The 144,179-nt window shown below is 44.0% G+C and overlaps 1 protein-coding gene across 1 annotated transcript; it reads left to right on the top strand.

Annotated features, from left to right (window-relative positions):
* The first annotated feature begins 4,217 nt into the window (after window positions 1–4,217).
* Window positions 4,218–114,002, top strand: HS3ST2 (heparan sulfate-glucosamine 3-sulfotransferase 2). The gene is made up of 2 exons (XM_065920322.1): window positions 4,218–4,804; window positions 113,177–114,002. The coding sequence occupies exons 1-2, from the start codon at window positions 4,323–4,325 to the stop codon at window positions 113,793–113,795; spliced, it is 1,101 nt and encodes a 366-aa protein (XP_065776394.1). The 5' UTR covers window positions 4,218–4,322; the 3' UTR covers window positions 113,796–114,002.
* Window positions 114,003–144,179: the final 30,177 nt, after the last annotated feature.

Here is a 144,179-nt window from a genome sequence, read left to right on the forward strand (position 1 = left end):
TTCCTTGTAACTGAGGTGGCAACTGATTTTTGTATTAACCAGGACTCTTTCAATTCCAAGTAACAGAAAGGTAATGAATCACTTAGAGCAAAAAGTCTAGGGACCATGCTTCAGGCACGGCTAGATTACATCCTATCAGGAATCCAATTCTCCATCAGTCCTGCTCTCCTTTCTGTTTGCCTCATTCTCCAGGGTTTCTCTTCTTGATGGCAGAGATTGCCATTGGAAGCTTTCAGAGTATTTTCTACTAGTTTATCATTGTGGCTTAGTGGTAAAGAATCCGTCTGTCAAGCAAGAGATCTGGGTTCAACTCCTGGGTCGGGAAGATCCCCTGGAGAAGGAAATGGCAACCCACTTCAGTATTCTTGCCTGGAGAATCCCATGGACAGAGAATCCTAGCAGGCTACAGTTCATGGGGTCACAAAGAGTCGAATACAACTGACTGACTACACAACAACAACAAAATCATCTCAGAAGAAAAAGTTTCTGTTTCCAATAGTTTCAACAAAAGTTCTGTGGTTGATGCTCATTGGAAAGTACTGAGTTGCTTTCAACCAATGAACTATGATTAGAAAATCATGATTGGCTGGGCTTGGTCATAAGGCCCGCCCTTGAACTAGGCTCAGCTCACACAAATCACATTGGAACATAAAGAGGGAAAACTTTAGAAGATCAGGAGAGATTATGAGTTGCCTTCCATAAGTTTTCTTCAGGTTCTTCCTGGGTCATGAAACACTCATGTATTAGCCAGGAATATAACCATCCAGAATCAAGATTACATTTCAAAGGATCTCTTGAAGCTAAAAAGCTGGACAACAATGGTCAAGTCCACTCAATACAAGTAGAAGTGATGAGATCACTTCCAGGAAATATCCTCAAAGGGACATGTCAGGATTATCTGTCCTTTCTTCTTTTCCTATGTCCAGAATGTGGACAGAATGGCTGGAGACGAATAAGTCATCTTTGAATACATAGTGATTTGGGGATGGAGGAAACTCATGGTGGAGCCTAGGTCCCCAACACTGTGGAGACGAGTCAAACCTGAATCATCTTCTTTCTGTGATAGAAAAGTAAACATATCTTGTTTAGCTGAGTGCTACTTGACAAACCACACAACCCAACATAATCCTACCAGAATTCCCCAGAGGAAAATCTTGGCACTTCTGGAGAAAGATAGGGGGTAGGGATGAAGCACAGGTATGTCCACTGTCTCACTCCCTGAAAAATGCTGTCTCGGTCATGGTCATTACTCTGGTTGGAAGTCTAAAGAGGGCAATCTGTCTGGCTCTGATGAATCTGAATATCTGGAAATTTCTGAGTTTATTAATTTAAAGACAAAATTAATCTGAAAGTTGAGTCAAGCACAGAATTATCAGAAATGGCTATTTCCATGTTTTTTTCCACCCAGGGGGGGAGAAAATACTTGCCAGAGTGGATTAAGCCACATTTAACCTTGTAACTTTAACAATGAAGTGTTGAAATAGCAGGTTTGCAATGTGGAAAATTGCTGAAAGTACATATTAGAACTTCTTTCAGCATATTTGTTTTGACATTTTTATTAAGAATTTGAGTGAGGAATTAATTAAATTGTAATCAAACACAGAGATGACATGATGTCAATAAAACAGTTCATGCCTTGAATAATGGAATCAGAATCATACAACATCAGAACCCCAAGAAGTTTTCCCCATTTTACAGCTGAGAAAACTGAGGCTCAGAGCTGTCAACTCACTTGCCCAAGGTATACCTGGAATCAAGCTGTTGGCTTACATTCTTTCTACTTTTTCTTTTTGAATAAATAAAAGCTATGTCATGATTCAAGATTCAAGTAGACATTTTTTTAAAAAATGGAGGAGTGAGATGATGAGATCAGGGTACTATTTAATCAGGTCAAATGTGTAAGGACCTAAGTCCAAAAAGTCCATTGTACCAACACAGTATGGGGCAGATGTGCCTTAATCAGCAGCACTTGTAAGAAACACTTAGAGATGTTACTCGACTGCAAGCTTGAGCCGTCAGCAGTGTGATGCAGCTACAAGAAAAAGATAATGGAGCCATGGGTGGCATTCCTAGAAACAGAGTTTACAAAAGGCAGGGGGTGTCCTGTTGAACTTTTCAGCCTGTTGAGCTTTTCAATCTACACCTGGAATTCAGTCCTGGGTGTCAGACTTCAGAAGTGATACAGACAAATTAGTCCAGATCTAGGATGGAATTTGTGGGGAATGGGTCAAAGGAAGTTAGGAAACTGCAAAGCACTGTAACTAAGTGCTCGAATCTTGGAATCTGATTGCCTGGGTTTCATCCCAGCTCTGTCAATTACTGAATATGTGTTCATTAAGCCTTAATCTCACTGTCTGTAAATTAGGAATTATAACAGTACCTATCTCTGAAGATAGATGACGTAGTGCATGCCAAGTGATTTGTATGTTACTGGCACACAAAAAAAGCACTCAATAAATGTTAGGATTAAGGAAGTGACATGTTGTGAGGATAATGGTAACAATCCCGTACCTTGTGGTGAATATTAAATGAGCTAACACATGCTCAGTGCCTGAAGAAAACTTGGTAACAGTGGAGGGATTGGCCTAAGGTTTTTAGGGATGGGACTGGCTTGGGGTCAAAATATTCCCTGGCTTGGGCTAAGGTCCACAGAGCTTGACCAGATTATTTTCTGAAGAATGAACCTTGAAAAACGTCCAGAGGGGTGCAGTGGGAGTGATGGCCATCACTCATACATTTCATGGGGTACTCACTTGGTGAACACCTGGACAGGATGACATGGTATTGTGGAGTGACAGCCTATCTTCATTCTTGGGTATGGTCATTGAGGACTGTCTATGAACAGTTCTGTTCCAACTAGTGTGGTCAGTCAGGGCAGTAATGGGGTTGGTCACTCAGGCTTGTTCTGGGCACAATCCATGAGGACTGTCCTGTGGGCAGTCACTTAGGACTCACTGGAAGAGGAACCGCTCCTGGATAAAGCCCTCCTTGGTCCACTGGGGGATGTCCTGGATCTCAGGGATGCTCTGGGACCTTGGTCAATTTCCCGGGGAGCGGCCCGCCGCTAGGGGGCGGCTGCTGCGATGCCCGCCGCCAGCGCGAAGTCTGCTTCTTTGGGACTCGCTCTCCAGCCAGGCCCAGAGGGAGGTGGAGTGACAGTGGGTGGGGGTGCACGCTTCATGGGTGTGAGACAGAGCGAGCCGCCTGGTGTGAGTCAGCGCGCGGGGGGCTAAGGAGCTCCCCGAATAGTCACGGAATCTCACTCACGCTCGGCTCCTCCACCATCCCGTCTAGAGCGTGTGCCCAGTCCCGCGCCTGCGTGCGCACCCGATACGATGTCCGATTCGGGGTTCTGGGTGTCCGTTGGGGGAAAAGGGGGTGAGTGGAAGAGGGAATGTCCCGGTGGGTGTTTCTATGCCCAGGTTCGATTTCTCCCGCCCTGCCCCATGAGGGGTGTAGGGGGGTGTGTCCCGCTCAGGTACGTAGGTACCTGTGTTCGTGCGTGCATGCGTGTGTCAATGTGGTGGGACCTTTTATCAGCGCGGGGTGCCTGCGTGTGCGCCAGGGTCTCTGTTTGGGCATGGATGTTGGCGCAATCTCGACCTGGGCTCCCACCCCCGGGTGTCGGGAAGCCCGCGTGGCCGGGGTTTCCAGCCTCCGGGAGGAGCAAGAAAGCCCCAACACCCTCACCACCCCAGCTGGCCCGGGCTCCTTAGGGAGCAGCCTGCGTGGGGAAGCCCCGGGGTAGTGTGTCCCTGGAAGGGGTAAAGAGTAGGGGCGCAGGGGGCGGGCCGGGTCCCCGGGCGGGGCGCGGGCTCGGGGGACCCGAGCGGCTGACGTCAGGCGACTCCTTAAATAGAGCCGGCAGCGCGCTCTGCTCGGCATTTCTCGAGGAGTCAGAAGGCGGCCGGCGCCAGCGCCACCGTCCGGCCCGCGCGCCGGCCCGCACCGCCGCCGAGCGTTCGGGGCGCCGAGCCGGGAGGATCCGGGATGGGGCTTCCGGCGCTGGGCGCGCTCCGAGGCCGGTGCACGTGAGAGCCAAGAAGCGCCGGGAGCCGCCCAGCTGCCCGGAGTCCCGTCGCCCAGGACGCGGGGATGTCGGAGGCGCCGCCGCCGGTCCCCCGAGGAGCCGCCGCCCCCGGGATCCCGGGGCACGGTGCGCGCCCGGGCCGGCAGCGCCTGGAGAAGACGGCGCCCCCTACGCCCGACCCGCGTGGCCCGGGCCGCGCAGCGCGAGCCCTCTAGGCGGCCGCAGGGCCCCAGCCGCTCCGCCGCCGGCGCCCCCTCGGAAACCATGACCCCCGGTACGGGCCCATGGAGCCATGGCCTATAGGGTCCTGGGCCGCGCGGGGCCACCTCAGCCGCGGAGGGCGCGCAGGCTGCTCTTCGCTTTCACGCTCTCGCTCTCCTGCACTTACCTGTGTTACAGCCTCCTGTGCTGCTGCGACGACCTCGGCCAGAGCCGCCTCCTCGGCGCGCCTCGCTGCCTCCGCGGCCCCGGCGCGGGCGGCCAGAAACTTCAGGAGTCCCGCCCCTGCGATCCCTCGGGCCCGACGCCCGGCGAGCCCGGCGCTCCCAGCGCGCCCGCCGCCGGCGCGCCCTCCCCTCGCCTCTCTGGGTCCAACCACTCCGGCTCTCCGAAGCTGGGTACCAAGCGGCTGCCCCAAGCCCTGATCGTGGGCGTGAAGAAGGGGGGCACCCGCGCCGTGCTGGAGTTTATCCGCGTGCACCCGGACGTGCGGGCCTTGGGCACCGAGCCCCACTTCTTCGACAGGAACTACGGCCGCGGGCTGGACTGGTACAGGTAAGGAGCGGAGCCCCACCGCGCGCGCCCGGGCTCCATCCGGCCCCGTCCTCTGGGCCACCTCCTGCGCCCTCGCATCCGCTTAACTCGGCTGGCTATGTGGGTTCCGACTGACACGTGGGGGAACTCTAACAGAAGGATTTACCCGGAACTCCCCAGTGATGGTGTAGACCGGCTCCGGGTTCCTGAACCGCAAAGGGCAATTGACTCTGGAATCGCCAGAAGGGAAGGAAGATCGCTGGCCTGACCTCCGGGCCAGTTTGGAGGGCTGGCTCGGTGTCTAGACGCTGGGGTAAAGCTGGGTGCCAGGGGAAGGGGCAGCCAAGACAGGAGCTGAGCCTCTCCTGAGCCTGGCCGCATCTTTCCAGGCATCTGACGGACCCAGGGAAGGGACAGTGCGAACAGCGCCCCCTCGCGGCAGGGCCCTGCGCCGGGGCGAGGTCCCCAAGTTCAGGCCGAATGACAGGGAGGCCCCTGAGGTGTCGGTGGCAGAAAGGTCCCTTCTGGAGCCTCGTTCTCAGCTCCAGGTGTTTGCTGCTGGATCTGGTCTGAGACTCCCAGGCGCTCTGACCCTGAATTCATGTTTTCAAATAGTGCACACGACCCTGGATGTGAGTCTTGGCTCTGCCACTTAGCTTGAGCAAATTCCTAAAAACTCACTGAGCCTTGATTTTCTGGTCCATCGCAACTAGCAGGAAAGGTCCCTGACCTTTCGGCCTCGCAAGGGCTTTCTAAGTACTGGAAAGGTGTAACAGGGACACTTTGCACTGGGCGGTGTTTCTAAGCCAGCAGCCTGAATATAGAATTTGGAATACCGGTGTGCTCCTCAGATGGAAGCTATCTAGGTTCACAGCGGGCAGCCAGTCATAGCAGACTGTCCACTCCCCCACTGTACTGTCAGGGATGACAGTCACCCAGGCTGGTGATATCTGGGGATAGCCTGAAGCTTCTGGAAGGTAGCAGCCTCGACTATTAAATGCCTGTCTACTTCCCAAGCCCTGTATGGTGTTGAGGTGTAGGGCTGGCCCATGTGTGAGCTGAGCAGGGCATCCCTGGGGGTGGTGTAATGTATGGGCTCCCCATAACACCTGGGTTACAGAATTCTCACCATTCACCTGATCCCTTGAAGACTTGCTAGAAATGTCTGCCTAGTGATGGAACTGGGTGGGGGGCGGGGTTGGGTAACATGGTAGCTGACACAGTAGCTGAGGCTGTTCTTTAAGATAATTTTGTTAAAGTTAAACCCTTTAGGGGGTAGAAAGACATAACCATATTGGATAAAGGACAGCTTCATTAGAAGGAGGACTCCACTGGCCTCACTTATGGAACCCTGGATTTGTAAGAATCAGGGCAACAGGGCCAGCTTGTCCCCTTTGCCCGGGAGCCCTGATCATGGTTAAGTGGCCGGGGATGGGACATGCCCAGTCCTCAGGAGGCAGACACACAGCCCATCTCCAGTGGCACGCAGCAGGAGATGGCTGGCCTGTGGGTGGCCCCAGCCCTGTTACGTTGGCTCATTGGAATAGAGAGAGTGGCACAGAATGGCATGTCGGGCTTTCCAAGCTGTGACCCCGGCCCCCCCCCCTCACCCAGGCATCCCACCTAGAGGTATGAAGTCCATGAGGACAGCGTCAGAGCCAGACCCCAGAGTCGGAGAGGCAAATGCATCAAACAGCAGAGCGTGACGTGGGTCAGCCATGGCCTCACGCTCTTGCTCGGCAGGGTTTCCTCGATGGAAAATCTAAGGATCATTATGAAACCCTTTGCCAAAGTGAAGTGCCTCTTAAGTGCAAAATAGCACAGTTCTGAGCCCTGGCTTTTGTTGAGCCCTCCAGTAAACACCTATTCCCTGCACCCAGCCTCTGCACTCCCTCCCTTGTGCTCCACCACCAAACACCATACCTTCCTTCTCCAAGCCCGTGTCATTCAGGGATGGCTGCTTTTTATTTTTAACCTTGGCATGTGTGATTCTAAGCCAGCTTAGCTGTGAACCTTAGAGATGGGAGCCGTGCCTTTTTTTTTTTTTTTTATATAGCACATTTGGATTCTGCTAAAATTCTCAGCTGAGTCTTGGTAGGTTTTATTTAACATCAAGCATGCTGACAGCCCCACTTCTCTCGGCTCCCCCCACTTCCCAGGGTCTGTCTTACCATCCCTTTCCCCCTTTATATTTCTAAAAGAGCATTTAGCCCGCCTGTCTGGTACTAACTGCCTCATCCCCATCACCTCCCCAGGAAGGCTGGGAGCCTACAGCTTCAGGAGGGGCCGTGTGATTTGTGCAAATCCGCACCTCCAGAGTCCAGGGTTTCGGGTACGGATTGTCATTTCTGTATCTAAAGTCATACTGCCCCATTTGGATGCTATTTCTGTAATTTCCAGAACATTTTTCTGTATGTGTCTTATTCTTTATTATCACTCAAGTAATATGCATTAATTGCGGAAATGATGGAAATACTTGGTTTCTTTTAAAACTCATGTTCTCACTTTATTCCTGAAGTCCATGAGTTAGGATGGTAAGTGATAACTGCCCATTGCCTTTATCACTTCACGGATGGGAAAACTGCAACCCGAAAAGAGAACATCATAGAATGGGATCCAAAGCAAGCGGATGAAATTTGGGACCAAAAGTCATTGGCATGTACTGTCTCACAAAGATTTATACATGTACACTGTGTGTGTATGTGCACTTCCAGCAAAGTACTCTAACCACTGTTCTGCACAGCTTGCCGCCGTAAAGCCAGGGTTGCCTGGGTAGACATGGCCAAAGAACCCTTGTGCCTGTTTGTGGGGGACCATGTTTTCCAAAGGTGGAGTTGCAGAGTGGCAGGCAGTGGATCTCCTCGAAGCCCCTGGGGATAATTTCCGGGGTCTGGAAGCCCCAGTCAGACAGACAATGGAAAAATCAAAGAAAAGACTTCTTTCTGTGGCTAAGTGGAGATAAGCCAGGAGCTGACAAACAGTGAAGACAGAATGATACAGCCAGAGAGACACCATCGGCCAGAGACCAGGAGACATAATCTGCATCTTCCTGACCCCCAGCCTGAACCCCCTCTTGGAACTAGCTGGGTTCCAGCCACCCTAGGAGAGGCCAGACTTCTGTGGTGGGATCCCTCCCCTGAGATATTTTCTGAGATCCCATCCCTTGAGCATCCCTCCTCTCTGCACCTGGCTGGCTTCCCCCTCCCAGTTTGCTCCTCCAGGTAGTGGCTGGGTGTGCTGGGTGGGCTCGACCAGCTTCTTGGACAGGGAGGCAGTGTGAGGCCACGCTGACAAGGGACCCAGGATAGGACCTGCTGTCAGAAGGTGGGAGATGGTCCCCTAAGCTGGGTCATTGGAAGCAGAGTCATCTTCCTGAATCTTGGCTTCCTCATCGTAGGATGATGCCTGTTGTAACCATTATCATAGAAGATGGTTTTAAAGAATGAATGAAACGTGTATGAAAGTGTCCTGGGAAATTCTCTGGTATATAAAGATAAGGCAGTAATGTTATCGCTATCACCACTATTACTATGACTGTTTCATTACCAACACTCCTTTTACCACCATCAGTACTGAGTATTAAAACTATCAGCTTCTTTCCCTACCGTTATTACTACCTGGAACTGAAGAATTAATTGCTGGAGAAGTAGTTCCGTGAAAGACTAGGAAGGGTCCTGGCCCTAAGTTTGACTTTCAGCTCTGCTTTGCCCTTTTTCTCCTCCCTCTCTTCTTTCTCTCCTTCCTTCTGCATTGGTAAAAAGTCACTCCTTATTTCTGGGTGTCAGTTTGCTCACCTTTAAAAAGAGAGTGATGTCTGACAATGTATGTGAAAATGCATCTCTCAATCTAAGATTCTATTTGGGAATGCATCAAAGGTTGAGTGTGAGACACAATATTCAAAGCCTTCATCTTTCATAAAGAGACATAAGCTGTGCATTGTCCAGTAGTTTTCTACTGTCTTAGGGGAAGCTGAGTTTTGTGTAGAGTGTTCATTTTGCTGGTTTTCAGTGATAGGGGTGGGGGAAGGCAGTCTAAAGAGGAAGTGAATCTTCTCTAAATGCATTGAAATGCCAACAAGAGCAAGTTAATATGTGATAATTGACTCTGTGCTCTGGTGTCAAAATTGTGATAGATGAGCCTGTTCTGTAAATTTTAGACTCCACAAGTCTGGTTATTTATTTGTTCAGCAGCAGTGGTGTTCTGGGGACGGTATGAGGAAAAGAAGACAAGGCATTTGCCCTGGAGGCAACAGTTTAAGTGAGACAGAGTATTAAAAGCCCAGAGTAAGGTCTATCACCTTATCTAGCTGATTTTAATCAAGGAATCAAATTTCAGTAGCAAAACCAAACTCTAGAAAGGCAAACTTTAAGAAGAAATAAAACCAAAGGCAGAAGGCAGGGGAAGTAGTGAACGTGGGAGGCTTTACCTCCTTAAAGAGCCTGATGGACACTGGGCAGAGATGACCTGTATTTGTCCAGTGTGCGAAGATGTGTGTGTATGCACAGTTCTCACGTGGGCACCCATACCGCACACCTCCAGTGTCTGTGCAGACACGTCTTCATAAGGAGTTTTCCTGGCTCGGTCCAGGAGAATGTCACACACGCTGATTAAATGAACCCGCTGAGTTCATAAATCCTTCGTCCGCCTTGTAGCTTTCTGTCAGCCTCGCTGCAGCCGGAGATATAGTAGTTAGTTCCAGCACATGTACAGTTCTTGTCAGGCACCGAGGAACATCCAGGTTGAGCAAACAGAACTGTCATCGCTCAAGGAGGCTTTTTGAAGAGCTGGCTTTGCATCCCCCTGGAGCTTGGAGGGACAGTGGAAGACCTTGGAATGAAGACTGGGCTTTCCCCATGGCCTTTGGTATGTGGCTAAAGGGGGAAAGACCCCGATAGGTTCTAGTGCTATTCAACTGCCACACTTTGTTAAGTCTGTTTTGGATATTAAAATATTACGTAGAGCCTAAGAAACACATTTTCTTTTTCACCTTTTCACACCTCTGAAATTAGGATGTGTCTAATGATTGGTGGGGTCTAGGTTCCAGGAGATATGGTGCTTCCATATTGGATAGAAACTCACTCTCCCAGAGGTGCCCTCTACTCTGGTTTCCATTGGACTTTACAAAGGACCAGCAACTAGGTGACAAATGCCTGACCCAGCAGGGAGCGCCTGAGACCCTGCTTGTCTCTGCAGCCAGCAGGGTGCCTTCTGATTGGGGAAGGAGCTGTACCCACTTGATTTTTTTGTTTTTAAAATATTTCTTTATTTGGCTGTGTTGGGTCTTAGTTGGGGCATGCTCGATCTTTGATCTTCATTGCAGCATGTGATCTCTTAATTGTGGCATGTGGGATCTAGTTACCCAACCAGGAATTGAACCCATGCCCTTGGCAGTGAAAACATGGAGTCCTAACCACTGGACCACGAGGGAATGCCTGAACTGTGCTCATTTTAGAGTTTTGATTGCTACCTACGCTCTCTTCTGCCTATCCTGAAACGAGGGAAAGTGCAAGTTGACGGCCACCAGGAGACAACAAGATGCTTTGGCAGGCATGTTCTTCACTGCCTGCTGTTCTGCCCAGATATTTGGAGTCACATCCCAAGAGTCCCTAAAGAGTCAGGGCAGGGTTGATGCTCAACAGGTATGCTTGCCTATGTTCCATTGCATCTGGTGTGTAGGACAGTAGAATAATTTTCTTCTCATCGGTTAGACCTCCACTGCCTTGCTCCTGAATGATTGGGTGACCGAGTGGGTGGGGCGGGGCCGGAAGCAGACAGCTCCCCATTGATCAGAATCCTCTGCGGGCTTGGAGTGGGGGCTGTCTCTATGAGCGAGGGCTCAGCAGTGGGGCTGGGAAGTTGGGGAGGTAGATAGTCTTGCTGGCGGTAAGTCAGGGTGGAGGGATCTGCAAGGCCATGCAGTCTACCTAAACCTGTGAGACTCTCTGCCCTGTGAGCTAACCCCAGGGTGGGTTAATCCATTTATTTGTCAGATGCCTACCATTCGCCGGAATCAGTGCCATGCTGCTGTAGGCTGGCTCTGCTGCCGCTTTATTCTCTTAATGGGCCGCACTGATGGGCTGGAGTGCTTTGTAGTCCATGGGCAGCTTGATGAGGTGGGTAAAAGCACCAGTGATGGCAATAACTTAGCATTTCAGAGGTACTTGCTGCCTGTCAAGCTACACAGCTGGGCTGTTGGTCCAATGCTATACTCAGCCATCTTCCTCAGAGGATAATGGTGCAGAGAGGGGGGCAAGGGATTACTGTTGAGTGTGTACTTCCAAGGATTGTGGGCTAGATAGCCTGGTTGGGTTACCTGAGGCTTGAGGATCACAGGATCTCCTGGACACAAGTCCACTGGGACTTGGGCTTCCCAAGCTTTGAAATCCACGGCACTAATCATGGTTCCTTTTCAGGGTCTGTGGTCACTAGCTCCCACAAGTAAAAAAAACCAAAGTGTCCACTCTGGGCAAAGGCCCGAGGACCTCTCGATGACATCCTTGAAGGGGCAGCATCAAGTCCATGCCTTCTTAGGGTAGCATTTTCCAGGCTTCAGACATTTTTGTACTGCCTCATAGTTGCCCAAACCTGGTGTGACCTCTATTATTTTACTAATACTTTAAAGTTAGCACTTTAAAAAATTTTGATTTTTCATAAAGAACTGGGTTTATTTTCCACCAGTGTGTACATTGTAGAATAGATAATATCTTCCCATAATACAGACTTCAAAAGTGACAGAGGATTTTCCCTGAAAACCATTCTCCTTCTTCGTACCCCATCTCCCCTTCCACGCAGTTCCTCCTCCCAGAAACAATCACGAGATCGATTTTTGTGTATCCTTCAAGAGAGGTGCTTGCATTTGTAAACCTAACATCCATTATGCAAATGTAATTGAAATACATCTTTTTAAAACACAACTTTATTTGAAAACCACCTTAGATGGACAGCCAGCATCACTTGCCATAGTTAGGGAGTAATTGTAAAAATAGGTAGATTGAAAACATAAAATTAACAATGCTATTGAATTTTTTTTCATTTTTAAAAAAATTATTTATTTTTTAAAAATTTATTTATTTTTAATTGGAATTTTGCTAGTGAAAGTGGCTAAAATGTTCCAAGCCTGCAGCATGCTTTATCTTTGTTCAAAAGAGAATGGGGATACTAAAAAGAGCAGTTAAAGAAATGCTAATATCAATGTTAAATGTTTCTTCTTGATCTAATCAGAATGAATGAAAGTGAAGTGGACAAGATCATAAGTTTTCTCACTATGCGATTAAGTGACATTTAGTCAGTCTATGTAGTATCTAAAATTACTGAGATGGGGTATACCCCGACATCATAGGAAACACTGCCAGAGTTTGCAGAAAATCCAGTGTAAGTAAATCCAGAGATGTTTCTAGCTTTCAGATTCCTTTGATGTGTTAATGATTGAAAGAGACAAGCCAAAGGAAAACTCAGAACAAATATGAGCGTTCAGAAAAGTATTGTGGCTTGCAGTATTTACAAAGTAGTCTAGCCTTCAGAAGAACAGGACTCCCTGAATAAAGGGTGTAGCATGTATTAAATGGAAAAAACAGTATCCCACCAGTTTACTATTGGTTTCATCACTGCCCTCACTGGTGGAAAATCAGTGGTCTCCCCCGTGAATACCATATCTCCATGGTGATTACACACCTGCAGGCATCAGTGTTGCAAAAGTCAAAGATAAAGTTGTTTCCACTAGGGACTTGGCAATGTGTGTGAAAGGGGTTCAGAGCTTTTTTTGTTTCTTCAGTTTAGAGGCTCATGTGGAACAGGATGTCTGTTTGAAATCTCAGGGTGCAAAGTTCCTTTTCTCTCCCCCTGTGACGCTTGATGTGAGACTTAAAAATAATGGTCGGGGAGGGTGTCACTCTTCCTTTCTCAGATAGTTTGATCTCACTGAATAAAGAGGGGAAGACGATGGCGTGTCTTTCTGCATACTTTTTTAGCTGCATAAAAGGAGCTCCACTGGGGACAATTGTCCCTAGGACTTCCCATATGTTGTCAACAGAAGCCATTTAAAGGGTGTCTGTGATAGCAGGGCTCCCCAAGCTTGCCTTCAGATGGGCAGGTAGTCATTGACTCTGACGAGGAGAGGGCTTCCTGCTCACTCAGGGCTTCCAGGTCCTGGCGCTCACTGCCCGGTGAAGGAATTCCAGATCCATCCTAAGGCTGGTGGACAAATGAGCTGGCATTGAAGCGGTGCCTCGTAGCACTCAGAAAAGAGGGAGGGAGGGCAGCTCTGAGTACATGGATGAGAAGAACTTAAAATGGAAATCAGAAGACATTTTCAGCACAGTGATTAAAAACTCGGGCTCTTGAATCAGAATGACTGAATTGGAATCTCGGTTCTACCATTGAGTGTGGGTCCGCTGGGCCCCGGTTCTATCTCCATGTAGGAACCAATCCTCTCGTCTACACATAGGGTTACAGTGAGGTCTGAATGAGTGATATCATGTAAAAACGTGCTCAGAAATTTTCTGGCCTGTGGAAGGGGTCCAAGTGTTGGCTCTCATTATTGGTTATTGGTTTTCTCATCATTCCTTCATTGAGCTGAGTGCTAAGGACCCAGAGGTGGACAAGACTGGGCTCCTCCCAGTTTGATGGATTATGAAACGTTCATGGAAAATTTTTACACAAGTCAGCTGATGATAGGAGCCATAAGAGAGATGCAAGCAGAGCTATAATAGCACAGGAAGGAGATAAGATCCAACTGGGGGAATTTTGGAAGGATTTCTGAAGGACGTAGTATGTTATTTGGGTCTCAGTGGGCAGATGGGATTTTTGCAGCAGGCAGGTAAAGGGGCTGGCCCTATAGAGATGCTGTTTCTAAATACATTCATCCCACGATTTCACCTCTGATTACAATCAAATAAAAAAATAAAGTTTTTTTAAAAATTATTTTGGTTTTATGTGCATTTATTGACTACCTACTATATACCAGGCTTCCCAGGTGGCGCTTGTGTTAAAGAATCCACCAGCCAATGCAGGAGATGAAAGAAATGCAGGTTCAATATCTGGGTCCAGAAGATGTCCTGGAGAAGGAAATGGCAACCCACTCCAGTATTCATGCCCAGATGGAGGGGCCTGGCTGGCTGCAGTCCATGGGGTCACAAAGAGTCAGACCTGACTGAGCCACACACACACACACCAGGCACTGTGATGAATCCTAGAAAAAAGGAAGAAAGAACTGTCCTTTAAAGAGTTCAAGGGGCAGACAAATCCAATAGCAAGATGTGCTGGGAGAGAAAAGGTTCTTGGCATGTGGTATCACTCAGGGTGGGTCAGAGACTTTCTGGGGAGCTGAGGCCTAAGCTTTAGGACATTTGCATTGGCTTTCCTCCACCTGAATCACTCTCCCTCCACAGCATCCTAGATCTGGCTGCTTCTCATTGTGTAGGTTCCAGCTCAAATGTCACTTACAAGACAGTAATGCCTTCCTTTGTTACCCAGCCTTAGCTGACTTACCTTCCCCATCACCCTTTATCTCTTTTCCCCACTTTGTTTTATTTACCTCTTACTTTGTATTGTAATCTGAAATGATCTTGTTCTTTTTCCTTTTTACTAGCTGTCTCCCCCACCAGACCCAGAATTCCAAGACAGCAAGAATCTTGTCTGTCTTGTGCACGGCTGTGTCTCCAGAGTGCCTGGCACACAGTAGGTGCTCAATAAATAGTTGTTGAGTAACTATGCTTAGGAATGGGTGAGCCTGTTCCAAGACCACAGACTGGTCCCAGCCCTTCATTAGGCTTTTCACATGTGGGTCTTGGGAGGCTGGGTGAGAGAGTGCAGGATATGGTGCCGAAAACTCAGCCACCTCTTTAACAGATATTTAGTGAGCATCTGCTCCGTGCCTGACACTGTTACAGTCCCCAGGGAGAGAGGGGTAAAAAGAAAAAACCAGACAAAAATCCCTGCCCCACGGTGCTTACTTTCTGTGGGGTGAGAGGGAAATAGTAAAGGAATAAGTGCACTGTCCATTCATATCTCTCCAAATGACCCAATTTTGTTCCTTTTTATGGCTGAGCACTATTCCGTCATATATATGTACCACATGAGAGTGTCATACAGAATGAAGTAAGACAGAAAGACACGTATGATATATTAGCGTGTGTATGCGGAATCTAGAAAAATGGTATCGATGATCTTATCTACAAAAGAGAAATTGAGAACCTGCGGTAGGGAACAAATGTATGGACACCGGGGGGGAAGGGGAGGGAAGAACTGGGAGACTGGGGCTGACACGTATACACTATTGATACGATGCATAGGATAGTAACAAGTTAGAACATCCTGTATAGCACAGGGAAGTGTGCAAGTTGCTCAGTCCTGTCTGACTCTTTGCGACCCCATGGGCTGTAGCCTGCCAAGATCTTCTGTCCGTGGAATTCTCCAGGCCAGAATACTGGAGTGGGCAGCCATTCCATTCTCCAGGGGATCTTCCCAACCCAGAGATCGAACCTAAGTCTCCCGCATCACAGGCAGATTCTTTACTGGAACTCTATACTTAATGCACCGTGGTAACCTGAAAGGGAAGGAAGTCCACGACGGAGGGGTATATGTATATATACAGCTGATTCATTTTGCTGTGTGGTAGAAACATTGTAAAGCATCTATATTCCAATAAAAATTAATTTAAAAAATAAACACAAGCATGCTTATCATTCATTAAACAAATACGCAAAAAAAATATATCATTCATTAAACAAATACACAAAAAATATCATTTATTAAACAAAAGAAATAAGCAAATTGCCTCTCCGCCTGATGGTGATAAGGGTTGTGGGACAGTTCGAGGGGTAGAGGATCGTGAGTTCTCAGTGGCCAGGAGGGAACGCTGCAGTTCTGGACGGGGAGGCTAGGAAAGGCCTCACTGAGAAGGTGATGTTGGAGCAAAGACCTGGAGGAGGTTAAGGGACAAAGCATGTGTGATCTGAGTGAAGAGCACTCTCGGCAGAGGGGCAGGAAACGCAGAGGCTCTGAGGATAGCAGGGAGCTGGTGTGATTGAGGGAAAGCTAGGGGCCAAGTGGCTGGACTGGCCACACCAGGAGTGGGTGATTGGACGTAAACTCAGAAAGGTGGCCAGGCCCCCATTCAGGGCCTTGCAGGGCATTGCACAAAATTTTTATTAATATGATTTATTTATTACTTTTTTTTTTTAATATGCTGTGCCATGCAACAGTGAAAACTGTGGGATCCAAATGTTCCCCCTGTCTCTTTGAAAGCTGAATAAACTGGTATTCTCAGAGACGCAAAGATTTGACCCCAGCTGCCCGGCCAAGGAGCAGCAGAACTGGGACTTTTGCTTGTTTCAAACAAAACTGAGACCATTGTACAGGTACATAAAGGACTTCCCAGGTGGTGTAGTGATAAAGAACCCACCTGCCAATGCAAGAAGTGTAAGAGACGTGCATTCGATCCCTGGGTCGGAAAGGTCCGCTGGAGGAGAAGATGGCAACCCGCTCCAGTATTCTTGCCTGGAGAATCCCATGGACAGAGGAGCCTGACAGGCTACAGTCTGGAAGGTCACAAAGAGTCAGACGTGACTGAAGTGACTTAGCACACAAACACACATAGATATATAAAACACAATTTTTCAATCCTGCATTCTTTGTCTAACATTCATTAAGATCACTGATTAAGATCTAACATCATTAAGATGTTCCCACACCATTCAGTTCAGTTCAGTTCAGCCACTCAGTTGTGTAGGACTCTTTGTGACCCCTTGAATCGCAGCACGCCAGGCCTCCCTGTCCATCACCAACTCCCGGAGTTTACTCAGACTCATGCCTATCGAGTTGGTGATGCCATCCAGGCATCTCCTCCTCTGTCATTAAATGTTTCCAAACCTTGATTTCAGCATCTGGGTCTCATTCTGTCATGTGGTCCCATGGAGGGTTCACACATTCCCCTCTTGTTGGACTTTTAGTTGCTGATCCCAATTTTTTTCCCTATTTTTTAATAAGTAATTCTCCATGGCCTAGGTCTCAAATTCTTTCTTTAGCAGAGTCCTAGAAGCGAAATTACTAGGTCCAAGTGAAGAACTTTTTTAAAGGCTGGAGATATGTACTGCCAAAATGCTCTCCAAAACATTGCAAGAATTTTGGCTTCTGCTCCGAGCAAATGGGGAGATATATTGGAGGGTTTGGAGCGAAGGAGTCTTATGATCTGACTTATGTTTTGAAAAGATCTCTTGGGCTGTTTAGCAGAGGCTTTTGCTGTGGTAACGGTGGAGCTGTGCGATGTGGACAGGTGCTGGATACCTTCTGAAGGTGCAGCTGCAGGTTTTGCTGATGAATTCATGGAGGCTAGGCATGAGAGAGGAGTCAGGGAAGATGGTAGTGTCATGATGGTGGTGATGACGACACCTCTCAAGGGTTTGCTGTCTTTCAGACCCTTACAATTGACAGCAGGCTGAGGTCTGAACCTAACGTACTTCCCAAAACAGCTCCTGGCTTGACAAGTCAAATATCTACCTGTAGGTGACCTTGAACTAAGCAAAGAAAGTAATGCCATGTTCTACTGTAGCTTGGAGGCTGCAGGGTCACCTTCAAATTGGTGAGAGATGGCAGTCCCTCTTTCTAGAGGTCTTGGAAGCCCTATTTATAAATGCAGTGTTCTGAGGTAACCTCTTGAGATTTTTGAAGATTGAACTAGCTTTGCTCCAACCCAGAAAAGGCACGTGCCGCTTAGTGTGGGTATCACCCAGCTTCTCATTCTTGTTCCAGCCTCATCAACATGCCTGGCAAGGGGGCTGCCTTGATGGCGTCGCTCGATTTAGGGGGCTTCTGTGTGGTTTCTTTCAAACAGAACTGAATACCGTGATGCCTTCCCGCAAGATAATTGGGATCTGTATCTCCCCAACTTCCCCAAAGCTGCTGGAGCATGGGGAAATGTTCTCTGCCTTGGCAACCTCTATGCAGTGTGTTTCTGCTTTGATGGTTTTAATGAAGATATGAAATCATCTAACAGCTTTCATTTGCCTCAAGTGAGATGGCTTAAAGTGGAGGTAGCATTTCCCAGGATCAATCCCCATTTTTAGAAGTGGTTGGTTAAACTCTCTGCAGTTTATGGCCTCTTCTGGCTGAAACAGTGTGGGATCTGAATTATTAATTCTGTGAAAAATGAGTTAAGTCATTGCAAAGCTCTGTGGTGGCAAAATTCCCACTTTAAGGCCTCTTTAAGGCTATTTTCTTTAGCAAGAAGATCTCTGTTAACCAGAAATCTTTGGTCATCTTGGCCAAATCTCTGTCTGGTAGTCATTTTTCCAGGAGGTAAAGGACTTGACTTAATTCAGTTGTTCTTTGCTACCAAGGGTAATGGGCTTCCCAGGTGGCTCAGTGGTAAAGAATCTGCCTCCCAGTACAAGAGATCCAGGTTCTATCCACAGGCCGGGAAGATCTCCTGGAGTAGGAAATGGCAACCTACTCCAGTATTCTTGCTTGGGAAATCCCGTGGACAGGGGACCCTGACATGCTACAGTCCATGGGATCGCAGAGTCAGACACAGCTGAGCGTGTGTGTGGAACCGTGGGGGTGGACATTTGTCCAATTAATTCATCCCACAAAACTTTTTGCCATCCCAGTATTGCCAGATCTTCAAGGTTTATTCCTTTTTGGGGAAAAAAAACACAAAACTTGAAATATAGCATTTTTTTTTTAATGTGAGGGACTTCTCGGGTGGTCCAGTGGTTAAGAATCCACCTTGGGATGTGGGGGACATGGGTTCAATCCCCTGGTTGAAGAACTGGGATCCCACATGTTGAGGAGCAACTCAGCCATGTGCTGCAATTACTGGAGCCTTCACGCCACCGCTAGAGAGTCTGTGCCCCAAACAAAAGATCCCACATGATGCAATGAAGATCTGATACAGGCAAATCAATAAATATTTAAAAAAAACTCTAACCTATTATGAAAAGTGATATTTGTTTTTTGAAAATGTGAACTCTCAATTTATAATTGTGTCTTACTGATTCAGAACTTTTATTGAACCCTTGAGGAACAAACAGAACACATTTGTGGGCTGGATGCTACCCATAAGCTGTCCTCTCACCATCCTGGAAATGTGGGCCTTAGAGGCAGGCTCTACCACTTTGCAATCCTTCTTCTGCCACGGATGAGCTGTGGGGTTAGCTGCTACCTTCTTGAGCTTTGGTTTCTTCTCTATAAAATGAGGATGCCAAGCATTCCTACCTGCTGTGTTGTTGCCATGATTCACTGTCACATGTCATACTGTTGAGGGTCCCCCTTCCTGGATTGTGCTTGGAGGAGGTAAGATCATCATTAAGCCAATGGGCATGACTGGAAGACAAAATGCATCATGTGGACCTTTGTCAAGGTGAGGAAAGCTGGGGTCTTACCTGTTGGGCCAATGGGGAGGAGAAGAGTCTGGAGCCAGGATTACCCAAGGTTGGAGAAACCCATTTGGTTGTAGAACTAACCCCCAGGGAGGGAGCCAGCAACCCCCACTGCTTTTCTTTTCTTTAAATATTTTTTAAAGTTGCAAGTTAAGCATTTTTAAAATTTATTTATCTTGGTTGCTTGTCATTAGTGCACACAGTCTTTCTCTAGTTGTGGCAAGCGGGGGCTATGCTCTCTAGATGTGGTGTGAGGGTTTCTCATTGTGGTAGCTTCTCTTGCTGCAGAGCATGGGCTCTAGATGCATGGGCTTAGTTGCTCCAAGGCATGTGGGATCTTCCCAGACCAGGAATCGAACCATGACCCCTGCCTTTACAGTTGGTTTCCCATCCGCTGAACCGCCAGGGAAGTCCCCCCACTGCTTCTTATTGTCATTCTTGTACATGCCTGGAGAGCCCCTGAGGATTTTGAGTCTTTGATGTTGTCCCTGCTCCAGACTGTTTCTTCAGGGGATAGACATTTTCTGCAGCTGGGTCACTGTCCCCAGCTCACAGTGCCATACTCAGAACAGCTCAGACCTCTCTATTCCTCTACACACTTCTTTTGGCTTTTAGTTACCTGGATAGGATGGAGATGCTGAGATTCATGTTTTAGAGATGACCTAGCTTGCACAGGAGGTGAGTGCCTCTAAGATTGGGTGGTTTGGTGCAGGTAGAAACCCAACCTGGAGAGTGAGGTCTTGGTTATGGAGAGAGGCTAATGGATACACAGCGGTGGACCATAAAGATCAGCCTAGGACTGCTCTCCAGCCTTGATCAGTTGCTGGCACATGTAGAATAACGGGAGAACATTGGGACGCTGGTGCAGAGGAGGATGGAGGGAGATGAGTATGATGGAAAAGAGAGTGTAGCCACTCTTCAGAAGGATGAATTGCATCATCTCTGACACAATTCCCTTTAAAGCCAAGCAGAGTTTTGATGTGGTGGGAACTCCGTTGAAATTGGTTGCGTGATCAGTATTGACAGCCTGTGCGTATGAACCATTGATGGAAGAGCTGTGTAATCAATCATCCAGGTTTGTCCTGCCTCTGGAGTGATCTGTCAACGAGCCTCTCCAATTATAGAGTCAGAAGAGTTCTGTCTAAAACCTGATAGTCGTTTCCCAATCTTCAGTCATGTAGGTGCCATATACAAATACTTTTATATCCTTTACATGGTGTTAAAGTCCACTCATAATTTTTGCTTTAACCATTTACTTAAATATGAAACTTTATATCTCTATCTTAAATGAGAATCATCATTTGGCAGAACTAGAAAGTGGTCATAAAAACCAGTGCAATAAAAGCCAAACAATGCGAATAGATTCCAGCCGGATTCTGTTGCCTGTGCCACATTCTGCCTGTGGCAGCCTCTTTTTTTTTCTGTTAAAGAGAGAGATCAAAACCTATTTGGGAGGTGTTAACAACATCCTAGCACCTAAGACTTTTTCCATGTTGTAATCAGAAGATTTGAATAGAATGAAAAAGGAAAGGTGATTATTTAGTAATGAGGTGTTTAGGTGGCATTTAAAGTCATGTCTGTGCCACCAAAATATTTTTGTAACCACCGGTGCTACACATCTCACACTTTGGGAAATGCCGCCCTGCCCACCTGGACCCCTCTTGCTTTGATGTCACTGTATGACTTTATTATACTTGGTTGTCCTGGTCCATCAACAGCTTGGGAGGGGCTGGCTGACATTACAAAGTCTGGGTGGTTGAAAAAGCTGTGATTTCAATTTAAATTGCAAATTGATGGGGCATCATGGGAAAAGCAAATGCAGACGTGAAGAACTGAAGGAAAAGATCCAGCTATACAGTATTTTTAGATCTTTTTCTCTGGACCAATTTTGTATCATTTTCTTTCTTTTTTTTTTCTGGACTCTGGATTTAATAAGACCAATTACCTGAGGGGCTACCCAAAGTTTCTTTACAATTCCAATCTAAATCACCTATGTAAATCCTTTATTTATTGTTCTTTTTTTCTTTTTTAAAAAGCTGTGACTTGAATAAAGCCCAAAGGCATTATGCCAATTGAAAGAAAGGTTACATACTGTATGATTCCATTTATATGACTCTTTTAAACAGATGAAACTAAAATGCTGGAGAACAAATCAGCATTTGCAAGGGTTTAGGGCAGGGAGAGAGTGTCACTATAAAGAGGAAGAAAACGGAATTGCACAGGGCCGGGGAATGGAACCCTTCTGTGTCCTGACTGTGGTGGTTGTCACATGAATCCACACATTTTTTGAAATCCATAGAGCTTAACATTCATAGAAGGTATACTTTACTGTAGTATGTTTAAAGATAAATTTTATTTTTGTGTGATGTTATTTTCTATTAATTAATTTTTTAAGTTTGAGGATAATGCTTTACAATGTCGTTTCTGTTGAAACAATTATGAATCAGTCATAATTATATGTATATCCGCTCCCTCTTGAGCTTCCCTCCCACGCCCACCCCTGTATCCCACCCCCTGGGTCATCACAGAGTGCCAAGCTGGGCTCCTTGTGTTATACAGAATTTACCACTAGCTATCTATTAAACACATGATAATGTATATATGTCAGTGCTACTTTCTGAGTTTGTCCCACCGTCTCCTTTCCTCACTGTGTCCACGAGTCCATTCTCTATATGTCTTCCTCTCTATTCCTGCCTTGCAAATAGGTTCATCAGTACCCTTTTTCTAGATTCTTTACATATATGTTAATATATGATATTTCTTTTCTCTTTCTGACTTACTTTGTTCTAGGTTTATCCACCTCAGTTCAACTGTTTCACATTTGTTCCTTTTTCATAGCTGAGTAATATTCCATTGTCTATGTGTCCCAGAGCTTCTTTATCCATTCATCTGTCTATGGACGGAACCCATGCCCACTGCATTGGGAGCATGAAAGACAAAAGTTAAAAATAAAACTTTATTTTTAAAATATCCATGACTGTAGAACTTAGCTACTGGAGGACATCCTTTAGCCCTGCTTCCTTATTATCAAAGAGAACCTGCTCACATGTGTTTGGGAGCCTAATTTCCCTAACTTCCATCTTTGTTATGAGTTAGAATCAAGAAAGTGGGTAGCCTTTAAATCTTCCTCATCCCACACTTCTGAATGATGCTGGAGGCTGACACAGAGGTTCGGAAGTTTCCACTGTGGTCTGGAGGCTTGGTGGCCAACACAGAGGTGCAACCAGGCTTCTACCTGAAGGTCTGAGGTCAGGACATGGAGGAGGTAGCAGTGGCAAATGCATCTCATAATTAGAGTGCCTGTTGGTGGATCAGAAGGTCTGGCTGGGAAGAGTGGGAGGGACATATCGGATGGAGAAAAATGGATCACAAGCCACAAAGGAAGAGGCATCCAAAACAAAACAGTTCACAATCTGCCAACAGCAGGTCTGACCTGAGCACCAGACAGCCTGAGGATGGAGCCAGAAGCAACCCTGCTCCTCACTCCCTCCACCCTGAGCCAAGACGGCAGGGACAAAAAGCTCCCAAAGCACCTTCTCCCACGAGAGCACCCCCAGAACTGGAAAAGCACCTGCCCTGGCCTGAAGGTGTCCACGGCTCCCTCTTCTCAGTATCTGGGGAAGAACCCATGCTTCCCAGAGCCCCACAAGACTTCACTTCCAGCCACAGATGGGCCTCCAGCCGAGTTCTCTCTTAATATGGCATCTGAAAGTGTACACCAAGATCATGTATAGAAAAGAGAGAAGCCCTTAAATCCTGGCTGAGCCCACCCAGCATCCTCTCACAAACCCCAGTCTTCCCTCGTTAGTTTGAACAGGGATCTTTTCATTAGGTGAGGTTGCCAGCCTGTGAATTCTAGAAAGTATGAATTGAATTCATGGAAGTAGCTGCAATAACTCAGGAACCTGTGCAGCTGGAGAGGGGGGTCGAAAGGTGGGGCGTGGCCAGGAAGTGAACTGATGCAGTGATGGGGGTGGCGATAGAGATGGGTGGTCTGTACATGAATCACGGTGGAGCAGGGGGCGTGTGCACCAGACGTGTCTGAGGCATCCACCCCTCCGACATCTCCTACTCTCTGCTGGCCCTTTAGGAAAAGATGATTTGTGTTTCCTAACCTTACCATTATCCCATGGTTATTAGCCTGTTTGGATGTTTCCATGGTCAGCTGTGGATATTCATATTAACCAGTTTCAAATATGATGATGATCGTAGCACACATAAAGATATCTGACATCTGCTGCTGTTTGCATTGTCCACACACATAAATGCTTTTATTTTTCCTGATTTTAATTCATCTGTAAGTAAATAAGTAAGCAAACAAAGATACAGCCCTGTCATAGAATTCAGCATAGTAGATAAAGAAAGAAAAATGAAACTAATAAGCAAAGTTCTCAAGCTATATTATTATTCAGTTAAAAAATAGCAAGGTGAAAACCATATATTATCTTTTGTGTAAAAGGAAGAGAGGAATAATATATATTTGAATATAATTCAAATTTTATTATTTATACATAAATAAATTCTGAAAGAATACACTGAAACTAATAACAGGAGTTTCCTGGGGGTGAAATTAGGTAGATGGAGACAGAGGTAGGAGAGAGACTTTTCACTACACATCTTTTGTTTTTTATTTTCTGAGCTATGTTAATACATTCTTTGAAAAATTAAGATAAAAGTTGTGCATTGTGGAAAAGCAAGAAAACTGGTAAAATAATTAAGAAGTCACCCAAAATTGTACTGCTGGTTATAGCTACTATTAGAATTTTGCCTTTTACCACATTTACCAATTGCTTTAACAATTCGACATGAGTATATTTCCATGCCAATAAGTGTGGATTCATAGAATCATTTAAAATGCTTATATGAATAAAAGTAAATTAAATGCTAACATAGCATTTATCTGTATAGATATGCCATTGTTTATTAACCAAATCTATTGATGGGCATTTAGATTGTCCCCACATTTTAGTATTTAATAATAAAAAAAGGTAGGAGCAAAAATTTGTTAATCTTTCCCCCCTCAGGATAAACCTTTTGCAGAGGAATTTGGGGTTTGAAAATAACCTTGCTTAATAAAGGGAAACTTTTTCATACAAGTTGGCAACTTTGCTCTACCCTTATTACAGTATAGGTGAGGCATTTATACTCTATTAGCAGAGACTAAAAGGGCTTTTCTCCACAAACTTGTCAACCCTGTTAACAATCTATTTGATCTTTGTCAGATGAAAACAATCTCCTTTTAATTTGAAAACTTTGATATTTTAAAATGCTTACTATAGATTTGTATTTACTTGCTCAATTATTTTGTTAATTGTTTTTTCTGTTGGATTTTTTTTTTTTTTCTTTTTAAAAGAAGATGCAAGTGACTGATGTTGCTTACTCTGGGTTGATCATTCTTGTTGTGTCATATTTCAGACATGTTTCTGGCGGGGGAATAGAATCTGGCCAGCTTCTATATTGTCATCTAGTCTGATAATTGTCTTTTTAAAAAATTTTTATTTCATTGAGGTGTAGTTGATTTACAATGTTCTGTTAATTTCTGCCGTATAGCAAAGAGGTTTATTTATCCAAAGGGCTGCTGTTCTGTGCTTAGTCGGTCAGTTATAGGCTATAGCCCGCCAGGCTCCTCTGTCCATGGGATTCTAGGATTCTCCAGACAAAGATATTGGGGTGGGTTGCCATACCCTCCTCCAAGGGAGCTTCCCGACCCAGGGATCAAACCCACGTCTCCTGCAGCTCCTGCATTGCAGGCAGATTCTTTTACCACTGAGCTACCAGGGAAGCCCCTCAGTTACACATGTGTACATTCTTTTTCATATTCTTTTCCATTATGGTTTATCACAGGATCCATATCACAGGTTCCCTGTGCTCCACAGGAGGACTTTGTTGTTTATCCCTTCTATGTATAATAGTTTGCATCTGCTCATCCCAAATACGTGATCCATTCCTGCCTCCTCCTGCTCCCTGCTTGGCATCTGCAAGTCTGCTGTCTATGCCTGTGTGTCTCTTTCTGTTTTGAAAGTAAGTTCATTTGTGTCGTGTTTTAGATTCCACATATAAGTGGTATCATGTGGTGTTTGTCTTTCTCTGACTGACTGACTTCACTTCGTATGATCATCTCTAGGCCCATCCATGTTGCTGCAGATGGCATTCTTTCTTTCTTTTTTTATGGCTTCGTAGTATTCCATCATATGTATGTACCACGTCTTTATCCGTTCCTCTGTTAATGAACATTTAGGCTGTTTCCTTGCCTTGGATGTTGTGAATAGTGCCACTATGAACACAGGGGTGCATGTAGGTTTTTGAATTATTGTTTTCTTGAGATACATACCCAGAAGTGGAATTGCTAGATTATGTGGCAACTCTGTTTTTCATTTTTTGAGGAAACTCTGTACTATTTTCCATAGTGGCTGCACTAATTTGCATTCCCACCAACAATGAAGGAGGACTCCCTTTTTAAAATCATCTCTCAGTAAGAAAGTTTACATTTTTACATGTGTTCTGATTATTGATCTATCTGGATTTTACTGTCATTTATTTTGTTCATTTTCCGTTTCTTTTTTCCTTCCTCTCCCGACTCTCTGCTATTTGAATTACTGGAGCTTTCTTTATTCCTCCTTTTCTTCCCTCCACTGGACTGAAAGTTATATAAGCTAATTCTGTGTTTAATAGTTAGCTTTATATCTGATCAAACAAAGCCTTAACAAAGAATACTTTAGAACGCCATGACTCCCACCTTCCCTGTCTCAACTGGTCATGTTATGATTCCCTTGTATTTTACTGCACTTATTTTGTGGTTTTAATGTTTGTCAAAGTCATAGGTCGGCCTCATCTGAACAGTTAAATGATCTCACAAGGCTCCTCACAAAACAGCAGCCCACGGCCTGACTCCCCACATTCTGATCTCCACTTCCTGGAGGTGCCTGATGTTGATTCCTTTGAGCCCCTCTCTTTCTCCTTGTTTGTTAATAAATGCTACGTTTCTATCACTGTGTCTTGTACATCACAAAAGGATAACCTTGGGAGTTACAACTGCACCTCTAAATTACTCAGGTAAATGAAGAATTTCAAGACTATAATTGTGCAATGTGTAGAAAATAATGATAATGTGGACACTCAGAAACCAGTCAGATATAGCCAAAGCCCTACTCCACAGCAACCAAGCTTCTTTTTGAAAAATTTATTTTTTAATTGCAGGAAAATTGCTTTACAATGTTGTATTGGTTTCTGGCACACAACATCGCGAATCATATATACATGTCTTGAGCCTCCCTCTGCCGACCCCCACCCATCCCACCACTGGGTCATCACAGAGCATCAGGCTGGGTTCTCTGTGCTGTATATAGTCGTTTCCAGCAAACTATCTATTTTACACGTGATAGTGCATATGTGTCAATGCTACTTTCTCAGTTTGTCCCACCCTCTTCTTCCCCCGCTATATCCACAAGTCTGTTCTCTATATTTGCATCTCTCTTTCTTCCCTGTATATAAATGCTTTATTAAATGAAGAAGATGAACTGACTAAGGATTTCACTTCTAAGGTTAGAAAAATGACAAAACAAATGTAAAGAAAGAAGGAAGAAATCTTTTGGAATGATAAAAACAGAAAATCTAGGAAAACACTAACATTGGTTTAAACAAATAAAAAAAAAAACCCAAGAACTTTGTCTCTAAAAAAAAATCAATAAAATAGACAAACATCTATGGTGTTTAATCAAGAACAAAAAAGAGCACAAATAGGCAAAACTAGAAATGAAAAAAAGAGTAGACCTAGAAGGTTTAAGAAAATCTGTACAGGGCTCAAGCACCTGTATAATGCTGAAAAAGAACTAGATAAAAGTGAATTTGTATTTAATCCTCGCAAAACACTTGCATACCTGTGTACTCGGTCACGTCTGGCTCTTTGCAACCCCATCAGCTTGTAGCCTGCCAGGCTTCTCTGTCCATGGGTTTATCCCAACAGGAATGTTGGAGTGGGTTGTCATTTCCTCCTGCAGGGGATTTTCCCAGCCCAGGGATCAAACCCATGTCTCCTGCATTGGCAGGCAGATTCTTTACCGCTGAGCCACCTGGGAAGCCCCATAAAGCACTTAGTACATCTTAAAGATACTTTTTAGCATTACTTTAAAAATAATTTTCACCATGATGTCTTGAACTCACGTGAGTATCATTTCCCCCAAACTCTGCTGATGAATCACAGAAGTGCGAGGTTCAGCACAGATAATTGATAAAAGAGTTAAAGTGTAACGGCTAAAAATAAAAAGCTTACCTGTGAACTAGAAAGGAACATCCCCAGGGGCCGTGGAGGGTGAGAGCAGAATGATAAGTGGCAACTACTGTTGCCAAGGACTTTACTTCTAATTATTACTAAATCATCTCATATAATGTACCTCATATTTCAAATATTACATTTGATAGTGTCCATAAGCTTCATTACCATTCATAGCGTAAGTCTCTGTTTACTGGTTCCATGTCTTCACCTTCCTTTCTCCATGAATTTATACCTTTAGTTGTTTGTTTTTATTTATCTCTCAACCAGTTGGAAAACTTTTATCAATAATTTTTTTTCAGTTAGTGTATTAATTTGAGCCGTTTGGTAGGTTGGTGTTTTTCCCTATCTCAATGCTTTGTGATTTTTCTCTGTTGTTTGAAACATTGAATCAGGATATGTTTAGATGTGATTTATCTGAGTTTAACTCACTACTTACTAGCACTTCTTTTCTGATCAATACCTTTCATCTGGATTTCCCATTAAATTCTTAATAAACTTTACAGATTTGTCCTCTATAGCGCTTTTCTCTATCACTTTCCCTTTGTCTCTGAATTCTATGATGTCTCTTGAGTTGTTTTAGTCATCGATATGTAGCTTGAAATGTGGAATCTGGAGTCCCATCTCCTTTTTTGGCTTTTATTTTACCAATTGCTTCATTTTTTTCATTCTTTTCCTTTTTGATTTTAGATTATTCCCTCTCCACAGTTGGACAGATGTAGTGTGTTTTGAGTCTTTTTGAGAATGCAACCAGTGGTTTTCTAATATTGCTTTTGTTTCTTGTAGCAACGGTCTTGCTTTCTTAATGTCTACTCTTATTTCTCACACTGATTTGTGAGCTACTTTATCCTTCCATGCATCTGGTGACCTTTCTCTTTTCACTACAGGAGTAGACAGGTGACCTATTTTGGAGATGACTCCTGAAAGCAGGAACGACAGTGGACAGAGACACAGATGCAAGCGGGAAGAGTCGATTGCAAATAGCTGGTTGGCATGGTGGTGACCTGAACTCAGGCCTACTGGGGAATCGGAGGAATTCTAAGGCATTATCTAGAAAGTGCCTCAGAATTGTCTCTCCAGATAAGAGCCATTGGCTAAGAGTTTCTCCAAGAGGTGTTACCCTCTCTGCTTTTTTTCTGGACTGCCCTGGGTGAGAGGCAAGTGAGCAGGGGTAATGTCAGGACTCAGAGGAACTGTCCATCGCAGATGCTGCTGAAATTCAAGGTGGGCGAAGGGAAGTGAAACGGGGCTCAGAATGTATCTGTTACATACCCGTGCACTCTTGTCAAAGAGCTCAAAAAGGAGTCAAGCTCTCCAGCCACTTTCTGTTCCAAACTCCTTTCTCTGGCAGCAGACACGGAGGACCCCCAAGGACCAGGGATCTACTTTGCTGCATTGTATTGACAGCTCAGTCATGAGCTTCAAATCCCCCCAGTTTTTCAGGTTGAGCTTGGTCTGGATGGAAGTTTCAGCTGTCAGTCCTATCTTGGTCTCTTTGTTTGCTTGGAATCCTTCAGACCAGTCTTTCTCCTCCAGAAGGATCCCTGAGGCTCAGTGCCAGGCCAGCTAGCTGTTCCTAGGACTCTGTGCTCCACTGTGTCCAGGCAGTGCTGACCTCAGGTGGCCAGGGGATAGCTGAGCCTTCCTAGACTGATGACACCTGTCTGGTTCTCCAAGGGGAAGTGTGTGACGCCCAGAGGTCCTGAGCCTTGAAGGAAGGAAAGCTTAGTCCAGTATTGTTATCTGAAGAGTTGAGATCTGGGGTTAGGAAACCCATGTTCTAGTTCCCCTGAGTTCATCAACTTGCCTTTGATCTTGGGTGGATGACCTGTGTGCCCTTAGGGTCCATATTTTCATTTGTTGAATCGGAGAGTTAGACTAGGTTTGTATAACCTGAATGGAGGACAAGTCATAACCAGGTAGTTTGGAGTGATCATTGAGGTGATTTGAGATGATATGTACTCTTGTTACACACATCTAAGCACATGGTAAAAACATTCCATTTTCAACACCCATTCCTCATTCCAGTTGAGTCAAGGAAAAGATCTGCTTGGTGTTGATAGGTCTTTAACACCTTTCTAACATTGTAACACTACATAGTTAGTTTATTCTTTTTTTCTTGTCTGTACTTATTTTTACAGTTACCTACCATTTGTGGTAAGAGATACTATTTTTCCATTTATGGTCCTAACAAAGTTTTTTTAACCTAAAAAAATATTTTTATGTAAGCAAAAACATTGAGTGGATTATAAGGAGAAATAGAAAATAAACAATAATGCAAGAATATGGCCAGGATTGTGGGAGTTGTTTGTGAATGACTGAATTTGGAGAAAATGGACTTAAAACTCCTTTGTCTTGCTCTGGAATCTCTTTGGGCAAAAATTCATCATGCAGTTGGGACTCAGAATGCAACATCCCATGACCTGGGATTTTTGAATGGGCCATGTTGGATTCTGTTGGAATGTGTTCCCAGCAGACCTACCAAGCACCAACCTTCATATTCAATATCCTCTGTAACGTGGGATCAAAGAGGCTTTTTTGACAGTTGGCGGAGGCTCCTATCTCTTATGGCAGCTGTGGGATGAATCCTTAAAAATCATAAACGATAAATTGCCTCTTTGGTTGCTTTGACATCCTTGTTTAGTTCAGTCCAGGTGTGTTTTAGTGGAAGAGTTTTGGGCTTGCTGGGGAGAAAAATCGTTATGAAAAGCTATCGACTAGGTGTCTACGGCTGCTGAAACCCAGCAGCGGAGGCTCCTGGAGCTGCATTTATGAAAGGGCAAGGGTCATCGAGAAGAGTAAGAACAGGTTTGAGAGAGGAGACAGTTTGTTGAAAGGACCATGGTGTGTGCGGGCAGGCAGCCACTGCAGATCTAGCTCTTCCTTGTGCCAGGTGGAGGGGTGGGTGGTACAGGGTCTGCTGGGGTGTGTGCCCGACTGCCCTTTGCAGCCTCGGAAAGAGCCCAAGAAGTGCTTTTTCTTCCTATAAGAGCCTGCCTTGGCCTCATTACCCTGGGACTCAGGCACAATGATGCTGATCTACCGTTTCCACCACACACGGTCCCAGCACTGCCCAGCCCCACGTGACGCTGCTCTTCACTGTCCAACCAGGATCTCCCAACCCCACACATCCCCCCACAACACCAGGCAGCCCTGCCACCCCATCTGAGAGCCGCACTGAACTGTGATATCACCATGCATCCCTTAGCAACCCTGCGTGACACACTCCCTCACTGCGTTGAATGTCCTTCAACACCTGTGTGTTACTGCAAACCTTGTCCTCGGCCATCTCCTCTGTGCCTGGAATGGGGCCTGGCACCGTTCACATGGATACCTGTTTGTTGAATGAATCAATGAGTCTTTGTACCTCCTGAGCAGGGCAGGACTCAGCCTCGCTCACAGGGCGCCCACTGAAACCCCACTGCACTGTTGACACATGAGGGAATGAAAAGCTTCTCAGGAAACCTGGAAGGAGCTCTTGAAAAGAACAAAAGTGTAAGGAGGAGAGGAACAATATTTCTTTCTGCCTATAGCTTTCAGAGAGTTGTAATTGTGAATGGCCTGTCAATCACTTTTGAGAAGTTAAAATCACACCTTAGAGCAGTATTTCTCAACGTTGTTTTCTTCTCTGCACAAAAGCTGTTGCATAGGTAACTTTTATGAGTTATGGGAAATTTTCTTTCCAGGGTGGAAGCCATTCCACTCTTTTCTCCAACTCAAGGTAGCATATTAATATGCTTTTTAAAGGTGATTTGCAGTTTTGCCCCCTTTCACCCAAAGATCGCAATATGCCCCCCACCTGTCCCTCCTGTTAGTTAGAATTCATATCTTAGGTGCTTCTAACTTCATTTTGCTTATAAATGTCTCTAAGAGCATGATGAAAACTATATTTCCATTTCCCTCAAATTTATAAATATGTACGTGCAACATTTTGCAGAATTCATCTTATTGCAGTGGAAAGTGACTGCCTTCATCTCAACGCACTTATGAATGTGATCCTTGCAGAAGGTTATGTCTTTTTGCCTCAGCTTTTTAATGTAAAATAAATGATCATTTTCTAGAAGCAAAATGCTCAGAGTTGTACAAAATAAGATGGAAAAGTAGCCTTTCACTTACTCAAAAGGAAATTTCAGTGCTGTTGCTGCCAGCTGGTATAAGCAGCTGAGATTGTGGACCAGTGTGCGTGCCATCTTTGACACCAAATCAATTCCGGGTTTTGGTTTTGATGGAGATAGACACCAGACTTACAAAGGTAAGTGGAAGCGTGTGGAATCAGAGATTCTGCGGGTCACTTTGCCCAGTGAGAGTGGCCTGATGTCTAGGAGCACGAGATTTCCCCAAGGCTCCTTAAGTTGCATTCAATCCGCACCATTTCCTTTGTACTCATGTCAGGCAGGTCACCTCTAGCCTGGTCTACATATTCTTTGCTTGGCAAAGAAACTTTATTATTTCAGAGATGTGGCCTGCTTTTGCAATTACCCAAAGGAGCTCACAAAATAGGAATTCTTTGATGGTGTCAGAGTGCATATTAGAGGTGAAAACGGGCTTCTGGCTCCCCAGGGAAAAGAGCAGTGAGTTTGTCCAGCTGCCAGGCCAGAAAGAATGGGGCAGTTATCAGTCCTCTCATAACCTGCCTCGGTGCTGTTAGGAGAGACGTCTGTGGTTCTGGAGTGGATGCGGATGCCCTACGGGGGCATGTCTTACATTTCTTCCTTGGCTCCAGGCCGTCAGCCAGCTCAAGCCACACTGACTCTTCTTCAACTACTTTGGACGTTATCTGTAACACATATTCTTTTAGAGGTTATCCTTCCACTGGTGGCTGAGACAGTAAAGAATCTGCCTGCAGTGCAGGAGATCTGGGTACAATCCCTGTGTCAGGAAGGTCCCCTGGAGAAGGGCATGGCAACCCACTCCAGTATTCTTGCCTGGAGAATTCCGCGGACAGAGGAGTCTGGTGGGCTACAGTCCACGGGGTCACAGAGGCAGACACGACTTAGTGACTAACACTTACAATTTTAATTTCAGTCTAGAACCTATCAGTATTTTACCAGCCTACATCCTGTTACCATTATTACCTCCTTTTTAAAGAAAAAAACAGGAAACTTCTCTGTAGATCTATCCATAGGATCCTCTTCCTCCTGTGTTTTCTTGCTATTTACTCAAGTATGCCTGCCCTTCGGTAGTTTTCACTAGTAAATTTTGTCAATAACTATTTTTCTAAAAATATTTCCTTGAAAATTATACTGTGGTAGTAACCTACTACTTATTGGTTTCCTCTGCTTGGAAATTTACTATTTGAATTCTTTACAGTGGTGATTGATTGAATCTCATAATATCCCCTATTACTCTTCTTTCTGTAACAGACATGCATTATGCTAGTGTAATTAGTGTGTATTTAATTAAAATGTTCTTGCTTATGTTACCAATAGTAGGACTTATTAAAGAATTGAGATAGAGGGGAAAAATATCTTTTTTCTAAAAATGACTTTATTTGCCTTCACCCATGATTAATAGTTAATTCGCTACAGAATTCTAGATTGGCAGTTATTCTCCCTCAGATCTTGTAAGATATAATTACAGCATCTTCTGAACTTTCATGACATTGTTGAGAAATCTTCTCTGAATCTAGTCGTGATTCCTTTACAGGCAAATATGTCTTTCATCTCTGGTTGCTTTTCACTATCTCTTTGATATTCTGTAATTTCACTACAATGTATCTGAAGTATGGATTTGCTTTCTTTTGATCAGAACATACTTTGTTTCCTAAATCTGAAGATTAATGCTTTCCATCAATTCTGAGAGATTCTCAAGCCAACATCTCTGAGTATTTTCTTTTCATTCCTCTGTTCGCTCTTCTTCCCGCTAGGTCTTCCTGTTAGACACATGTTACACCTTGTAATGCATTTCTCTCATCTCTCAAAGAGATGCATTTCAATCATCTCGATGCATTTTAATGATCTCTTTTTGTCATATCATCTTACTCTCCATTATTTATGATGGATTATTTCTTGATGTGTTTTTTTTTTTTTTTCATTTTAAAGTTTTGAGCTCATCTTAGTGGGGATTGTTTCTGCTGTATGAGGACCATGTATCCCAGGTTGGAACTGTTTCTACTGAGTGGTTTTACATTTACTTCTGCACTGGGACAGAATTTTGTGTTAATTTCTTGCCTTGGGACTCCTGCACCATGCTTGACACAAGTTCAGGGTTTCAGTTTTTCTTCCCAGACCCTGAAGAAAGACAGAGTTCCTTACAGTTCCCCTGAGCCATTGGAAAGAATTTCTTGTCTTCCTTCCCAACGATGACAACCCTTGCAAGTTTCACAGCTCTATACTTGGGTCTTGATTCCAGGTAACCACCTCCCATGAGCTTAGGGTCACAGCTTCAGTCTTCTGGGGCATAACAACTCGATCGACTAAGGCCTATATGTGGTTTGTTATCTCTATGGGCCACTGTGGCACCATGCCATCCATGTTCTCTTCATGTCTGACATTCAGAGATTTCCCTTTCTTTTTTGTGAATTCAACTATGTATTATTACTGTAATATTTTATGTACAATTTCTATTGATAGGAGAGGCCGTGTTAACTCAGGCTACTTTGCTGTGGGGCCTTATGATGTCTCTTTAATTATGGCTGTATTTCTTTAGCGACACAATTAGCAACTTAGTAGGATGCTGAAGATAAGGCTTTTTGATAAAGCAAATTCACCTTTTGGTAAAGTTCCAGTCTTTTCAAATAGAGTTTTCCTCTCTTTAACAAAAGATTCTAATTGTCTGATTTCACTTCAGGATGGTCAGACATAAATTGGTCCTTCAGATGTGTTGCTGCATTGGGCCAAGAGGTTCAATCAGCGCTTGCCAATATATTATGTGTTGGACAGTGATGTTCTCAATCTCATTGCAAGCTGTTCTGTCTTCTCACCTTTAATGCCTCTCTTGTTATAAGCTCAGTCTTACTTTGTACCCTCGTGAAATCTTAGTGAGATCCCAGATCACGTCACCTGCTGGTTCCAGATCACCCACAGCACACAGTAGGTGGTTAAAGAAAGACTGTATGCTTTACATAAACTCAGTTGTAATTAGAGATATTAAAATTAAAGCAATTTGAGATGTCATTTCACACCTATTAAACTAGGAAAAATTAGATACATGCCATGTGTCAGAGTGGATAAGAGGTTATAAGAACTCTCAGGGAAGGCTGATGGGAAAGGCAGACTGGTGTAATTCTGAACAGCAATCTGACATGACTGTCAAATTAAACATATCAAACTCCAGAGTTCCACTCCTGGGCAGATAGCCCAAAGACAGCCTCACAGAGCTCCGTAAAAAGACATGTACGAGGAAAGATACTGCAGTGGGGTCCTAGAGGTGGGGAGCTGGGCACAGTCTCAGTGTCCATCGCTGCGGAAGCGGGTGGGCAGTCGTGGGGACGCACAGCCGGAGTCTGCCGCAGCTCTCGGCATCAGCAGATTAGACAGACAAGAAGCTCCGCAGATACACCCTAACAGTCGAGCCCGGAGTGAGGAAAAGGAATGAGGTATTCTGCATAACATCATTTATGTAAATCTTTTAAACCCGCATGCCAAACAATATACATTTTGCAAGAACATACTCAAGCAAAAAGATGCCCAAGAAATATATGAGGATGGATGGCTTCTGGGAGAAGGGAACGAGGAGAAAAGCGAGTACATTAATTAATAAATACATAAGAAAGGGGCTGTCACAGACCAATGATGGTGACAAGCCACAGAGCAGGGGTGTGATTAACTCTCAACACATGATGTTCGGAAGAATAAATAAGGAAACATTTATTCAGTTGGGAATCTCATTTTCTCCTTGAATTCTTGCCCGCTCAGGCCAGCCTTGTGTGTTTTCTGGAATCTTGTAATTATTATTTTAATATGTGTCCTTTCCTTCCAAATCACTGAAAAGGTCTTTCACTACAGAAGGTGTGTCTCATTTGTGGTTACATGGCTGCTGCAAGATGTAGTTGAAAGAGGATGGACTAGGGATCAGATGAGCCTCTGCCACTGACTGTGTGACCTTGGGCAAGGTCATGTCTTCTTTCTGAGCCCCAGTCTCCTCATTTGGAAAACAGGGGCAAAAAGACCTTTGAGGATTATTACCAGGACTAAATGAGGAAATTTGAACCATTGTCCCAGTACAAACCTGTGGTATTCAGTAAATCCTAGCCTCCTCTCCTTGATTACATTTGCTATAGTCTCCAACACATCCTAGGGGTTCAAGCAAGATTTTTGGAATAGAAATGGACTGATGTTCACATAGACTGGAGCAAAAGATAGTGGCCTTCGGTGTAGCTTAGAGTTTCTGCACAGCATTGTTTTAAAGCATCCGGATTGCTTCTGAGTGTGGTTGTGCAATATTCTCCTTTGAGCACCTTTAGAAAGGAAGTCTCCACTTTCACACACGCCTCCGCCATCCCACTTCCCGGCTCCGTTTCAGGCTTGAGGACTGTGTGACTTCTCACTCACCTTCCTCCCCGCTGGTCTTGGGGAGAAGTCTTCTGTGTGTTCAAGTTGATTTCTCTCTCCCTTTTGTTCTCTGCTGTCTGTTAGAGAGACCATAACTTAACGTGAGGCCGGATGATTATCCCCACGCCTGCCACAGCGTCGAAAAACCCTGACACTCTACTGTGGACTGTGGTGATTTTCCGAGACCTTTAGATTGATTGCATTCATCTTAGCAGCAGGTTTCACACACTAGAAAATTATCCAGCTGCTTTCTGAAATCTTGCATTCAACCTGAAAGTCTTTAAAAGCTTTCACATTTTGAACATTTTTAAATCCAGCAGATTTTTGGACAATGCAACTGACTCACTGTGATTTGGGTGGGTTTCTTTTTTTAACTGTTCTGTGCCTTGCTTTTCTCATCTAGAAAACGGGAATGATCTTCAGCATGGCACACAGAGTGAACCATGCAACATGCCCTTAATAGTAGGCTGAGCAGAGATACTCACTTTCTGGCAGTTATCATTCCCCGATTTGTGTTATTTCATCACTACCAGTCAGCAGGAGCTCACAGACATATATACTTACTTCTTTGAAATAATTGAGTCCTCTGTCTCTTTAAAATAAGCCAGCCCACTCAGATACTAAGACCATAAATTAAGAGGGAGGGGAAAAACAAAAGAAAACCTTTTACTAAAATGTTTACCATATGGAAACGTTACAGCTCAACTTCAGTATGTGGGAAGACCAACCATTTTTTTGTCTAGTTCTCATTCTAACCTGACTTAGACAGACTAAATAGGCTAGGTGCTATGCTGCATAACAAACAACCCCAACATAATCATTAAACTTTGCACAACAAAGGTTTGTTTCTTGCTCATGCTACATATCCTTCAAGTGTCAGCAGAGGACAGCATCGCCTAGTGTCACTGAGGGACCCAGCTCATGGAGACTTCATCTTAACATGGGCTAAAGGGTCACCACAGAAGTGGAAAGGGAATGTGGGGAAAAATGTGCACTGGCTCTTAACATTTCTACCTGGCAGTAGCTTCAGGAAAAGCTTGATTCAGGGCACAAACCAGGCCATTATGCTCTGTCTTTTGGACCTGCTTCCTCTGGGTTATATCTGTCCTCAGACTGTGGCAGTTCAGGGCTTCATGTCAACACAGATCCCATTTCAACAAAAGAAACAGGGTCCCCTCAGATAGTTCCCACAAACCCTCAAAAAAGTTCCTTTCTGATTGTCCCAGACTGAATAATACAGTCATCCTAACGTGATAACCATGGCCAGGGCAATAAATGTTATTAGTTTAGTGTAGTCATCCCCCCTTTTAGGACCAGGTTTGGGAGTAGTGTTTTGCTCACGTGAAATAAAATATAGGACACCCAGTTACATATAGATTTCAGGTAAACACAGAATTTTGTTTTTGGTATAAGTAAATCCCAACAATTTCAAGAGACATACTTAAACTAAAAAAAAAAAAAGATTCACTGTTTATCTGAAATTCAAATTTAACTGGATATCCTGTATTTTATTTTCTAAAACTGGCACCCCCATATGGGAACCCTCTTCCCAAACCAGTGGTTCCTTCAAAGCAAAGAGTGGATGTTGTATTATCAGACTAAGAAGCTTCTGAGTGTCATAAGCTCTTGTTCACCATAATAACTATGCTTGAGCTGAATGGGTGTGGTGTTTCCCCTAGGTGTGTAGTGTGATATAGCTCTGAAATAATACAATGGCATGGCACTGGGTAACAAACAACCCCCTAATCACTTCAACCAATAATGTATTACTGTCCCTCATGTTTCCATGCAATGACTTGGCTCAGCCAAGCAGCTTTACACAGCATTTCTCATGCAGTTTTGGTCAGATGTCAGCTGGGCCATTACCATCTGAGGCTTCTCCTGGGATGCATGTCCAAGGGGGTCACTCACAATGCTGGCGGGTGATGCTGGCTGTTGGCCATGAGCTCAGCTGGGGTCGTCAACCAGGGGGATGATGTGTGACCCCTCCACCAGGTTAGGGCTTCTAGCAGCATGACAGCTGGGTTCTGAGAAGAAGCATCACAAGAGCAAGTGTTCTGAGAGGTCCAGGCAGAAGCTGCAGGACTTCCTGTAACTTAGCTTCAGCCATTTTAGAATTTCAATTTTGCTGGCTTCTGGTAGTTGAGCAAGTCACTGAAGCTGGTCTCTATGCGAGGGCAAAAAGGAATTAGACCTCATCTCACTCTAGAGGAGCAGCATGTGCATAGGAGGAAGGAATTGATGGAGTCATCTTGGAGGCCATCAACCACGTGCATTTTATGTACATTATGTAACTTAACCCTTATATTGACCCTATTGGGTAAAAACTGATATAGCCTCATTTTATAGTTGAGCAAACTAAAGTCTCACTGAGTCAAAACACTTGCCCCAAATCAAACAGCTGCTGCTAAGTCGCTTCAGTCGTGTCCGACTCTGTGCGACCCCATCCCTGGGATTCTCCAGGCAAGAACACTGGAGTGGGTTGCCATTTCCTTCTCCAATGCATGAAAGTGAAAAGTGAAAGGGAAGTCGCTCAGTCGTGTCCGACTCTTAGCGACCCCATGGACTACAGCCTACCAGGCTCCTCCATCCATGAGATTTTCCAGGCAAGAGTACTGGAGTGGGGTGCCATTGCCTTATTCGAATCAAACAGCTAGTAAGTGCAAAACAAGGAATAGAACTCAGGTCTTCCAATTCCAAGTCAAAGTGAGTTTCTTTGCCATTGCAGCCCAGCTCTGTCTTCTTTGGAGTGAGATAACCTTTGTACATAGATTGAAGAATAAAAATGAAAACCCATCCTGAAGGAGGATGTAATCATATTCCCCTGATTCATGAGAATTTTCCACTCCCTGCTTATTGTATCACATTCCCTGGGTGTCCCCTAGGATAATTTAAGATAAAAGGTAAAGAACTTATTTGTTGTTATTGTTGAGTCACTAAGTCATATTCAACTCTTTGCAACCCCATGGACTGTAGCCTGCCAGGCTCCTCTGTCCATGAGATTTCCCAGGTAAGAACACTGGAGTGGGTATCCATTTTCTTCTCCAGGGAATCTTTCCGACCCAGGGACTGAACCCGAGTCTCCTTGGCAGACAGATTCTTTACCATGGAACCACTAGGAAAGTCCAGAGAACTTAACAGACTAACAATTATCAGCCAATGGTGGTGTTGATGGCTGGATTAGTTTGGATTATTATTCCCTAAATCCTCACTCCTGTGTCCCCTCCATCAGTGTTGGGTGGCCTCTGACTTGCTTTGCTCAAAAGGATGTTAGTGGAGGTACCGAATTGGCCAAAAAGTTTGTTCAGGTTTTGCCATAAGGTGTTAGAGAAAAATCCAAATGAACTTTATGGCCAACCCAATAACATGATCAGAGGTTTGAATGTGCTCGTGTCATTGGGCTTGCTCCCTTGTGCTTCTATAACCAACAGTCCTTGAAGGAGGGGACACACCTGGACTTACACTCCTGCCCAGGTGAGTCCAGCCCAAGCTCAACCTGGACCAGTGGTTTTCAACTGAAAGTGATTTTGCCCCCCAGGTAACATTTGGCAATGACTGGAGACACAGCTAAGAGGAAGGTGCTATGGGTATTTAGTGGCTAGGGGCCAGGGATGCTGCTAAATGTCCCACAAAAGCCTAGGACAGCCTCCCATGACAAAGAATTACGTGGCCCAAAATGTCAGCGGTGCTGAGATCGAGAAAGCTTGACTCCTAACCTATCTGTAGACATGTGAGCAAAAATAAGTGATTGCTATTTGAAACCTCTGAGTTTAGGAGGAGGTTTTTTAATACAGCATTACAGGGCTTCCTGGGTGGTGTGGTGATAAAAAATCTTCCTGCCAATGAAGGAGCCACAGGAGATGCAGGTTCGATCCCTGGGTCAGGAAGATCCCCTGGAATAGGAAATGGCAACCCACTCAGGTATTCTTGCCTGGAAAATTCCATGGACAGTGGAGTCTGGTGGGTTATAGTCCAGAGGGTGGTTAAGAGTTGGACATGACTGAGCCACACTATTACGCTATTATAGGTAATAAATGACAGATACGATGGCAAATGAGAAATGCGTGTTTTACGGGGCAAGCTCATGAATGGTTCCTCCCAGCTAGGCTTTGTAATCTCCTTGCTGGGTCTGATCCCCAGGTATTTGTCCTGACAAAGGGCAGTGTAGCAGATCAGCCTGGAATTTTACCTCCTGGGGAGCAAGGCACCACCTCGGGCCCCTAAGATGCCTCCCTCAAGCTGCATGTCATCCTCTTTCTTGCCTCCTGAAGCCCTTAATGACTCTCTGCCTCACAAGGCCTGCCCCTTCCCCTCTCTGTCACATTCAATTTGTCTGAAGAATTTTCTCCAGCCGGTTATTAATGCTTGTTTTCTCTTGCAGAAAAACTTTGCCTTTTCTCTCATCAGTCCAGGCTAGACTCTTCCAGTCCTGATGAATATGTGCATTCGATGGTGACTCGTATCCCCAAGGAACTTAATACATTCTGTACTTTTTCAGAAAACACAAAAAGTGTTCCTTTTGGTCCCTATGTCCTTCAGGATCTTTTTATGTAATCTTGGTTTTCAGACTGAGAAAAGAATCAGCTTCTGATTAATGTGCACAAAATAAATTATAGAGATGGACTTCCCTGGTGGTTAAGCGGATAAGAATCTCCCTGCCAATGCAAGGGACACGGGTTCGATCCCTGGCGCAGGGAGATTCCACGTGCCTCAGAGCAACTAAGCCTCTGCTCCACAACTACTGAGCCCGCGGGCCTAGAGCCTGTGCTCTGCAACGAGAGGAGCCACCATTGGCTGCAACTAGAGAAAGCCCATGCCCAGGAGGCCCATGCACAGAAGACCTAGTACAATAATAAATAAAATTAAAAAAAGAAATTATAGAGACATTTTAACCCATTGAACATTCAGTTCTGTTTGATACCAGTTCACCTTCCTCATCTACTTAGAAGGGTTTTTTAAAATTAATGTATAATTTGCATGCAGTAAGATGCACAGATCTGAAGGGTACAGCTTGATCAGTTTTTATATCTATATACCCCAGTGTAACCACTACCCTGATCAAGATCTAGAACATTCTGTCACCTCAGAATGTCTCCTATGGTTTTCCCTGGAAGTCCAGTGGTTAGTACTCTATGCTTCCACTGCAGGAGATGAGGGTTCAATTCCTTGTTAGGGAACTAAGATCCTGCATGCCATGCTGTGCAGCAAAAAGAGAGAGAGAGAAAGAGAAAACAAAAAAATTAGTACCCTTGTGCCCCATTCCAGTCAGTCACTACCCCACAGAGGTCATGGCTATTCTGCCTTCTGTCATCAAAGATTAATTTTACCTGTTCTCGAACTTCATAGAGGTGGAATCATACAGTGTGACTTGCAGCATTTATTCACTGGTGTCTGGCCTCTTTCTGTTCATAATATTCTTATACTCATACATGTGGTTGAGTGTATTACTTAGAGGATTTTAAATAGCTTCATCTACAGAGAAGAGGAAAGATTTGGTAGCATTTCTACCACTATTATTTCAGGAGTCCTTGAATGTGTAAAAGAGACGATTAAGGGCTTCTGAAGAAGATGGACATCTAAGTCCTCCTCTTTCCCTCCATGCCTGTCAGGATGATCAACACAATAGGAGGAAAATCTGCATTGGTTTTATCTCTTTATAATTTTTATTTTTTATTGAAGTATAGTTGATTTATAATGTTTCAGGTGTGCAAGAAAGTATCCAGGTGTGTGTGTGTATATATACATATATACACACACATATTTATATTTATTCTTTTCTAAATTTTTTTTCCATTATATGTTGTAGAATATTAAATACGGTTCCCTGTGCTATATAGTAGGTCCTTTTAATCTATTTTATATATAGTAGTGTGTGTCTGTTAATGCCAAGGCATTGGTTTTAGATATTAAGAATTTTGTTGTTCAGTCACCCAGTCATGTCCAGCTCTTTGTGACCCTGTGGACTGGAACACTCCAGGCCTCCTTGTCCCTCACTATTCCCTGAAGCCCAAGTACATGTCCGTTGCATTGGTGATGCCATCCAGCCATCTCATCCTCTGATGCCCTCTTCTCTTTCTGCCCTCACTCTTTCCAAGCATCAGGGACTTTTTCAGTGAGTTGGCTATTTGCATCGGATGACCAAAGTACTTGCGCTTCAGCATCAGCATCAGTCCTTCCAATGAGTATTCAGGGTGGATTTCCCTTAAGATTGACTGGTTTGGTCTCCTTGCTGTCCAAGGGACTTTCAGGAGTCTTCTCCAGCACCACATTTTGGAGGCATCAATTCTTTGGCATTCTACCTTCTTTATGGTCCAGTTCTCACAACCATACATGACCACTGGGAAGATCATAGCCTTGACTATAGGGACCTTTGCTGGCAGAGTAATGTCTCTGCTTTTCAACACACTGTCTAGGTTTATCATAGCTTTCCTGCCAAGAAGCAGTTATCTTCTGATTTCATGGCTGCAGTCACCATCCACAGTGATTTTAGAGCCCAAGTAGAGGTAATCTGTCACTACTTCTGCCTTTTCCCCTTATGTTTGCCATGAATAATGGGACTGGATGCTATGATCTTAGTTTAATTTTAATACTGAGTTTTAAGCTGGCTTTTTCACCCTCTTCCTTCACCCTCGTCAAGAGGCTCTTTAATTCCTCTTTGCTTTCTGCTATTAGAGTGGTATCATCCACATATCTGAGGCTGTTGATGTTTCTCCCGCCTATCTTGATTCCACCTTGTAATTCATCTAGCCTGATTTCTCATGATGTGCTGAGCATGTAGGTTAAACAAACAGGGAGACAGCAGACAGCCCTGTTGGACTCTTTTTTCAATCTTGAACCAATCTATTGTTCTATATGGGGTTCTAACTGGTGCTTCTTGACTCATATACAGGTTTCTTAGGAGACAGGTAAGGTGGTCGGGTATTCCCATCTCTCTAAGAGTTTTTTATGATCTTAGTTTTTTTATGATCCACACTGTCAACAGCTTTAGCTTAGTCAATGAAACAGAGGTAGATGTTTTTCTGGAATTCTCTTGCTTTCTCTATAATCCAGCAAATGTTGGCAATCTGATCTCTGATTCCTCTTCCTTTTTTAAACTCAGCTTGAACATCTAGAAGTTCTTGGTTCACATAATGCTGAAGCCTAGCATGCAAGATTTTAAGCATGGGAGATGAGTACAATTGTTCAATGGTTAGAATATTCTTTAGTACTACCCTTTGGGAATTGGAATGAGGATTGACCTTTTCCAGTCCTGTGGCTACTGCTGGGTCTTTCAGATTAGCTGACATATTGAGTGCAACACTTTGATAGCATCGTCCTTTAGAGTTTTGAATAGCTCTTCTGTAAATCCATTGCAGCCACAGCTTCATTAACAGCAGTGCTTCCTGAGGCCCACTTGACTTCATACTCCAATTCTGGAGTGGTTTATTGGCTCTGGTTTACTGAGCACACCATCATCATAATCCTGTTTGTTAAGATCTTTTTTGTACAGTTCTTCCATGTGTCCTTTCCATGTCTTCTTGATCTCTTCAGCATCTAGTAGGTCTCTACTGTCCTGTCCTTTATTGTGCCCATCTTTGGGTGAAATATTCCCTTGGATATTTCTGATTTTCCTGAAGAGATCGCTAGTCTTTCCCTTTCTGTTGTTTTCTTCTAGTTTATGCACTGTTAATTGAAGAAGACCTTCTTGTCTCTCCTTGCTATTCTTTGGAATCTTAGCAATAGCTTCACCTATTTGTAGAAACTTCATGGGTTTCCTGCCAGATCGGTCACTGAATAAAGTTGGTCTGAAGGTGCCTTGGAAGGCAGCCTCACTTTCCCCATCCTGAGAGGAGGGAAGATGCCATGGGCAGGCAGAGATCCCTAAAGCCAAAGCCCATGTGGTGGTTGACTTTTCTCCAAGACTGGAAGGCTGCCATGCACAGCAAAGTTCTATAGAGGGCATCTCCCTGCTGCTGGCAGCCAACGCGGATAAAAATCCACGGAGACAGGGCAACCTCCAAGGCCTCTGTCTGGTCGAGCAAGGAGCCTGTCACCCTAATTGGTCTAAGCAGGTTGACTGTTCTTGAGTCAATTTTGGTAATTTATCTTTTCCTAGAAAAACTTCCATTGCATCCAGCCTTTCAGTTTATAAGCGCAGATGCGCATGGTCTCACAATTGTATTTTAAGTTAGCCAGTGGTTGGCCGGAGTATTATTTCAATAGAATGTGGCCATTGAACCCTCAGAGCCTTAAATAGCTGAAAATAGCTTCCTTTTTGCCACACCTGGGGACAGCAGCTTGGCTGTGTTTATAGAAACCTGGGGTTGCAGGCTTTCCGAACCCCCAAAACTCGACACTGTCTTCTGTCTGATGCTGCAGAGATGAAATCTGAGACCAGGCTGACTCGTCCTTTGTAAATAAGCTTTTTCCCTGATTATTTGTGGAGTCATTTTCCTTAAAGTTAGAACTTTACTGGAATACACATCAGAGTTTTGCTGTGTTTTATAATTTTTTTTCCTGATATGACTTTTGCATTCTTTTGAAATACAGATTTGTTTTGTTTTGTTTTTTTTTTAACTCAAGAAATGTTGTTTTCTCATGTTGAACATTGCTTCTGTTACATTTGTTTTGGCATCTTGTTTGATCCCTGGGTTGGGAAGATTCCCCTGGAGAAGGGAAAGGCGACCCACTCCAGTATTCTGGCCTGAAGGATTCCATGGACTGTATAGTCCTTGGGGTCGCAAAGAGTCGGACATAACTGAGCGACTTTCACTTCACTCACAGATACGAGTTTTCTCGGTGCTGTATCACGGTGCCTGTCTTTAATATCTGCCACCTTTCACAATTTTCATCTCGATCCTCTTCCTCTGAATCCTTGGGAACTTGCTCACACTTACCCTATGGTTGCTAAGTTGCTTTCCTGCATTGTTCGTTTAGCTGTTACTGTATCAAATGCACTTGAACTTTTTTATGTTGGAAAATAGTTGATTCACGATGTTGTGTTAGTTTCAGCTGTGCTTACGTGCTCAGTTACTCAGTCATGTCTGATTCCGTGACCCCATGGACTGTAGCCCGCCAGGCTCCTCCATCCATGGAATTTTCCAGGCTAGAATACTGGAGTGGGTTGGCATTTCCTTCTCTGGGGGATCTTCCTGACCCAGGGATTGAACCTATATCTCCTGCATTGGCAGGCAGATTCTTTACCATTGCGCCATCTGGGAAGCCAGTTTCAGGTATATGGCAAAGTGATTTAAAGTATCTATGTATACATATATCTATTCTTTTTCAGGTTCTTTTCCCATATAGATTATTACAGAATATTAAGGATAGTTCTCTGTGTTATACGTAGGTCCTTGTTGATTATCTGTTTTATATATAGCAGTGTGGCTATACCAATCGCAACTCCCAATACATTCCTCCTCCCCACCTCTCCCTCTTGACAACCACAAGCCCACCTCTAACTCTCTGAGTCTTTTTCTCTCCTGTAAACAAGTTCGCCTGCATCATTTTATTGGATTCCACATTTAAGTAGTATCGTATGTAATTTGTCTTTGTCTGACTTCACTTACTATGATAATCTCTAGGTCCATCTATGTTGCTGCAAATGGTATTATTTCATCCTTTTTAATGGCTGAGCAATATTCCATCATGTGTCTGTATCACGTCTTCTTTATCCATTCATTTGTTAATGGACATTTATCAAATGCATTTTTAAATGGTTTGATTTCTTTCTGCCTCTACACCAGCATCATTTTCATATCTTTCTATTTTCATCTTGTCTATGTTTTTGTTTCATGATGTCTGCCTTTTTCTTCCATTTTGTTGAAAGTACAAAGCAAATGCTATTGGAATTGACTTCTATTTCCTTTGGTAAATCACTTTCAAAAGCATAATTGTGCTCTATCCATTATGATGCAGTTTTCATAGGCTTCATACTTTTATCTTTTTATCATTTTTAATTCATGAGAGTCCCAGTCCAGGTCTGGCATTTCCTCCCAAGGAGAAAGCAGTGATTTCTCCTTATGATTTTCCTCCACGTGGATCCTGAGCTGGAAGATTTTGCAGGTTCCTGGATTGAGTACCCTGAGGGGCAGAGAAGGAAGGTGAGGCCACGGATGGTCCTAGCACTGCGTTGTGTCTTCTCCACAATTAACCAGGCCACCAGCATAGGCTTCAAACACTCTAGATGTCCAGACCTCTCAAAACCAGTGAGGGTTATAAGACTCAAGACTTTTTTGTGTGCGAGTGACATTAAAACAAACTCAGGCTGGCTTGAGCAAAAGAGAACTTTTTATCTCACATCACTGAAAACTTCAGGGGTCATTTGGGCTTCAGATCTGGCTGATACAGGGATTAACAGCGCATCAAGCCTCTGTCTTTCCTCTGCCCCGTGCGCTGACTTCATTCTCAGGCTCCCTGCAGGGGCATGATGCCTGCCGCAGCGTCAGCCCTCGTATCCTTGTGATTCTGAATACACCAAAGAGAATATTTTCTTCTCTCCCAGCATTCCCAGGAAATGTCTGGTTGTAGATTCATTGGCTTCAGTTGGATCACATGCTCACCTTTGAACCACTCATCACATCTAAGAGGTGGAATATTCCCATTTCTCAAGCAGGGTTTGGAATCTGCCCCATGCAAATCCTACAAAAGAAACGTTGGGTTAGGTTAGTATAAAAAACAGTGAATGAATGGTAGTGACACAGACAATAGATGCCCACTGTAGAAGGCTTTTCCACTTAATTCTGTGAAACCACTCTCCTTCCTCAGAGTGGTAAGTAGTGAACTGGCCCAGCAAGAAGGTGATGTACAATTGGGTAGATCGTGTACTGTACAACCATGTCACCTTTAAAGGATCCCAAGTCATATCGTAGACATTATAGATCTGTGTAACTTTTATGGCTTCCCAACAGACAGAAGTATTATTGCATAAAGATACCATATTGGTTAGGTGTGCATGCTCAGTTGTGTCTCTTTGCAATGGATTGTAGCCCACCAGGCTCCTCTGCCCATGAGATTCTTGGGGCAAGAATACTAAAGTGGGTTGCTGTTTCCCACTCCAAGGGAGCTTCCTGACCCAGGGATCAAACCCACGTCTCCTGCATCTTTTGCAATGGCAGGCAGATTCTTTACCACTGTGCCACCTGGGAAGCCCAAAGGTACCTTACAGGCTGACATCAAATGGTAGGCGTCGAGAGGTATAGTTTACTCAGAGGTTCTTTCTACAAGCTGTAATTGCTTTCCTTAAGCTACTAGTCCTGGTGCAGTTTCTTTAGCTTATTTTTGCATGTTTCAGTATGTAAATCCTCAATCCTGTGTCACTTCCAGAAATAGAAATCCCATTGCTGATAAAGGATTATTCTTGTCGCCTGGCCCTGAAACATATACCTTCCCTAAGAAACCAAAGTTTTTCCCATCCCTTAAAAAAAAATTTAGTTGCTCCGTCATGCCCTACTCTTTGCAACGCCCATGGACTATAGCCTGCCAGGCTCCTCTGTCCGTGGGATTCTTGAGGCAAGAATACTAGAGTGGGTTGCCATTCCCTTCTCCAGGGGATCTTCCTGATTCAGGGATTGAACCCAGCTCTCCTGCACTGCCGGCAGATTCTTTACTGTCTGAGCCCCCAGTGAAGCTTCTCTTACTGCTTAGTTGTTGACCACTTCTGGTGGTAAAGAGTGGTGGGAAGTCCATTCTGGGGTAGGTGGATTAGGCTCTGGAAGAAAAGGAGAGGTTCATATCCACTTCCATCTGTTAGCTGACGTGTCATCAAGTCAGCAGTGACCTTAAAGTGCCCCAGAAAGCGGTAGTCTTGATTGTTCTCTGCCTTGGGCATGTCGTGTGTCTCCTCTGGGCCTTTACATGAAGAAGCAGGGCTGGGTCATTTCTGAAGGTTTTTTGCAGCTTTCAGCTGATGCCTTGGGATGTCATTCCAAGGAAGAGTAGAAACATTTCAACAGATGCTACATAGTCTCAATAACAACCCTTTATTCATTGATACTGTATATGAGGCACTGCCCTAGGTCTTTTATACCCTAATATTAACTACATCAGTTAATCCTTACATCTCTGCAGGCATATATTACTATCACTTCCACTTTATACTTATTTATGTGGCTGCCTCGGGTCTTAGTTGCCTCATGCAGGATCTTTCACTGCAGCACATGGACCCCTAGTTGTGGTGCATGGGCTCGGCTGCTCCACAGCATGTGGGACCCTAGTTCCCTGACCAGGGATCGAACCCATGTCCCTGTATTGCAAGGCAGATTCTTAACCACCAAACCACGAGGGAAATCCCTCACCCCCATTTCATAAGTGAGGAAAGGTAGAGAGATTGAATGACACCTGTTTGTATAATAAAAATTCAGTTTGCCCTCATACCCGTGACTTTATGTGAGATTTCCTGAGTATAGTGATAAAAAATAATATCGATTTTAATGACTGACATCTGTACACCAAAAGTGGATGAGCATGAGACATGGATCAGACAGGGCTGCGTTCAGATTGGCCTTTGTTCCTTAATTCCTCTAACCGCCAGCTCTTACGTTCTCTTCTGTAAAGTGGAGATGGTAACACTTGCCTCATGGTCAGGAGGATAAAATGAGTTGATATGACCACTTGGCAATGATATAAGCTCTCAAGAAATGCTTCTCCTTGATTATTTACATGTTATTTACTTTTAACTTGGGTTTCCGCAGTTGTAATTTTTCACATAAATGAATATGAACTCTACTTGTTCCACATTTCTGGCATCTTTCTGCATGTGTGTTATCCAGCCACCATTTTCTTTCTCCCAGCCTTTGCATGATTTCCCTTTAAGAAAACCTTCTTGTTATTTCCACTGGAGTCTCTAGATGAGTATTTGAGATGATTTTAAAGCATAAACAGTGGAAAATGCGTTAATATCATTTCCTTTCCAGCCCCATTTCAAATGAAAGGAAAATGCGTTTGGGGAAAAATTCACTTACAACTTTGGCCAGATGCCCAAACTCTCAGAAGGGCCTGACAAACAGCAAAGTTTAACTCTCTCTAAATAAAATCCCCATGTCTCTGATTCTGCACTGGGGAAAGCTCTTACAGCGACCCATTTGCTAATGATAGCCCGGACATCGATAATGGAATGTGAAAGACAATCTTCTAATCAATTTTTTTTTTCTGCTGGTTTAGATTAAAGCACAGAAAATGCCCAACTGCTCCATCTGCTTTCTCTAAGATTTCTGGTGGGTTGAAGCCCAATTATGGCTGCCTTATCCATTTTTAATAATCTACTTATGATCATGCAAACACAGGGTGTGATTATACCCACGTCGGTTTCTGTTTCAGAGCTTCCATTTCCATCCATAATTAATAAGCCACTCGGTGCATTGGAGGGGAGCTGAAGGAGAGGATGTGAGGGATTCGTAAGTAGGTAGGATAGCTTTTTCCATTGTCGTTCATTCATTCATTTTACAAACCTTTCCTGACATCTCCAGCATGCTGGGCGTGGGGCTAGACACCAAAGTTAGAAGAATAACATGCGCTGGGCCCCCTCAAGCACGCGTGGGCTGTCAAGGAGGGTGTGTAAGCACCTACATTCGTGGTGTGAACTGTGATTGTTTTTCCACCAGAAAATTCAGCCGCTGAGACAACAAAATTCTTTGTTCTCAAATTATGAAGTATAGGATAATTAGATTACTATATTATTATAAATATAATTCTAAGAAGGCCTATTTTAGAATCACTTTCTTTTGTTTCAGGGTGAGTGAGCTGTTCTGGGGAGGCAGTCAATTTAGTGAGGAGGCTAGAGTTGCTTTAAAGAGCTTTAAAGTCACCCTCAGACAGCCGGGGTTCAAGTCCCTGCTTTGTACTGTGTGACCTTAGACAAGCTCCTTTCCCTCTCTGAGCCTGTTTCTGCATTGCACAATGAGGGAAATGCCCTCCTTGCTGGGCTTCTCTGCGATGATGTACTGAATTCATTGGCTGGATTGTAAAGGGCTCCTTCAGTGTAATAAAGAAAACCCCAAATCTTGCTGATCAGAAATATGATAAAACCACTCTGTTCTTGGTTTCCGATTTTGTCTCTCCACCTAATGATCCCAGTCAAATATTACCCAAGAAGACCCTTCCTGACCCTTCACACTCCCTAGCACAGAGTGTTTGGTAACATTCACGGTACATGTTCTTGTTTGCAAACAATGCAGACTGCCTCTAATAATTCTTAGCACTAAGGGGATCTGTGGGGAAAGACATTGAGAACTCGTAAATTTGCAGAAGGCTAGATAACTGAATTTAGTACATGTTCTGTGATTCTTTACTGAAAATGTAATTGAATCAGTAGTTTACTGCTCATTCTCATGGTCGGGTATTCCAGCTGCCAGATCTCCTGACAGCCTTTCCGGGCTGCCTGCCCTCTTGCTTCAAAGACTTCCTTGTTGGGGCCAAAGTGGTCTTCTCCTGTCAAAGCTAACTTCCTTTTTTTTTAAAATTGGAGGATAATTATTTCACAATGTTGTGTTGGTCTCTGCCATACAACAGCGTGAATCAGCCATAAGTACACATATGGCCCCTCCCTCCTGAAGCTCCCCCCATCCCCCCCAACCCCTCTAGGTCATCACAGAGCACCGGGCTGAGCTCCCTGTTGAGCTCCCCGTGTCATATAGCAGCTTCCCATCAGCGGTGTGTTTTACGTATGGTAATGTGTATGTTTCAATGCTACTCCCTCAATTCATCCCACTCTCTCCTGCCTCTGTTGTGTCTGCAAATCTATTGCCTACATCTGCATCTCTGTTCCTGCCTTGCAAATACCTTGCAGCACCATCTTTCTAGACTCTGTAAATATGCATTCATATATTTGTTTTCTCTTTCCGACTTACTTCATTCTGTGTAACAGGCTCTAGGATCATCCACCTCACTACAACTGCAGAATTGGCTTAGTCCAACTTAGAGGAAGTCTCTCCTTCCCTTCAGAATTCCCACTGCCAGTCTAGATGGAAAACTCTGGCAATCTGTAGCCTGTGATTTATGGCTGCATTAAACCTACAAACATTCATCTCTGGCAGAAACTGAGCAGTCCCAAGTGAAATGGCAGGAACCAAATGCTTTATTTCCAAGGAAGGAGACTTATTTTCCACTGGTCGGAAGGTTTCTTGGGGGAGGGGTGGTTGACCTAAGACCCCATGGTAGGTGGGGTGGGCAGGTGGAGAGTGAGCCTCCAGGTGGTTACAGACCCGAAGAGTTTTGATGATGTGCCCCAGATCCTTCCAGCCTGCTCCCTACCCTGAGCCCGCCACGGGGCTCGTCCTTAAACATCCAGCACACACCTGCCTCAAGACCTTCCCACTGGCTGTTTGTACTGGAATGCTCTGCCCGATTAGCCACGTGACTTGCTTCCCTCTTTCGCTCAAATCCCTGTTTCACTGTGAGTGAGACTCCCCCGAACATTATTTAAAATTACAGCCTCCCCCACCCTATGCACATCAGAACTCCCCATCCTGCTTCCGTACTTTATTTTCTTCGTTGTAATTATGACTTTACACTATATAATTTACTCTAGGGGAGTCTCTCTCCCTTTAGGCAGGAATTACCATTAGCTTTGCTCACTGCTGTCCTCAGCACCTAGAACCACCCCTGCTATATGTTAGGCTCCCAGGAAGTATTTGTGGACGGAATGGATGAGACAGCCCTAGTGTTGTCCTGGGCTTTGGATGTGCATGTTGCTTTTCTGGCCCCCAGAACCCCAGCCCACTCTGGGGCCCCATCAGTGACACTAGGCTTGCAGGCACCCTCCTCCTCACCCTTGTCTCAGCTTGTGGCTGAATCCAGTTGGCGGCTGCTGCTGAACGTGTTGACCCCTGGGCAGGTGGTTTATGTTTCAGAGGGGCCTGGGTATAGGGTTATGCCCTGGGATGTCTGGGAGGTGAGGTGACAGGAACACTGGGATCCTCAGAGCAGCTTCGGTCCTCTGTCTTCTTAGTAGATAGGCATCTGCACCATCATCTGAATACGAGTTTGTTTTTAGTCCAGAGCTGGGGAGGGAGCCTCCTTCCAGGAGTTGTGGGTCAATGGAACATAATAAAATACGAAACTCCTACCATGGCCTCCAAGATCTCGGTTATTGTTGACTTCTGTGGCCTCTGGCTCACAACCCCCTCACCAGAGCCACAGGGGTCCCCTCTGCTTCCTGAACCCCTGAGCTCCTTTCCTGCCTCAGGGCCTTTGCACTTGATTCCTAGAGTAAGCTCTCTGCTCCCCAGTCCTGATTCCCTCCCATCATTCAGACTGGAGCCCAGTGTATCTACTGGAGAGACCTTTCTAAAGTAGCCTCTCCTGCCTGTGTGTTTTCTTCATGACATATTTCACTTACTTGTGTAATTTCCATGACTTGTCTCTCCATCGCTACCTTGGGAATGTGAGCTCTATGGAGTGGGCTGGGGGCTGGGGGGAGTTCATTTATGATTGTAGCTTCAATACCTGCCACCGCACCCTGCACTTAATTGGTCCTCAGTAAACAACCAGTCCATCCTAAAGGAGATCAGTCCTGGGTGTTCATTGGAAGGACTGATGTTGAAGCTGAAACTCCAATACTTTGGCCACCTGATGCAAAGAGCTGACTCATTTGAAAAGACCCTGATGCTGGGAAAGACTAAGGGCAGGAGGAGAAGGGGATGACAGAGGATGAGATGGTTGGATGGCATCACTGACTCAATGGACATGGGTTTGGGTGGACTCCGAGCATTGGAGATGGACAGGGAGGCCTGGCATGCTGTGGTTCATGGGGTCACAGAGCTGGACACGACTGAGCGACTGAACTGAACTGAAACATTCATCAGATGAATAAATGAATGAATGCACCAGCAGGCCTACTAGGCATTCTTGTCTTAGGATCTAAAGGTAACTGGTGTGGCTATGTTTCTCATTCATGAGGCAGGATTCTCCTTAGTTTCTTTGAAGAGAGTCGGCAGCAACAGTTGCAGACTGGTAGGATGTGGAGCTAGATGCAGCCTGTGGATTTGTTGAAGGGGGTTGATTGGCTTCCTGCAGTGTTTAAAAGGCAGACTACCGGGGCACCTGTTATTCTTGTAATCCCAGCTGTTTAGCATCAGTTGTCTTACACTCTTCCCATCTCACATATCTCTGTTACCTGCCTGGCTCCTGCAGCATTCGAGCTTACCTACCCTAGACTGTTGGATCATTTTGGACTCAGAACGCAAGACACCTTTCCTGGCTTTTACAGCTGTCCTCATGGATCCAAGTCTATTCTCAGGAAGCTGACTGGGGAACCAGTCTTCTCACATGCCTCTGATGTTCCCGGGCTTGGCGTTCGGGGGATAGCAAGGTGTAGCTGCCGGCTTTCATCTTTGAAGGAGTTAAGCAAGGCTGACAGCTGAGAAGAAAAGAGAGTAAAGGTTTGGAACATCTCCTATGGGGATGCAAGAGGCAGCTCATGAGAGCAGGAAATGGGTCTGTTTTGTTCCATACTAATATCCTCTGCACTTAACGCAGCTTGGAAAACAGTGGATGCTGAGGAAATACTCAAGTACAATTTTTTAAATGACCCTGGCTAAAATGACAGTGCTTCCTTTTGAATTTACAGTATCTCTATTTAGCTAGGTTTTATTACTTTCCCCATCAGCTTGGTAAGAAAAGCAGAGAAAGCAGATGATGCTGACTTCTGTGTCCTGGGATGCCTTTAAAGATGCAGTGGGACAAAAGTAACAGTGTATGTGGGTGGCCCAATAAAAAATTCAACATACCTGCCAATACCAATGTATCCTAAGAATTTCCTGGTGCAAGCTTCCTATTCTCATCAATGTGAAGTTGACAGCTGACAACTCACTTGGGGCAGAAGGCCTTTGGGCCCTCAAGATGAAAGTGTGTTGTCAAGCCTTCTGCAATGTGTTCACCACTCATCCCCACCACAGGAATCCCACGATCTCTGTGCTACCATCCAGCTTTGTCATCCACAAGTATGCTGTTTGCATCTCTGTCCCCACATCCACTTCCAGGACTCACACATCCTTGCACGTCCAGCCTCCTTCCCCGTGGTAATTAGTTCAGGGTACCAGCTGAACCATTAGTGTCTGTGGCAGGACTTTCCTGCCAGAGTCATCAGGACAACTTCATTTTTCTACTGAACTTGCTGGGCTGATAAGATGCTTGGCCCTGGCACGTGGATAAGGCTGTGAGGGAGTAGTGACTGGGAGGAGCAGAGAGGGGGCAAACCTGGGACTTCATCCAAACCCTCAGATCCAGCAGGGTCTGTGTGTTTCTATTTTGTGGCAAAAAATTCTCTCTTCATTTAAACCCTTTTGGTTTTGGTTTCTGTTGAGCTCGGCAGGGTTCCTTACTCATCAGAAAGACCCCCTCATCAGAGCTCTTGTGACCAGGTTTTAAGACTTTGTTACAAATGCACATTTGTTACCTGGAGCACAGGGTGCTGGACAGTGAGCAAGGTCAACTAAAGGCCACAAGAGAAAGGGAAACAGAAGTTAATTACTCACCAGTCCTGGAGGAAGTACGAGACACACCTCCAAGGGCCACGCGGGGAAGTCAAGGTAGGGTTCAGGCAGAGAGAGAGATAGGACCTGGGAAATACACCTTTTTTAGGGGCCATGTGTGGGGGTAATTTAGGGTTCCTAGGCTAAGACTGGATGGTCAATGTGAAGTAGAGGGAGTGAGATTTTGAAAAGTTCCACATGTGTCCTATCTAAGGGGCATACAAGTGAAAGGCCTTGGCAAGGGTGAGGGGCTGTTGGTGAAGTCATACGAGGAGCTTACATTTGCTTATGACTCTATGAGCTTTTATCTAGGACACGTGCTTGCATGTGGAGTCTAGTGTCAGAGTAAGGCCCCCACTGGCCACTTGACCAAACAAAATGGATGTCAACCAAGGCAGCAATACCATGGAGTAGCTTAACTAAACTCTCAATACCAGAGTAACTGTAAATATATAGCACAAATCTTTTAGTAAATCACGGTGGAAGTTGAAGTCTCAAGATAACCCATAAACTTAAAAAGTAAGAAAAGGGGCTTCCTGGTTGTTCAGTGGCTAAGAATCAATGGTTCCAATGCAGGGCCCAGGTTTGATCCCTGTTCAAGGAACTAGATCCCACATGCTACAACTAAGAATTTGCCTGCCACAACTAAAGATACCGCACACCTCAAGAAAGATCAAAGATCCTGCATGCTGAAACTGACTTTGTGGAGCCAGATAAATAAATAAATAAATATTACCCCCAAAAGTAAAAATATAGAGGGACTGACCATCTTCTGATTCACACTGTCCCTTCATTCAAGGCCACACCAACATGCCCAACATACAATTTCTCTACTTCTAGAGGTGGTGATGTGATGGATGTTGGACTCAGTGATCGTCTGAATCAAGTATCATCCGGCTGAAAAGAGCAGAAACATTTAAAATAGGTAAAGCAGAAAAGGGTGATTTATTATAAAGTTATAGGGATATTTCATAGAACCAAATATAGGCAAGATGACAGGACCTCAAGAAGAACTGTAGCCAGAAACTAAGGCAATAGTGACCTATTTGAGCAACTGGCAAACATGAACTAGTATGTGTGATTCTCAGTTTGAAGTTCCCAGGATTGCTTACCTGCTGTAGTTTGAGCCAAATGTCTCTGTACTTGGTCCGGTCCAGATTAGGAGGTCAGGCTATTCAGTACAGACATGGCTGCAGGGGCCACTCCTGTAAGTGAAGGGGCGGCTTGCAGAAAGGGAGATGTAGATGAGCAGACAGCCCTGGGTATATCCATTCTAGTGACTGAGTACATACAGATGACACATTTACTACTTCTTCTAGGAGCATGGCCCTCAAGACACTATGTGTAATAAGTAAACCCAAGTGCTGCTTTTTAAAGAAATGCAAAATAGATCTCTGGATAGGTAAGTTGGGGGTAGGGGGAGAAAACTTGAATGCACAATATCAGAAAGACAAAACAGCAGATTTTAAAATATTGTATTTAAAATATACGTATTTTGCTTATTAAAAGGTAAAACCTAGTTTGAGCAAATGGTTTTCTAGGGAAGAAAATTGACTCAGGAAGATGGAGAAAAACTGAAAACATACTAACAACCATGGAATGTATTTGAAAATAATGTCTCCCCAATAGCTGCTAGACCAAAGAGATTCCATGTATGAATTAAATAAAATCTTCAAGGAACTTGAAAATTTATGCTATTCTAGATGTATAAAAATATAATGTTTATTTTACTAACAAGCAACTGGATTTCCCTGATACCAAATTCTGAGCACAAATGCAGAAAATCTGAATGATAAAGGAACAAATAATATCCAGCTAAATTAACACAAAGAAATATATACCTAGAGAATTTGTCAGGGAGCACTTATTGTAGCCAAATAGAATTTCTTCCAAGAATTCCAGGAATGGCTTATTACGATGCTTCATAATACAATTAAAGCACTCTAGTGGGTAAAAAGAAAGAAAACTTCACAATCAGCTGGATGACTTTTATATTAAGCTTTGATGGAAATCAGTGTCATTTCTGAAAACAAAATACTAAATTAGTACTAGTGGATAGTGTTTTTTATTTATCTGACTAGATTTCTACATTATGTTTAAGCGGCATTTAAAGCCCACTGCAGTTATTTAGTATTGTTCTGGCAGGCACAGCCAATGCAATAAGACAAGAGAAAAGTGAAACTAGGCACAGATTCTGAAGTTACCTTTTTTTCATGATTAGCAGATGATGGTATTGTCTGCCCACAAAACCAGAGAATCAATCAACAGTCTAGGAACTAATGAGAAGGTTTCAAAGAGTTTGGCTAAGGGGAAGATACCTACACACACACACACACACACACACACACACACACACACACACACACACACACACAATAACCAGTTAAGAATATTGTGTATTGTTACAAATATTACACATAGAGGAAGATTGTTTATGACAGAAATAAAATGCTAAGCACTTAAGTAAGCACCCAGAAAGAATGTGTATGAAGTGTCAAACTTTACTAGATTATGTAAACAAAGACCTGAATGATGGAGGGCATGGCATATACCTGGTTGTCAACTCTCCTCAAATTAATCTGTTCCTTTCATTCAATTAAATGGAGACACCAATAAAAAGAAAAATCTTGACTTTTAAGGTTCATCTGGAGATTGATGAGAATACTGGAGAAAATTTTGAATTGGAGAATAAGTTTGTTTCAAAATATAATGTAAGTTATAATAATTAAAATATAGTACTGCTATAAGAAAGATCAGTGGAGTAGAATAAAAAATCCATAAAATTTTGCTGCTGCTGCCAAGTCGCTTCAATCATGTCCGACTCTGTGCAACGCCATAGATGGTAGCCCATTAGCTTCCCCATCCCTAGGATTCTCCAGGCAAGAACACTGGAGTGGGTTGCCATTTCCTTCAATGTAGGAAAGTGAAAAGTGAAAGTGAAGTCACTCAGTCGTGTCAGACTCTTAGCGACCCCATGGACTGCAGCCCACCAGGCTCCTCCATCCATGGGATTCTCCAGGTGAGAGTACCGGAGTGGGGTGCCATTGCCTTCTCTGATAAAATATTTGAGCTTGTTATATAATATTGTGACACTTGAATCCGTGTCACATTTCTTATTTAAGAAACGGTATTGGGATAACTGGGTAGCCATTTGGAAGATAGTTCTTCCCTCACATATATCAAAATGTCTCAACATGGTTACAGAGTTAAATGCTAAAAATAAAACCACTTTATGGCTATGGAATGGTCAGAATTTTCTTGGCATGACACCGAGACAGAAAACATAAAGGAAAGTATTAAGAAACTGGACTATATAAAAATGTAAGAGCATTTGTACACTAAAAAAATTATAATAGTGAAGCAGAAGTTAAAGTAGATTATGATATGTGCAACACAAATAGTCAAGCATTAACTATCCTTAATTTTTAAAGATCTATAAGATGTAACTATATGGCTGATTCATGCCAATGTATGACAAAACCCACTGAAATGTTGTAAAGTGATTGGACTCCAACTAATAAAATAATATTTAAAAAAAAAAAAAAAAAAAAAAAAGATGTAAATAATGAAGAGACAGACACTCTGATAACAAATTGGGCAGTGAGCATGAAAAAACAATGTGCAAAGCAGAAATTCAAATGGACAATCTACAAATGAAAGAAAAGTGTTCAACTCAGTAGCACTTTGTGAAAAAAAAATGAAGTAAAATAGTAAAAATAAAAAAGTAAAATAGTAGAAAAAAAATGAAGTAAAAAAAATGATAGTACTTTTTCACTGATGAAATTAAGAAATGTGAAAATATCCTCCTGAGGTAGTATTATGTCTGTTCATTGGTCTAATTGTTCTGGAAGAAAACTCGGCTATTTGCTGAAAAGTCCTAGATTCAGTCACATTCAGACATTGCTTTTTAGAAAACAGATTCAAGGAAATAAAAGGGTAGATGCATATTTAACTTCAAAGATATTTAATATAGTTTTGTTTGAATATTTTAAAATGCAAACAAACAAATATCCAATATTGGAGATGGGTATGGAATACTATACAACTGTTTAAAGAAATGAAGTGTATAAATGTAAGCTATTATCATGGAATATAATCCATTGTATTGTTGTTGTTCAGTTGCTAAATTGTGTCTGACTCTTTGTGACCCCATGGATGGCAGCACGCCAGGCTTCCCTGTCCTTCATATATTAACAAGTTCTAGAAAGTTATAGAACATCACATTGATTTAGTGTAATTCTTTTTACTTTTTGAAAATATACACACAATATCATACAAATAGAAAGGAAGAAAGTCTGAAGAATATAATGTTTATTTCTGCATGGTGGGATTTTACAGGATCTTTGTTTGTTCCTTCTTATCTGATGTGTTATTTCCGTGTAAATCAGCCAGACAATGCAAAGTCAAGATATATTTTACAGTCAGCAGCAGTTAACTTTCAGATCCATTTCTGAGCCCTGGCCATACCCAGGACTGTTGTTAATCTAAAGATGTATTCATCCACAACTGTGCTCTGTTTTACAATCCCGGGCATTGATTTGTTTCTTTTTGGAGTTAATTTTGCTGCTGCAGCATTCTGAGGTCTCATGAGCTGGGGGTGCCTATTTAACTAGCAGTCCTTTGTGTCCCTTGCTAGATTTATTCAGCAGTTTATCTGGTGCTTTTCCTAATTGAATAAAACCCATAATTTCATTTTTAAAATACATGAGCCCATTAGTGTCAGTAATTAGACATTAACAAGTATGAAGATGGCCCATTAATGAAACAGCAGTTTTAGGAGGCTCCATTGGTACAGTCTACAGGGGGAATCACTTATAAATGCTGTCCCCTGAGGATTTTTGATGGACCTGTTTGTGATCATCTGAACAGCAGTGGGATTCACAGTAGAAATTAGCATTTTCCTGACAGGTATTACACAGCAAGACCTGTAGCTGGGATTTATGTTGTAAGAGCAGAGAGAAGCCCAGTGAAGCTGGAGGAGGGGGTCTTTGTAGAACTAGCCCTCTAAGGCAGGGCTGATTCTGACTTTGTCTTCTGTTAGAGACCTCCCTCATTAGCCTTGCTGGACAAATCTTTGAGGAGAAAGTCTTCATCACATTCAGGAAGCAGCATGGTATTATAAAGAAAGGTTAGCATTAGAGAGCTGTGGATTCAAACCCAGCTCTGCCACTTTCTAGCTCTGTAATCTTGGGAGGTTATTGCAAATTACTTTAGCCTACCCAAGACTCAGTTTCCTGATACAAGATTATAGGGCATGCCTAAGCTAAAACCCCAAGATCTTTAACCTTTTTAAAATTGAAGCCAGAGGAACAAAAGGAGGCGCTTTATACCAGATGTGGTCTGGATCAGGTTGAAGGCAAAGCCTTAGTCTCAACCTTATTTGGGTTACTGACATTCGAAAAAAAATTGGATAAAATTAGCTAATGTATATTGAATACTTACTATGAAGTGTTTTACAAATATAGCCTTCAATTCTTAAAGCCAAGGTAGGCATGGTTGTTAATATCCCTGAGTTTACAGGTGAGGAAAGTGAAAGGAAAGTGAAAGTCGCTCAGTTATGTCTGACTCTTTGCGACCCCACGGACTATACAGTCCATGGAATTCCCCAGGCCAGAATACTGGAGTGGGTAACCTTTCCCTCCCCCAGGGGGTCTTCCCAACCCAGGGATCAAACCCAGGTCTCCCACATTGCAGGCAGATTCTTTACCAGCTGAGCCACAGTGGAAGCCCACAGGTGAGGATACTAAGGGTTAAAAGCTTGTGTGGAGTTGCAGAGAGAGTAAGGAGCTCACGTAGAATTTGAGTTCAGGCCATCTGACTGCAGTTTGCAATCCCTGGAAGGTACTGTCCTGTGCTGACCCTCCCAGATATATACAATACCCAGAACAGCGTTCTCCAGCAAAGCCCACCAGGATTGCCCAATAAATTTGCAATGGCAGTAATAATCAAGAATTCGGGGATTTGGATGTATCCAGTCTGACCACTTCTCATCCTCTCTTGCCAAGCCATCATCATCTGTTTTGTGAATGACTGTCAGTAGCCTCAACTGATTCATGCTTTTGCCCTTTGCTCTCTTCTGTTTCTAGCACTGTAGCCTGTGAGATCTGCTCAAACATAAGTCAGGTTAGGTTCCTGCTCTGCTTCTCAAAGTCCTGCTATGACCTCCCATGTCCTACATCCAGCCTTTTCTGCTTTGTCGCTCTGGCCTCCTCCCCTGCCCTTCTGTTCCAGCAGCCTGGCTTCCTCACTGTTCCTAGCACCCACCAGATGCAGTGCCACCTCAGGGATCACGCACCTGTGTTTGCCCCACCTGGAGTGCTTTCTCCTCCAAGAGCCTCATGTCCCCTCCCTCACTTGCTACAAAACTCTCCTCTTCTGAGTAAAGCCATCCCCAGACACTCTTTGTAAAATTTTAACCCCTCTGACCCTTCATCATCCATGTCTCTGCTTTACTTTTGCTCCTTAGCACTTACCTTCTCTAACATGCTATTTTGCTTATTCATCTTGTTTATTGTCCACCTCCCCACCATGATGCAATCTCTGTGAAGGCAGGGATTTGTGACTCTTTTGTTCAGTCTACCTTCGGACTCTGGAGCGGTGCCCTGTACGTAGTAGATGAACCCAGCCCAATATCCTTCCACCCATAGGGAGCAGGGTTTTGGAGGCAAAGTCCCCCAAGGAAGCCAGCAAGACTCTTACATTGAGAGCAGCCACCATCAGCAATACTCGTGGGCTAGAAACCTGTGTGGCTCAGATCTGATGCTGGCAGGGGCAAGGATTCACTTCCAGATTCAGACTAGGCTCACCTGGGAGGTGCAGACAGACCTGGAATAGCCCTGCAGGGCACTGAGCAGGCTTATAGACATTTGGCTGGGCACCAGTGGAATGATCGCAGATAGCGCCTGTACCTCTCCAGACAGTGTGCTTACTGTTGATGGAAACGCAATCTGTAGACTATTGTAGATACCCAAAGAGCACACCAGACTCTCTGAGATGAAAATTTCAGAATTTGGCTTGTAAATCTGCTCTCTGCACACAAATGGGACAGTCTTGTGATTTGTCAGCTGAGTATTAGGATGTCAAGTGGCAGCCCTGGAGATAAACCCAAGTGAAAGACTATTTAATAATCCACCCTTCACTTCACTTATCGATCTGAAAAATGATTATTCCAGACTTATTTTCCAGGAGATAAGTTCCCCCTTAAACTCATTCTGGTTTTTATTGTCATTTACCCTGAGTTTTATCTCCTCTACCAAATATAGCAAATGCTACTCTTGGGCAATATTTGGCGCAAAGAAATTTTGTTTGGCTCACATGTTTTGGGAGGAAAAAAAAATGTTTATTGGGTTCCAGCTTAAAAAATGAAAACACATGAAAAAAAAAATTAAATCTCTGGCTTGTCTTGAAAAATGGGAAAGTTAAGGAACAGTGGACCCATATTCCTGCTTGCTAACATCAGCTGGGAAAAATGATTTCCTTTTTACATGAGATGTGCAGCCAAGGGTTTCCCACCAGCCTACCCAGCCCAGTGACTCACCAGTTACTGGCCTGATCCATGGAAGTGCCTGAACTGGCAACTCTAGCACCCCACACCAGGCAGGGGGCTGAGGATGGAGGAGGTGGCAGCTCTGGACCCCAGAGTATAAGATTCTCTCAGGCTTCATCCCAGAGAATCTACAAGATGGACTTGCAAGGCAATCTGCTTCCCTGTCTGGTGTTGGTTCATTTCTAAGCAGCAAAATTAGAAGACATTATTTATATAATGACTTCCAGACTTGCAGTCACTAACACTGAACAACCTGGCTAAAATGAGCCCTTGAGGCCGAAGACCTGGTGCCAAGTCGACCACTCAGCAGATTTGTAACCGTTTGCATGTTTCTTAAGCTCTCCATGACTCAGTTTTGTCACCTATACTGTGATGATGACAGTAGTTCCTACCCCTTTGGGTTAGAGTTGAGGATTAAATTTTTTATGTAAAGCACCCAGAAAAGGACCTGGCACCTAAGTCGTGGTCAACAAAGGTTCGCTGGAATGGGGATTCTGTGGTATCAGAAAAACCTTCAAAGTTTGAAGTGGCGGAGCAGATTTCAAACCCTGGCTCCTCCCCTCCCAGGGAATATATGTCTCTTCTCTGAGCCTGGGCTTCATAACTTGAAGAAGCAGAATCTGTCTCATAGGCTATTAAGTGGGCAGGGAAGGAGGGTAGCAAACGAAACTGAGAATGTTTAGTTCAAAGCCTGGCACATGGTAGGCATGTCAGTGTCCATTAAATCCTATGTTCCTTTAATGGCAAGTTTCTTGGACCATTTTTACTTATTGCAACTTACATTCAACTAAAACTTTTGGGAGACAGATAAACTAGACTGGAAGTGATGGAGTGATGGAAGATGGTTTTTACTATCTGGTACAGGTCATTTTTAATTCATAATCGCTTCTTTGTTCTTTGAATGTTTTAAACAGTCATTCTGGATTGTTCCGAACAGAAATGCCAGAGTCTAGCTGGATGAAGCCACAGTGATCTAGCTATCTCTGACAACACAAAATCCATATGTCTCTATTTGTTTTTTTTTTTTTTTTTCTATTTGTTGTGTAACAAACCACTCCAAAATATCATGACTTATACAACAGCCATTTATTATGCTCAATGACTCTGCAGGTTGGCGATTTGGCCTGAGCTCACCTGAACAGTCCTTCTGGTCTGGAACAGGCTCACCTGAACTTGGCTGGACTCAGTCATGCATCTGTGGTCAACCAGTGGGTTGACCAGGCTGCCTGGTGTCTTGGTCCGGGACCACTGAGATGATGGGTGTCCCATCTCCACATGGTCTTCCATCCTCCAGCAGACGAGCCTGGGAACACTGAATGGTGGCCACAGGAAGCAGCAAGAGGGAAAGCCTCCGTGTACCAGTGATTTTCAAGTATCTGCGTTTCACATTTGCTGCTCTCCCATTGGCCAGAGGAAGTCACGTGGCTAAGTTTAGAGTCACTGTGGGTGGGCTCTACCATAGGGGTTCATACAGGACGGGGAATTACTGTAGCCATTTTTGCGAACAGTCAGGCTCACAGTGACTGTAAACCAACCTGGAAAGCTACTCCCTTGTCTTCTAGTAGGTGGAAAAATCTGGAAGGGGAGTGTTCTTCTCTCACTCCCAGTCTCTATGTTCTTGGACTGGGGGGAATTTATTCCTTGATGACTGCACCAGCCAGCCTTCCAGTGGGGCCTGTGCTCTGCTCCCCTCCAGCCTGCTTCACTCATTCAAGTCCCCCAACCCATGCTGCCCTGGGTGACCTAACTTGGCCAGAGTAGCTTGGGCAGTGAGCCCAAACAGTGAGCTGTGAGTCGGTGCCTCTTGAATCCCAGACTCTGCCAAGGCCATATGCTGTCTGGGAAAGGGTATTATTCACTGTGAACATCACTGCTGAGAACTGGCAGAGGCAGCTGCTGGGGCTGGAAGCTGTCACAGTCAGGACAAGTACTGGAACCTGTTGTACCCACAGGTCCCGGAAAGCTGAACCAGTGGGACTGATGACAGCTCTCCTGGCTCACCTCAGATCTCGAGGTCCTATATCCCCAGGCCACTGGTGCCAAAGCGGCCATGTCCTGAGTCCCTCAGGTCTTCCAAAGATACTCACCAGGGTTTACACCCAGAACTTTCCCAGTATCTGGACAATCTGGGACCTGCCTGATCCTTGTACCCTGTGGAGTGGCTCCCCCAGGGCTGGTGGAGGCAGTGGGCAGGACTCTATGGCTGCAGTAGGAGGGTCAATACCAAACATGAACAAGAAACAATGAGGGAGGCCCAAGGCCACAGAAACATGCCTTAGTGGGACCATCATAAAATGGCAGAGCATTTGCTGTGTGCCAGGCACCTTGCTGAGCATGTACTCTGCAGGTCAGTATCATTGTTATCACTGTTTTAAAGAAGGGGATACTGAGACCCCAGGAGATGGTGTCACACTGCTGGTCCAGCCAGTGGTAAGTGGAAGGGGTGCTGATGAAACCCTAGCCTGTCTGTCTGACCCTGGGACCCATGCCCTTAATTGCTATCCCTGGATGCCAAAGACAGGAAGGATGAGGTGGCCATGAGTGGCTGGAACTGGGGCTCAGAAGGATGAAAGCAGAAAAGGGGGACAAGTGAACCCAGAAGGGTGGGTTCTTGCCATGGCAGGATTCTCATGTGAATCAGATCTCTTCCAAGGGGCTGGGACTCTGGGGCTTTGGCATGAGTGTTTAGGTAAACACTTTAGTCTTCCAACAGTGCCCCCAGTTGGGTCCTGGCTCCAGATTCCCTGACAACTGAAGCCCAGGTCCTCTGCCTAAGCCAGTGACTTCTAGCTTCTGTAGACTTACTTATTACCCCACTGACCATTGGTACTTGATGGACATGAGTTTGCACAAGCTCTGGGCGTTGGTGATGGACAGGAAAGCCTGACGTGCTGCAGTCCATGGGGTCGCAAAGAGTCAGACACGACTGAGCAACTGAACTGAACTGATAGGGAGGAGAACAATATTGCATTCTTCTCTTCCCTTCCCAAGTTCAGAACCCGCTGAGTCGAGAGGCAGACAGATGGTGATCAGAAGGTCAGCTGTGTCACTGATGAAGGTGGCTGAGAGTGTGGTCACGAGAGTGTGCGCTGGTCCTGGTGACTTAGACTCATGCCTGATCACTGCTGAGCTGGGACTGTAGCTCTGGGCATTGCCTAGAGACTATCCCTTGGTGTTGATGGCCCAGAGGAGTGGCAGTGCACTTTAGGGGGGATAACTGGTTCTGGCAGGACTCGGGGAGGGTTGCTGACCACAGCATGGCTGGTTATTTCTTCCAAATTTGCCAGTTAATTAAATCAACGTGAGGAATGACTACAGGGTGGCGAGAGAGATCAGGAGTGAAGACTTTGCATGTGGTTATCAGTGGGCAGGAAAATGGAGGTCCCTCTGACATAGTCATCTGGCCAGGTGACTCAGCATACCAAGGAGGAAGTGCTGGGTTGGGAGAGTCTCACCTGGACAGAGGAGTGGAATCTGGGGTAGTCCTAAGGAGGGTGCAAGCCAGAATCAGCTTGGATTGCCTTCCAGACTTATCCCTAACCCCAAGTGCCAGGCAATCAGGTTATCCTGTGGAATATCCATGAGATGGTATTTCACTCAACATTTATTTGGCACCCAATGTGTACTGGCCACTATACATAGTAGATATGAAGAGGGCGGTCTGCTGTCTCAAGGAACTGTTGTCTAAACAAGTGCCATGTAATTCATGCAACAGTACAGGTATACAAGTTAGGCAGGCAACAGAGTGGAGCGAAGGATAACTTCTGTCTTGCAAAGAGGGATAGCAAGGGGCTTCTCAGAGGTGGTGATGCTGGTGCTGACTTCTGAATGGTTAGAGTTCACCCAGGAGACAGTGCTGGGAGGCCCATTCAGCATCCAGATGTGTGAAACTGCACAGAATGTCAGGGGCTTCGTGAACACTCCTGAATTTCCAGAGTCAAGTCCATGAGGAGAGTATCTAAGAGACTGAAAATGAACCAAGTGCCAGATCATGGACGACTGAGCCTACTGTGGAAGGATATTTCGAGTCTATTGTATGCATTACAGTTTCTTAAACCTCTGTCATGTGGCGCCTTCATGATTTTCTTTGTATTAGGTACTTGGGTTTTCTACTTAAATTTATTTGGAAAGTAAACTTTTTATCACTGGTGCATGGAAAACTGATATCATTTGTCAAATAAATAAATAAAAACAAAGTGATGTTCTTTAATTCTGATTAGACACTGTCGCCTGCTGAAAGCTCAGAGCCTGAGACTTGCACTCTCTTTGCTAAAGATGGAGAACACGTTGGAGACATGCTGACATTGACTGAGACTCTGTCCTTGACTAAGCAAGGGAGAGTGGCAGGAGTTAAACTTTTTGGTCTACAATTCGATGTTAATTAATGCTGAGCCCAAGGTCCACCTGCATCACCCCACCCTGTGGGGGACCCATGAGCCATGGAGAACTGCTGGAGGATATCAAGTAGGGGCATAGCATGATCCAAACAACAGAAGTAAGTAGATTATAGAGTATGTTAGAAAGTGGCGAGGCAGAGAAAACTAAATACATGCAGGTAAGGAGTGCTGGGGGAAGGTAATGCAACTGTTCTTAGGGTGGTCTTCCCTGAGAAGGTGCATGGAGCACACACTTGAAGAAGGTGAGGGAGGCATAGAGCTCTGAGGAAAGAGCTTTCCGTGCAGAGAACGGCACATGCAAAGGCCCTGAGGTGGGAGTGTGCCTGGCATGTTCCTCTGCAAAATGGCCAGTGAACCTGGAGCAGAGTGAGGAGAGGAGAAATGGTGAGAGATAAAGTCAGAGAAGGGAGGGGGAAGGATGCAGAAGGTCTCCTGGCACTTGCCCAAAGCCCAATCTATATATTCCTGCCACAGTCTTTGGGGAGAACAGGTGAAAAGTCCAGGTGGCCACCTGGTGCTCTGTTTTTGCAAGCTGAGCACCAGCCTTCCTCAGCCAGAGCCAAGGCTATCTGTGTAGACAGTCCTGGCACCATTGACGCAGATTACCTGGGCTCTGCCTACACTCTTGGGCTCTGCTTTCTGAGCAAATGACCAATTTGACTGATTATTTCTTTGGATTCCAACAGAATCTAGCAAGAGTTTTAGCGTCTGGTAGACTTAGGAGCCATTATGTGCCTAAACCCCTGCAGGGCAGGACTGTGATGTTGACTTTTGTCCTCAGAACTGTTACTGAGGTAATTGAGTTCCTTGTGTGGACTGTGTTCTTGCCAGGCATCCTGTGTGACCTGCGCCATACCCTGGGAAGAATGAAGGCAGATGGTGGATGGAGACAGGGCAGTGAGCACCCTCTGCTGTGTTGGTAGCCGAGCTGGGCATCCACCCCAGGGATCTGCTGTTGAGTGCACATGGCCCCTAGGAGCCGGCCCCATTTTACATGAGATTAACTGTGTCTAAGGTGTGATGAGGAAGGAGAAGAACTCGGAGCTAATGAGCTGAGTTTGTGGCAGCATTAATGCGGCTGCACACCCAGCAGGCATCGCCATCCATCAGTCTGTCAGCCTCTCTGGGGGCCGGTAGAGTGTAAATTAATCTGGAGGTAGCAGCTCCAGTGCTGAATCCTTCCTCCAAATATGTCTGAGTCTGAAATCTTTCCCTGGGCTCCCAGAGCGGGTAAGGTAACCACTTTCATCTTCCGCCATCAAGGTCGGGGAATCTTCCAGGGCCAAGCATCCCAGACAGGGTCTTTTCAAATGAGTCGATTCTTCTCATCAGGTGGCCAAAGTATTGGAGTTTCATCTTCAGGATCAGTCCTTCCCATGAATATTCAGGACTGATTTCCTTTAGGATGGACTAGTTGAATCTCTTTGCAGTCCAAGGGACTCTCAAGAGTCTTCTCCAACACCACAGTTCAAAAGCATCAATTCCTCAGTACTCAGCTTTCTTTATAGTCCAACTCTCACATCCATACACAACTACTGGAAAAACCATAGCTTTGACTAGACGGACCTTTGTCAGTAATGTCTCTGCTTTTTAATATGCTGTCTAGGTTGGTCATAATTTTTCTCCCAAGGAGCAAGCGTCTCTTAATTTCATGGCTGCAGTCACCATCTGCAGTGATTTTGGAGTCCAAGAAAATAAAGTGTCACTGTTTCCACTGTTTCCCCATCTATTTGCCATTAAGTGATAAGAAGTATAGACAACCTCTGTTGGTTTTGCTCACCCAGCATCCACTCCCCTCTTTGGCTGGTAGGAGACCTTGACTTCACCTTGTGCCATGTGATACTGATGAGGAGTAGATCAGACCCTGTCAGCTGATTGGGCACATGACTTCGGCTGGCCAATCAGGCAGCTCTATCCCTTGGCCACTGTGGTTTGTTCAGGGATGGCGTGTGACTCAAACTGAGCCAATCAGAACATCCCTAAGATATGATATATGGACTCCAGTAGAAATCAGTCTCTCTTCCTCTGGGATCTCAGGCTGTGCCAGTGGACATCTGTGCCAGTCACATGGAGGGAGTGGTCTGCAACATGAGGCCAGCATACCAAGGACAACAGAGACAAGTGATGGAGACAGAATCCCAACAATACATTTGAATCCCTAGATCTGGATGTGCCTGAAACCTGATGAGTCACTGGACTTCCAAAGTGTGTGTGGCCCTAAGTTCCCTTATTGTTTGAGCTGAGCTTCTATAACTTGCAACCAAGGGACAGACCTCAGTTCAATCCTAGCTCTGCCATCTGCTAATTCTATGATCTTGGGAAAGAATTTGGGCTTCCCCAGTAGCTTAGTTGGTAAAGAATCTGACTACAATTCAGGAGACCCTGGTTCAGTCCCTGGGTTAGGAAGATCTGCTAAAGAAAGGAACGGCTACCTTCTTCAGTATTCTGACCTAGAGAGTTCCATGGACTATACAGTCCCTGGGGTTGCAAAGAGTCCGTTACCTCATCTACGCTCCATGCGCTCATCTGCAAAGTGCGAATAACAAAGCGTGTGCTCTGTAGGGCTGTTGGGAGGAGCAGACACGAGGGCTCCTGGGGATTGTGTGACCTTACCGGGTGCTCAGCGCCATTCTGGGTCCCTCCCCTCGCTGCTGCTCTACCCTTGGAGGCAGTGCAGACATCGGTGCTGTCAGGAGGGCAGATGTCAGGATCCACATGAACACTGCAACCTCTAAGGCCTGCTCTCAGGCTCTGCCCTTGCACTATCTCTACCCCCTTCCTCTGTGTCCCTCAGTTCCTAGCCCTATCTGTGCTCCAAAGAGGCTACCAGAATGCATGTCCACCCATGCCAGAGTGGAAAGTATCAAATCAAACCAAGTTGAGAGAAAGCAGGGCTCACAGGAAGCCCACAGGAGTAGGAACAAACATTTACATTGGGGGCAGCTGACTTCCGTGGCAAAACCGTAACCACTCTGCAAAATGAGGACAGAAAGTTCCCAGTGACCTTGTGAAGCTGAAGACTCTTCATAGCATCTCAGAAAGTGATGCCTTAGGTTCTTGCCTTAATTTACTTATTGGCAGGATCTGCAGTAGCAAGAACTGTGGGTCTTATGCACACTTCTTTTCTTGAAACGTCTTCTCAAGTTTTTGGTATGTAATTGGTCTTTCATAAACATCTGGTAAAATCAAGAACATGCCAGAGGCCTAAGGTACACAGGTTGAAACTGGCTGTCAGCAGGCTGCAGTGTCAGGGAACACATTTGATTTGGTTCTTCTTGTGTTTTCAGTAACTGTTGATGTTGTTTAAAAACACGTGCCAAAATTTTATAATTGAGAACGTTTACACAAAAATCTTTATTTCTGACTTCACTTAAAAAATAGCATATGTGGGATTTCCAGAGAGAGTCTTAGGGATCAGTGAGGGAGGTGAACTCAGCTGCATTAAAATTCCCAGACCATAGCAACAATCCTGCTAACCATATGCTCCATTTCGGGCAAATTCAGATCACTTTATTGCATTTGCAGAATATCATAAACTGCAAAAAGATGCCAATTCCCAAACACATTGACCATTCATGCTTCCTTCTCTGAGAGTCACAGGCTGAGAGAAAGTGACAGAAGACACTCAGTGGATGCTCCCCAGCCTTCCTGCATCAGGCAACTGCTGCCCAGAACATCAGCCCAGCAAGGCAGAGGGTTTCATGCCCTCTAAGGGAGAGTCAGATACGTTGGAGGGGCCAGAGGAAACTTTAAAAAAAAGCTGGGTTAGTGGACAAGGGTTGAGGAAAAAGAACAGTTTTACCTGCACCCGAGAGTTCTAAGACAGAAGTGTTTGGATCATTTTTACTGTCATTACTCTGAGTTCTTTTTCAGGTAGCTTGCCTATTTCCTTTTCGTTTATTTGGTCTTGTGGGTTTTTAAGCTTGTTTCTTCATCTGCATGGCACTTCTCTGTCTTTTCATTATACCTAACTTGCTGTGCTTGAGGTCTCCTTTTCCCAGGCTGTGGGGGCATAGTTCTTCTTGCTTCTGCTCTCTGCCCTCGGTGGGTGAAGCTGGTGCACTGGCTTGTGTAGGCTTCACATTGGAAAGGACTGACTTGCACCTGCGTTCTGATGGGTGGAGGTGAATTTCTTTCCCTCTGATGGGCAGGGCTATGTGAGTTGGTGCATTTTGGAGTGTCTGTGGGTAGCCTGTCTGCTGATGGGTTTGTGTTCCTGTCTTCTTGTTGTTTGGGTGCAGCATCCAGCACTGGGTGTGTGGGGCCGGGTGTTGGATTCAGACAGGGGCCTTCGTGGGAGTTCTCACTGATTAATAGTCCCTGGGTTCAGGAGTTCTCTGGAGGTCTAGGAAGTAATTGAAAAGCTATTCCAGAAGAGCTGTTCCTGGAAGGCCTGCCTGTGTCATAGATGATAGATGGGGAGTTCAAGCCATCACAATTAACACCGTCAAAAATAATAATAATAGTAATGAAGTGAGCTATCTCAGGAAGTCACTGGAATGGCTGGAATAGCCACTTAACTGGGTTTTTCCTTTCCTCTTTTTTTTTTTTTTTTGGCTTAAGGATTAAACATTAGATAGTAGTTGATTGTATGTTTCCCTTTTGTCCAGATTAGAGGTTAGCATTTCATCACACCCCTCTTTACTTCCTGATTCTAAACTGAATTTTAAAAATAGATGTAGGTAGAAATGAAAATACAATTTCTACCTGTATTCCTGATGAAGCTAGTTTGAAAAATGCATCTTGAACATAAGACCAAAAGCAGGCATTCCAAAAGTTCCCACCAGTCCTTGAACCTGCAGGAAAAGTTAGGGCACCCCACAGAGAGGTTCTGGATCTGCCTCGCCCTCTATTGAGAAAAGCCAGGGAGTGGTTTCCAGACCTGTTTCCTGAAGCAACAGGTGGGACCTGCACCAGATGGGATAAGGGCTCCAATTCTGGGCAAATCACAGAGACAGAGGGAGAGGAAGAAGCACGGGGTCAGGAAGGAAGCTGAGCCTTGTTTGGCCCGAATGTCACCATGTAATTAACTAATCTTGACATCTAACACAAAGTGCTTATTACATGTCAGGGACTATCTTAAGGGCTTCATGTGATCTATCTCATAATATTATCTCATTTAATCCTTCCGACAACCACCCTCTGAGCTATTACTACTATCATCTCCATTTTAGAGATAAGAAACCTGAGGAACAGAGAAGTTCAGTAACTTGCCTAAGAACATACTAGTAAAATGTTGAGCTGAGTTTCAAATCCAAGTTCATCTGACTCTAAATTGGAGCTCCTGCCAAGAAGGAAGGAAATGTAGAGGCTTTATTCACGATGCTTCTCCAAGAGGACACAAGAAGTCTCCCTGGTCCGTCGGCCAGGACTCTGTAGTAGAAGGGGCTTCGCATCTCATGTCTCCTCCCTGGATCCCAGGTCCTGCAGCTTCACCCTCCAAGGCAGGCACTGGGTCAGACAGAGCTGAGGTCAAACCTCTGCCACTTTTAAGCTGGATGACCTCAGGTAACTTCCCTTACCTCAGTTTTTCCATCTGTAAAATGAAGGGGAAAGTATCTACTATCAGTTTTATCCCTTGCGAGAAATTGGGCAGGATTTGATCCATCTCGACATCTGCCTTGATTGTCATTCTTTATTGCTAGATTCACCTTCAGACATAGGCAATTGTGATTTTTTCACTCTTATAGCACACAGTACCAATCACTTCTCCATTTTTTGCCTCTTTAATTTAAGAGTCTGTGAGAAATAGCTTGAAGAAAGCCTGCCTACCTTTATTCCTCTAAGCCTCAAATAAAAGAAAATTTTACAGAGGCTAACTCAGTCCACAGTCTGAGGAGGGAACTGAGAGAAGCTAAGAAAACCCTACGGAGAACAGAACATTTGAACCTGGGGCTCTTACCTTCAAATTTCACTTTTTACCAGAGTGGCCTCATTGTGCGTCCCGATAGATTCCATTTTGTTCTAGATTTTTACCAGAGATGCTCCTCTACTGCGGATAAAATGGGGACTCTTCCCTAAAACATGGCACCCACCTAGCCATGAGGAGATAAACCAGTCAGTCCTAAAGGAAATCAGCCCTCAGTGTTCATTAGAGGGACTGATGCCGAACCTGAAGCTTCAATAGTTTGACCACCTGATGCAAAGAACTGACTCACTGGAAAAGACCCTGATGCTGGGAAAGATTGAGGGCAGGAGGAGAGGGGGGCGATAGAGGATAAGATAGTTGGATGGCATCACTGATTTGAGCAAACTCTGGGAGATAGTGAAGGACAGGGAAGCATGGCAAGCTGCAGTCCATGGAGTTGCAAAGAATCAGACACGACTGAGCGACTGAACAACCACCTAGTCATGATGTCAGGAAGAAATGAGGTCTTGGGTACAGGACCAAGCAGAAGGTCTGGGCCACAGTTGATCCCTGGTCCAGGAAGATCGCACATGCTGCAGAACAACTATGCCTGTGAACCACAACTACTAAGCCTGGGCCCTAGAGCCTGAGAGCTGCAACTCCTGAAGCCTGAGCTCCTAGAGCCCATGCTCCACAGCAAGAGAGTAGTCCCCGCTCACCACAACTAGGGAAAGCCTGCGCATCAACGAAGACCGGCACAGCCAAAAGGAAATGAAATTTTTTAAAAAGGTCTGGCCCACAGTCACTGGATCAACCCTGTCTGGTTGCCAAAAACTGGGGGCTCAGAGATTTCAATAGACCACCTCTGGCCCAGTCTAGCTGACTCCCAGGGTCAGGTCGTCAGAAATTCGCTGTTGTCTCGTGGCTCCTGTGGGGACCCAGGCTCCCTCACACCCAAGACCGAGAGCTACATCTGCGTCCCTTACAGGGGTGGAGTTAACACATGATTATTTTCTCATCAGTAGCCCTGGAGGTTCATTTGCTTCTCCCTTGAAAATCTTCCCAGGCTATCCCAGATCCCATTTTATAGCTCAAGTTAGCTACACAATTAAACCCAAAACAGCCCGGTTTATGAATATGAGATGCCAAGTTTCCCTGCACAACATAGCAAAGTAACAGATGCTTTAGAGCAATAAACAAACTGAAATAGAGCTTCTCTCTCTCCCCACCCTCTCTGATACTAATAGGCAAAACCTTTCTGGGAAAATACAGGGAAAGGGAGCTATCAGGTAAGGGGGTTCATATCACTCCCTTGGACATTGGGCCTGGATAGCCTGCCTTTGAGGAGCCACGTTTGGTCCAAACCATGGTCAAGGGGACCCCCTGTATGAAGCCCAGGGTCACCACCCACCTTCTGCAAAACAGGCATCACTCCCGGTAAACCAGCTGCACAGGAGACAGTATACCTGATGGCCGCTGGATTCTACCCTGTTTCTCCCTTGACCGGAACCCCTGGGGAAAGAGACAGTTTGCACAACTTTGGGTTGTGGGCCTGATGCAGGCACTTTTATGCCCAGAGTGTGATCTCTGCTTTATAAAATTTAAGGAAAAAAAAAAAAACCTCAGGAACTCAAGGGCTTCCCCGGTGGCCCAGTGGTAAAGAATCCTCCTGCCAATGCAGGAGCCACAGAGGACGTGGGTTTGATCCCTGGATCAGGAAGATCCCCTGGAGGAGGAAATGGCAACTCACTCCAGTATTCTTGCCTGAAGAATCCCATGGACAGAGGAACCTGGTGGGCTACAGTCCAGAGGTTTGCAAGGAGCCGGACATGACCGAGCAACTGAGCATGCATGTGAGGAGGCAAGTAGACATTTGCTCCTCTCTCCTTTGCTGGTTTATTCCTCACTTTTGAAATATGTTCCTACGGTGCTGATGCCAGTGTTGAATTATGGATCCCACACTTCCTGAAAGCCCTGAGCACTTCCGAGCGGTTTATAGGCCTTGTGATCCCATCTCTCTGTCCCCCAGTGGTGACCTCAAACTTTTCATTCTACCTTCAGCCTTCTGCCCGCCCTGCCCAGCCCTGCGGCTGGTGACCTTGCTCCCTCCAATCCTTCAATGATCACATGTAGGGTACGTGCAGTCACATTATAATACACTTTATTTAACCCTCACAGAAGCCCCAGGAGAGACTGTATCACCCAGGCTTCTCCAGAGAAACAGAACCAATAGGATATATATAGATTATATATAAAAGGAGTTTTATTACAGGAATTGTCTCACATGGTTGCAGAGGCTCAAAAGTCCCACCATCTGCTGTCTGCAAGCTGGAGGTCTGGGAGAGGTGGTGGAATCCAGTCCACGTCTGAAGGCCTGAGAATCAGGGGAGCCAATGGTGTGAATCTCAGTCTGAGCCCGAAGGTCTGAGAACCAGAAGCCCTGACTTCCAGGGGCAGGAAAAGATGAATGTCCCAGCTCAAGAAGAGAATGAATTTGCCCTTCTTCATCTTTTTGTTCATCTGCACTCTCAACGCATGGGATGATGCCCTAGCACCTTGGCAGTAAAGAGCAATTTGCTGTCTTTGCTGAGTCCACGGATTCAAATGCTAATCTCCTCCAGAAACACCCTCACAGACACACCCAGATATCACATTTTACCAGCTATCTCAGCATCTCTTAGCCCAGTCAAGCTGACACTTAACATTAATGTTACATTTTAAATTATCCGTTGTGTTGTACAAATATATTACTTTCTCCCTTCCTTATGTGTAGAAAGTGACTCAGAGTTGGAGTGCCTTGTTCAATGAGCCCTGACTGGGTGATGGAGACTGGATCAGAACTCAGGCCTGAACTTTCATTGCACTGAAATTGTTTCCTGTGGGGTCATGCTTGTCACATTCTGCAGTTTTTAAAAGAGTTAGGAGGTGGGATGAGACCTGAGATTTGGGAATAATTTGTAAAAATTTTTCTGGGAAATTATGGACTTCTGACAAAAAATATTTCTTTAAAAATAAAACAGACTAAAGAGCTGCCTTTGAAGCCATGGCTTTTCTTAGGTTTGATTCTTTTGATTCTTAGGTTTGATAGCAGTTACATAGTGACTGCCTTCTCCCATGTCAAGATTCTGCTAAGTAGCTTCAGTTGTGTCCAACTCTGTGTGACCCCATGGACTGTAGCCTGCCAGGCTCCTCTCTCCATGGGATTCTCTGGACAAGAATACTGGAGTGGTTGCCATTTCCTCCTCTAGGGCATCTTCCCCACCCAGGGATCAAACCTGAGTCTCTTATGTCTCCACTAGTTCTTTACCACTAGCACAACCTGAGAAGCCCTGATTCTTAGGTTTGATAGCAGTTAAATAATGATGGCCTGACTCCATGTCAAGAATCTTGACATAATAAGGAAAAATCCATGTCTTCTCCATAACAATCTTATACCATCAGAAAGGAAAACAAAAAACAAAAAAAACTTCTGACATCTCTCCTTTTACCACCTTGCTAATCAGAAAATTACTTTTCACCTAAGTGCTTGGAATTAAATAATAATTAGTTACATTTATATGACAGCCCACCCCTTAAAAAAATGTTGACATATGAGAGATCCCTCGTGGCTCAGTGGTAAAGAATCCGCCTCCCATGCAGGAGACGTGGGTTCAATCCCTGGGTGGAGAAGATTCCTGGAGAAGGAAATGGCAACCCACTCCAGTATGTCTGGGAAATCCCATGGAGAGAGGATCCTGGTGGGCTACAGTCCATGGGGTCGCAAAGAGATGGACATGACCTAGCAACTCAATAACAACATTAGATGATTGTAGTAATAACCAGACTTCGGGATTTTCTAAAAGGATTTCCTTCTTAAAGGAACGTTGCTTTATTTCTTTTTCATTGAAAACCAAGAAAATGTTTCAACCATAATGCGATCATACTTTTAAACAGTTTTTCTCATATTTTCCTTTGAGGATATTTGATAAGCAAATTACTTATAAACAACACAGTGGACAATATACATGTTCTTTGTGATTGCTTTTTCTGGTCACTACAGGGCTTCTTACGGAGAACTCAGCTTCATACATCTTCCTTCAGTGGGTGACTTCCCTGCTGCTTGTGTGAGGACAAGATTCTTCCTTGGAATCTCATAATGCAAAAGTACATACATCTTTATTTGTCCTTTTTAAAATTTTTTGGAGGCTGTGCCAGACATTGTGCAAAATACCTTTAATGCTCATCTATCCTCACCCTTATTTATTACCATAATCCTGAGAGGTAGGCACCATAATTAGCCCCACTTAACAGATGAAAAAACTGAGGTTTACAGAAGTTAAATGACTTACCCATGATTTCTCAATTAAGAGGTGATCAAGCAGAATTAGAAGCCATGTCAGACCAACTCCAGAGACTGTATGGGTTTAACCACTAAGATATGGTGCCTTCCTACTATTGAAGAACTATCAAACTGACCTACTGTGTGAGAAGTTCCTGCGTGCATGCTAAGTCGTTTCAGCCATGTCTGACTCTTTTGGACACTGTGGACTGTAGCTTGCCAGGCTCCTCTGTCCATGAGATTCTCCAGGCAGGAATACTGAAGTGGGTTGCCATGCCCTCCTCCAGGGGATCTTCCTGACCCAGGGATCAAACCCATGTCTCTCAGATCTCCTGCATTGGCAGGCAGGTTCTTTACCACTAGCACCACCTGAGAAATGCCTTATAGTGGGTTAAATGAACATTAGATTTTACAGTTCAACTCTCCAGGCACTCAGCATCTTGCTGGAGGCACTGGTGGGAAGAAGAAATGGCCTGTATTTAACAGGAAAGGGCCAGAGTTTGCTGACATGTTTAGTTAATCCACATGGAGATGGCTGATGAGGATTCTGGTTAATTAGTTGTGGAATTTTAAAAAACGAGCAGATGTGCCATGGTAAAATGCATTTTACTTCCCAAACCCTGGGGGAAAGCACTGGGTATGTTCTGCGGCTGTATGTACTTACATATCTTGATTGAACATTCAACAGCATGTTTTGCAAGACTCAGGTATCCTGGCTTTGTTCCAACCTGGATAATTGCATTCTGCTTCAGCTCTGCCTACAGTCTCAGGCAGATACAAGATTAATCATAATAACCATGGCTAACAAACACCTACTATGCACCAGTCAACACACAGGGAAATTTCCATGCATAACCATCAATCCCTTCCACAATTTTGCAGAGTAAGGTTTATTTCCTACTCTTTAATAGGGAAAATGAGGCTCAGAGAGAGGTCAGTGATTTGCTCAAGGCTGTACACAAGTAAGTGGGAAAACAGAGACTCAGACACGTCTGGTTCCAATGCCTGTTTTTTCCCCTTCTGTACTCTCCATTGTAAACAAAACAAAAAAAAATACACTTGACAAAAAGTCATAGGATACCCAAAGGATACGTAATTAAAATGGAGTTTCCTCCCAGCCCTTCACTCTCGGGTTTCCCTTCTCAGAGGTCCCCCTCCTAGCCTCTTCCACATCATCTCATGTACCTATGTATGTATACATTTTTTTTTCTTTGAAATTGCTGTTATAAGTTGTTTCACTGAAATGGACCCTATGTCTGTACTAAAGTTTCCTATTTAGAATTTATAAATGCTTTGGGAGCAAAATTGGGAAGGGTTTTGTATTAACACCAAAAAAAGATGCCCTTTTCATCATAGGAGACTGAAATGCAAAAGTAGGAAGTCAAGAGATACCTAGAGCAACAGGCAAGTTTGGCCTTGGAATACAAAATGAAGCAGGGCAAAGTCTAAAAGAGTTTTGCCAAGAGAACACACTGGTCATAGCAAATACCCTCTTCCAACAACACAAGGGACAACTCTACACATGGATGTCACCTGATGGTCAATACTGAAATCAGATTGATTATATTCTTTGCAGCCAAAGATGGAGAAGCTCTACACAGTCAGCAAAACAAGACCGGGAGTTGACTGACTCCAATCATGAACTCCTTATTGCCAAATGCAGACTTAAATTGAAGAAAGTAGGGAAAACCACTAGACCATTTGGGTATGACCTAAATCAAATACCTTACGAATATACAATGGAAGTGAGAAATAGATTCAAGGGATTAGATCTGATAGACAGAGTGCTTGATGAACTATGGACGGAAGTTTGTGACATTGTACAGGAGGTAGTGATCAAAACCATCCCCAAGAAGAAGAATTGCAAAAAGGCAAAATGGTTGTCTGAGGAGGCCTTACAAACAGCTGAGAAAACAAAGAGAAGCGAAAGGCAAAGAAGAAAAGGAAAATTATCTCTGTCTGAATGCAGAGTTGCAAAGAATAGTAAGGAGAGATAAGAAAGCCTTCCTAAGCGATCAATGCAAAGAAAAAGGAAAACAATAGAATGGGAAAGACTAGAGATCTCTTCAAGAAAATTAGAGATACCAAGGAAACATTTCATGCAAAGATGGGCATAATAAAGGACAGAAATGGTATGGACCTAACAGAAGCAGATGATATTAAGAAGAGGTGGCAAGAATACACAGAAGGACTGTACTAAAAAACATCTTAATGACCCAGATAACCATGATGGTGTGATCACTAACCTAGAGCCAGATATCCTGGAGTGTGAAATCAAGGGGGTCTTAGGAAGCATCACTATGAACAAAGCTATAGAGGTGATAGAATTCCAACTGAGCTATTTCAAATCCTAAGAGGTGATGCTGTGAAAGTACTGTACTCAATATACCAGCAAATTTGGAAAACTCAGCAGTGGCTATAGGACTGGAAAAGGTCAGTTTTCATTTCAGTCCCAAAGAAAGACAATGCCAGAGAATATTCAAACTACTGCACAATTGCACTCATCTCACACGCTAGGAAAATAATGCCCAACATTCTCCAAGCTAGGCTTCAACTGTTTGTGAACCAATAATTTCCAGATGTTCAAGCGGGATTTAAAAAAGGCAGTGGAACCAGAGATCAAATTGCCAACATCCATTGGATCATAGAAAAAGCAAGAGATTTCCAGAAAAATATCTACTTCTGTTTCATTGACTACGCTAAAGCCTTTGACTCTATGGATCACCACAAACTGTGGAAAATTCTTAGAGATAGGAATGCCAGATCACCTCACCTGCCTCCCGAGAAATCTGTATGCAGGTCAAGAAGCAACAGTTAGAACCAGACATGTAACAACAGACTAGTTTCAAATTGGGAAAGGAGTATGTCAAGGCTGTATATTGTCACCTTGCTTATTTAACTTATATGCAGAGTACATCATGCAAAATGCCAGACTAGATGAAGCACAAGCTGGAATCAAGATTGCCAGGAGAAATATCAACAATCTCAGATATGCAGATGACACCACCCTAATGGCAGAAAGCAAAGAACTAAAGAGCCTCTTGATGAAAGTGAAAGAGGAGAGTGAAAAAGCTGGCTTAAAACTCAACATTCAGAAAATGAAGATTATGGCATCTGGTCCCATCATGGCAAATAGATGGGGAAACAATGGAAACACTGACAGACTTGATTTTCTTGGGTTCCAAAATCACTGCAGATGGTGACTGCAGCCGTGAAGTTAAAGGACGCTTGCTCCTTGGAAGAAAAACTGTGACAAACCTAGACAACATATTAAAAAGCAGAGACATTACTTTACTGACAAAGGTCCATCTAGTCAAAGCTGTGGTTTTTCCAGTAGTCATATATGGATGTGAGAGTTGGACTATAAAGAAAGCTGAGCACCAAAGAATTGATGCTTTTGAACTGTGATGTTGGAGAAGACTCTTGAGAGCCCCTTGGACTGCAAGGAGATCAAACCAGTCAATCCTAAGGGAAATCAGTCCTGAATATTCACTGGAAGGACTGATGCTGAAGCTGAAGCTCCAATACTTTGGCCACCTGATGCAAAGAACTGACTCCTTAGAAAAGAGCTTAGTGCTGGGAAAGATTGAGGGCAAGAGGAGAAGTGGGTAGCAGAGGATGAGATGGTTGGATGGCATCACCAACTCAATGGGCATGAGTTTGAGCAGGCTCCGGGAGTTGGTGGTGGACAGGGAAGCCGGGTGTGCTATGATCCTTGGGGTCGCAAAGAGTTGGACACGGTTAAGTGACTGAACTTGTATGAATATCAAATGAAGAGCAGGCTAGCTTATCTGCACGTTTCAGGAAAGATCATTAAGAACAGCAAATCGTATTTTTTTACATAGTTGGGAGACTTAGAGAACACCAGACTATCCCGGGGTAACTAACTATGTCTTGCCTTTTGATATCCACACACCCACACACAAAGACCAGTTATCATGTGTAATATGATATTTTCTAACTTCTTTTTTTTTGGCCTACCAGTTTAATACCAGCATTTTCCCATCATCTTAAACATTTTCTGAAACTTTACTCATAATTGCAGCATAGCATTTCATAAAATGCATATACCATCACTTTTTAATCAATATAGTATTGTGTACATTTAAGTTCTTTCCATTATTTCACCACTTTAACTAAAGAAGAATGTGCTGAACATGCTTATAATATAAATCTTTCAGCAAATATCTTAACATTTCAACAGGCTGAGTTCTAACAAGCATCTTCCATTAATTTTTTAAAGTTATTTGAAATCCTAGAATTGTATGAGGGTGCATATTTCTGTGCACCATGGATAACTTTAAATAATTCTTAACTTTGTGGTAGGTTCAAAATGCTATCTTATTTAAATTGAATTTGAGTTTCTTTGCTATCTAATGAATTTTATTATTTTGCATGCTGAGTCGCTTCAGTCGCATCCAACTCTGTGACCCCATGGATTGCAGCCCGCCAGGCTCCTCTGTCTCCATGGGATTCTCCAGGCAAGAATACTGGACTGGGTTGCCATTTCCTCCTTCAGGGGATCTTCCAGATGCAGAGATCAAACCCACGTCTCTTATGTCTCCTGCATTAGTAGGCAGGTTCTTTACCACTAGTATTTTATTATTTTACCAGTTTTATACATTCTTTCAGGAATCCTTTGTCTTTTCTTCAGTTTTCTGTTGGGGCGTCTTCCTTATTGATTTATAAAAACTATATTTAGTAAAGATATTAATATTTGTCTATCCTACCATTTTCTCTTTCTTTCTTTCTTTTTTCTTGCATTTTATTTCCACTTGTGGTTGCTTTTTTTGTGTTCCAAAACTTTAACTTTTTTTTGGTCACATCTCAAAGCTTGTGGGATCTTAATTTCCCAACAAGGATCGAACCCAGGGCCCCAGCAGTGAGAGCACGGATTGCTAACCACTGAACTGCCAGGGAATCCCCCAAAACTTTAACTTCTGCTTTCTTCTTTGATATCATGGTAATAGTCTTTCCGAGTCTCAAGAATATATACGTTCTTACTCAAATCTTAATCTCTTACTCCATTGTTTTCTTTTCAACATTGAAATGTTTCATTTATCTTGAATTAATATTGGTGTAGATGTAAATGAGGAAATCTGACTACAGTTTTTCCAGCTTAATCAATTAAACTTTGTTTCCAGCTATTCTGTCCCAATAAAGTCCCAGTAATGCATGATTTCCCAACCGATTTGAAATTCCACCTTTATCATGTGTTTCTTGTATAGCTGTGCTTATTTCTGATTTTGTATTCTGTTCTATAAATCCACTTGCCTGTTTCTGAGCTAGAACCACACCGTTTTAATTACTGCGGCTTTATAATATATATTGTATGACACTGTAGCTTCCTCCCCATGATTCTTCCTCTGACACAACGCATTGACTCTTATCTTTAATTTATTCATCCAAAAGAAACTTTATAATTGTAATGTCAAATTCAATTTTTAAAATCCTCTTGGGATTTGGATTGGTATTACAGTTGATTTATAGATTAATTTGAGAAGTATGGATGTCTTTCTAATATTACGATTTCCCATCTCTCCATTTATTAAGCTTTTAATTGAACTGTCTATAAATTATGGAACAATATTAAATATTAATTGTGTTAGCAGGCATCTTTGTCTTGCCTGACTTTAATGAGATTCATAGCCTGGAGCTTACAGCACAGGCACTAGAGTCAAAACATTTGGGTTTATATCCTGGCTTCACTGATCAGTACTTTGGGTCTTTGGCAGATTATTCTTTTGTGCCAAGTTTCCTCAAATTTCCTTTCCTTGTAAGGTTAATACAAATACCTACCTAGTGATACTGTGATGAGGTTTAAGTGAGATAACAGATATGAAAATAGTTAGAACTATGTCTGCCACATGGTTCTCAATAAAAGTTAGCTATTGAAGACGCCAGACTTGTGGTTGCCAAGGAGAAGGGGAGGAGAGGGAAATATCGGGTCTGGGTACCAAATGCAAATTATTACATAAAGTTCGAATAAACAGCAAGGTCCTGATCCTACTGAATAGAATGAGTGGGCTTCCTAGGTTGGTGCTAGTGGTAAAGAACCCACCTGCCAATGCAGGTAGATGTAAGAGACGAGGGTTCAATCCCTGGGTCAGTAAGATCCCCTGGAGGAGGGCTCGGCAACCCTCTCCAGTATCCTTGCCTGGAGAATTCCCTGGAGAGCCAGGTTCCTACCTGGCTACTGTAGTCCATGGGGTTGCAAAGAGTTGGACAAGACTGAAGTGACTTAGCAGGCACACGCCATATAGAACAGGGAACTATATTCAAAGTCCTATGATAAACGATAATGGAAAAAGAATATGAAAAAAGAATATATGTATAACCGAGTCACTTTGTTGTTCAGCAGAAATCACAACATTGTAAATCAACTGTACATCAATAAAACTTCTTTTAAAAAGCTAGCTATTGATACTATTTAATCCTTCAAGTCCCTGTGGGTTTAAGATGTATATTCTTTTTCATGTTGAAGATGCAGCCTTCCTGGTTTCTTACGGTAATTTTTTTCTTAATTAGTGATGGATGTTGAATTTACCAAGTGCCTTTTCAGAATCTGTTGAGAGGATCATTTTTTTTTTCTTATGACCTATTTCTACACTGAGTTATGATTCTGTATTACATGTAATGATATGGATCTCGGCGGGATATGACGGCTTTACTCTTAATAAATTGTGCTTTGGTAGATATTACTTGGAATCTTGACTGGTCAGTTTCTCTCAAGGGGGAGCTTCCACTTGTCAGCTTGAGGTAGATAAGCTGCCCGTCAGCATTCTGGCGGGTGTCTCACCCCCTCCCCGCTTCACCTTGACAATGTCTGGGGGCTGCCTGTTTCAGAAGAAGGATCATCTCTCCATCTCTGCCCTGCTGGGGAAGTGGCTCCAACCTGTCTGTAGGGCTAGGGGAGAGGAGCTCTGCAAGCCCAGCTGCCGTTTCTAGAGAGCTCTGACATTGACGGTGCTTCTGCCCACACCTCTCACCCCACCTGGGTCCCTGGTGCCTCCAACTCCAGAGCCATGGGAAGATTCCACTCTCTTATTAGTGATGCCCCCTTCTCCCTGCAGCCACTGACGTTTCAGCGTTCTCTTCCAAAACCAGCACCCCTTGCCTGTCAGCCTCCCTTCTTCCGCAAGCGAGCCTCTCTTCATTGCCTGCCACCAACTCTTCACCCATTCTCTTGATATTTTGACTTTATACAGTCTATCTTCGTGATCGATTTAGCGGTGACAGAGGAGAGATGACACTGTTTGAGCTCCCATGTCATATGGAAGTACTACTGCGAGTGGGGACTTTTCTCAATATCAAATGATGCCCTTTGTCTCATTTAAAGTCTTCTGCCTTGGATGCCACCTTCTCTGATGTTAATAACGTGACTTCGCTTTCTTTAGACTGGTATTCTCCTGCTGTATCTGAACCTCTCCACTTTCACACAAGATGTTTCCATCCTTGTGTTCTGGGGTGGTCTTGTAAACACAAATATGACTGACTAGGTTTTATGTTGAAGTGAGAAATCTTTATTGTTGTCATTTTTTCAAACGATGGGCTTTAGCCTGTTTACAGTGATTTTTAGTATTAACACAATCAGTTCTACTTCTGCACTTCTGTCAACTGCTGAGCAATTTTGACTATTTTCTCCTTGCTTTCCTTTCCTGTCTCTTTTCTTATGTGAGCTGTACTTAATTTGCTTTTTTATTTTCCAGTGTCTTGAAAGATACATGTCCTGTTTTTAATTCTTCATTGTATGTTTCTCTAATAGAGCAAATGAGTAGGGGGAACTCTGCTCCTTCCCTCCCCCTCTTCGTCTGTTGCCAGTTTCTTAGTCTGCGGTGATTTAACCCTGGATTTTGAATTTGATAGATCAAATTATGTATTAATTTCTTCAACTCTATCGAGGTATAGATTATTACTTTTTGCATCTAATTTTTCAAGAAAAATATTGATATGAAGAGCTAAATAGGGACTTCCCTGGTGGTTCACTGGTTAAGAGTCCACATTTCCACTTCAGAGAGCACAGGTTTGATACCTGGTTGGGGAACTAAGATCCCACATGCCCATAGGACGGTCAAAAAAGGAAGAAAGAAAGAGTGCTACAGGTATTCTTTGGACTCCGTAGTTTGTTCTGTCCTTTTATGTACAACTTCCCCTGTTGCTGCACACCATCTCTCAGATCACTGATTTTATTTTTAAGAAATCTTTTTGGAGAATGAGGTGGAATGTTTTTCAAACTTATAGTGCTTTTCTTTTGCCTTCACAAGTGAATTGTCTAAATATTAAATATTTGGAGTCACAGTTTTCCCCACAAAACTCTATAGATGGGACTGCCTTGATGGTGCAGTGGCTAAGACTCCACGCTTCCAATGCAGGAGGCCTGGATTCAGTCCCTGCCAGGGAGCTGGATCCGACATGCCTCAACTAAGAGCTTGCATACCACAGCTGAAAAAGAAAAACCCTACATGCCACAGCTAAGACCTGGTGCAGTCAAATAAATAAATTAGTGAATAAATATTTTACAAAACTATGGATGATGATCTGTGTTTTCTAGCATTTAATGCTGCTTTAAAGTCCTTCTCTGGCTTAAATTTGTGGAAAAGCTGTTTCATTTGCTTTATCTAGCTTGGATATCAATAATACTTCTAGAACGTCTGCATTTTCCATATAATTTTAAATGTTTGCCCTGATGCATGTTTGTACAGATAGGTGAAGGGTGGATTGATGGATAGATGAATGGATGGATGGATTCACGGATGTAAGTTTTATTTTGTTTGGACTAAGCTGACCTTTTGATATGTTCACGTCGCCCATTCTTTTACCTCTGGAAATGCCTCTTTAGTGAAATCTTTTGCCTGTAGCTCTATTCAATTTCTTTCTGGTTTCCTCTTCAATAACATCCCAAACTATTCTTTGCTAATGACTACTCTGTCACCTCTCCTCTTCCTTGTGGCCGCTCTCATCAATTTAGTCTTGTGGATTTTTACAAGATCAGGCTCAAGTTTGTTCTGATTTTTATTTTCTATGTTGTTAGGCCTCCTCTTGACTGTTGTCAGTGTGGTTTGCTAATGCATTCTTAGATTCTCTACGGTACCATCTGACCTCATCTACACCTGTTTCTGTCTTATCCTATTGTCTTTTCATTTCATCCTGTGATCTTTCCATCCAAGCCAATGCTCATCTGTTGATCTTCTGCCCAAATGTCCACTCTAGGGTTTCTCTGACCTCTCAGTCCGTTGTTATGCTTGCTCTTCTTTTCCCCGACCCTGGATTGTAGTTACATATTTGCCCATTTGTTCCTTATGTCCGCCACCAGACCAGAGTCTCCATGAGGGCAAGGGCTATATCTATCTTATTTAGAGCCATGGCCTCAGCGCCTGGCACAATGACTGGCAAACATGGGTACTTAATAATTATTTGTTGAATGAGTCTATGTCTACATTACACTGACTCGGACTCCCTTTGGCCAAAATAACATTGTCTGAGCCAGAGGTCCCCAAACTTCTGTCATTGTTAGTATCACCTTTCCCTCCAACATTCATATACCATTTGTACTATTATTTACTTTGTATTTGTCTTCAGATCAAGTCACTTTTCTATGCTCACTGCATATTTAAGCCCCATCCTAGTAATAAAATTAAAGTTTTAGTTCTAGTTTAAACTAGATGTTTAAATGTTCTAGATGTTCTAGTTCTAATTTTCTAAAATGCATTAAAACAAACACAAAAGTGTTTTTAAAAAATACAGTTTTCATCCACGAATTACTTGCACATCAGAAATGATGTGTGATGGAACTTTGGGAAATCCTTTCTAAAGAGCTTGGGCTGCTCCATTTCTTCACGGTGCCCACGTCTTCTTTCTTTAGGCTTTGCTTCTTCCCCTGTTATTCATTTGACAAGCATGCGTCATATGCTTTTTGGCTGCCTGTGGTGGTGTGTCCCAGCGACAAGGACTGAGACTCCACACTCAGCTGAAAACAGCATCCCTTCCTGATGGGGTGTGCAGGCTAACCAGGAAGAAAGGCAATAAATAAGCAGATATGCAAGAGAAATACAGATCATGCTCAGTGCGATGAGGGAAATGAACCATGGGTTTATAGAGTGACATTTGAGATTGGAGACATTTGAACAGAGACCAGAGGATGAGAAGGACCGAGCCATGGCAGAGTCAGGGGAAAGTGTGCTAGGCAGAAAAAGCAGAAAAGGCCTGGAGGCAGGTGAGGGTAGGACTGATGGATTTGAGAATGTCATTTAGCTCATCCTTTGGGGTGTCCTGAATATCTTCCAGAACTGAAATGTAGAGCTGGATCATTCTAAATCACTGCCCGGACAGGAATCCAGATTTGCACAGTTTGGGCAAGGCCTGGACCCTGTAGAAATATTGTTGACTCAGTAACTATACAAGCGCATCTTTGACCTGGACGATATCTAAGCATTAGATATAAAACTCCCCAGGGCTTTGTCCAAGAGCATTGCTCTCCTTTGGAACTGGGATGAAAACTGACTTTTCCAGTCCTGTGGCCACTGCTGGGTTTTCCAAATTTGCTGCCATATTGAATGCAGCACTTTAAGAGCTTCGTCTTTCATGTTTTTAAATAGCTCAACTGATTCCTGGGTCGGGAAGATCCCCTGGAGAAGGGAAAGGCTACCCACTCCAGTATTCTGGCCTGGAGAATTCCATGGACTGTACAGTCCATGGGATTGCAAAGAGTCAGACACAACTAAGTGAATAGAAGAAGAAGAAAGAAGAGGAAGGAATTCCATCACCTTCACTAGCTTTGTTGGTAGTAATGCTTCCTAAGGCACATTTGACCCCACACTCTAGGATGTCTGGCTCTAGGTGAGTGACCACACCATCGTGGTTATGCAGGCTATTAAAACCTTTTTCAGGTGGACCATAAAAATGGCTAAGCTCTGAAGAATTGATACTTTCGAATTGTGGGGCCAGAGAAGACTCTTGAGAGTTCCTTGAAAAACAAGGAGATCAAACCAGTCAATCCTAAAGGAAATCAACCCTGAATACTCATTAGAAGGACTGATGCTGAAGCTGAAGCTCCTGTACTTTGGCCACCTGATGCAAAGAGCAGACTCATTGGAAAAGACCCTGATGCGGGGAAAGATTGAGGGCAGGAGGAGAAAAGGGCAGCAGAGGATGAGATGGTTGTATAGCATCACCAGTTCAATGGACATGAACTTGGGCAAACTCTGGGAGATAGTAAGGGACAAGGAAGTCTGGTACGCTGCAGTCCTTGAGATCGCAAAGAGTTGGACACAGCTGAATGACCACAGCAACATTGCTCTCCTTACTCCCTGAATGATCAGAAAGCCAGCCCCTGCTCACCCTTGGAACCGCAGGGCTTCGTGTATTCTGAAACACCTGCCTCTTCGGGAGACAAAATGAAAAGGACTCCTGTTGGTGGCTAACTTCTCCCAGGGAGACAGCAGGGAACTGAGACCAGGCAGGAGGTGTTGCTTCCAACAGTTGCAGTTGGATCACCTCCCACTAGGGGGCACTGCTATGCTGCAGGAAGTGGGGGGCAGGCTTGCAGAACTCAGCCCTGAAAAATTTAGTACCCAGGGGGGCTCTGGAGTGTGAGATTGGAAGGCTTGGTGTTTAAAAAGAAGATAAACTCACTGACTCATCCAGTCTTTGGCTGGGACATTTGTAGATGCCTGGAATGCATTCAGATCTGCTGGGGACAGCAGATAGGTCCTTAGCATGGATTCAGGCGCAGGTGGAAAGTGGGGCCTCTGTGGACACTGCAGGCAGGGAGTTCTGGGTGGTGAAGGTGGAGGTGAAGATGCACAGGCTGGGGGGCAGGAAGGGCGGTGAAGTTGGCATCAGAAGGCCACTGGGTTGACTAGCTCCATCCTCCGCCTGGGGCTGGTCAGTGTGGAGAAACTTACGTTTTTGGCAGCAGGATAGTGAAGATGTTTCATTCTAACAGTTTCTATATTCTGTATGGTGCGAACTCATCTGCTGAGAAGGGCAGAAAAGGGCAGGCTTTGATCATTGGCAGAGTGTGGAAAAGGTCTGAAAAAGCTGTTTGCAGAATGGGAGGGTGAGTTGGCCAGAGGAACATGGCAGAATTGCCGGCTGTGCTGAGACCCCTAGTGTCAGGAATCAGGTATTTGTAATGGAGCCATCCTGCGGGTTTCAAATGTTCTCCAGCAGCACCTTCCCTTCTTCCCCTCCATCTGTGTTCACTTAGATTGACTTCCAGAGACGCAAGGAGGATGCAGGTCCCCCAAGCCACCCCTGGGAACCATCCCTGCTACTCGGTGAAGCAGACTGACTCAGAATGGATGCTGGCAAGCAGGGTCTACGGAAAGAAAGATGCTGAGCTGCTCCCTGCAGCTCCAACCATGAAAAAGGAAGCTGTGATGGGTCCTAAACTGGCAGGGACCAATGTCAGGAGAGATTGGGTGGGAGATTACCAGTTGGATTCAGTCATAGATTACATGGGGCTTCCCTGATAGCTCAGTTGGTAAAGAATCCGCCTGCAACGCAGGAGACCCTGGTTTGATTCCTGCGTCAAGGAGATCACCTGGAGAAGGAAATGGCAACCCACTCCAGTATTCTTGCCTGGAGAATCCCATGGACAGAGGAGCCTGCCGTGTTACAGTCCATGGGGTCGCAAGAGTCAGACACGACTGAGCAACTGAACCGCCACCATTGATTAAATGTGAGTGTTGCTGGGTAACTAGTGGCTGTTGGGGCCATTAAGTGAGACATAAAGAGATAAGTGGTAAAGAGAGAAAAATAACTGACATATGTCAGGAGAAGGACTGGTAAGAGGGGTAAAGAGGAAACCAAGGCATTGTGTTCTCAAAGCCAAGAAAGAACATGTTCCTCAAGAAGTAGGGATTGGGCTAATGCCTCAGATACCGCAGAGGACAAAACAAGGCCGGGACAAAATGGGACTGCTCAGAGAGAGCTGTTTCAGAGAGTGAAGAGGCAGAAGGCAGATGTGACAAGTGGGGGATGAATAAGAAGGGAGGAAGCGGAGCTGTTGAGATTTCCCTCAAGAATTTTGGGAAGAAAAGGAGCCCTATAGGGCTGTAGTGGGAGCTCATGAGGAAACAGATGATTGGCTTTTTGAAAATCAGAAAGACAAATCTTACAGCACAGTAACTATAGTTAATAACACTGTTTTGCATATTTGAAAGTTCCTAAGAGAGTTACTGGGTGGCTCAGCAGTAAAGAAACCGCTTAATGCAGGAGACACAGGAGATGTGGGTTCCATCCCACGTGGTCGTCGGAAAGATTCCCTGGAGGAGGAAATGGCAACCCACTCCAGTATTCTTGCCTAGAGAATCCAATGGACAGAGGAGCGTGGTGAACTACAGTTCATGGGGTTGCAAAGAGTTGGACATGACTGAGGAACTGAGCACTCACACAGCACAAGAGAGTAGCTCTAACAAGTTCTCATCAGAAGAAAAAAAATTATGCGTTGGTGATGGATGTTCACGAGACTTATCATGGTGATTTCACAAAATATCCATTCATATGTTGAATCATTATGTTGCACACTTGGAACTAATATACTATTATATGTCAATTATATCTCAACTTTAAAAATAACTAAATAAAAGAACAAAAAAAAGACTTAAACTAAAGGGGAGAAATTAGAGAAAGAGGAACCTTTTGATGGGTGGGTACAGGGCTTTAGAGTTTACATGGGCCCCTTCCATGTTCATCCAGCTTAGCCCTCACAGCAGCCAGGGGAAGTCCACCTTATTATCATCTGCACATTGAGCTGAGGAAACGGCTATGAAAGTCACAAGGCCAGGAGATGGGAAATCTGGGCCTCCAATCTGGGTTTTCTGAATTCACATCATCCACAGTTCATGATCCAATATTCATTGCCTGTGTACTAAGTCGCCTCAGTCGTGTCTGACTCTTTGCGACCCTATGGACTATAGTCTGCCAGGCTCCTCAGTCCATGGGATTCTCCAGACAAGAATACTGGAGTGGGTTGCTGTACCCTCCTCCAGGGGATCTCCCAGACCCAGGGATCAACCTGCACCTCTGACATCTCCTGCATTGGCAGGCAGGTTCTTTGTCACTAGCGCCACCTGGGAAGTCCCCCAACATACATTAGTCAGTCCCATTTAATGCATAAACATTCACTAACTATGTAATTTGTGCCAGGATGGCCAGCACCTGGCTACTCAAACCGTGGGTCATGGACCAGCCTATCAGCCTCACTGCAGAGCATTTTGGAAATGCAGAATCTCGGCCCCCTCCCTAGACATGTAGAATTAGAATCTGCATTTCAACAAGACCCCAAGGCAATACAAATGCACATTCAAGTGTGGGAAGGGCTGACCTAGGGATCCACTCCCAAGGCAAAGGGGAAGTAGGCTTAGATGTGGAGAAGGAGCTAAGCCCAGACCGAGAGAGAAGGTGAGAGTCTCAGAGTTACCCCAGCGGGTGCCCTGAAAGTGTCCCCGTGGTCAGGCCAGGCTAGCCCGCAGATGGCACCTGAGAAATTGAAGTCCAGTTGCCTGGAAACTTATTGGAGCTGTAGGTGCAGCAGCAAAATCCATTCATTCAACACCCATGGTCACCCTTCCTCCTTTCCAAGCCCAGATATTCTGGAGAGCAGAGCTGTGCATTCCCAGCCCGACAGATCTGTGCTTTCGACCCACACCCAGGCTCCTCCAGACACGGCTTCTCCAGACATGTTTCCTCCCCCTCACTTCTCAAAACTGCTTCCATGCCGGCTATCTTCTCCCTAAATAAGATCAAGGGAGACTTTTTAACATAACCATTTATTAGCTAGTTTTTTAAACTACAAAGGGGAAAAAATCCAATGAGTACAGAGAGATGGAGGTGAAAATTAAGTCCATTCTACACCACAGGCCATCCGGGGCCCCCAAGGTAATCACGGCTAACAGTTGACAGTGTATCTTTTTAGAGATGGTGTGTGCATGTCAATGGTGGAATCTGTGTGTACATTTTATAAGTAAATAGGCACACACTGAACTCACTGTTCTGTGCCTTGCTTCTTTTTCACTTAATAATACATCTTGGATTCCTTTCTGTGTCAATAGCTATAGATTCACTTTATTTTTTCACAGCCATAAAATAAGCTATTGTCTGACTTCACTGAAGCTTATTTAACCAGCCTCCTACCAATGGACATGTAGGTTGTTTCTGGTCTCTTTCTGTTACAAACAGCGCTTCAGTTATTAGGTCAATGGCAGCTGCGATAACAAACAAACCCCACGAGAAAAGTGTGTGTCTTGCTCACGATAGTCCAAAGGCATTGTTTCCCTAATTATAAGAGGTCTTCATGCCCCTTCTCCCTTTTAAGCCTTCCAAGGCCTCAGAGTTCTGGGCATTTAGCTTGTAGATGTAAAAGAAAATGAAGGGGACACACCTACTTTGTAAACACCTGGGCGTGGAGGTCACAGAGTTAGAACCACCCACAGGGCCCCACCGCAGGGGGTGCTGGGAGATGTAGTCCTTGGCTGGGCCACCACCCTCTAGAGACAGAGCTATACAATGGAGCGAGAGGCAGGAATCTTTGGTGGATGCCTCCCCATCTCTGCCACACGTACTGTGACAAACATTCTTGCACACAGGTCTTCACACACTTGTACAATTAAATTTCCAGAAGTGGAATTGCTGGGTAAAAGGGTATGTATGTTTTACATTTGGGTAGATAATATCCAGGGCTTCCCAAGTGGTGCTATGAAGAGCCCGCCTGCCAATGCAAGAGACATAAGAGATGTAGGTTTGATCCGTGGGTCAGGAAGATCCCCTGGAGGAGGACACGACAACCCACTCCAGTATTCTTGCCTGGAAAATCCCATGGACAGAGGAGCCTTGAGGGCTACAGTCCATGGGGCCGCAAAAAGTTGGACATGACTGAAGTGACTTAGCATGCACGCATACACAGATAATATCTAATTATCCTTCTAAAGATGCATTGATTTACACTCCCTCAAAGTATCAGCAAGTACTTTGTTCTACACACTCTTACCAGCAATACTTGTTATAATTTATTGATTTATTTGGCCGTGTCAGGGCTTCATTGGGACACACGGGATCTTTCACTGTGGCACAGTAATTGTGGCATGCAGGCTGAGCTGCTCCTCAGCACGTGGGATCTTAGTTCCCTGACCAGGGATCAAACCCACATCCCCTTTATTGCAAGGCAGACTTTTAATCATTGGACCACCAGAAAAGTCCTAACAACTGTTATAATTTTAAAAAGTATATTTTCCAGTCATACAGGTGAATAATATGATCTCATCTTAGTTTTAATCTGCATGTCTTTTATTTTAACAGAGATGGAGTATCTTTTCTTAACTTTATTTCCCATTGGTAGCTCTTTAGATATTAACTTCTCACAGCCCATGTTTGTGTACTCCACCAGCTGGTTCTTTTTCTTATTAATTTGCAAGGACTTTGAAAAATATATAAAACATATAATGCTTATATATAAAACATAGAAAACATGCTGCTGCTGCTGCTAAGTTGCTTCAGTTGTGTCTGACTCTGTGTGACCCTCTGGACAGCAGCCCACCAGGCTCCTCTGTCCACGGGATTCTCTAGGCAAGAATCCTGGGGTGGTTTGCCATTTCCTTCTGCAATATAAATGCATATATAGATATTAAAAATATATGAAATCATCCTTTGTTTCCCTATCTCGTATGATGCAAATGTTTTTCCAGTGAGTCATTTTTCCCATTATTTTATTTATGGTATTTTTCCATCCCAGAGACTTACATTTTTTATGTATCTAACTTTGCAAGCTTTTCCTTCATGGGTTTTGTCTCGTGCTTAGAAAGGCTATCCTTGTGCCAAGATTAATTTTATATTCTCACGTTTTCTTCTAGTGCTAGAGTCACACTTGCTTGAATCCGGATTTTGCAACTTGCTGCGTTGATTTGGTGACTGACTTCAGTTCTCCATGTCCCAGATTCCTCAGCTCATAAAGAGGAATAGTGAGAGTGCTGGGATCATGGAGTTAATGTGAGGACCAAGGGAGGTGGCTCATACACAGAGTAGCGCATCTGACCACTGGCCCCTGAATGAGATATCTTAGCTATTAGCTTGTTCATGATGTCCAGGGCTTCAGTGACCCCATCTCTATCAGCTTGGGCTGCTATCACAAAAACGCCATAGGCTGGGAAGCTTCCATAAAAGAAAGCTATTTCTCACAGCCTGGAGGCTGAAAGTCCAAGATCAAGGTGCCAGCCAATTTGGTTACTGGTGAGGACTCTCCTTCTGGTTTACAGACAGACATCTTCTTACTGTGTCCTCACATGGCAAAGAGGGAGAGATCATCTCTCCCTTTAAAAAAAATTAATTTAGCTTTTTATTTTGCATTGGAATATAGTTGAGTAACTCAGCTGGTAAAGAAGCTACCTACAATGCAGGAGACCCCAGTTCGATTCTTGGGTTGGGAAGATCCACTGGAGAAGGGGTAGGCTACCCACTCGAGTATTCTTGGGCTTCCCTTGTGGCTCAGCTGGTAAAGAATCTGCCTGCAATGCGGGAGACCTGGGTTCGAACCCTGGGTTGGGAAGATCCCCTGGAGAAGGGAAGGGTTACCTACTCCAGTATTCTGGCCTGGAGAATCCCATGGACTCTGCAGTCCCTGGGGTCACAAAGAGTCGGACACGACTGAGCAACTTTCACTTTCATAGTGGAGTGACAATATTGTGTTAGTTAAATGTATACAACGAAGTGATTCATTTATCCGTATACATGTATCTATTCTTTTCCTGATTAGGTTGTTACAGAATATTGAGCAGAGTTCCCTGCACAATACAGTAGGTCCTTGTCGCTTCTTAGAAGAGCATTAAGGCCTCCTCTCTTGTGAACTAATTACTCCCATAGGCCCTGCCTCCATATACCATCACATTGGGAGTTAGGGTGTCAACATATAAATTTGAGATGAGGATGGCAGGGGGACACAGGCATCCAGTCCATAGCAGACCGTGTGTATTGGCTGATGTAGGCTGGGTGCCCTTTTTTTCCAAGGTGTACAACATAATGATTTTGGCATAAATCATCATGGTAGACCAGATGGCACTGGTAGTAAAGGACCCACTTGCCAAGGCAGGAGACATAAAAGATGGGGATTTGATCCCTGGGTTGCGAAGATCCTCTGGAGGAGGAAATGGCAACCTTCTCCAGTATTCTTGCCTGGGAGATCCCATGGACAGAGCAGCCTGGTGGGCTACAGCCTGTAGGGTTGCAAAGAGTCAGACACAACTGAAGCAACTTAGCACACATGCAACGCTAAGTGATTGTGAAGTGATTATCACAATTGGGTTAATCAACAAATCCATCACCTCACAGAGTTACCATTTGTGTGTGTGTGTAGTGAGACCACTTCGGAGAAGGCAATGGCAACCCACTCCAGTACTCTTGCCTGGAAAATCCCATGGACGGAGAAGCCTGGTGGGCTGCAGTCCATGGGGTCACTAAGAGTCAGACACGACTGAACAACTCCACTTTCACGCGTTGGAGAAGGAAATGGCAACCCACTCCAGTGTTCTTGCCTGGAGAATCCCAGGGGCGGGGGAGCCTGGTGGGCTGCCATCTATGGGGTCACACAGAGCCGGACACGACTGAAGCGACTTAGCAGCAGCAGCAGTGAGACCACTTAAGACCTACTCTCTCAGCAAATTTCAAGTATGTAATACCAGAATGTGGACTCTTGTCACCAGACTATACATTAGATCCCCAGATCTTATTCATCTTCAACTGAAAGTTTGTACCCTTTGACCTTTATCTCCCCATTTCCCTCTCCTCACCTCCAGCCCCCAGCAACCACCATTCTACTCTCTGGTTCTGTGAGTTCAATACAGAGATCCCATCTGTAACTGAAATCATATAGTATCTATCTTTCTGTGCTTGGCAGATTTTACTCAGTCATAAAAAATGAATGAAGACCTGCCGTTTGGGACGACATGGGTGAACCTATAGGACATTATGTGAAGTGAAGCTACATGCCCATTTCTTCCAGTTAACAAATGGCAAAACTCACACTCAGCTCTCTGATTTCAAATCCCACACTCACAACCAGCCGCTACAGTAGCCCACTGCCCTCTGAACATCTCCATGTGGACGTATCAGGCAAGGAGGATTCTATTCTGGTTTCCATCTGGCACCTGGGGGACTCAAGACAAGTTCAGTATTTCACAAAGTAGAGATGAAAGAATAGCAACCACTGGGGAAACCTGCAGTAGAAGAGGCAGGCAGAGTTACCCTGTCTTCTCGCCATCACCCTGGGGAACACGCCAGAGCCCGAACCACTTGGAGGTTAACGCTCCAGGAAAGAGCCTGTGCTCAGACACTTTCATCAGCTTCCCTCCTTATAGAGCAGAGGTGAGAGCAGCCTTATCAGCTGGGAGACAGTCAAACCACTAGGGCACCAGGCAGGCTGGACTGAGGCGCCAGATGTTTACATGAGTTATCGGGGAAAGCCAGCTGCCCCGGCCATGAGGACCTTGATGACTGTCAGAGACAGGATTCAAGCATGGCCCCTCCTAGCAGAAGAGGAAGCCACCAGCCCCAGTGGGAAGCCAAGCTCCATCAGCCCCTCACACTGGGAAAATGGGAGCCCCCCTCACCCCTCGGGTTTACAGGGCTGTCAACTCCTTGAGGATCATGCCTATCTTTATATCCTGGCATACAGCAGGTGCTCAATAAATGTGTATCCAGTGAATGAGCACATGGCTGCATACCAGGCCCAGGAGAGGCATTGTCGACAGAGACTTGCTGGTGGTGAGCCCTGCCTTTTGTGACCTAACACTCTAGGGTGATGACAGATAATGTGTAAAAAATGAGTTATGTCTGTAGTGAGTCCCATGGAATCACAGGGATAACAAATACCTAACTTCTGGGAAGAGGGAGATAATAAAGGCACAGTCAGAGAAGGCTCTCTGGTGGAGGTGATGATGAGCTAAGGGCTAAGGCATGAAGTTCTGCCTGACCAGCTACAGAGGCTTCCCCCAGAGGCCACGACACATCAGAGGTCCCTTGGCATGAAAAATGCAGTTTCGGGGGAGAACTCTGAATAGTCCAGTCTGGCCAGAGCCCAAGATGGCCGTGGGCTGGGTTAAGTAGAGCCACCTAAATCCTGTTAAGGCCTTTATCCTGTGAGCAGTGAAGAATCACTGATGGGGTTCAAGCTGGGACTCGGCGTTTTCCTCCCAGGTCGCATCAGTGTAAGGATTCGAGCTGAGGACTTGGAAGGAGGGGGTTCTGAGATGCCAGAGGGGACGCAGGTGTGTGTTCACAGGTGCTGTGCCTATAATGGCCAGCACATGGAGGGTGAGCGGGTTTAGCAGGTTTAGTTTTAGAAGAACCTGTTTCTTGCAGGAAAGACTTTCCCCTCCCCTTCCGCTCCTAATTATCCCTCTGGAGACAGCAATGATTTTTTTTTTTTCTAAGGAGCCTGGTTGCCCAGCCAGGAGCTAATAAATCACTGAAGCCCCCAGGCAGCCAGGCCTTTTAGAGCACACTCATGGGGTGCACAGATTTAGCAGGAAAGGAAATCTTCCAGTGAACCCTTCCGGTGATAACTGGGGTAAGCCAGCCCCCAACACCACGTCCCCATGTGGACAATGGGGCCACAAAACCTGCCTCTCTTCTACTGAGTGGGTCAGAAAATGCCATTTCCAGAGAGTCTCAAACTGACAAGACAGTATTTGGATTTTTTTTTTTCTTTCTTCTTTTGGTAAGGGACACAGAAGTCTGTGATTTTTTTTCCCTCGGGCAGAAGACCTAAAATGGACTTTGGGGCACAGATCTCCACCAGCACACACAAATGTGCTACTTTCTCATTGTTCCAGACTAAAGCCTTGCCTTTATTTTTTAATTTTTTTTCTCTTCAGCAAATAATGACTTTGCCCCTACTAAGTGCCAGAACAACCAAGAAAAAGACAGACACCAGTGCTTTTCTCTTGGAACTTCCAGTCTATGATTGGGCTGGGGGAGGGCAGAGATATCCTTCAAATAAATATTTAATGTCTTAGGTAGCAATGAGTATGATCACATTACTTACAAGGGTGCATTTTATTAAGACTGCGCTTCCCAAGCTTTTCTGATCATGAGTCAGGAAGCAAGGGGCTCGTTAAAAATGCAGGCTCCTGGGCTGCACCCTAAACCCACTGAAGCTGAATATACTGAGACTCTTTTCGTCTAAGGAGAAATCACTTCTGAGCTACTGGATTGAAGACTCTGCAGCTAAAGGAACATGCAGTCCTCAACCATGGTTCTTAGCCCTGGGGGCCCCCTGGGATCAGCTGGGGAGCTTTAAAGTCAGAGGTGCCCAGGCCTCTGCACCCACCCAGAGATTCTGATTTAATTACTCTGGTTTGGTGGTATGGGACTTCCCAAGTGGCACTAGTGGTAAAGAACCTGCCTGCCAATGCAGAAGACATAAGAGATGAGGGTTTGATCCCTGAATCAGGAAGATCCTCTGGAAGAGGGCATGGCAACCCACTCTAGTATATTCTTGCCCAGAGAATCCAATGGACAAAAGAGGCTGGCAGGCTACAGTCCATAGGATGGCATAGAGTCGGACACAACTGAAGTGACTTAGCCCACATTAGCACATGTGGGGGTATTTATCACGTCCAGTTTGACTTCCCCACCTCCTCCCTCTCAGCCACAGTACAGATGACCACAGCCCTATCCTCTTTCAACATCAGAGGGAGCTTGGGCAAAGGACATTGCAGATGGCAAAACAGAAATGGCACAAGATCTGTTCCTTTCAGTCTCATTTTACCTTCTTATATTGGGAAGTTTTGGCTGAAGCAAAGCTTGAATTCTTCCTCAGCTCATGAACCTGAGTACATGTGGTCATGATGAAATTTTTTAAATGACACAGTGATCCCCTCACCCCAGGAGTGTCTGCTGGAACCTTCCTCTGCCCAGGTCCAGAATGAAAAAAAAAAAAGGCCAGGCTTCATAATTTCTGGTAACTTCTGAGGACTTGAGATGCTCAATAGGCATCTACCTTTGACACTAGATCTTTGATCAATTTATTGAGCACCTATGTTGTGCCAGACTCGTGCTAAGAAGGCAAAAATGAATAAGAAACATGCCCAAGATGCTGATGATCTCTTGATATAAATGGATGTGTACTTAGTAAGTACTACACAATGGGATGAGGTCTTAATAGCTGGATTCAGGAAGTGTCATGAAATTTTTTTTTCATTTTTTAAAATTTTTTAAAATTCATTAATTTATTTATTTTATTTTACAACATTGTATTGGTTTTGCCATACATTGACTTGAATCCACCATGGGTATACATGTGTTCCCCATCCTGAACCCCCCTCCCACCTCCCTCCCTATCCCAACCCTCTGGGTCATCCCAGTGCACCAGCCCCAAGCATCCTGTATGATGTATTGAACCTGGACTGGCGATTCATTTCACATAGGATAATTTACATGTTTCAATGCCCTTCTCCCATATCATCCTGCGCTTGCCCTCTCCCCCAGAGTCCAAAAGACTGTTCAATACATCTGTGTCTCTCTTGCTGTCTTGCATACAGGGTTATCATTCAGTTCAGTTTATTCGCTCAGTCATGTCCAACTCTTTGCGACCCCATGAATCGCAGCACGCCAGGCCTCCCTGTCCATCACCAACTCCCGGAGTTTACTCAAACTCATGCCCATTGAATCGGTGATGCCATCCAGCCATCTCATCCTCTGTCATCCCCTTCTCCTCCTGCCCCCAGTCCCTCCCAGCATCAGGGTCTTTTCCAATGAGTCAACTCTTCACATGAGGTGGCCAAAGTACTGGAGTTTCAGCTTCAGCATCAGTCCTTCCAATGAACACCCAGGACTGATCTCCTTTAGGATGGACTGGTTGGATCTCCTTGCAGCCCAAAGGACTCTCAAGAGTCTTCTCCAACACCATAGTTCAAAAGCATCAATTTTTTGGCGTTCAGCTTTCTTTACAGTCCAACTCTCACATCCATACATGACCACTGAAAAACCATAGCCTTCACCAGACGGATCTTTGTTGGCAAAGTAATGTCTCTGCTTTTTAATATGCTATCTAGGTTGATCATAACTTTCCTTGCAAGGAGTAAGCATCTCTTAATTTCATGGCTGCAGTCACCATCTGCAGTGATTTTGGAGCCCCAAAAAATAAAGTGTGACACTGTTTCTACTGTCTCCCCATCTATTTCCCATGAGGTGATGGGACCAGATGCCATGATCTTAGTTTTCTGAATGTTAAGCTTTAAGCCAACTTTTTCACTCTCCTCTTTCACTTTCATCAAGAGGCTTTTTAGTTCCTCTTCACTCTCTGCCATAAGCGTGGTATCATCTGCATATCTGAGGTTATTAATATTTCTCCCAGCAATCTTGATTCCAGCTTGTGCTTCTTCCAGACCAGCGTTTCTCATATACTCTGCATATAAGTTAAATAAGCAGGGTGACAATATACAGCCTTGACGTACTCCTTTTCCTATTTGGAACCAGTCTGTTGTTCCATGTCCAGTTCTAACTGCTGCTTCCTGACCTGCATACAGGTTTCTCAAGAGGCAGGTCAGGTGGTCTGGTATTCCCATCTCCTTCAGAATTTTCCACAGTTTATTGCGATCCACACAGTTGAAGGCTTTGGTGTAGTCAATAAAGCAGAAATAGATGTTTCTCTGGAACTCTCTTGCTTTTTCCATGATCCAGCAGATATTGGCAATTTGATCTCTGGTTCCTCTGCCTTTTCTAAAACCAGCTTGAACATCTGGAAGTTCTCAGTTCACGTATTGCTGAAGCCTGGCTTGGAGAATTTTGAGCATTACTTTACTAGCATGTGAGATGAGTGCAATTGTGCGGCAGTTTGAGCATACCATCTTTCTAAATTCCATATATATGCATTATTATATTGTATTGATGTTTTTCTTTCTGGCTTACTTCACTCTGTATAATAGACTCCAGTTTCATCCACCTCGTTAGAACTGATTCAAATGTATTCTTTTTAATGGCTGAGTAATATTCCATTGTGTATATGTACCACAGCTTTCTTATCCGTTCATCCACTGATGGGCATCTAGGTTGCTTCCATGTCCTGGCTATTATAAACAGTGCTGCGATGAACATTGGGGTGCATGTATCTCTTTCAGATCTGGTTTCCTCGGTGTATATGCCCAGAAGTGGGATTGCTGGGTCATATGGCAGTTCTATTTCCAGTTTTTTAAGAAATCTCCACACTGTTCTCCATAGTGGCTGTACTAGTTTGCATTCCCACCAACAGTGTAAGAGGGTTCCCTTTTCTCCACACCCTCTCCAGCATTTATTTCTTGTAGACTTTTGGATAGCAGCCATTCTGACTGGTGTGTAATGGTACCTTATTGTGGTTTTGATTTGCATTTCTCTGATAATGAGTAGTGTTGAGCATCTTTTCATGTGTTTGTTAGCCATCTGTATGTCTTCTTCGGAGAAATGTCTGTTTAGTTCTTTGGCCCACTTTTTGATTGGGTCTTATTTTTCTGGAATTGAGCTGCAGGAGTTGCTTGTATATTTTTGAGATTAATTCTTTGCCCGTTGCTTCATTTGCTATTATTTTCTCCCATTCTGAAGGCTGCCTTTTCACCTTGCTTATAGTTTCCTTTGTTGTGCAGAAGCTTTTAAGTTTCATTAGGTCCCATTTGTTTACTTTTGCTTTTATTTCCAATATTCTGGGAGGTGGGTCATAGAGGATCCTGCTGTGGTTTATGTCGGAGAGTGTTTTGCCTATGATTTCCTCTAGGAGTTTTATAGTTTCTGGTCTTACATTTAGATCTTTAATCCATTTTGAGTTTATTTTTGTGTATGGTGTTAGAAAGTGTTCTAGTTTCATTCTTTTACAAGTGGTAAGTGGTCATTCTTTTGACCAGCTTTCCCAGCACCACTTGTTAAAGAGATTGTCTTTTCTCCATTGTATATTCTTGCCTCCTTTGTCAAAGATAAGGTGTCCATAGGTGTGTGGATTTATCTCTGGGCTTTCTATTTTGTTCCATTGATCTATATTTCTGTCTTTGTACCAGTACCACGCTGTCTTGATGACTGTGGCTTTGTAGTAGAGGCTAAAGTCGGGCAGGTTGATTCCTCCAGTTCCATTATTCTTTCTCAAGATAGTTTTGGCTATTTGAGAGTTTTTGTATGAAATTATTTTTTAAAAAGCCTTCACAGAGGGTGTGAATTTTCCTTTGTATTTGGAAAGGTGAGTAGATGTTTGCCAGGGTGAAGGAGACCAGAAAGATGGTCCAGAGTCTTAAAAAAAAAAAAAATGAAAGGAAGGCATTTGTTTGGCAAGTGAATTTTGTGTTCAATATAGTTGTAAGCATCAGATTTCCAGGAGGTGGCAAGAGATTAATTCTGGAAAGGTAGACAGCAGCCCTGAGTACCAAGTCAAGGGATATGGGCTTTATTCAGAAGAATGGCTGATAGTTGACAAGATTGGATTTGTTTTATTTTTTTGTATTCTCAGTAGATATTTTATGAATCAAGATGCAAACATGAAAAACGTGGAGCCCAACATTCTTGGCAGATGCTTGCCTCTCTTCTTATGGAGAAAGAGGTTTACAACTCTCAGTATTGACTCATCTAAATATTTTATCACTGTCTGTGACTGCATTCATTCACTTTATTTTTTAAATTTTTATTGGAATATAGTTGTTTTACAATGTTGTGTTAGTCCTACTATACAGCAAAGTGAGTCAGCCATTACTTATACATGTATCCCCTCTTTTTGGATTTCCTTCTGCTTTAGGTCACCAGAGAGCAGAGTAGGTTTCCCTGAACTATACAGTAGGTTCCCATTAGTCACATTTACTCAAGAGTATGGATTTGCTTTAGCATGATTCCCTTGGTGGACACAGAATGCAGAATGGATTGAAAGGGAAAAGAAAGTAGAAGCACGGAGGTCAGAGAGAAATCTGTTGTCAGAGGAACAGATGACACCAGCCTGAGGTGTATGAATGGGACCAGGAGATGGGGGGAGACTTGAGAACTTATCAGGAACACAGACATTAGATGTAAGAAGGATGTGAGGTTTTTACACTCTGTGAGTGGATTCATGGTGATACCATCTATAAAAACAGGCAAAAGAGAGAAGTAAGCATGGGAGGAAAATGGCAAGTTCATTACCGAGACGAGATATCCCGTCCACAGAAAGTTGGACATTCCAGTCCAGAGTGTGGGGAACTTGGAGCTGCAGTTACAGACCTGTGAGGAGTAACGGCTTCCAGGTGGTGCTGAAGGCTAGGGAGGAATGGGGTCATCCAGGAAAATCAACGTAGAATAAGAGAAGTGGGAGATAGACCTCTGGGAAGGTTCTCAGTGATTTGGAGAGAGTTGAGAATGTGAAAAGGGGATGAGGGCTCCAGTGCATATCTGGATTAGATTGTTGGCTTCATGTGAGCCTTAGAAATATTGATGGAGACCTTACTTGTGCCATGGCTGTGGTAGTCTTTGCAGAGGGAGATGCAAATAAGGTGCACCTGCCCTGCCTTGTGCAGTTTATAATCAAGATGGGGTGAGCTTAGCTTAGCATAGCTTCCACAGAGAGGAAACCAGATTGTATAAGGCACATTAGAATTCTTGGGTTCCAAGCAACAGAAATGGACTCTGATTAACTTCAAGTAGTAAAACAAATCTCTTAGAAAGATGTGCAGTAACTTATAGAACTACAGAGGAAGGTGGGCAAACCAGGTCTGGGAAAGGGAAGAACCAAGAGAGCTGAGGGGTTTGGTAAGAGAGACTGCAGGGGAGGCTCCTCCAAGCTCCTGTGTCTGGCTGAGAGATTCAGTCCACTTTCCGTCTTCATGATACACTTTTTGTCAATCACGCACCCTCTCCTTGGACTGCTAAGAGTTTATCCAAAATAGGGGTGGTTCCTTTAAAAGAAATCTGGGACCTACTACCAGATGTGGTGGAAATTGTTGCTGAGCAGGTTAAAAAAACAGATGGGCAGTAAGTCCAAATGGTAAGTGTTAGACCACTCTTTCTGTAATTTTTGCAGAGCCACACAGAAACAAAAGGAGACTGAAGCTTAAAAGGGTTATGGGGGTGAGAGAAAAGTCCAGCTGTTTGTTAGCAGCTGGAAACAAATCAGCAAAATTTGAACAATAGCATGAGGAGGAAAAATGAGCCTTAAGGAAAAGACTAATACCCCCTTCCCACCACAGATCAGAGAGGTGTGTATCCATAGGGTCTCCTTGTGTGTTACCATCACACAGGCCTCTATTCCAGTGACCTAATGAGAAATAAATATGTAAGGTGTCCTTTGGTGGAATAGAGAAAATTTGAAGTACACGTTTGACTCATGGTGTGATGATCCGTGCATGATATTGTTTACAGTGTGGTATTTATGTCTTCCTTAGTAATTGTAATTTGGTTTTGTAGCTGATATGCTAATTAGGAAGGGTGGAACTTCACTTTAATGCACAGCTCGGGGAGTGATGTGACACCCTGAAGATCACTGGAATAGGTCAGAATTTTCCAAATTGGTAGCAGAGAGAGGTGTTAATTGGAACTCCTGGCAAAAGTTCATAGCTCCTTAGCCAGATAAGCTTGGGAAATGCTGCAACCTGTTTTCTTCTGTTGGATATTCATTGACGTATAAAAGGATATTGCAAAGAAATATGTTTAATGGTTTATCAGGTCAACTTTTGTGTGTTGAAGGCCTTATACCCCCATAAGGCTTGGAAAGTCCCTTAATTTAAATGCACTGTCACAGATATGTAATTTCATCTACTCTGTCATTAAGGCCAACACCTCATTACAATGTGTTCCAAAATCATAAAATAATGCAGACAGATTTCTAAGAAAATCCAAAGAATTCTATTCAGGTGCACCTGTGATTATTTGCTAAGAATGATATCCTCAGTATTAATAAATACTATCAAAATTTTCAACCCATCAAGGTCTGTTACAGACTTTGGGCCTAGCAGCAAAATATTGGTTGTATTAGCTTCTCAGTTGCAAAAAGAACTTGAAGATTCAAGGGGGAAATGGGAGGTTTGTACGAAAGGCAGGAGGGTCGGGGGCTGGGGAGAGGGATCTGAGAGCATAGGTGGGCAGGTGAGCCCCTGTGTAACTTGTCCTCTGAGACTAATGGTGGTGGTGGTGGTGGCGATGTGAAGACGATGCTATGGAAGTGATTGCTTCCTGGGCCCAGAGAAGGTTTAGAAGAAAGTGAAATAAAAAAGAAAGTGAAATCAGATGAATTTGAAGATCAGGTACAATGAATCTGAGGCTATGGTAAAGACAGAAAGAAAGAAGGTTATGGTCTGTGTTTATTGCCTGTGGCCACCATGACAAACACCCTGAAAGGAGGTGTCTTAAAACAATGGAGATTTATTCTTTCAGGTTTGCAAGCCAGAATCCTTAAAAGCAAATTGTCAGCAGGGTTGGTTCATCCTGGAGGCTCTGAGGAAGAATCTACTCTATGCTTCTCTCCTGGCTTCTGCTGGCTGCTAACAATGCTTGCCATTTCTTGGCTTGTAGACATATCACTGCATGCTCTGCCTTCATCCTCACATCTCCTCTTCTCTGTGTCTCTTCTCTCCTTCTCTTCTCTTCTAAGGATATTCCTTACAAGGAACCCTAATCCAAGATGATCTCATCTCGAGATCCTTAATTTACTTCCTTTTGCACAAACTCTATTTTCAAATAAGGTCCCATTCATAGGTTCTGGGTGAATGTATCTTTTGGAAGATCATCATTCAATCCATGACATAGCCCTAGAGTAGAATTTCAGAGTGACTCTTTTCAGAATTAGGGCAATTCCAAGGACAAACCCTAGCATATGGGCATGAGGAAGAGTTTGCTAAAAGGGAAGAGAAAATGGAGATATTTGGCCAACGACCTGTGAGGCCAGGTTATTGAAGAGATGACTATGGGGCTGGGACAAAGAAGACTAGACACCAGGTGCCTCTATTCCATAGGACTGTGAAGCTGCCTGCTGTGAGGTCTGGGAAGCCATAGTGTTAGGAATAGGTGAAGGGTGGGACTTCCTTGGTGGTTCAGTGGTTAAGGCTCTACACTTCCAATGCAGGGGGCATGGGTTTGATCCCTGGTCAAGGAACTAAGATCCCACATGCTGTGCAGCACAACCAAAAATAGATAAATAAACAAAATAAATAGTTTTAAACAAATAAATAGGGAGTGGGGGAAGGGTGGTTGTGTATTAGTGGTTCTCACCTTTATTTTCACATTGAAATAATATGAGGAGCTTCAGAACCCACCCCCAAATATTTTTAATCAGTTAGTCTAGAATAGGGCTCAGACATCTGTGTATTTTTTCTTATTGAAGAAAAATTGCTTTACAGAATTTTGTCATTTTCTGTCAAACCTCAACATGAATCAGTCATAGGTATACATATATCTCCTCCCTTCTGAACCTCCCTCCCAACTCCTTCCCCATCCCACCCCTCTAGGTTGATACAGAGCCCCTGTTTGAGTTTCCTGAGCCATACAGCAAATTACCATTGGCTATCTATTTTACATATGGTTATATAAGTTTCCATGTTACTCTTTCCATACATCTCACCCTCTTCTCCCCTCTCCTCATATCCATCAGTCTGTTTTCTATGTCTGTTTCTCTATTGCTGCCCTGTAATTAAAGCCTTCAGTAACATTTTTCTAGATTCCATATATGTGCATTAGAATATGATATTTATCTTCCTCTTTCTACTCACTTCACTCTGTATAATAGGTCCTAGGTTCATCCACTTCATCAGAACTGACTCAAATATGTTCCTTTTTATGGCTGAGGCCACCTGATGCAAAGAACTTACTCATTTGAAAAGACCCTGATGCTGGGAAAGATTGAGGGCAGGAGGAGAAGGGGACGACAGAGGATGAGAAGGTTGGATGGCGTCACCGACTCAATGGACATGGGTTTGGGTGAACTACGGGAGTTGGTGATGGACAGGGAGGCCTGGCGTGCTGCAGTCCATGGGGTCACAAAGAGTCGGACATGACTGAGTGACTGAACTGAACTGAATATTCCATTGTGTATATGTACCACAGCTTCTTTACCCATTCATCTGTCAGTGGACATCTAGGTTGCTTCCATGTTCTAGTTATTGTAAATAGTGCTTCAGTGAACAATGGAATACATGTGTCTTTTTCAATTTTGGTTTCCTCAGGTATAAGCCTAGGAGTGAGATTGCTGGGTCATATGGTGGTTTTATTCCTAGTTTTTTAAGAAATCGTCATACTGTCTTCTGTAGTGGCTGTATCAATTTACATTCCCACCTACAGTGTAAGAGCATTCCCTTTTCTCCACACCCTTTCCAGCATTTATTGTTTGCAGACTTTTTGATGATGGCCATTCACACAGGTGTGAAGTGATATCTCATTGTAGTTTTGATTTGCATTTCTCTATTAATGAAAGATGTTGAGCATCTTTTCATGTGTTTGTCAGCCATCTGTATGTCTTCTTTGGAGAAATGTCTGTTTAGGTCTTTCTCCCACTTTTTGATTGGGTTGTTTGTTTTTCTGGCATTCAGTTGTATGAGCTGCTTGTATATTTTGGAAATTAATCCTTTGTCAGTTTCATTTGCTATTATTTTCTCCCCTTCTGAGGGTTGTCTTTTCACCTTGCTTATAGTTTCCTTTCCTGTGCAAAAGGTTTTGAGTTTAATCAGGTCCCACTTGTTTACTTTTGTTTTTATTTACATTACTCTAGGAGGTGTGTCATAGAGGATCTTGCTTTATGTCATCAAGTATCTGCCTATGTTTTCATCTAAGGGTCTTATAGTTTCTGGTCTTACATTTAGGTCTTTAATCCATTTTGAGTTTCTCTTTGTGTATGGTGTTAGGAAGTGTTCTAATTTCATTCTTCTACACATAACTGTCCAGTTTTCCCAGCACTGCTTATTGAAGAGGCTGCCTTTGCCCCATTGTATAGTCTTGCCTCCTTTGTCAGAAACAAGGTACCCTTGGGTGCATGGGTTTATTTCTGGGCTTTCTATCTTGTTCCATTAGTATATGTTTCTGTTTTTGTGCCAGTACCATACTGTCTTCATGACTGTAGTTTTGTAGTATAATCTGAGGTCAGGAAGGTTGATTCCTCCAGCTTCATTCTTCTTTCTCAAGACTGCTTTGGCTATTTGGGGTCTTTTGTATTTCCATATGAATTGTGAATTTTTTTGTTCTAGTTCTGTAAAAAATGCCATTTGTAATTTGATAGGGATTACACTGAATCTGTAGATTGCATTTGGTAGTGTAGTCATTTTCACAATATTGATTCATCCTACCCAGGAACGTGGAATATCTCTCCATCTTTTTATGTCATCTTTGATTTCTTTCATCAATGTCTTATAATTTTCTGTGTGCAGTTCTTTTGTCTCCTTAGGTAAATTTATTCCTAGATATTTAACTTCTTTTTGTTGCTATTGTAAATGGGATTGATTCCTTAATTTCTCGTTCTGATTTTTCATTGTTAGTATATAGAAATACAAGTGATTTCTATGTATTGATTTTGTATCCTGCAACTTTACTAAATCCACTGATTAGCTCTAGTAATTTTCTGATACTATCTTTAGGGTTTTCTATGTACAGTATCATGTCATCTGCAAACAGTGACAGTTTTACTTCTTTTTTTCCAATCTGAGTTCTTTTTATTTCTTTTTCTTCTCTGATTGCTGTAGCTAGGACTTCCCGAACTAAGTTGAATAATATTGGTGGAAGTGAACACCCTTGTCTTGTTCCTGATCTTAAGGGGGAATGCTTTCAGTTTTTCACCTTTGAGAATAATGTTTCCTGTAGGTTTATCAGATATGGCCTTTACTATATTGAGGTAGGTTCCTTCCAAGCCGATTTTTTGAAGAGTTTTAATCATAAAAACGGGTGCTGAATTTTGTCAAAGGCTTTTTCTGCATCTATTGAGATTATCATATGGTTTTTATCTTTCAGTTTGTTAATATAATGTGTCACATTAATTGATTTGCATATATTGAAGAATCCTTGCATTCCTGAAGTAAACCCAACTTGATCATGGTGTATGAGCTTTTTGATGTGTTGCTTAATTCTGTTTGCTAGAATCTTGTTGAGGATTTTTACATCTGTGTTCATCAGTGATATTGGCCTGTAGTTTTCTTTTTTTGTGTTGTCTTTGTCTGGTTTTGGTATCAGGGTGATAGTGGCCTTGCAGAATGAGCTTGGGAGTGTTCCTTCCTCTGAATTTTTTTGGAAGAGTTTTAGAAGGATAGGCATTAGCTCTTCTCTAAATGTTTGATAGAATTCTCCTGTGAAACCATCTGTTCCTTGGCTTTTGTTTTTTGGGAGATTTTTGATCACAGCTTCAATTTCAGTGCTTGTAATTGGATTGTTCATAATTTCTATTTCTTCTCAGTTCAGTCTAGAAAGATTGAACTTTTCTAAGAATCTGTCCATTTATTTCAGGTTATCCATTTTATTGCCATATAGTTGTTTATAGTAGTCTCTTTTAATCCTTTGTATTTCTGCCTTGTCTGTTGTAAGCTCTCCTTTTTCATTTCTAATTTTGTTGACTTGATTCTTTTCTCTTTCTTTCTTGATGAGTCTAGCTAAAGGTTTGTCAGTTTTGTTTATCTTCTCAAAGAACCAGCTTTTAGTTTTATTAATCTTTACTTTTGTTTCTTTCATTTCTTTTTCATTTATTTCTGCTCAGATCTTTATGATTTCTTTCTTTGTATTAATTTTGGGGGGTTTTTGTCCTTCTTTTTCCAATTGTTTTAGGTGTAAAGTTAGGTTGTCTAGTCAATGTTTTTCTTGTTTCTTGAGGTAGGATTGTATTGCTATAAACTTCCCTCTTAGGACTGCTTTGCTGCATCCCATAGGTTTTGAGTTGTCATGTTTTCATTGTCATTTGTTTCTAGAAATTTTTTGATTTCCCTTTTGATTTCTTCAGTAACCTGTTGGTTATTTAGAAACGTGTTGTTTAATCTCCATGCATTTGTGTTTCTTACAGTTTTTTCTTGTAATTGATATCTATTCTCATAGCATTGTGGTTGGAGAAAATGCTTGATACTATTTCAATTTTCTTAAGTTTACTGAGGTTTGATTTGTGACCCATGTGGTCTATCCTGGAGAATGTTCCACGTGCACTTGAGAAGAAGGTGTATTCTTCTGCATTTGGATGGAATGTCCTGAAGACATCAATGAGATCCATCTCATCTAATGTATCATTTAAGACTTGTGTTTCCTTATTAATTTTTGGTTTCGATGATCTGTCCATTGCTGTGAGTGTGGTGTTAAAGTTTCCTACTATTATTGTGTTACTGTCAATCTCTCCTTTTATGTCTTTTAGTGTTGTCTTATGTATTGAGGTGCTCCTATGTTGGGTGCATAAATATTTACAATTGTTATGTCTTCCTCTTGGGTTGATCCCTTGATCATTATGTAGTGTCTTTCCTTATCTCTTGTAATCTTCTTTATTTTAAGGTCTGTTTTGTCTGATATGACGATTACTACTCTAGCTTTCCTTTGCTTCTCATTTGCACGGGATATATTTTTCCATCCTCTCACTTTCAGTCTATATGTGTCTTGAGATCTGAAGTGGGTTTCTGGTAGACAGTATATATATGGGTCTTGTTTTTATATCCATTCAGCCAGTCTGTGTCTTTTGGTTGGAACATTTAATCCATTTACATTTAAAGTAATTATTGATACATATGTTCCTATTGCCATTTTCTTAATTGTTTGGAGTTGATTTTGTAGATCTTTTTTCTTCTCTTGTATTTCTTGACTATAGAAGTCCCTTTAACATTTGTTGTAAAGCTGGTTTGATAATACTGAATTCGCTTAACTTTTGCTTGTCTGAAAAGCTTTTTATTTCTCCATCAGTTTTGAATGAGATCCTTTCTGGGTACAGTAAGCTTGGCTGTAGATTTTTCCCTTTCAGTACTTTAAATATATCCTGCCATTCTCTTCTGGCCTGCAGAGTTTCTGCTGAAACATCAACTGTTAAGCCTATGGGGTTTCCCTTGTAGTTACTTATTGCTTCTCCCTTGCTGCTTTTAATATTCTTTCTTTGTGTTTAGTCTTTGTTAATTTGATTAGTATGTGCCTTGGTATGTTTCTCCTTGGTTTTATCCTGTAAGGGACTCTTTGCGCCTCTTGGATTGATTGACTATTTCCTTTTCCATATTTGGGAAATTTTCAACTATAATCACTTCAAAAATTTTCTCATACCCTCTCTTTTTCTCTTCTTCTGGAACCCCTCCCTATATTTCAAATGTTGGTGCATTTGATATTGTCCCAGAGGTTCAGTTCTTTTCATTCTTTTTACTTTATTCTGCTCTTCAGAAGTTATTTCCACCATTTTATCTTCCAGCTCACTGATTGACTCTTCTGCCTCAGATATTGTGCTATTGATTCCTTCTAGAATATTTTTAATTTCAGTAATTGTGTTATTTGTCTCTGCATGTTTATTATTTAGTTCTTCTAGGTCTTTGTTAATTGATTCTTGCATTTTCTCCATTTTTTTGTCAAGGTTTTTTATCATCTTTACTATCATTATTCTGAATTCTTTTTCAGGTAGTTTGCCTATTTCCTCTTCATTAATTTGGACTAGTTTGTTCCTTCACTTGTGTAGTATTTCTCTGCTTTTTCATTTTTTTTTTTTTTTTTTTTTTACCTTATTGTGTTTGAGGTCTCCTTTTCCCAGGCTTCAAGGTTGAATTATTTCTTCTTTTTTGTTTCTGCCCTCCTAAGGTTGGTTCAGTGGTTTGTGTAAGCTATACATAGGGTGAGATTTGTGCTGAGTTTTTGTTTGTTTGTTTGTTTTTCCTCTGATGGGCAAGGGTGAGTGAAGTGGTAATCCTGTCTGCTGATGATTGGGTTTATATTTTTGTTTTGTTTGTTGTTTGGATGCAGCATCCTGCATAGGGTGCTACTGGTGGTTGGGTGATGCCAGGTCTTGTATTCCAGTGGTTTCCTGTGTGTGAGTTCTCATTATCTGATACCCCCTACGGTTAGTTCTCTCGTAGTCTAGGGTCTTGGAGTCAGTGCTCCCACTCCAAAGGCTCAGGGCTTGAGCTTGAGTTTTGCGTGAGTCCATATTATTATTTTCTGCTGGTTGGGTACCCCTGTCTGTGCTCAGTTGGTATTCTGCATGTACTTCTGTGTCTGAAGGTGTATTCCTGATGCATCTGTGGAGAGAGATGCACTCCATGTCCACCTACTCCTCTGCCATCTTGTTCTCCGCCTGGATGCTTACTCAGTTTTGAACTGAGTTGGAAGCTATCAAGTTTCTGAAGAGATTACAGAACACCTATCTCAGCAGGGCTGGGTTTGTTGTTAATGAATCTCTACAAACAAAATCCGAGTCTGTCAACTGGTAGACGTTTACCTGTTCCTTTTCTCAGCTGCCCAGTGCTGGGGGGCAGCCAGGCCACTGCAGGGAATCTTGAAGGAAAGAATCTCAGGACAAATGGTCCCAGCTGCTGCTAGGGACTTGCCCCAATATTCCTTGATCAGGATCAGTTAGCCACGAGCAGCAAGTCTTCTGGCTGGCTAAGCCAAATTGATATTGAGTCCAAGCTTGCTCTGCTCGCTGCACGACAGGCCAGTGAATCTGAGAGATGAGGGGCTGAGGCAAGAAAGAGACTTTATTCGGGGGCCAACTGATCAAGAAGATGGCAGGCTAGCACCTCAAAAGAACCACCTTCCTTTTTTCTTTTTTTCTTTAATTGGGTGATCTAATGTGCAGCCAGGATTAAGAAAAACTTTGCTGTCATTGTTCACTCACTAAGTCATGTGTCCGACTCTTTGCAGCCCCATGAACTGCAGTATGCCAGGTTCCTCTATTCTTCACTATATAAGAAAAACTAGTTAAGGATAAAACACAACCTTCCCGAAAGAAGTAGCAACTGGGAGCCAGAGGTGTTCCGTTTCACGAGGACCTGAAAGAGATACCCTTGAGAAGGAGACATCAGCTTGTCCCACCATCCTCCCTTAAACCTTAAGCAGAACCAGGAAATTAAGAAGACAGCAAGAGGTTGCATTACTGGGCTTCCAACTGAGCCCCTCCTGGCACCTGAAATTCTGTGCTTCCTCAGTCTTTTACCACGGATATATTTCAGATATATTTCAGCAGGAAAAGACATCAGAACTCGGTTTCAAAAACACATGCTATTCCTACAAAACATGCCTTTCCTCTCCCCAAAAGACTTTCTTAATATATTTGGAGAGGTATCTTATGCCAGAACAATATTCAGTGGCTTCCTTTGTATTTTTTTTGAATATGTAATAAACACAATAAAGATTTCAAGCAGTGTAAAAGATTACACAATAAAAAGTAATTCTCATTTATCCCTGACCTCCCTGCTCTGCTCCCACTCAAGGCCCCTCCCCATAAGCAATTACTTTTATTGGTTTCTTGGTATCTTTCCCCAGATAAACAAGCTGTGTCTTGCCTTTTTTCATTTAAGCACTAAATCTTGGAAATCATTCCATAACAGTACACACAGATCTACCCAACTGTATTAATTGGCTATTCCATCATGTATCTAACCCATACTGATGGACATTTAGATTGGTTCTTGTCTTAAACAGTTAAAGACTTTGAAAAAAGGGTCAACAAGAGTTAAAACAGGTGCTTCATCAGATGAGAACAGGCGAGGCTCAAATGTCACAGAGGAGAAGGTGGGGTTCCCCAGGGGAGCTGGGTGGAGGGAAGTGATCTCCCGGGGGCCCTCAGAATAGCTTTGGCTGATCATATGCATTTCTGCCCCACAGGAGCCTCATGCCTCGGACCCTCGAGAGTCAGATCACACTGGAAAAGACTCCCAGCTATTTTGTCACTCAAGAGGCTCCTCGCCGGATCTTCAACATGTCCCGAGACACCAAGCTGATCGTGGTTGTACGGAACCCTGTGACCCGTGCCATCTCGGATTACACCCAGACGCTCTCCAAGAAGCCGGACATCCCTACGTTCGAGGGCCTCTCGTTCCGCAACCGCACGCTGGGCCTGGTGGACGTGTCCTGGAACGCCATCCGCATCGGCATGTACGCGCTGCACCTGGAGAGCTGGCTGCGTTACTTCCCGTTGGCTCAGATCCACTTCGTCAGCGGTGAGCGGCTCATCACCGACCCGGCCGGCGAGATGGGGCGCGTCCAGGACTTCCTGGGCATCAAGAGGCTCATCACGGACAAGCACTTCTATTTCAACAAGACCAAAGGATTCCCTTGCTTGAAAAAAACAGAATCGAGCCTCTTGCCTCGATGCCTGGGCAAATCCAAAGGCAGAACTCATGTACAGATCGACCCTGAAGTGATAGACCAACTCCGGGAATTTTATAGACCATATAATATTAAATTTTATGAAACTGTTGGGCAGGACTTTAGGTGGGAATGAGCCAAGGAGATTCAGGGCTCTTCCGCTAGTCTCTTCCATGAGGTTTGCCCTGAAAGCCTCTGACCCTCTTCCCTCAGTGAATCCAGGCTCCAGCCCCTCTTGCCCTCTTGGGTTCCATTCTCTTGGAATGGGGAAGCCCAGCTAAAGGCCAGGAGACCAATGTGTGTGTGTGTGGGGGGGGGTCCCTGCCACTAGTTCTCCCCAGTCTGTCCAGGCAAAGTTGATCTATTTCTGGCATGTCCAGTCAGTTCCTAATAGTTTCCTTTCAGCCCGTAAGAGGCCTTGGGAAATTGTTTTAGGAAGCACAGATCTTCTGATTATAGATACATATTATAAGTGGTGATGGTTCTGTTGCTATGAACAAAGCAGTCTGTCCCGTCACCATCCACCCTGGAGCAGGCTTGTTAATTCCGAGTGGCATGTACCTCCCTTCTGAGCTTAACTCTCTGGAGCCGCCCTGGGTGATGGATGGGGACCAACCTCGTCCTCCTGACCTTAGCAGCTCGTGCAGAGATTGTGGAGCTGGAAGTGTTCCCCCTGGCCACCCTTAGGAGACAGACCCTTTGCTGATGAAATAAACCAGTGATTTCAAAGCCTGTGGTTTCAACGCTGCTTGAAGGGGAACTGTCTTTGAAAAACACCCTGTGATCCTCCCTGCTCCCTGTGGACAAAAGCACATAATTCTGCTGTTACGGGTACTTTCCTCACGCGAGCTTTCATGTTCAGCATGCAATGGAATCATGCTTGTCCATGTGAAATAAACACGGCTCTCTCGTGTCCTTGTGGCTGGGCTTTTCTCTGAGTCAGGCCTGGGACATGGCTCATTCTTCCAGTTCCTCCCAGCAAGGTGGGGCTGTGCTGGGGATGGTGTGGGAGGGCAGTGAGAGGAGAAGCAAGGAGGTGGGGGAAGGAGAAGAGGTTCTTGCTGACAAAGGCTGGGGAGACCTGTGGGGGCATCCTCTTCCTGAAACACAGTCTGATGGTGTCAGCTCTCCGCGTAAGTTTTACATCTGAAGTGAAGCCAAACTAGAGGCTGACAGGACATCAGACATGTTTTTGCTTGGCCAGCTTGACATTTTGAAATAATTTCCCCCATTACGAACTTGGGAGTATTCATATAAAATATGGATTTCCAGCTTCTTTAAAAAAATTTTTTTATTGGAGTGTAGTTGATTTACAGTGTTGTGTTCATTTCTACTCTACAGCAAAATGAATCATATATATATGTGGGTGTATATATATATATATATGCCCACTCCTTTTTTAGATTTTTTCCCCATATAGGTCATTACAGAGTATTTGAATAGAGTTCCCTGTACTATACAGTAGGTCCTTTATTTTACATATAGTAGTGTATATATGTCAATATATATGTCACTCCCAATCTCACAATTTATCTCTCCCCCTGTCATTTCCCCCAGTAACCATAAGATCGTTTTCTGCATCTGTGACTCTACTTCTGTTTTGTAAATAAGTTCATCTGTACCATTTTTTAGATTCCACATATAAGCAATATCACATGATATTTGTCTTTCTCTGTTCAGCTTACTTCACTCAGTGTGACGTGGAGACTTGGCCAGCTACGCCTGTGCTTTAAGACTGCCACCTTGGATCAGACCTGCACTCCTCGATTTTTCAGTCCCCAACTGGACCCCCTCATCATCATGTAAGGCATTCTAATGCCTCACAGTGACCCCTGTAAGGCATTTGAGTTCACAGGCCTGCTTTGAGTATGTACCATGGCCTCAGAATAAAGTCTGAATCCTCCAGCATGGTGCTTGGGACAACGCCAATGGCAGCTTGGGGATTACCTTCTTCTCCCTCCTCACCCTCTGCTCCAATCTTACAGAACTGTGGCTTTTCTTGACATTTTTTGTATCCATGCCTTGCTTGCCCCCGGGCATCTCCAGCTAATGGAAACCCCTGCTCCCATAAGACTTCACTCAAGTGTCTCTGGCTTGATATTTGTGCAGCCTTCCTCCTCAACCAAGCTGAATTATCTGCTTGCTCTTCTGCACTTGGTATTTTGTATACATCTCAGTTCTAGCTTTTATCACACTAGAGTATCATTACTTGTATAAATGCCTGTCTTGATCCTAGACCCTGAACTCCCTGAGAGTCAAGACTGCATCTTGCTGATACGCAGTAGGCACACGGCAAATGTTTGAGGGATGAATGTGTAAGTGGCTGGATGGATGCTGGGAGTCTGGTGACATGGACAGGAATGTCCCGTGGAACTGGACTTCTGGGACACTTGCCAAATAGTTCCACAGGACCCACGGGTAGCTGGGAAGGATCGCTGAACCTCCAGGGGCCGCTCTGCCCTTTGTCTGCTCTGTCAGACATCATGGAAGTCTCCTGAAAATGAGTCTGACTTACAAGACTTACAAAAGCCTGAGATATTAGCTCTGTTTTTCTACCCCAAGCGTCTTAGGAAATGACTTAGGAAAATCAAATGACTGAGAATATGGTGCCAGTAATCCATGGTTCCAAGCATCCCCCATGGGCATGGAGAAGAGGGACAGAGGTCAGTGGGAGCTACCACCACCCAGAAACTGGGCATTGAACCTCTGGGGACCAGAAGAAGAATGAGTTGTATATGGATGTTAATGAATTGCCCTTGTACATTCCCCTACAAAAGTATCTGGTGTCCTGTGATCCTGGCCAAGGTTGTAGCCAGAAAGAGACAGAATTACACTGGGACCCAGAGGAAACACCCAAGAAACTGTGAAATTTGCTTGTTTATCCTGATCAGGAATTAGAATTAATGAAATTTCTGAATTTTGAATGCACAAATGCAGCTTTATTCCTTTGCATTACAAGCATTCTCAGACCTCCCAGACCAAGTAGCCTCTAAGTATTAATGAATAGATCAGAATCTATTGTAATTAATGTATCAATCATCATATCCAAATAAAAGATTTTTAAGTACCTTGAAAATACTAGAACAGACATGGGTCTGTTCTGCAAACTCTGATTTTTAATCCAGTGCAAATATATCCTTTTACCCAGGCTGCCTGAGGGCAAACTTGCACAAGCTCCAAATTAGTGCGGTTTAAATAGATGAAGTCTGGCTATTCAAATCTGAAACAAAGAAGGCTCCTCCAGGCCTGTGCGTGTGTGTGTGTGTGTGAAGCATGTTTCTCTCTCACTAACAGTACAGGGTGCACGGTAATTCCAAAATACCAGAGAATCAGGTTCCTTCCATCTTAGAGCCCACAATTCACAATGGCTCATTCCACTAGCATGGCAGGAGTGTGGAAGTCATTGGAGATCACCCAAAAGAGAACCTCCTGACACAAAACCACCATAGCGAATTTATTTTTAGGGCAGCAATAGAGAAACAGATACAGAGACCAGACCTATGTACATGGGGGAGGGGAGGAGGGAGAAGGGGAGATGAATGGAGAGAGTAACATAGAAATTTACAAGACCATATGTAAAATAGGTAGCCAGTGGGAATTTGCTCAGGGAACTCAAACGGGGGCTGAAGGGTGGGGTGGGGAGAGAGATGGGCGGGAGGTCCGGGAGGGAGGGGACATGGTGTACTTATTCTTATTGGCATATGACAGAAAACCACAAAATTCTATAAAGCAATTATCCTTCAATTAAAAAAATATTTTTAATGTTTAACTGCCATAGCAAGGAGTCTTCGTTGGGAAGCCTCCAGTTGTGCCCTGGAGGTTGTTGGTTCAGGGAAGCTGATGGCAGGCTAACTAAAAGTGAACATCTCATGTGATTGCAGTGCCTTCCATGTCTTATCAACCCTACAAAGCAAATCTTGTTTCAAATTGTAGCAAATACTGGACAGATGGGTGTGATGGTTAAGAGCAGGGACTGTCTGAGTTCTGGCTCTAACTCACTTCTCCCTTACTCTGGGATCTTGGGCAAGTTATTTGATGCTCACTGTGCCAGTTTGCCCATCTGTGAAACAGAGGTGCTAATAATGGTACCAACATCATAGCGGTTTTATGAGGATTAGACATGTCAATTCATGTGAAGTTTGAGAATCACATTCAAAAGTGGTAACTGATATTGACATTACTCCTATCTTTGAGGTGAGGAAACTGAGGCTGAACAAAGTGAAGAAAGTCAAGTTCACACAAGTGTAGAGATAAGAGTCAACCCAGGCATTCCTCTCAAGAGAGATGGGTGAGTGAGTGAGTCCCGTGAAATAATTGGAAAGAATGCAAAATGGAGGGTGGCGTTATCACAGTCAGTAAGGACTTCATGAGAAAGAACATGGATCCCCTTCCTGCTCCATCTCCAATTATAAAATCTCACCACCTCTTGAATAAAGCTCAGCTCGTTTATTAGACTCCACAGCTGTAATGACATTACATCTCCCAGGAACAAGAAGGACATTATGGGGTCTGGTCCTCAAATCACCTACTGGATGAAATAAAAAAAAAAAAAAAAGGAATCAATGGGATTTCTTTTGTTCTGCAAATATTTACTGAACAATTTAGGCAGACACTGAGGATACACAATTGTGTGAACTTTTGTTCCCGTTTCCTCCTCGGAGCTCCCAGACTAATGAGGATGAGAGTCACATAAACTATAATAACATATAATTATATTATTATATTATAAACCCTATAATATAATAAGCTGAAGCTATGTGATGAGGGCACAGGGAAATGGATGAGGACTTCCCTGGAGGAAGTAGCAGTGGAGCCATGTCTTAAAGAACGCTGAGGAAGTCATCCTTTGGAGAAGAATGTTATATGCCAGTCTGAAATGCTGTGGGAACCTGTTTTTCTAGGTCAGGACAACCAAAAACAAGGATTAAGGGCACTGGGCTAAATTCCAGTCACTGCATTGGACCCTAGGCCTTTCCACACCACATCCCAGTTCAAGGGCTAGTCTCAGTTTTTCCACAAATTCAGAGTGGACCCCACACCTGTCTACCCAATACTAAGGGCAGAAATGCAAAGCCACTCTTTTTCCAGAATAAGATGAGCCACTCGTCTTCTTGGATGCCTTCTATGGGGGACAAAATGTCCTCTCTCCCTCTCCCTCCACCTCCCATTGCCCAGCCCTGGAGAGCCAAAGAACCAATGCAGGTGGATAAATAGATGCCCCAAGGAGCCTCTCACAGTTGAGCAATGAATTTGGCTCTTGATAAAATTGGCTTCCTGATAAATAAGGAGAACATACTGCTTTTATCATTTGGGAGAAACAAGAAAAGAAGGAAGGAAAGAAAGGGAGAGGGAGGAAGGAAGGAAGAAAGAAAACATACACCTCAGCCTCCAAAACAGGTCAGAATGAAATGGAAATATGACCGTGCCATTTAGGAATTATATGCCTGACTGCTTTTTATTGACAACAATAGCTTAAATAAATTAGGGATTTATTTTCTCAAATTAAAGAAGTCTGGAGTTGAACAGTTTGGTCCTAGTACAGCAGCTCTGTCAACAGGGATTCAGATGGCTTCTGTCTAATACATCACCCTTAGTCCATTGGCCTGCATCCTCATAGTCCAAGATGGATGCTGGTGCTCCAGTCATCACATCTCTGTTTCAGTCAGAAAGAAGGGAAAAAGAAAGTTAGAAAAACACTCCTGCTAATCAATTCAACCCCAACTGAGATTTCCTTGGAGAAGGCAATGGCACCCCACTCCAGTACTCTTGCCTGGAAAATCCCATAGACAGAGGAGCCTGGTAGGCTGCAGTCTATGGGGTCTCGAAGAGTCGTACATGACTGAGCGACTTCACTTTCACTTTTCACTTTTATACATTGGAGAAGGAAATGGCAACCCACTCCAGTGTTCTTGCCTGGAGAATCCCAGGGATGGGGTTGCACAGAGTCGGACACAACTGAAGTGACTTAGCAGCAGCAGCAGCAGAGGAGACTTCCTAGATATTCTACCCATCACTGACTCGATCGACATGAGTTTGAGTAAACTCCGGGAGTTAATGATAGACAGGGAGGCCTGGCGTGCTGCAATTCACAAAGAGTTGGACACGACTGAGTGACTGAACTGAACTGAACTGAACTTATACTTACATCTCATGGACTACTGTTAGCTGAAAAATAGCCTAGAAAATGTAGTCTGTTAGCTAAATATATTGCCTCCCTGACAACCCAGGATTTTGACACTAAGGAAAAATAAGAGAATGGATACTGAGAAGGCAATTAACAGTCTTTGTAACAATAGCCTCCAACAATTTGAAAAATCTGTCTCTTAGATTACTGATATATTTCAACAAGTCTTGAAAATCTCCCACAACGATCTTCCAGTACCTCCCACTTTGAGACCTTCTGTTTGTCTCCCTATCTCTTGCACTTGACCTCTCAAGGCAAATGTCTTCAGAACCAACTTCTCCCAGCCTGCATCTCCAGCTAGTAGATCAGTTCTCTGAAGGGAGCGTGGTAGGCAGTGAGGGGAATATCTGCTTTGTAGAATTTGCCAATTTCTCTGGTGTAAATGCACCCACCAGAGGCAATTACAAGCTACTGATGTGACATCATTCAATGCAGTCCTGAACCGTCTCTCCAGGGGCTGCCCACTTAGCTCTGGCATGCCACCACCATAAAATCTCTCATTCCCTGCCTGCCCAACCAGGAAGCACTTGAGAAAATAAATGAGGGGCCCTGGATTCTTGTTATGCACCAGTGCCTGGATGAAACCTGAGCTCGGGACACTGGACTGTGATATTTTCAACACCTCTAAAACAAGTTAGATTGCACTTTATCTGATGATGTGAGGCAGTCACGTCAGACAAGTATTTAATTGACCTAAATTCAATTATATTCTGTCAGAGAGAGATGAGGAGAGGCGATTCAAACAGTGTGAGCAATTCTATCTGTCATCTTGCTTCATGACAGTGACCATGAGAGGATGCTGGGATTTTCCGTCCCCTCCATCCTCCTCCATGCCCATCACCACGTGTGAGCATTTTGCATCTCTGATAGTGATGCTAATGTAGATTATTATTTATTCCTCACCCTCCATGGTCCCCAAAAACAAGTCAACTACTGCCTTAATTGCCCAAGTGGATAAATAAACAAATCCAGAGCAATGACGGAAGATAAAAGTGGTAGTGTTAGACTGGGGAAATTTCTGCAGGCAATTTGGCTTCCCTGCCTTTGTTAGCTTTAGAACCCACTCTCTTGAGTAAGAGGCAACTCCCTTTAGTTGCCTTTCCCACTTGGCATCCAACCCCTGCATGCATGCATACACACACACACACACACACACACACACACACACACACACACACACACACACACACACACACGCACGCACTCAGGCTGCCTGAGAAGGGACAAGACCATGAGTGAAAGGTGGCAAAAGAAAAGCAGGGGAGGATGGGAGAGCTGCTGGCAGTTATTCAATTCCTACATCCACCTTCCTTTTGCTAGGGCCACATGGTTGGGCCCCTCCCTCACTCTGCAGAGGGTTTGGCAGAAGCACACCCAGTGGGCATGTGTGTGACTGACACTTATTTCACTCCTTTGTCCCTTGAAGGATGGGAGACGAGTCTGTGTGACTGACACGTGTCAGGCTGATCCACGTCTAACCACAACATGATTGATGACACATGGCTAATTGGATCACAGCTGACTGACACATGCTTTGTGGGCATGGCCCGCCCAGCACACCTCAGCCCAGAGCTTGTCTGAGGAGCACCAGTCTGATTGACGCTGACTTAGCCCTGCAGTGGAGCTGGCTTCTTGCCTGCAGTCCTGCCCTTGGGCTTCTGGATAGGGGCTCTTTTCCCCGCTAAGCCTGAAACAAAGGATGCATTTGCAGCCTGGTTGCAGCAGCTCCTCAGCCCCTGACCTGGCCGGCCTCCCATGCTGGGCATCTGGCTCTATCAGAGCCCAGTATGAGCCCTGTAGTTCACGCTACCCAGATGAACCTGGTCCCAGTGGGGTCCATTCTAGGCTCCTCAAAGTGTTTTTCAAGGCAACTGATGCCACCTTCAGAGTCTTGAACCCTCTTTCCAGAGGCTGTAGCCACTCAGAGCCCTTGGGCAAAGGTCCAGCAAGGGACTCTAGGTAACATGGAGACATGAAGATAAAATGGCAGAGGCAAAATATCCAGGGAAACAAAGATATTTATACAGGACTTCATCTTTCTCCTGCCTTTGAATGATATTAACCTGACTTATAAACTTGTTTAAGGGCACAAAGTCCTTTCATATACTTTACATAATTTTCTCTTTATAATAACTAAGATTTGTATTCCTGCTTTGCAGAGGGAAGAAATTGACACCCAAAGATTTTTTTAAGCTAGTTGTCGAGGGTCTCACAGCCAGGACTCAAATCTATAATTCTCACTCCAATTCCCTCTTTGTGAGGAAGAGACTTATGCTGCAGTATGAAAATTTAAATCATCTTTTAGGAAGAACTTGACATCAACAAAGGCTGTTAGACCTGGGGATGAAGAAAAGACATGTGGTGGCTTTTAGCTAACATTCTTTAAGTGCAGGAAAATAATATCTGAGAAATGAAGATAAGATTGGCGTAAGTCTGGGTGTTTTGTCTGTGGCAACAAACGCTTGGGATTTGACCCAAGCCTTCCCTTGGAAATTAAACTAACTTTGGAGAGTCAAGTTGCTGCAAGGATCAACATAAAATTCCAGGCCGGAAGTTAAATTATCAAGAGAAAGATAGAATCATATCAAGAAATGTTTGTGATAAATGTTCCATGATGATTGAGCTCAAACATGGCTCTGAGTTTCTGAACAGGCAAGGCAAAGAGAACAACAGATGGGTGATGTACTTTGTATGAGCTAATGTTGTGAGCTCAAGGGAGAGAGAATCAATTTCCTGGGGGAGAGCTAGTGGTCAACAGAACAAATTCTTGATAATTATTTTTACAGTAACTCCTGGAATATCCTCATATTTGTCTTAGATAGTATGTGTTAGTCACTCAGTCATATCTGACTCTTTGCTACTCCATGGACTGTAGTCCACCAGGCTCCTCTGTCCATGGAATTCTCCAGGCAAGGATATTGGAGTGGATTGCCATTTCATCCTCTAGGGCATCTTCCTGACCAAGGGATCGAACCCAGGTCTCCCACATTGCAGGCATATTCTTTACCCTCTGAGCCACCAGGGAAGCCGCTTTCTTACATAAAGTGATGTAAACACAAAACAGTAAGAATGATGAGTCTATTAAGGGGATTCTGTGGGGGATCAAGGTTCCATTGATGCAAATGATAGCTAGTCTCAATGAACAGATGGATAAAGCCTGGCGAATCCTGAGAGGGAAAAATCATGACTTTATTCTTCCTAGAGCAACCGTCACCTGATTGTGGCATTGGCTGCAGGCAAATGATGCACCACTGATGTCACTAGTGAGCCTACGCAAGAGAAGTATTCTATGACTTCAAGTGAAAGTAGACTCCTATTAAAGAAATTGGGCAAATGGTGAACAAAAGTGATCATTTATAACAAAAACAACGAAAATTTGTATTATTCTAAAAAATGAAGTGTTATTGAAATAACTACTGACAAAGCCAACAGTTTGTCTTCCTAAATGGTCCTCAGTTAATTAAAAATTCAGTCAATCTCCAAAATATTGTCATGGCCCTAACCTTAAAGATTCCACAGTTAAAAAAATTCTAAAGTCCCTCTTTCACCTTGAAGGGTACATACCTGCATATAAAGTGACCCCACAGTCTGGGTGGCCCATCATGTTCCCAATAATACGTTTTCATATGTATCACCAGCTTCAGTTTGTGAAGCTGAACCATGTGAAAATGCCAACACTCACCAGCAAAAATGGCAGTCTTACATGGTTCGACCTAATAGAGATTTGTAGAAATTTAGAGGAAATAGTAAGCCAGCTACTTGTAATGTCTCAATTATTTTACTTCCTCAGATGTATTTAAAATCACATTATCTGGACAGGTACAAGGATTCAAAATACTGCTTTGTTCCTCTTCTCGTATCTTCATGAAATGATACTATTTAAATTCTTCTCATTAATTTTTGGCATCAGGACCTCATTTGAATTAATCTAACACTTCTCTGCTATGGTGGTCTCTCAGTCCCATGCACCCATTCCCAGGACACATGGAGTCTGATCCTGTCATCATGATCACTCAACATTTCATTTAAGATAATCTTGTTTGCACCCAACACTTGCACTGTGAGTTCACATCTCAAGAAATAATGTGAGTCAGTGTTAAATTTCTTTATCTTTTCTGTTACCAAGGCCACCCAATGGCCTATACAATATCCTAAATTAGCACTGAATCAGCTCACTTCAGGTATCCTCATGGTTCAAAATACAGTAATTTAGAGAATGTCCTTTAAATTGGATACATAATAAGGACTCAAATATAAGATGATCCGTCTTCTCAGAGAGACTTTTTAGTGGGAGGAGCTGTCACCCCTCATATAAACATATTTGGAGACCACTTTCAATTTTGAGTACAAGTGTATAGCAATTAATCTTTTGGGAAAATTCAGCAGCAGAATGGCCCCCAGGTAACTGAGTGAATGAACCTTTTGAGTAGGATAATTTAATATTTCCCATTTGGATGCCAAATTTTTTTTTTTTTTTTTTTTTTTGCCAAATGCAGGTTTTCTTTTTGGCATAATTCACATTTAGCTCATTCTAGCTGTTACCATTTAGCCTACAGGTTTGACTGTTGCCTCTTATCTCCTGGGACCTATGACTATAACCTGGACATCCAGGGGGATGAAAGTATACTGGTCTTATTTCCTATGGCCATAGACCATGTTTCTAATTCACCTAGAAACTGCATCAAATTTTGGAAGAACACAGCCTTATTTTATGCCATTAAAAAAACAAGAATTTGCTATTCTCTCTCACAGTGAATTTAGGGGGAAAAAAATGAAAGAGGAGAAGAAGAGAAGGAGGGAGGAAGGAGGAGAGAGAATTAAAAGCCTTGGATCAATACTATTAAGATCATATGACTTGACCCATAAATGATTTATATATATGAAATCAAAGTCAATAATATATCAAGGGTCTTAGTTTATTTGTTCTAACTACTCTCTATTGAGTGAAACAGAGTCAAACTGTGATCAATGATCAAATAACTGAGTTAAAGCTGCCTTAGGAGAACATTAGAATGGGAGACCCTGATCTGCAGTTTTTGAAGAAGAAATGTGGCACTGAGATTTCAGGGAATATTAATTGGACCAATGTTTCCCAAATTTTAGACATTTGAGAATCATCCATACAATTTTTTCTATAGCCACATATTACCTGTACTATTATTATCTTAATCTTTCTCTTTTAATCATCTTCTTTATGTTCATTTAAATTTATTTTCAAAGGAAATCTTATGTTTTTATCATACATGGAGAATCAGCTCCACTAATTCTAATTAAAATACAAAAGCACAATCATTACTATGAGCAATTGTCTTTTCCCCATTTCTCTGATTTCAAAAGAGAAGGAATTTCTACAAAACACTCCTAGATTCTTGTCTATCCTTTCTCCTCTCCCCAGAAGGGTGAGAATTTACCTGGTGGGTGAGTACAGTCCACATTTCTTGGTTGGGTAAGTGGAGCTAATAATCAAAAATCCTAGTTTTTGTCTCTTTATCCTCCCCTCTCCACCCAAACAGGAGTCAGGCAGTGATCTGGGTAGGTGGGTCTGCTCTTCAGACTCACTTTCTCTGAGGTAGGCTTCCCACAATGCCAGCGAGGTGGGGAGGGCGTTATTAAGGACGCTTGAAGCTAACAAAACCAGGTTTCAGCTTAGCCTTTGTCATAATAAAATGTCATTGTAATCTCTCATCTGCCTTGTGCTCTATCTTTTTTCTCAGTTGGCTCAGAATTCAAGTGAATGGTTGGATCCATTATTATACTAAGTGAAGTAAGCCAGACAGAGAAAGACAAATGTCATAGGATATCACTTATATGTGGAATCTATAAAAGTGATACAAATGAACCTATTTACAAAACAGAAACAGGCCCGCAGACATAGAAAACAAACTGATGGTTACAGAGAGTAAAGGAGGAGAGGGATAAATTTCGATATATTACAATATATAATTACATTATATATACATTACATATATATACATTACAATATATAAAACAGACAACCAACAAGGATCTACTGTATAGTGAAGGAAACTATACTAAATATTTTATAATGACCTCTAAGAGAAAAGAATCTGGACAATAATATGTATGTGTGTATATATATATACATATACACACTTTGAATACATATATACACTGAATCACTTTGCTATACACCTGAGACTAACAAAACATTATAAACCAACTATACTTCAACTAAAAAATAAAAAAGAATTCAGGTGGAAAGAGTAGGGTTGTACTTTATTGGCTCCCTCAAATCCTAACAAATATTTTAAATTAAGAAAAATTATCAATGCGCTACCTACAATTCTCTCACATACCAACAATGAGGCATTCGTCTCACTTTGGGATATGCTAATAATGGACAATGATTTGAGACAAAGAAATTTATCTTGGTTTTCCAGCTAGAATAGATTACACTTTGCATTTACCTTGACAGATTCTATTCAAAAAGTTAATGATAATCATTTGTAATACTTGGGACTCTCAAAACTGAGAGCAAAACCTAAGGTATTCTTGTGGTCAGATATTTTCTTCAGGAGCAGGGTGATAGTCAAAAGGTTAAAAAGACCTGCACAACGTTGGCTGCGGCCAACGAGAACAGATTCCAGCTGTGTATAACCAGGAGGGCCTCCTTCAGTCCGGGGACTACCCCAAGTTCTTGGAGGCTCTGCTACCCAGAGTGAGTTCTGCAGACCAGAACCATCAGAATTCCCTGGGAACTCTCAGAAATGCAGACTCTCAGGCCCCACTTCAGACCTGCTGGGTCAGAATCCACAGTTAACACGATCTTCAGGTGACTCCTATGTACATGAACATATGAGAAGTACAGTGCATTTCTTCACTTCTAAAACTCTGCCAGTGGGGAGGGGAGAAATAAGGTGTCACTGCTCATCAGGTATGAAGTTTCAGTTATGCAAGATGAACAAGTCTAGAGATGTGCTCTATAACAGTGCATTTGGTAAACACTCTGGTACTGTGCACTTTCAATTTTGTTAAATGGATAAATCTCATGGTAAGTGTTCATACCACAATAATATAATAGTAGATCACAAAGGGACACAAAGAAACTTTTGGAGGTGATGATGAATATGTTTATCACCTTGATGGTGGGACTGGTATCAAGGTATATGCGTACGTCCAAACTCATCAAACTGTGTAAATTAAACACGTGTAGGTTTTGTAATACAGTTATATCTCAATAAAAACAATTTTAAAAAAGAGAGACAGTACTAAGGATTTTCTGCCTCCCCAAAACAACAATAACAACAACAAAAGCAAAAGCACCACCAGGGGATATTAGTCTGCAGAACCCACCTGGAGTGGGCAGGCTCTCTGTAAGGCAGGCGTGGAGGTCCCTAGACTCTGGAACTGGGAGAAAACTTTCCAGGGATCAAAGTTGTGTCTGCTCCCCTAACTGCCCTCTTGGGGCAATAGCAGTAGTGTCCCAGAATCTTATGTGGGTCCCCGGACAGCCAGGTACCAGGCCTCCCATTGACAGTGTTTGCTGCCTCTCCACTGTCAAGAAAAAAGCTATTTCCAAAAAAACTTTAGAGAGTGCCTGAGTTAACTTTCTTGGATTGTTAAAGTGAAGCCTTTGATTATAAAAGAAAGAAATGTAAAAAAGAAAGATCTACAGCAAATAGGGCAAATGTTAGCATTTGTTAAATTTCTACGGCAGGTGCATGAATATCTGTTATGCTATTTTTCATATGTTTGAAATTTTGAAATTGAAAGATTAAAAATCTATTAAGTGAAAATAATAGATTCCCAACTGAGAACAGAAAAATTGCCAAGGGAAAAACTAAAAATCATCCAAAACTCCACTGCCCAGATATACATTTGGGGTTTTATTCTTTCGGTTCCCTTTCTTGTTCAAAAGGAAATTTAAGTTTGCATTTTTTATTATAATTAGTTAAGCACATGATTTTAACTCCTTCAGAAATTTCAATTGAAATGATCACAGGCAAATAAATAAAAATGAGTGGGTTGGGGGTGGTGGCGGTGGTCAGTCCCAGGAAACAGGAATCTTGCCAAGCAACAAGCATAATGTGGGATTTCCACAAAGAACCCCAGCTCAGGGTGATGGGGGCAGGGTAGGACACAGGCCCGGGAGCTGAGTCCCCTGGCAGCAGGCCAAGCCTGAGCTCCTAATGAGGGCACTTAGAGGAGAGGGCGGTGCCCTACTAACTTCTGCTGCCAAAATAAACTCAGAAAGGAAACTGCTTTGCCCAGCAGGAAACTTCTCTCCTGCAATGCTGACTCCCAGAAATCCACTTCCTACTCACCACAGGCAACCAAAGCCCCAAACTAGCAAAGGAAAAACTACAGAAATACAAGTTTCCCCATCTCCCGTTTGTCTCAGACAAACAGATCAAACAAGGATCTTGTGAGCTCACTGCCAGAATCTATTTTGTTTAAAACCCAGGAATGGACAAGATCTTTCTCTCTCTAAAGAAGTGTAAGGAGAACAAAATTACCGGGGGGGGAGGGGGAAGAAAAAAACTGAGATTCAAGAGTTTAAATCAAGATTGTGCTGAGATGTAAGCCAAGAATAAAGAATTATTCTTATTTCATATTTTCTTGTGATTTTAAAAGGCATTCAGTCAGTTCAGTTCAGTTGCTCAGTCGTGTCTGATTCTGCGACCCCACGGACTGCAGCCCGCCAGGCCTCCCTGTCCATCACCAACTCCCAGAGTTTACTCAAACTCATGTCCATTGAGTCGGTGATGCCATCCAAACATCTCATCCTCTCTCGTCCTCTTCTCCTCCCACCTTCAACCTTTGTACTGAATTACATACAACAAAGGTTGTATGTAAAATGCACTACATTTTATTTAAAAAGAAAAACGTTAATAAAGAAACACTGGTTTTAGCCAAAAGACTTAGTTTCCTCATCTGTAAAAAAGGCTGTTAATGGTAGTCCTCACCTCACAGAATTCTCAGAAAGATTAATGTCAAAGATTAATATATGTCAAACATTTGGCAAAACAGTCACTCATATTACATATTCTTAAAAAAAAGAAAAACTTATCTAATTTTAAAATGCAATGAATAACTTCTAGTTTCCAGAGGGTGGATTTAACCTACATGTTTATCTCTCTATTCCTTCCCCAAATTCCACTGAAGTGGTAAATAGTAAGAATCACAGTAGTAACCTTAGAAAAAAGAATAGGCAAGAAGTTCTGGGGAGTTCCTGCAAGATAGTAAGTGGATGCAGATAGACTACAGAAAACTCCATCAGGGCTGAGCATGTTCTGTCCACTTTGCGGACAAGGCCAGACAGCTCACCCAAGGCGCCTTGGCTGGCCCGCCCCTCACAGAGAGGAGTGCTGCCCGAGAGGAGAGGGAAGAATGGAAGAGCGAGGGAGGATGCCCACTCTAATGAAGAATGAAATAAGCTCTTGAAGAATTTTAAAGTACTTTGGATCCATGGTGTATGTTGATTTTTCCTTTAGCAGGAGGAGCTGTTGGCAGGAGTTTCACAATGCGCGCGCGCGCGGCGCGCGCGTGTGTGTGTGTGTGTGTGTGTGTGTGTGTGTGTGTGTGTGTGTATGTGTGTGCGTGTGCGTGGGAAGGGGATGTGAAAGTGGGTATGGGGGTATACATCCCTGTCCTTGCATCCCTGGTCCTCAGGAGGGAATAAGATGGCAACTTGAGGAGCAGTGGAGAGAGATGCCCTCTCTCCATCAAAGACAATGGCAGCTGTCCTTTGTGCCAGAATGTGTCATTCCAGACTCCTCAGCAGCTGTCTTCCTTCCTCCAGGGTCTATACATCTTCCCCAGAGCAGGAGGACTCCGAGAGACACTGTTGATTGTTAATAATTTCCATAATCCTCAGTATCAGCTACTAAGCCAGCAGCCTACTCCACACAAGCTGTAGTAATTTATAGTTGCAGTTAATGGGCTGTTTTATAGGAACCCACAATTATAATTGGATGTCAAGTGTTGTGAATCTCAGCGGATGGAAAGCGACAACCACTGGGGCCTGGTGTTTAATTTTTTAATGTGATTATTAAATTTCCCATCTCCTTGCTCTTCTATCTTCTCTCAATGTGGCTTCCAGCTGTGGCCCTGTCTTTACCCGTGCTGTCTTCTCCAGCCCTGAGTCTTGACACCTCCTTCTGCCAAACCTGTTTTTGGATCTGTCTCTTTATACTGAGCACGGATAGAAAGCCTGGACCCTACAGAAATAGGGCAGCTGCCAACTTTTCTGATTGGGAACCTCCCCGCAAAAGCAAACCCATCTAAGAAAGTATCCCAAGTCCTCAGGTTTGCTCATCTTGCTTTGCACACACTGAAGCCCACAGTACTTGGCCTGGCAGCCCTAGCCATCCAGAAGAAAGCCGTGGGCAGTACCTGGTTCCTTCAACCCAGGGGCACAGGCTCTTGGAATGGACCGCCTTGGCATTTTGCTATCAGAATCTGTCCTTAGAGTTCTCCTGCTCCAGATTCGAGGACACAGATTAATGCGGAGTCACCAATAGCAAGTGTCAGGGAAGTGGTATAGTTGTTTGGGGAAGTGGCAAATTGATTGAGGAATGCAAAACAGGCTTTCCTCTATCTACTCCTGGGTGAGGAGGAAGTATGGCCACCTTCTAGTCAGTGTGAGGAAGACCACCCTAGAGATGAGATGTTAGGGGCTGGTTGAGCAAGAGAAGGAAAGGACAACCACAGCGGGGCGGGCCAGGATGTCACTACCTGGGGTGGCCCTGAGCCCACCTGCCTTGTCCATCTCAGATTCAGCTCAGTCAAGAACCCCGAGTTCAAAGCCAAGTACAGAGCCTCATGGAGCACAAATGTAGTTCCAAGGCTAGCCAACATCCAAGCCAGGTGAGGATCCAACAATTTCCAGGGCAATTCAGACACAACCGAGGTCTAATCCAAGTATAACCCTAGAGCCCTCTCCATAATCCATTCTTGAGCATTGCCAAACCCTCTGGAACAGTAGCCCTGAATTCAGTCCTGCTGAAAGTCCATAGTGTGAAAGTGTGAAATCGTTCAGTCATGTCCAACTCTTTGCGACCCCGTGGGCTTTAGTCTACCAGACTCCTCAGTCCATGGGATTCTCCAGGCAAGAGTACTGGAGTGGGTTGCCATTTCCTTCTCCAGGGGATCTTCCAGACCCAGGGACTGAACCAAGGTCTCCTGCCTTGCAAGCAGACGCTTTACCCTCTGAGCCACCAGGGAAGCCCAAATCCCAAGTACATGGCTGGATGAGGAATAAGACAGGGAGTCAGACATCACATTATTGGAAACCATCATCCATTAAACATTCCTGAATCTAGAGCTCTCTGACCTAGCAATTCTCTACTGAGAGGGAATTGTACTCTGAATAGACTTGTCTCAGAGATCCCCAACACCATAATTCTCTGGGGACAGAGGTTGTCTACCATTCAACTAGGAAATCCCAACTTCAGCAGAGGGCCCAGCGTAATATGTGTTTGCTCAATGACTAGGTGGAACATGAAGTCAATTAAAAAGAAGGTGGTCTTTGAGTCCATCAGACCTGGATGAGAATCCCTGCTCTGCCACATCTTAGCTGTGTGACCGCGGGCAGGCCCCCTGCCCTCACTCTGCTGTGAAATAATATGAGGAAAAAATGGGGAAAAGCCACTCTAAAAGCCACCTGGCACAGAATGTCGGTTTCCTTTTTCTTTCTCCAACGGCAATGTCTCCGAGGCCAGCACTAGACAATATCCTTCCGTTCTATCCATCACGGAGTGCAGAATCCTCAGAGGGTTTCAGATTCCTAGAGTCCTTGTGACTCACCGAATCTGCTTCACCATCCTGCTGCCTAGCTTTCTATTGTGCATCATTTCAGGGTGGAGGCTCCATAGCTTCCTGTATTAGACATCTAATGCCACAGCAGGGCTGCATAACAAACAACCACAAAGCTTCAGGGGTGTACAGCAATAAGCGTTTATTGTTGCTCATGAGTCCCTGACTTGGCTGAGCCCATCCGTTCATCTGGGTCATGGGCTAACCTGTGATCTGACGTGTCTGCAGTTGGCTGGGATCCTCAGTTCTACTCTGTGAGGCTTCTCACCCTCTAGAAGGCTAGCCTGGGCTACTTCACATGGCTGTGGCAGGCTTGCAAGAGATGAATGGAAGCCCACAGGAGCCCCTGAGCCCTGGGCTCAGACCTGACACATGATCACTTCCAAGTAACAAGGCCAGCCCAGTTTCCAGAGCAGCGACATAAATTCTGCCTCTTGATAGGAAGAACTTCAGAGTCATCTTGCAAGGGGAAAGAATCCAGAGAAGAGAAGGACGGTGACCACTTTTGGTAATAAATCCACTATACCTTTTGGCCCTTCTTCAGTCTCTTTGCTTTTGAGAAGGTGGATAAGAGACTAGAAGGAATGATATGCTTGGACTAGGGAGAAACATGTGGGTTCTACCTCTTGTATTAGCCTTTCTAAACCTCTGTTTCCTCATCTACACAGTGATGTCAACAGCAAGAACTGTTGACCCTTAGTCTATTCGCCTGACTCTTTGCGGGCATCCCCAACCCTCTGTTACTAAGAACAGGAAGAAAAATCCAAGTAGCAGATTGCCAAAATCACTTGTGGTTGTGGCCCTGAGCCTGCCTGCCCTACAGGGGCAAGCACTGACTCTATGCTGTCCTTCTCAGATCCCAGGTCAGCCATGGCTTCCCTGTCCAGAGCCAAATATAGAGCCACAGTCATCAAGAGGGTGGCCTTTCACTATTTCCCAAGAAAATGGTTCTCCAGGAAGCTATGCCAATGATCAAAAAGGAAGTCAATGTGGACAAGCAAGTGCATGATTTACTATCCAGTCCATTTTCACCAAGGTCTGGGGGAGAAACCAGAAGCGTGCTCCAAGTCTCCTTCTCTCAAGGTAACTTTGGTACACACACAAATGCTTCCCTGCTGCCCTCAACTACTGTCTATTTTCCCCCCAAGGTGGTCTTAACTGGGCCACACACAGCTCCTTCCCAAATTACTGCTTATTTCTTTTGCACTTTCCCCATTATAATGTTAATATCCTAATGTGTGAGTCTTATTACCTGGGCAACCAGAAGTGTTGCCTGTGTGGATTCAGTCTTGACTGAAACCTAAACTCTACTTGATTAAAATCACTCTTGAGGTCAAAGAACAAAAAGCATCCCAGTTTCACATGTCTTATTTGTTGATTTTGTCTCGTCCAGACAGAACTTAGGCTGACCTCTATGGTTTCTCCCAAATGCACAAAATATAATTCATCTTACCTCTGCTCAACAGCCACAATATCTTATCTCCTCCTATAAGCAGATTCCCCTCTGATCAATACTGCCTACTCAAGACCTGCCTCATGGGGTTGGGGTTAAATGGATAATGCATTTAGGTGCTCACTATGGTACTCAGTACATAGCAAACAACTCAATAAAGATTAATGGCCAGTGTTACTATAACTGTTAATATTAGCATCAGTATTAGTCTGTCACCATCCTCCTTAGAAGTCACCCAAGTCTTTACATCAGTCGTTACTCCCTCACCCTTTGTCTTCTCTGCAAGACAAAAACTTCCTCCCACCCCAGGCTCTTTAATACCCTCCTTCCAGGTCAACCCAGGTCAAGGAACTGTTTCTGTCTCACTTGGCAAAGAAGCTCCAGGGCCAAGTCCAGAGAAGAAGAGAGAAGAGACCTCACCCAACATTTTCTCTCTTGACTCCTGACCCAAGCAGAGGTCGGTGCCGTGGGGAATGGGTGGTCCTAGGGTGGTCCCTGTGGGTTTCCCTTCAGAACTAAGATGAGGAAACCAGCAGCTGGCAGGAAATGAATATGACACAAACGCTCTGCTGGAATAGCTATAAATAGGGAAAGTCAATGGAGTGGAAAGAAAAGCATTTAACAGCTAAGTATGCTTTGCAACAGCAGGCTCACACCTCATTTTATCAGACATTATTTACACAAAAGAAGGTGTGATGGTGCTTATGGCATCATTAGGCATGGATTACTTCCTTAACTGTGAATACAGAAGCCCAGGGGAGGTAACTACTCTAGAAGTCCTCAAGGACACCAGAGAAGCCAGGCATAGACTTAGTAGCCTCCAAGTTAACTGGAAATGCCCTCATCACCCCCTTAATCATTCCTCTCCCCCCCACCCCCACCCCCACTAAGTTCTTCACTCACCAATAACAAATATAGACTTGATACAGATCTCTAAATCAAAAGTCGGGAGTGCAAGAACGGTCACACCTTTCTATTCTTAATAACCAGCCTTACTGGCACGGCTAGTGTAATCAATTTGTTACCTGTAGAGTCCCAACAGTGCCCAGTGCTCAGAAGAAACTTGGTTTAATACTCGGCTGTAGCTGCGGATGTTCTTCATAATTTTTTTAACAAGACGTCCTGCATTTTCATTTTGCACTGACTCTCTGGGCAGTAGACATCTCTTAGAGTTTAGAGCACTTGAATGTAGATAGTGTTTGCTTCTTGTGCGAAGGCTGCAGACTCACTAACATCCCTTAATGAGGAGGGCATAAAAAAGCTGTAGGGGGAGCAAATTTTGTCATCCCCAAAGTCTCTTTGGCATGCGGGTCATTTGATTGTTTTATCCCAAAAGACGATTCAGGAAGAAACTTTGACCTTTCCGTAACTGCCTAAAAGAATTTAGATGAAGGAGCTGTTCCAGGAAGGATCCTGTCACCATAGATAACCATAGCGTGAACTAGGTGGGACAGACAGAGAAGTTCTCTGTGTTCCATTATCTCTGCATATCCCAGTAAACATTTGTTTACCAGACATTTGCTTTTCCATCTTCATGTGACTTGTCTTCCTCCCCTTTAAAATCCCAAACTATTACTCCCAACATCCTCTTTTGTCTTTAGCTGAAGACAGTAATTTAGGGTGAGAGTTTCAGCTGTGTTGGTGAGTTATTCATTTTCCTGGATCTCTCCTATGTATACATGTTATTAAACTTTAGTTTAATTTTCTCCTATTAAAAAAAAAACCTTAGTAAGGTTTAATAACCCTTAATAAGGCTCAGATGTATCCCCCATTCTGAGCTTCATGGTTCAGGAAGGGACCTTCATCTCTGATCCTAAGCCCTCCCCCAGCTCACGCCAGGCTATGCTGTCAAGGATCTGATGTCGGACACAGTGCCAAGGCTGGGGGCACAGGATCTTCCGTCATCAGTCACCTCTGAGAGCTCTCTCTTTCCATCTATCTGGTGCTTTCAGCAGGGAGTTTTCCTTCCTGCTTTCTCCCCAGGAGTGGGACACAGGGGTCTCTGGCAAGGCTTGGAGCCCAGGTCCTTTTTGTCTTATTTCCTTGGACATATTATGTAACCATTTCTCCCTGGGGTCATTCTTTCTTCCCACTGCTCCACAGGCCCACTGGCCACTCTCATACTCCAGCCTGGGGGATATCTTTTTTTCTTAATCTAAGGAAAACTCCCTCTGTCTTTCCTGAGCCTCTCAAGCCACTCTGCCTCCTCCCACAAACCCATCCTTAACTTGTTTAGGCTTTCAGAACAATGGCAGAAATCTCAGGGGATACTTGGCCTTCAGCCCTGACACATTCCTCCCTCGAGGCAACCAAATTCCAAACCTGCCACCAGCCTGCCTGGGAGGAAAGAAAAGGGGAAAAATGCAAATACTTGTCCACAGTATTATGCAAACATTGTATGAAGTTTAGTCATGTTTGACTCTGTAACCTTCTGGACCGTAACCCGCCAGGCTCCTGTCCATGGGATTCTCCAATACTGGAGTGGCTTATCATGCCCTCCTCTATAGGATCTTCCCAACACAGAGATCAAACCCACATCTCTTAAGTCTCCTGCATTGGCAGGTGGGTTCTTTACCACTAGCGTCTCTTGGGAAGCCATCCAAAGACATCCAAAGCCATTTAAGAATCTCTGACTACATGTTCTATCCTCTTGGGTAGTCTGTCCTTTTGGGAACACACCTAGACACTCTTAGTGTTGACGGCTTGTTTTAACTAAGACTTGAAAACAGTCACTCGCCCACCCCCTGCTGGATCAGGCTGTTGGTGCTGGAGTGTGTGAAGTGGTCCAGGGAGGAGGTAGATGGTAGATTCTTCGAAAGCTCAAGCAGAGTTGGGCAGGACCCTCACAGGCTGACCTCATCCTGCCGCTTGTTTCCCACATCATTCTCTCTTGCATTTCAGAGACTCCTCCAAAGAATAAAGCCACCACACTGCAGACCAGCATTATTCCTATCAAATGCCAAGGACCGATTTCTATTGCCTGGTGTAGGAACTTTCTAGAAAGATGAATGTCCACACTTCCTAGCTGTCTTCTCAGGGTGAGTTAGAGCTCAGATTTCTAGCAGGTCTCTTGGGAGGGCAAAGATTCCACCAAACTGGGTTCTCACTGAATCTGAGGAAAGCTAGTCTAGAGGTGGAAGTGTTGACTGGATTCCCCACCCACCATCCCAGTGATACCAGCTTCTGCTCCATTGCCTTTAGGTAATGGGAAACATTACTTCCAAGACAGTCTATTCGATCATAGATATAGATCATTTTGACTACTAGCTTTTTTCCCTAAGAAAAGCTATCTTTAAACCAAACAGAAGAATCCATATATCTCTTGCTCGAATGTATTTTCCTTTAATGCAAAAAGAGTTGGAAATTTAGAAAATAAATGTCTTAACAAGAATCAGAGATGATTCCTTGTGCAGTATCTTTCCTTTTCTCTCATTTTTGCTTCATTTACTAGATGATCTTTGGAGAAGGGACTCCTTTTTTAGGGAATACGTAAATGAGCTCCTACACCTGATTTATGACAGAGTGTATTAGTCAGTATAAGCCTGCTGCTGTAATAAACAACCCAGACAGTCCAGTAGCTTAATGATAAAACTTTATGTCTTTTCAGCATTGTAACTGTGGCAGGGCAAATTCTTTGCCACTCCTCCAGTTGAAAACTGGAGAATTTTCTCCTTAATTTAAATCTGAACTGGCCTTTATGACTGGTTTGACCAGTGGAATTTGGCAGAAGTGAGGCTATGCCGGTTCAAGGTGCAGCCTTTAAAGAGGCTGCACAGTGTCTGCTTGGACTTTTGTGTGGAAGCCTGATATCATGTAAGAAGTCAGATTACTCTGAATTTGCCATGCTGTGGGAAAGCCAAAACTGGCATGAAGAGATGTCACATGAAAAGAAAGACAGAGAGTCAGAGAGAGGGGGGTGCTGCCCACCAACCAGACGCTTCAGCCACCTCAGCATCAAAATGTGAATGAAGACGCCATCATGAACATTCCAGTCCACTGCCTTGCATCCTATGCCTGTCTCCCTCACCTTAGCTCAAGCTTCGAGTGACCTCCACAACACCATCTTTCTTGACCACCACCTAGATGAGATGACCCCAGCTACTGTGAGGAGACATGCAGACAACAGAGGCCTCATGGAAACAGCTCAGGCCCCTTTAGTTTTCTAAAGATGACACCCCCAAGTGTGTGTGTGTGTGTGTGTGTGTGTGTGTGTGTGTGTGTGTGTGTGATGATGATGCTACACATACACATCTTTGCTCTCTCACCTGTCACTCAGATCTTTAGGCAGGAGGCCCTAAAAGGAATTATTTCTCATTTAGGTTACATGATCCCAGAGCCAGGATGTCCAGAGGTCAGAGATGACCCCAATCAAGGGCCAGCAAGACCCCAGAAAAACATTATGCATAAACTCACTGTTCAAAACCCCCCAGGTTCATTGTATTTTATTTTTTGCCTGATCTTATTCAAAATTTCTTCTTAAGGATATTTTGATTGATTTCCAAGCAAATTATTTTATAAGCCATGGATAGTTCACTTTCCGACTGATCTGTTGTTTAATAGATAACTCCTACCTTTTAGTTACTGAATTCTCCCAGGTGCTTTGTAGCGACAGGCTACAAAGTGTACTGTTCAAAGCCAAACTATCTGTAGCTCCTGCAATGCAGGAGCCCTGGGTTTGATCCCTGAGTTGGGAAGATCCCCTAGAGGAGGACATGGGATCCCACTCCAGTCTTCTTGCCTGGAGAATCCTCATGGACAGAGGAGCCGCGCGGGCTACAGTCCATGGGGTCACAAAGAGTCAGACATGACCGAGCGACTAAGCATACACACACACACGAGGGTCAAATTGCCTAGGTTTGAATTCACTGTGCTATGTACTGTATGTGGGACCTTGGGCAAGTTGCTTGACCTCTCTGGTTCTCTGTTTCTTTATCTGGAAATGCAGGTAAGAGTATCTACCTCATAGAGTTACTGTGAGCACTGAGTTAATATACATCAAGTAGCTGGCACAAGTGTTAGCTATTATGGATGAGAGTGTGCCCAGAAGGAAGAAGGGCACTGCTGAGTTCTGAGGTTGAACTGGCTTGGAGTCTGACTGGTTCCAGGATTTGCCAGTGATGGTGGTTGCCCTAGACTGGGTGTCCTAGAAGCAGACCTTGAAACAAGGATTCACATGAAAGTCATTTACCAGAGACGCTCTCAGAAGCACCCTGTGGGAGGTAGGAATGTGGGCCTGGGAAGGGAAGGGTTTGAGTGTGGGCATGGCATCAGGCAGAGTAGTTTCTGTTTATGTAGCAGCACCTAATTATAGGCAAACACACCTTCGTGCTGCGTGTACTGAGGTCACTGATATCTTAGTATCAGTGAGAGGTAAGTTTCATTGAGCAAATGCCATTGTTCTAGGTACTGTGCCAAGTACTTTATGTCCTTTATCTCTCTGATTCTCAAGATCTGATGAGCTATTACATTATCACAATTGATACTAACAGGCAAATGATACATCCAAGTTTCCATTTAAGTTGATGTTTGGGGCTTCTGGGGGGCTCAGATGGTAAAGAATCTGCCTGCAGTGCAGGAGTCCCAGCTTCAGTCCCTGGGTTGGGAAGATCCCCTGGAGAAGGTCAAGGCAACCTACTCCAGTATTCTTGCCTAGAGAATTCTATGGACAGAGGAGCTTGGTGGGCTACAGTCCACGGAGTCAAAAAGAGCTGGACATGACTGAGCGAATGAGCATGCACTGATAATGTTTAATTCACTAAGTTCTACAGATGAGAAGTCTCCAAGACATATTATCTTCCTCTAAATAATGGCTGAGAAGATATGCACACTTATTTATCAACGTATTGGATGATGCAAACTTCTCTAGTGCAATGAAACCTGGGACATGTTTATCTGCAATAACTGCAGGGTTATTCACTCTTAAGTGAGGCAATGTGTAATTGTTTTGGAGCTTGAAGCCCTTGGTCTGGCAAGGCCCAAGGTCAGTGGCAGCCTGGAGGCTTCATCCTGAGCACCAAACCTTGATTGATTAGCTAGTACTTGGAAAAATAGTCGAGGTTATCTAGGCTTAGCAGGATAGACCGCTGTGATCACGCCTGCCTGGCTATGGTGGTGGTTTAGTCATTAAGTGTCCTCCGACTCTTGTGACCCAATGGACCGTAGCTCACAGTAGGCTCCTCTGTCACTGTCTGAGTCCCTTTAGCTGCTATAACAAAAATACCATAAACTGAGTGACTTATAAACATTAGAAATTTATTCCTCATGGTTCTGGAGGCTGGGAAGTTTATGATCAAGGCACCCAGCAGATTATGTGTCTGCTGAAGACCAGCTTCTCAGTTCAAAGACAGTCCTCTTCTTGCGTGGCAGAAGGGGTGAGAGAGCGCTCCGGCATCTCTTCTATCCCAGTCACATGGGCTCCACGCTCATGACCTAATCACCCTTCCCAAGATCTCATCTCTCAGGACCACTACATTGGGCATTAAGTTTCAACAAATGAATCGGGTGGGGCGCGGGAGGCACAGTATGCAGACCAGAGCAGACTGGGAGTGAACTCTATGTGCCAAACCTGTAAGGGCATGTCAACTTGAGGAAGCTACTCTAATAATTTCATTTTGCAGATGAGCAAGCTGAGGCCCAAATGAGTCATGTACCCAAAACTGTGGTGAGAGGCAAAGCTTGGATCATAGGCCTAAGCTTGTTGAGTCCAGGGCAGATGCTGGCAACCACTGTGGCCTTGTGACAGTCTCCTAACCTGACACCAGCCCCTGCCTGCCTTCAGGGAACAGGGCATAACGGGGACTACTGCTGCCTTTAGGGCCAAGATCCAAGTCCCCTTCCTACCAACCCTAACGCAACACACTCCTGCCAAGCCCAGTGTCCCTGGGTTCAGGGGTCCCAGCATCCTGGAGGACAAGCAGGCTTGGAGGATGCCTGGCTTCAGCTCTGCCTGGCTAGTCCAGCAGTCCAGAGCATGTCTTTGCCTTGGCTTACTTTCCCCTACCCCTCTACCCTGCCCACTCCCCTCAATCATGAGAGCGCCAGCAGTCAGGGAGTTGGTGGCCGAGCGTGCCAGCGCTCCCCTCCCCAGACCCAGGGCTCAGCTATTGATCCTGGCGCGCTCCCCGCAGCCGCCTCTGCCAAGAGAGGCAATTTACCACCAGCTACGAGGTCACGGGAGGGGCCCAGCCGCCCACAGGCGCTTTTACGCTGCTATAAAAACCATTTAAAGGGCCACTTTCTGAGCCGCAGCGCGGAGGAGGAGCAGCGAAGCAGCGGAAGCCGCGGACCCGCAAGCCCCGAAGCCTCCTTTGGAGCCCGCAATCGGGGCGGGGTGGGGTGTGTGTGTGTGAAGGTTCTGGAAAGTCCCAGAATTTTTCTGCCCGCTCCCCATCTTCGGAAGAGGCTGCAGGAGCTGCGAGGCAGGGCCGCAGGGGAACCGCCCCGCACGCCGCCCGATTGGGCCACAGCAGAGCAGGATGCCCACTGACCCTTTAAGTCAGATCACAAAGCCCGACCCTAACCCTCTGGTCACCACTAGGTGCCTGCGCCCTGCGCTGTGCCACGCAGCCCAGAGCCCCTGGCTTCCCCTTCCGCCTCTGTAGCCGCTCTGGAGGGAGTCTGTACAAGTATCATCATGCCCACGTCTCAGAGGGAAAACTGAGGCTCCCGGAAGTTAAATGACTTGCTCAGGATTTCACAGCCTGGATTTAAACTCGCATAGTCCAACTCCAAAGTCAATGATCTTAATCACCTATAGACTGTCTCACCCATACTCTGATAAAAGTCATCACTTCAGCCTCAAAAGCCAGCTGCATAAGGACGACGTGCAGCTACTAAAGTGAAAGAACCTTCGGCCATAGTAGGGATCCATTAACATCACCCCAGCCCCAGCCCCACCCCCGCCCCCAGCGCTTTTCAGGCCATTCTTTCTCTCAGGTATGCTGGCTCCTGAATGCCCTTCCCACGCTCCTCCGCCTGTTCAGCTAGCGCCACCTGCAGGTGGAGTTGGTCGCTGTTTCTTTGGGGCCACTAAAATAAATTCACTCATTCACTCGGCGCGTTTTCCCATAGACATTTATTGATTTTTGCTCTGTGCCAGGAACACAGAACTGGGCTGGAGGCCGCGGGACACAGGTACTTACAGTCTATAGCAGGGAGACAGACATTTAAACAGGCAGTTATGCAGGACAGACGGATAGTGAAAGGAGAGAGAAGCGAGGGAGGGCTGCCAGAGGAGGCCAGCCCTTACTCAGCCAACCTTTCCCCAAACGCCTTGAGCTGCCACATCGGTGTCCTCCCACCGGAGAGACCAAGTGGCCCTTCGACTGAGAGCCCTCCAATTCCGCCTGGCGCTCAGAACCCTTAGTGATCCTTAGCGGAAGCTTTCCCGCTCTCGTCCTAGATTGATGGGTCCTCAGAAGAAGCAGCTCCTCCTCTTGGGTTGAATCTAATTTGTCTGCCTATAACCTGGGTTCCACACCAGCCTGGGTTTTCCCAGAGTTAGCTGCACAGATGGTCCCATCTCTTGAATCATCAGTCTTTTTTCACTCTCCCTCTGCCCCTAAGCATAATTAAGTGCCCTGAGCTAAGCAAAGGACCCTTGGCCCTGCCCACCATCTTTCTTTTTTCACTGCTACACTTCTCTGCAAAAAGTAACCTCTGTTCAAAGCCCCTGCTTCCTCACTCTAAGCCAAGATGTCTAACGCCAACAAGGCTACCCCTCTTCAAGCATTTCGCTGTCTGCCAGCTATGTGTCGTTTTCCATGCATGAGAGCAGCCATTTCTAACACAGTCGTGTGAATTATGATCAGCCTCATCTTACAAATGGAGAACTGAGGCTCTAGAAAGGGAGGGTGAAATAAATGGCCCAGTCATACCACTGGCCTCAAATCCTGCCTCTAACCATCTAGACTTAATGAACCCTCCATGGGGAGAGCCACTCATCATTCCCTACTCTACCCCCAGTAGGTTTTAGGCACTTGATAAATATTTGTTAAATGAATAGATGTTCAAACCCTCTAATGACTTTTTGCCATTAATGATATTTTCTGCAAAGTTTTATAATTTAGTAATACATACATTTGGAAGTAAGGTTATATGTATCATTGTGTCTCAGAGTCCCAGGATTCCTTTATGAATTAAGTATTTTGAAAAAATAAAATAGAGTGGAATTCAATATAATTCTCAACCCATCTATCTCGTGTCTTCATCCTTGCTGTCAAAATGCCAGTGCCTTCTTAAACAGGAGAGAATGCAGGCTACATATTAATTTGGTTTAGCTCATGAAGTACATTCAGGCATACACAGCACAAAAAAAATCAAGAAGGAGACAAATAATCAAAAGAGATGAATCTGGTAAGTCCTGTATGAAATAATGCAAGTTTGAAAATATTTATTGGGATAAACATACACATTAAAGAAAGGTTATTCAGCAGACAGAAGAAAAAAAAAGATGTTCATGAGAATAAACTAATACACATTCAGAAAATGTTTCAAAAAAATTAAAAATTATGTCAAAAATTCCCTTAGGCAAATCAAAGGAAATCTCCTGATATTTATATGTACAAGCAACCAGGTGAATTAGTTTTATATTAGTTGCCACCAATCAGAATGGGTTAGGTTCTCCTATAGTAACAACCCTCAATTCTCAGAGGCTTAACACAGCAAAGGGTGTTTCTTGCTCACTCCACATTTTCAACCTGGGTTGAATGAAGCTCTGCTCCAAGTTATCTCTATTCCAGGACCCAGACTGATAATACAGCTTCTACTTGGTATATTACTGAGATGTGGTAAACTATGTACTTAACATCAAGAGAAATGACATGTCACTTCTGCTCACTTTTGACTGACAGAAGCAAATACTGTTTTGTCTGAACTCAGAGAACAGGCATGTTTAACTCTCCTGCAGGGAAGGTTGCACATAACCCCCAACTTCAGACAAACTGGATTTAGGTAAATTGGAATCCCACCTGGGTTTCCCAGGTAGCTCAGTGGTAAAGAATCTGCCTGCCAAGCAGGAGACATGGGTTCGATCCCTGGGTTAGGAAGATCCTCTAGAGGAGGAAATGGCAACCCACTCCAGTATTCTAGCCTGGGAAATCCCATGGACAGAAGAGCCTGGTGGGCAACAGTTCACGGGGTCTCAAAGAGTTGGACACAACTGAGTGAATGAGCATGCATACGTGCAAATGGTTAACACTATTTCCTTCCTCCCCTCCCTTCCTTCCTCCCTTTAGGTTACAAATTTTAATCTGCATAAAACCACTGGGAAATTAATTGCAATGCAGATTTCTGAGATCTACCTCCAAAGAAGCTGATTTAGAAGGTCTGAACTGATCCTCTGGGATCTGCATGGTCACTACAGGTAAACTTGATGTCTCGTGGTAGGCGGAGCATATTGAGCAACCCTGATCTAATCTCAGATGAAACTTGCTATGTGGATCCTTCTAGTATCAAATGACCTTTCCTCACTCGTTGCTCAAGGTGGATACAACCAAAATCCCTCAGAATATCTGTAACTTAGAAATTCAAGAGACATAACAACTACATGCAATGTGGGATTCCTGGACTGGATTCTGAAACAAAAAAGGGCATTCAGAGAGACATTGACTAACTCTGGGCTTGTGACTGAGCTGGTAAAGAATCTGCCTGCAATGCGGGAGACCTGGGTTTGATCCCTGGGTTGGGAAGATTCCCTGAAGAAGGGAAAGGCTACCTACTCCAGTATTCTGGCCTGGAGAATTCCATGGACTGTATAGTCCATGGGGTCGCAAAGAGTTGGACACGACTGAGTTAACTTTCGCTTTCACTTTGACTAACATTAGGGGAAATTTGACAGAACTGTACTGATGCTGGTTTTGGGACTCAAACTGTGATTATGTAGGATGTTAATGTTAGGTGAAACTGGATGAAGGGTACATAGGAATTTTCTTCACTTTTTTTTTCAACTTCCTGTGAATTTAAAATTGTTTCCAAGTGAAAAGTTAAAAACAAAGTTATTATAAGGATATTCATCTCATGGGATCATGGTGATGTTAAAAGAGATTATACACATAAAGAACATGGTGCTATATATTATACTATCTGTCTACCGCTCCCCACAGAAC

The sequence above is a fragment of the Muntiacus reevesi genome, chromosome 2 (assembly GCF_963930625.1).
Source record: "Muntiacus reevesi chromosome 2, mMunRee1.1, whole genome shotgun sequence".
Classification (NCBI taxonomy): Eukaryota; Metazoa; Chordata; class Mammalia; order Artiodactyla; family Cervidae; genus Muntiacus; species Muntiacus reevesi.

Coding starts and splice junctions, on each gene's coding strand:
- HS3ST2 (XM_065920322.1), top strand. CDS start 4,323: ATGGCCTATAGGGTCCTGGGCCGCGCGGGGCCACCTCAGCCGCGGAGG. Junction 4,805..113,176: donor CGCGGGCTGGACTGGTACAG/GTAAGGAGCGGA, acceptor TCTGCCCCACAG/GAGCCTCATGCCTCGGACCC.